At 42.2% G+C, this 138517-nt stretch overlaps 2 protein-coding genes across 8 annotated transcripts in view; one reads left to right on the plus strand and one right to left on the minus strand.

The window, feature by feature from the left end:
* Positions 1–43272, plus strand: part of NPAS3 (neuronal PAS domain protein 3) — a 636093-nt gene extending 592821 nt beyond the window's left edge. For all 7 annotated transcript variants that reach the window (XM_075425465.1, XM_075425467.1, XM_075425466.1 and 4 more), the window contains 5 exons: positions 10239–10432; positions 16762–16868; positions 33019–33166; positions 36105–36220; positions 39019–43272. In XM_075425465.1, coding sequence (XP_075281580.1) covers positions 10239–10432; positions 16762–16868; positions 33019–33166; positions 36105–36220; positions 39019–40328 — 1875 coding nt within the window. In that variant the 3' untranslated portion in view covers positions 40329–43272. The remainder of the gene's footprint in view (positions 1–10238; positions 10433–16761; positions 16869–33018; positions 33167–36104; positions 36221–39018) is intronic.
* A 26213-nt stretch (positions 43273–69485) lies between these two features.
* EGLN3 (egl-9 family hypoxia inducible factor 3) lies at positions 69486–99440 on the minus strand. Its single transcript, XM_075425655.1, has 5 exons — positions 98766–99440; positions 77500–77619; positions 75441–75577; positions 74666–74739; positions 69486–73310 (listed from the first exon to the last, which is right to left on the minus strand). Exons 1-5 carry the CDS (start codon positions 99120–99122, stop codon positions 73273–73275), a joined length of 726 nt encoding a protein of 241 aa, XP_075281770.1. The 5' UTR covers positions 99123–99440; the 3' UTR covers positions 69486–73272.
* Positions 99441–138517: the final 39077 nt, after the last annotated feature.

Genomic DNA, 138517 nt, shown 5'->3' on the forward strand with positions numbered 1-138517 from the left:
CCTGAGCTTTACCAAACAACATGCCTGTACCTCAGCAAGTCCTGGGAGAACACGCAAGGGAAATGCCATTAGATGCTTGCCTAGTTTGATCCTCTCCCTTAGTAACAGCCTGAGTGACACATAGACAGGCCTTTGGTTTGGCCTGCTACAGCTGCTCTTGAAGACAGGCAGTTGCTCCTCTGGAAGGGCTGTCACGGTGTGCCCTCGCCTTCTACAGCCAGAGTCTCTCTAAAGCCACTTTCAGGCTTGGGGTTTGCAGTTTGAATGCCAAGTTGCTTTCTTTATCAGGACCATATGACACCTATTTAAAATTGTTCAAATACAACACCGAGCACATTCAGACAACTACTGAGACTAGGTGTTGGCAGACATGCCAGAAGACTCTTGCCTCCCATCCTGTGATCATTCCTTTTCTCCATTTGGATGTGGAGGCATTACTAGCCACCTGCAGCAGCTTTTCAGAAATCTGCAATTGTATTTATCATAAAATCCGCCCATCTACTTTGCTTCTAAACTGAAAATTTGTAGTTTAGATTCATATAAGCGTCATTGATGGAAGGAAGGAGAAAGCATATTAATAATTATGGGAAATTAATCTTTTTTGCCCCTCTCCACCTTTGCTTCTGTCAACATTGTAGCATTCTGCAGGAAAGCTCATACATTCTGTTGTCCAAGATCTTTCAGTACAACTTGTGTGTTTGTATACAGCCATTGGAAATTGTGCCATGCTAGAGAAAACCATGCAAGCACTAAAATGAGAAAAAAAAAATGCTTGCTTCTTTGTATAAGAGCCTGTACCAGACAACCATTAGCACAAGCAGAGGAATCTTGGTATTAATGAAATTCAAATAGTGTGTCCCTGATTTACTATGAGACAAACTCAGAACTTTCCACCCATTTAACCACAAAATAAGGAGGAATAAATATGACTTTTCTTGGCTAACTTCAGAAGGAAATCTGGGCTTGCAACCCCAGGCAGAGAGCTTGAGTAGAACATAGACATTACTGTCTTAATCAAGGCTAAGTTAGTGAACCCATTGCTGTCTTTACGGACAACAGCATTTTCTACATTACCTTCTCTGCATGTGGGAAAAATGCATTAATATCAGATATTTTGTTTTGTGCTAGTCCTTGCTCACTGTGCAGAGAATCACCTAAGGTAATTGTTGAGCTTCTAAGAACTACATCAAATAAAAAAGTAAGGGAAAAAAAAGACAAAACCCTTTATTTCTCCCTCCAAATACAGAAGTAAAGACAGTACATCTAAAGAATACGTATTATTGGTTGTCTTTATTGCAACAAGATTTGGCTGCCCTGACATACAGGATTCAGACTAACTTTTTTTTAAAAAAACTTCCACCCTTTCTGTTGCAGAGTTATGTAGCCAGTTCCCATCATCCTCCAATACTCTGATAAACTGCATTGGAACTGATGCAACAAAAGTCCTTTTTTAGGTTTAATTTTTATTGCTGGCAGGAGCACCAGAATTCTGGAATAGCAAGCTCCGAGAGAGTTTGCTCATGGGCAAGGATGACAATTCCTTTATTAGAACCCTGCACACTTGAATAGCTAAATGCTTTCAACTTTCTTTAAATGGTATTAAGGAAAAAATATCCTCAAGGCATTATTTTTAAAGGGGACTTCAAACAGTCTGTGAGGAAAAAAAAATGCAACACATTTGAACACCAAGGGATTTGCAGTGGAAAATCTGTTAAAGTGGAGCTATTTTTTGAGTTTCAGGGTTAAGTAAGTATTGGACATAAAATCAGGGATGCAGACTACCAAAAATTCTGAGGCATTCCAGATTCCTAGCTTAGACTGGCAGTAGCCAGATTACATAATAGATCATTTAGAAATAAGTTACTTATGTTAGCTAGATTTTAAATTAGCAATGTTTCATTTATTCCTTCGAATTCAACATACAAAATCCATTATAACATTTGCTAGAAGTATAAGAAAATCCCAGGTTCTTAATCTTTTTTACTATATAGACTTAATTCTGCAATAACTCAGTACTAGGTATTTTAGAGTTTATATTTAAAAGCAGCTCTGAAGCAAGCAGATATGCAAGGGTAAATCTGCTCATCTTGAATCCTTCTGCAAATGGTCTGCTCTAGAGGTCATATCAAAGAGATTCTTTTTTCAGCTTAAACCTGTCTTTTCTAAATAGATCTCAACCTGATCTCATTTAATGCATTGATGTCTGGTTTCTTAGTCATTATATTTGCTGTATTACATATCAAAAGGACTCTTGAGAAATTCCCCTGAATTGATAATTCTAATTTCTTATGTATAGCTACTCTATATTCACTCTGAGGACAGCTGTATTGTATGCTAAACCACGAATTGTAAAAATTGATCCCTTTGTATGTAGGTTTGTATTAAATTGAGATACTTTATTTTTTCCTGTTTGTTGCCACACATGGGTTCCTAGTGTCAGTTTATATTTGGCTGTTTGAGCATATTAAAGTTTTGCTAGTGCTTATGATGTTCTTGCCAAGAGCGCTCTTGCAGCAATCTGCACTAGAACAGTCTTTGTGCCAATTACTTCAAAAAGTATTCTGTGATAAAACCAATTTTTATGGCTACTTTTTCAGGTTGCAGTGTGGTGATTTCATTTAGTTTCTTCTTTTTCCATTTTTTTTAATATTGATCTTCTGCACATGCTTGTAGGTTTTGAATTATGAAAAAATAATGCAGTGTTGATAGACTTAGTTGTTAATAAGACATCTTAAAAAGGAAAAGGGTTCAGAGGTATTGAAATAAAAGCTGGCATGTTGAATTACTAACACTGCATATATTTAAAGAATACTATTTCGTAGTAGAATGTTTGGACCTCTTATTGCAGGGCTGATTATGAAAATGGAAACCTTTGCAGTTGTATAAAGCAAAATAAATGAAAAATTATAATGTGTAATGACTCCACACAATATTTCTTAAGCTTAAATTATGAGGCTGATTTCAGGAGTGTCAGCTCTACAACATCTTTTATTTAGAGAAAACCAGCTTGCTAATCCGTTGCAATTAATAAAAAGTCATAACATAGGAAAGGAAGGAATAATAGCATATTTTACAATACAAATATTCTTTCAAATGGAGAGTCTTGATCATGAAACTTCTACTACCACAATGAATTCCAATGCAAGACTGGACCTCAGAATTCTGACATGAGAGCCGCCGTGATGATTAAGATATATATGTGTCTATATATAGTGCAGGACACTGTGCTATGCCATACTAAACAATAACTGCTAATCTGTTACCCCAAATAAAAAAACAGAAATGCTGTTATGTAACAGAATGATAAATCATGCATAAATTGAGGCTTTTAATAATGTTAATCTAAAAGATCTAAAAATGTTGATAGCAAATGTATTTTTACCAATGATTCTTGAGCAACTTGTACTCTGCTGTTCATTACCCAGGCTATTAAGATTTGGTGGTAACTCTTGAAAAAAAACCCTATTGCACACTCTTGAAAATGTTTTTTGTTTTTTTCAATGGCAGCTTTAGGAATTGTTTACCATACAAGAGTCTTCCTGAACTCCCACAGAGAAGCTGCAGTTTATTCTTTAGACAGCCCTGACCTAGCCACATCCAGATCAGGGAGCTTCATGTGGTAAACGTAACATGGGTAATGTCAGGTTCTTGTTTTGTCTTCACTCTTTTGGAGAGTTCGAAAGCTGTCCCCATTCCCTTCCCTTTAGTTTATTGTCTAGTGAGAGGCAAGAGGGAGTTGAGAGGCTGTGTGTCCTGAAGTTGAGGAAGAGTTGGAATTAGTTATCCAAGCAGCTTTTTGTGTGAGTGCTCAAAACACTAACTTTTATGCAGAAGAGCAGCTGTTCCCTGTGGTGTACTTGAATGAAAGTGACTGTGGCTGTTGCATTTGCTGCAATTGGTCTCAATATTCGTCATACGCAATTAATAACACTCTGCTCAGGTCATTTTAGGGATTGAGCCAGAGCTATGAACTGAGCCTGCCAAGCCAGGGTGTTTCTCATGTGATGCTTGTCTTCAAGCACCCAGTGAGTTTGAGGTCTCATAAGGATACTTTTTTTAAACCCCTTAGGATTAGTCTAAATTCTGCCTCTGACTGTTTCAAGAAGCAAAACAGATTTTGAATCTTATTATTTGGAGAGACTGATATCAGAGGAAAGATGGGAAAAGCCTAGAGTGTCTCCAAAGACTTTTTAACAATAAAATACGTCCTGAGACCAAATATGCTGTTTAAATGTAAATACCATTTCCATTTTCAGACTGTCTTTTGCAGGTGTATTGGAGGGGATTTGAAATGTACTTGTAGATGGAAAAGAGGCTACTGACCTTGAAACTATGTATGTGTTAGGAATAATGTTCGTCCTCCTTGAAATCAGACTTGCGTTCTTTGAACGGGTGCTCAAGACCACAACTCTTAACAGCGGTTCAGGTAGCATTCAGTGCATAACTCAGCTAAGACTGACTGCATTTTACTTACAAAGCTGTTTCTCAGGAGTCATAGATTACCGCCTAGTCTCTTTTTTTTACCCACCATGGTTCAGAATGACTCACTGACAGCTGCACTAACTACTAGTTTCCTTTGTTCTGGTGCAGACTATGTAATAGGACAAGGTTTGTGTGTAGAAGCAATATCTTTTATTAGATGGACTACTATAGTCAGGAAAAAAACAGTCAAACAGGTTTTTCTGCATACAAGCACTTTTTCAAGGCTAAAACTGAAGGAGCAAACTTCTGAATCAAGTAATGGTTGAGAACAATTACTGTAAGTACACGTTACTCTGTTATGCTGCCCGAGAGAAAAGGTACATGATACTTACGAAGTTGGAGTTGGGTGATGTTAACACGGGAAAAGACGGTATGATGGTTATTTTATAGATGAAAAGAGATAGTGAATCTAACCTTGATACAACAGGAGCATACATCTACAAACTTTACCTTTCACAACTTCTGTATCTGATGGGTGATTGATCAGGTTTCCAGACACGCAGAAACCCCCAGGAGTGGCCACTGGGCATATGCAAACTACTTTACATGGCTCATGCTGCCAAGTCCAGTGTGTCCTCTGCATGTTAAGCTAACTGTACACATGATGGAGAATTGATCTCTGTGTGTCCAGAGAGTTGGATGCATGTGGGACACATCAAACTTTCTGCACATGTGGGATAATCCAATATATTGCAGCTGTAGCAGCTTACTCCTTTTCAACACCAAAATGTCATGCTCCATGGGACTTCCTGTTAGGAATACTGCAGCATTTCTAGAAAACCAGTAAGTCTGAGAATGGGATATACAAGTATTACTGGAACTGCAAACACAAGGCTTTACTGGACCTCTCTGATCCCAGCTGCTGCTGAATGAAAAGTGTAGGTAAATGATATATTTTCCTAAAGCTTTCCTGAAGACTGAGACAGACTTTACTCTTAGAGAGAATGGGGCTGTGGAACCCCAGAATGAAATGGCTTCTGACCAGGAGAAAACAAGCAAATAGAAATGTTGTAGTGACTACAGTGTAGTACAGGGAGAAAAGCAGATAAAGAAAGCTTAAGTTGATAGGCATGGATATATTGTGATGTCAGAAAAGGAGAACCTTCAGGATATCACTGTGTGAACTCCAGATGTGACAATGGACTCTATTTTCTTTGAAAAGTCCAGAGGAAATCCTGTTTCCAAATGTTCAGTCTTAGCTAAGAAATCACCTGAAACCGTATAGGAGTCATTTACCTTGTGGAATATTGAAACATTGATCTCGCTAGTGTCACAGGCAGGTTTTGAGATGCATTTCCGTGTATCTGGGAGTGAAGGAGCATGCAACTCTTCGAAAGAAAAATGTAAGAACATGGCTTTAATTTGTAAGATATTTCTTCAGTCAATTTTAGCAGTTCAGATTAATTGTGATTTAACGATTTAAGGTGTTGATTTTGGAAGTATAAAATTACATCTTTGAGAGGCCAAAGCAAATATATATATATATCCTTGTGAATCACAGCTGTTTCTGTAAAGAGGGGTAAACATATGTAAGAGTTGCTCATAAGACAGCTAAATAAATATCTAGGTACACAGTCTAAGTTAGGATGTTTTCAGATGTGACCGTCTTCTCAAAATGTGGGTCTAGACAATAATTTTAAGGCTTCAAATTTAATACCTCATTAAGAGAAATGAGGTGGAGGGACCACTTCTGCCAGTGCTGTGGTTTCAGTTCCATAATAAAGTGGCCTAGTGATTGACACAGACAACAAAAGAAACAGTTCAGAAATTTCCTTCCAGTGGAAGCTTAAGTTTTGAAGTACACAGAGACATCTGAAAGGTGAAATTCACAGATTTTTCATGCTTGCAGGATTTTATAGCCTCTGGTAATGCATGTCCTTATTCTGACATCACATGTATGTGAAAAAATAGATGTAGTATTTAAAGATGTCTTTTGACAAAGAAAGTATTTCCATCTCCAGAGGTGTGATTTAGCTTTAAAGGATGAAGAGCAGGTTCCAGATGTGTTTTTCAATCGCTGGGCTTTCCTTTCCTGAAGTATTGACAGAGGGAAGGTTTTATCAAGGTCTTTGTGATGTGCTTGTTTATAATGAGTAGACATTAGTAAAGCACATCTAAGTGCTTATCGCTAACAGATGACTAAAGAGAGCATACGGCAGTGAAAAGAAATATATATTTGTCCAAGCAATGTGGCTTGTTAACACTCCCACGCTCACAAACTGTGTTTACATGTACTTACAATATTTTGCAAATCCCTCTTCTAATCAACTAAAAATAAAAGCCAAATAATGATTTTTTTTTCCAATATTGGAGTGTCAGGAAAAGTTGATTTAGAATTTTTTTAACAAAGCAATTAAACAGTAACGAAGATTTTTATAGTATTCTTTTTGCTTCAGCATGACATCTTTACAGCAGCGTATTTATTATATTCATTTCACAGTGTTAAAGGTTTTATTGTTACAGAATGCTTTGTGGTTCACTCACCTGTCTGTCTAAGTATAACTGTTACAACTAGGTTACACTACAAGCAGTAACACAGGTCAGAATGACCTATGTCAAATTCTGGTCTAGATAAGGTCACAAGGTTTATTTTGACCATAAGATTTCCCTCTGCTTATATGTGATTAAATCATCATGCAAGTTACAACTTCTGCCAATAAACAGTTTGTAAGCAAAAAAGTCTCTGAAGTGTTAACCCAGTCCAGCTCCCATCAGAGTGAAAAAGTAGTCTTGCTACTAATTTCAGTGCACTTTTTTCGTTTATGATGTACATGGAGAAACGCTGGGGAAATCTGTACAGTTTTTGACATACAAAGTTTCTGATTTTCCCTGTGGTCAGGGGTGTAGCATTCACCCACCTTATTGGACAGAACACTGTGTCACTGTCTTCTCTAGCTGTGACATCTCAATGTGCCAGTCTATTCATATAGCATTATTAGAAAGGAGACAATGATTGTTTAAAGATGGATTTGGACTCTTGCATATTTTTCAGAAGAAAGTATTTATAAAGAAAACTGCACGTAAGAGCTGCATTTACTTTTGATTTTTAGAATATTCCTAGCAAATTTTTGTTAAATATTTACATCTGGATCCAAGTATCGTCCTTCATAAAACAGTTTATTATTGCAATTTAGCTTCATTAGTCATAATACTGCTTTAGGATATGATAGACTAGTGCTAAGGGATTGAATTATGAAGAGATTAATTTTAGCTACTGGAGATAATTGACCCTTTAATTCCTATCACCCCTAATCCCAATTCAAATGAACCAGTGTTCAAAGTGGCAATACTCACAATGTAGACAAGGTCACGACAGCAAGAATTGTTTTTTACTACCAATTAGATTTCCCACTTGGTGCGTTTGACTAATGTTGTCATAGAAAAGGATTTCAGGCGTGGAAATACAGTTTCTTTAGAGGCACACAGGCACTGGAACTGATGGGCAGTTTGCTGTACATTTCCCAGTGTACAGAATCAGAATGCAGCTGAGTGCTGACCCCTAAAATTTTAATTCATATGGGGATTTAGAACATGTTTTAATTCACGATAGAGCTAGGAACAGGCTAAATAATTTCAATCTGGAAGAAAACTCTCTTGAAATTCAATAATGTTAATATATGGTGGGTCTAGCAGGTTTGGAACTGTCTCTTGAGGTAATACTACATCTGAGGTGCATTTCAGAAGAGAAATCAGAAAAAAGTGAGGTGCTGACTGAGTAGAGAGTTGTTCAAAAACAAATCATGTTGATATTTAGCTGCAAATGACATGGAGGCTTCAAAAAATACAAGGAAGAGATAAATGGATTGTAAGTATGATATATTTTAAAAATTCCCTCAAGTGATAGTGCCAACTTCAAACATATTAGCATAAGGACCCCTATGAAAAAAACAACAGATCAACAGTACTTTTACATAGCACGTTCAGTATAAGATTATTTTTCAGATTATTACTAGTTATCCATCAGCATTTTTCCAAACATTTACAGATTTGAGCTTCTGCAGTAAGCTGAAACTGCATGATAAAAAGAGACAGATAATGATAAAAAACAGATGTATATGCAAGTATAGCTAGAAGGAGCAAAATATACTATTACTGCCCCTCCTGTGAAGTTAATCCTATTTCTGTTAGATATTTCTTCATTAGTTAATGAGGTCTTGAGAAAAAAAAATTAAAGTGTGTTTGAAATGGTGTTTTTGCATCCTTGCCTTTAGGAATTTTTTCAAATATTCACAGAATAGTTTGCCCTTGAAAGGTGAATTAAGTGTGAGTTTAGGCAATAATTACTTCAAATATGGGTGGTCAGAAACCTGCAACTGAAATGGACAAACACAGCAGCTAATCACTTTCCTCATTCTGATTCACCACACTGGCTGAAGTTCAAATGTAAAATAGTGGAGAAAGGAGAGATTTTAATGATTAGGTTAAAAAAAAGAAATAAACTTCAAGGCTTAGATCACAGGTCTGCTAGCATGAATTAGAATTTGGATGCACTTTGTGGTTTGCAGTCTTATTAATGAAGGATTTTCTTCTCTCTCTGTTAACAAGCAATCTCAGATCAGAAGCAAAGAGTTTGGCTGCTCTCTTTGTGAGATGAGTATCAGTGGACGTATAACTACATCCCATCTCTGTCACCTCCTCCAGTGCACATGGTACCAGCCAACATCTCTGTTGACTTTTGGGTAGCGAGTCTGGGATCACAGTGAAAGGGGCCCCCATCTCCTGGAAGTCTTCTCTTCATGTTGGTGTTGTAACATGCTCTGAGGGCAAAAATCTGGGAGAGCCTGCAACTACCAGTTCTTATGGCTCTCTTATCCATTAGAACAGCAACTGCAGTTTCCATTTTCAGTTTGATATCTGGCACTGGTGCTGGATGTATATTCTTTTATTGAAAAAAAACAGCTGCTTTATCCACAGAACTCCTGAAGGAGTGAAACTGGAAGTGGCAGATTATTCTTTTCCCATAATTTCAACTTCTTCCACTTCAGGCAGCATTCTTAGAATTTCACCCTCCAGGGGTGCAGTTGGATCTCCCAAGCATCCTCTGGCATTATCTTGTGAGTAGGGAAAGGAACCATCCACCCCCAGAGCTCTCCATACAACCATAGTGTACTAGGCAAAGGCATTCCATATCTACCAGCTCTTAAAAAGCTTGCTGTGGATGCAAGAAGACCATCCTGCACCTGAGCTCAATAATCACTTGTAGGCTGTTGCTTCTTCAATTACCAACCACAAAGAAGTAATTCAAGGCTGTGAGCAGTGTCTCCATGGTGTAGGTGACTAGCAATTTGATTAAATCTGTTCTGGAACAGTTTCAAAACTGCCAATCTTTTTGTCTCATATTCTATCTCCAAATGTTATAAATTTAATATTTTATTAATTTCTACCTTCATTATTTCAGTTTTATCCCCCTCTCTCTTTTCTTTTGTTGAATTTCTAATTTGGTTTTTAATTCTTCTCTCTTTCTTTGACAACCACCACAACAAAAATCAATAGCACAGGAGTTTTGAGGTTTTTATTTGATGAATGTGAAACATTTGCCTGTTATGCTTTTGTCTTCTTTTTTGGGATGAGGACATATAGGACATGTTGACAGCCATTTTTAATAAGCTTAACACTAATACTGGCAGTAAGTTAGTACAGTCTTTGGCTGTGTTAAGTCATGTGTAGGGAATAGTAATGCTATCCTTTAAAAGAAACTGATGTCACAGCTGCATCCAGAATTCACTGGGGTTTCTTTTATTGTTTTTATTTTCCAGGTGATTCATATAACAGGCCGGTTACGTCTGAGAGTGTCACTGTCCCACGGACGGACAGTACCCAGCCAAATCATGGGACTTGTTGTCGTTGCTCATGCTTTGCCACCTCCTACAATTAATGAAGTCAGGATTGACTGCCACATGTTTGTCACTCGTGTGAATATGGACCTCAATATCATTTACTGTGAAAATAGGTACAGCTTTTAGCTCCTTTTATTTCTTTGTTTTAGCTGTGTGTGTTCTTTATTCCATGGGCTTGGCAAAAAGTTTTGAAATGTGTGACTCCTGCAATCATCCTGGTGTTGTATGAGAGCACTGAATTCACTCTCGTTGTCATCACCTTCATTTTCATTACATTCTTAGAGGATAAAGGTAGATTAAAAACTATAATTTGCAGGACATCTTGCTGGAATAGCCAAGGATAGACCAGGAAAGATTCCACTAAGCTTTCCTTGCTTTTTGCAGTTGCTCACCGTCCCTCTCAGAGGCAAGATTTAGGACTAGACAGACGTTGGTCTGACCTGTCTGGCTGTGCTTATGCTCCCCCATCCTCCCCCCCACAAGTCTTTCTGTCTGAAGTTTTAAAGTTTTCTGTTTTTGAACTAATTTGCAGATTACAGCACATCATGCTCAGTGTTTAATGGAGCAGAAGCACAGATGGCCTAGATAGTAGGCTAGAGAGGTGGGATCTGTTGCAGGAAGAGGTGGGAAAACTAGAATAAAATTGGTTGAGGGCGTACTGGGACAGACAGCAGTGAAATGGGAACAGGTGATGAGGAGCTGGGTGCCGGGGGGGGGGGACGGACACTATATTTGATATCGTAGCAAGTGATCTAGGAAGGTGGGAGATAGGATTTCAATTCAGCTATCTAGTCCCTGGGGGCTGGGCTCTGGTAGCACTGGGGGCTCCCCATGGGCGGTCTGTCGGGGCAGCACCTGGCAGCTGGGGCCCGTCCCACCAGCCCAGCCCGGAGCAGGGCAGCAGGGGGGGCACCGAGGCAGCCCCGGGCACTGGGCACATCCCCGGCAGGGCTGTGGGGAGCTGGAGCCCGGCCCTGCTGCACCATCGCTAGGGCAGGGGCTGGCGGCCCCGGGGGCTGACATGGCGCCCTGGGCTGTGGGCGGGGGGGAGGGGGGGGCGTGCCCCCGGGAGGCTGACGTGGAGCCCTGGGAGGGGCTGGTCAAGACCCTTAAGGCTTATTGTTGCCCTCAGGACCCTGAAAAATAAAAATCTAGGGAAGGGCTATTTAGAGCAGAATGACGATACATAAGAAGGAAGATACAAGTAATAAAGAAGTTTGGGTCCTTTGGTGGAAGTCTGAGGTATGGGGGAAAGATTGGAAAGGAAGAAAGAAGGTAATGCAACCAAAAGAAATTTTGTCAAGGGGACCCATCATGAAAAAGTGGAACAAACAAGATGACTAATGCAAGATTTTCATGTGACAGCAGCCATGGCATATTATAAATTGAGAGTGGAAGCGCTCTGATACAAGCAATTGTAATTGTTTAGTCATAATGGAAGACATATGAACAGGATAGCACATCAATATAAACTTTTATAAAAAGGGATAAACTCAAATGCTCTTTTTAGTCAGGGCCTTCTTTTAAAATAATCATAGAATCATAGAAAGTTTTGGGTTGGAAGGGACCCCTAGAGGTCATCTAGTCCAACCCCCCCGCAGCGAGCAGGGACACCACTAACTAGATCAGGTTGCTCAGAGCCCTGTCCAACCTGGTCTCGAATATCTTTGCTGTCATGTTGCTGAACTGCCACAGCAGGATTAACAATAACATTACTTGGCTATTAGAGAGAACACTTCATCTAAACTTCCAAAGCATTATCTAAAAGAGAATATATTATTATCATTTTTAGGCTTGGAAAAATTGCTTTGTAGAAAGTGGCTTGCACAAGGTCACAGAGAAAGCTGGTAACAGTATTAAAGTTTGGGCTGAGTTTTTGCTTGTGGCTCTGCCCACCGAGATTCTGTATAAACTGGCAGCTGGTGAAAGAGCTCTGGGGATTAGCATTAGGACCTAGAAGAAATGTTTTGCCTTAGTCTTTGGCTGTGACCTACCTAGGTAGTAATGGAAAGCTTCTACCACTGCAGAGCTCTTCAATGGCCTCTGTGAAGTGAGTTGCTGGTACCTGTCCAGTTCCTAATGAACAGAGTTCCTTTTAACAAAGTCACCTACACTTACTGCTACCTTTGTTGGCAACCTCAACAAAAAAGCCAGGAATCAAACGCATGTGAAAATGAACTATTCCGTCAGGTCAAATATGATATGAATTTGAAGGCCATGTCAGAAAGATTTTTACTTTCTTTGCCATTAGTTTGGCATTTTTATGAGCCCTAAATTGTGTATTTTTTTTTTGATTAAACATTTTTCTCAAACCTTCACTTTATATTCATGTAGCAGTAAAACTTTGAAATGCCTGAGAAAGGCATCACTGAGAAAAATAAAATGCATCAGACATGGAGCGCTGATTGGTAATCACAAAGAGCAGATAACACATGGTAAACTATGGTAAGCCAGCTGACTTATGCAAGAAAGCGTTGAGCTTACTAATGTTTTTCATTCATTAAGGTAAAGGCAACATTACACAGCAACTTTTCCTCGTTTGTGATGGATTTTATCTCATATGCTAGGGTAGAACACCTATGATGGTACTTGAATTTATGTTGCAATGGTTCCATTTTAAGCCCCTAAGTCAGTGTTAAAAATAGTTTACAAAAGGAATTTCAAATAGTAGAAACACTTCTACTGGGGCTGGGAGGTGAATGTTACCTCACTAAGGCAGCGGCATTTCCACTGATGGCAAATGGAATGAGATTGATAGGACCCGGATTTCATAGCAGGTGCAAAACAGAGTATGACTGTAAAAGCTGGAGGAATTGAAAAGACGGAAGAAGGGAAGGAGTTAACTAAGCAGCTGATTGAAGCTGTCAGATGGCCATTATCCAAGTCAGGCAAGTTGGGATCTCTCTTCTGAGACTATAGAAAAGAAGAGAAGTATCCCATCCTGAATATACGGGCTTGACTCCTGGCACTTGCGGACAGAGAGGAAATTCTTTGTGGTGCCACAGTAAAGCAAGCACAGCATTGATGAAAACAGAGAAAAATGGATCCATGCTGGGGAAGCTGTAAGCACTATTTATGGAGCAATGGGGAGTTACTGGCAGCTGCAGGGAGTATGGAGCAGAAGCCATGCTACTTAACTGAAATGAATGCTCACAGCGGACCATTGGATCAGCAGGGGTGAGATCAATAGTACTCCTAGTTTTCCAAGTGGTTGCCTGCTGCAACAGCAGGGAGCAGGAGTGACATTACTCAAGTCTCTGGGTGCATCTTGTTACTTTCCTCTGAATGAAGAGATCTTCATCAGAATCCTGGACTCAGTGCACAAACTAGTCAACAGGTAGCTTCTCTTTGAGGCAAGGTCTGTTAGCTAGTGCACGGGCTACTTCTAATAATTAATACTTTTTCCGAGACTCTTAAATGGGGATGTAAAATTCTATTGCCTAAAATGTGGTATGTTATTCCATGTCTGTTTTCCAGATGTGGGATTCTTGTCATCTAAACTTCACCATCTAGTGTAAAATAGTCTAGAATTTCTTTATTAGTCAGTGGAGTAAGAAAAGCATCTGCAGAGGACAAATCATCTTAGGCCGTGATAAATAACTAAAAGCAAAATAGTGACTGCTGCTAGAGTACAGCATCAGTCTGTGTATTTTCAGTGTCAACTGCTAGTGATTGGAGGCCGTCTGGAGAGAGCCTACAGCCCAGTTTAATGTGGACTGTTATAGCTGTATCTGGTAATATATGCCCTGAAGGAAATAACCCAGTAAACATGGTGTTTTCCAAATGCAAGAGGTTTGACCTGTTGGCCATGACAGTGGTTGCCAATAATTCCTTGAGATATGCAGAAGCAGTGTTTTGTAGAGAGCTTAAAGCCTACAAATGCGTGCATAATTTGGTCCTAATTCAGCAAAGCACTGTACCATGTACCTACCTTTAAATTTCAGTCATGTTAACAGTCCTGAAAGTCAGTGGAACCACTGATTTGCTCAAACGTAAGCCTGTGCTTATGTTTTACAGGATCAGGTCTGTGTATTCAGCAGAATCGAGTTCCTACCCATCAACATGTTGCTTTATTTTGTCAAAGGGTTTGGGAGCCACAAGATCCGTCTCCTAACTAGTGTTTTAAGATATGCTATATTGTTTATTTCTTTTCTCCATGAAAATTATTTATTTTCCATCTTTGGTACCTTAGATATAAGCATGAGTGTCCTATCTGATGTAATTTCTTTTGCTTCTGATTTTGGTGTCATTGCTTGCCAGTGATCATCACTTAGATCTGGATATTCTTTCTTCTTCTACTTTTTTCATCAAAAAAAAATCCTATATCCTTCATATGTCTGTTTGAAACGGCTTTTTCTTAATATTGTCCTTATACTTAAGGGATTGTGAATCTGCTTCCACAGTTGCCTTGCTGTGTTCATTTTTCTGTGAAGACTTTACACAAACATGCTGCTACAGAGAAACAAAATACAGCTGAGTCAAATTTACTGGAGGGGGAAGCAGAATGATCATCTTCTGTGTTAACCCTGCGAACTGTAGCACTCAGCCTGGGGACGTCACAGGGCAGTGGCCTGCCTGGAGGTTGCCCCTTTCTACTCGGCTAGGCAGGGCAGATTGCTTCTCCCTGATCTTGAAGCAGAGCCTCCTCCTACCAGTAAACACACAATTCTTGGGCCAGAGAAGAGACAGCAAAGCATGTCAGTGAGAAGACTGTAGGCATGGGAGGGTGAGAGACTTGAGTCCCAGTTCCTGCTGTATGGGCTATTTATACACTTAGTTTAGTAGAAAAAGGTAACGTACAGTTCAGGAGACTGGAACCTTTAAATCTGACTCCCTTCCTTCTAGTGAGGTTTCTTATCACTAGGCAGAGATCCCAGGTCTTTTGTTTCCCAGCTCCTAATTCACTGTGCAACGAAAGTGGAGGAACACAGCAGGAGGGATAGGGAGTCCCACTACCACCACTCCAGACTTGTCTTTGTCCTGGTTAATTGTGTCCTCTCTGAGAAGGTAGGAGAGATGCTTTTCAACTGTGGTTTGTGACAAACATTTGATGGGTGTCGCCAGACAGGTATCCCACATTTGGTTAAGTGCTGGAATTCCTAGACAGTTGTTTGAAAGTGCATGTTCTTCAACATGGTCTGTCAAAAAAGTGGGAGAAGGCTATTGTGTTTTATGCTAAACTTGATTTGACAATTTTTACTAGCAAATTTGAGTCCACCTGCTTTACCAGTGATGTTTTTAATGTTTGATCTTTATTTAATTGGGATAAACCACCAGTGCTGCTGTGGTGCTGTCTAATGCTTCCATTCTCCTGCAGTCTTTCTGCTCTGTGCGTTCCCCCTGCCTCAGACAGCCAGGCAAACATAGCTCTGCTAGTCAGTGCCTCGGTGGCTGTGTTCACCCCCTCTGCCTGCTGTGAACACCCCAGTCGTACGCAGTTCGGTTTCTGGTTTAGCCTCCCCGCTGGCTTCCCTCAGGATCACACTCCCAATTGTTTCAGCTATCTGGTTATATCAAGATGATTGGTGTTTCTTACAACTCTCTTAAATGGATGGCAATTATATCTTAAAATGGCAAAGTGGGTTTAACCCTGATCATTACAGCATATTTCAAACCTAAAAAGTTTTTCTGTTTCTGGAAAACAGACATACTTTCAAATGCTTGTCTAAGCGAGGCATTTTCCAATTGTTTTGTTATTTTCTGTACTGCGTTTAAGGACACTGACATCTTGACGTTCCATGACAGAAGTTTACACATGCACACAGACACAAGCACACAGATACACACACAGAGGCACACACAGACAAAGGTCTGCAGAATAGATTTGAAAGTTTCTATGTGCAATAAACAACAAAGTCCCAGTTGAAAGGGCCCAGAGTGAAAGCTGAGCTCCCAAATGAATTAGACTAAAAAAGATAACACCCTGAGGCATCTGTATGTCTCAGCATTTAAATTATATCCCTTGAAATATCAGTTTGGACTTGGTGCCAAGAAATGGCGGAAGAGCTTCTTCATGAATATACCCAATAGAAGACCAATCTGTTGAAATGAAATGTGTCTCTAATCATTTGGTATAAACATAACAAGTTTTTACTTTATTATGTAACCTTGAATCATCTTGGTCTTTTAATGCCAATTTTGGATTGTTGCTAATGCTTTACAATTACACAGAGCCACATTGTCTTGGTGTTACGCTACAGGGAGAATATGCAGTAGAATTTCTTTCCACTTATTCAAATGGATAAAATGTTTTCAAGGTTTCTTTAAAAAAAGTTTTATTTCTTTTTTTTTATTTAAGGATGTGTCTTGTTTGTACAGATATTCCACTCAAATTACTACAGCGGTGAAAAAACTTTTTAGCAGATTTTACTTTCTGAGTCATTTGACACTTCTTGTATTCTTTTCCTTATTGAATTATAGGCTGTATTTTTTTCCTGTTTAGGATTAGTGATTACATGGATCTGACCCCTGTAGATATCGTAGGAAAGAGATGTTACCACTTCATTCACGCTGAAGATGTGGAAGGCATCAGACATAGTCACTTGGACTGTAAGTACTTCCATTTTTGTCAAAATAATCAGGTACCACACTTGATTGTTCCTAAACTATTATTTATATTCCATGACTGGGGTCTTCATCTTGCACCTGCTTTTTTTGTCATAGAGTTTCACAGAGGGTGGCTCAAATATAACTTCTTGTATCACTTATTTTCAGGTTTTTCTATAGACATATAAGATTGTTCACATATGTGGAAATAAAAAATTATATTTGTATTACCAGAGTTTCCAGCAGCTGTTCATTTGCACGTGCTGTGCATTACTTTACTCCTTCAAAGAAGTACTGCCTAGGTGAGAAACTCCCTCCCTAGTACAGAAAATTAACTCCTCTCTTTTATTGCTGAGTCATAACTTGGAGGTCAAAAACTGCAGCATATTTTGGATTTCACCGGGTTTTTCAATACAGAACTGAGCTACAGTTCTACTGGTGTTTTAACCACCCCATGTGTTAACATCTATATGGCCCCCATCCCTATAGGATTTAAGTCCCTGTTATTTGCACACAGGGATCAGGATAAGGATAACAGAAGTACAAAAATGTTACAAGACAAACCTTACTAGAGATCACGTGCATATGTCTGTGTATGGGGGGAGGTTCAGCTTGATTCCTTGTAATTAAACTCTTTGTATTCCTCTTATTAAAAGCCATAGGGTCTAATTCTTTTCTTGTTGAGATCTGTTGACTTCAGTGATGGTGCTCCTGATTTACCCTGGCACGAAAAGAGTCTTAGGCCCATAATCTCTAATTTATCTGTGCCTGCAGTGAAGCCAGATAATTCTTTGGAAGTTTCAGTGACTGACTGCGTTTATGATTGACTTGTGTGTTTTTCTTAATGTAAAAGACTATCTGCCTCTTAAATTCAGAGTCCCAGATTTGAATAACTCTGGTCACCCTGCACCATGGCCTACTAGCATTTCCTAATAAAAGGGTAGCAACCCAAACACAGCCACATTTGAATAGCTTTTACAAAACCATATGACTACAATAGAAGACAGTGTAAATCTTCAGTCCAAAAGTACCTTGCTCGATCTGCAAGGCAAAATAGGAGGATAACTGCATCTGGAAAGCAGGAGAACAGGGACACCTTCTATGATAATGTATGGCAGCCAAAAACAATATCAAGCTCTTTAAAGCTTTCAAATACTCCCTGAAGTTTCTAGAAGGTAAAGTGCGCTTGGCATTAGAAGGTCGGGATAGATACACTGCAGGGGGGGAAATCAACTATGCAAAATTATAAACAAAGTAATTTTGCACCATTTACATTTTGAGCATTTAATATCCTGAAGAATATGTCAGTTGCTCAGAAATGAAGCAACAAATTCAGAAACTTACTTGGTGCTCTTGAAACTGGAAGTCAAAAATGACAAGTTGCACTTCCATTGCACTATCTGACCGAGGAAATAAAAGATATTTATGACTCAGACTTAACATACCACCTGGCAGAGATGAACATCCCATTTGAAAAAGACCTTAATCTTCTGAATGACCACTTCTCTCTGAAATAGAATATGCTTTATGAAACATCCATCTTCAGAAAACTTAGAGACCTATGCAGACAGTGCGAGTGCAGTGTGGTCCAGTGCATAAGCATTGGACTAGGACTCAGGAGACCCTGGAGACAGGAATGACTTCTAGAAAATCTTTTCACCTTAGTGTTCCTGCTTTCACTGTATGTAGCTGGTTGGACTGCAGTCTTTATAAACACAGGGACTTTCTCCCATTAGCTGCATCCAGCACAGTGGGGTTCCAAACCTGGCTGTGTGGCTACACCATGGTTATTCTTGCTTGGCTAATTTTTTTTTAATAGATGAGGCTGGTTACATCTTTTATGTGTAGTTGTTCTCTTGGCTTATAGGAACAAGATGTTCATAGAATCATTCAGCTTGGAAGGGACCCTGGGACATCATCTAGTCCCAATTCATGCTCAAAACAGGATCAACACTGATTCAAAGCAAATTGTTTAGCACTTTGTCTAGTTAATCTTTAAAACCTACAAGGTCAGACTTTCCACAACTTTTTTGTATGGCCTGTTCCAATTGTCCTTAATAAGGGCTTAATTATCCTCACAGTGTTTTTTTTCTCCTTCTATTCAATTGGAATTTTCCTGTTTTGATTGTGCAGATCATGGCTCCGTCTTTGCAGTAACTTCCTTGCACATATGCTGTTCAGTCCCCCTGAAGCCACCTCTTCTTCAGGCTGAACAAGTATGGTCGTGCAGCCTTTCCTCACAGGGCATGTACTCCAGCCCCTGACCATCTTGACAGACCTCTGCTAAGCTCACTGAAGTTTATCAATATATTTCTTGTGCTGGGAGCCTGAAATTAGATTCCAGATGCGATCCAAAGAGTGATGAGGGAAGGGGAATAATGACTTTCTGTGATCTATTGGCTATACACTTTTTAGTACAGCCCATAGAGCTTACTTCTGATTCTTGCTTAACATACTGTCCACCAGGACCCCCAGGTCCTTTTCCACAAAGCAACAACCCAGACAGTCAGTCCCCAGCCTGCACCATGGCAGGGAATCAGTCAATACCAGGTAGAGGACATTGCATTTGTCTTTTCATGTTGTTCAAATTCGTGCTCTGGATGAAAGATCTTCAATTTTAATTTAGACTTGGGAATAGCTCAGGAAGTGTACCTGCCCATTATAACTCCTGCAGAAGCTGAAGTGCTTCCTGTCTTTGCTCAGAGAGATGCTCGACTTTTCTAGCATTTGGAAAAAAAACTTTGTAGAAAAACCAAGAGAAAGAAATCGCAAAACTCCAAAACACTTTGTAGCAACTTGTACAACCTAGAAAATGAAGTTCAAATCAAACTAGAAAGAGAAAATCCTCCTGGTTTAGTGAAAATGAAATTAGGGCCAAGATTCAGGAACTTGCAGACACTGTCTGTAGAAGGTAAAAACCAGCAGAACTGCAATTCCCCATAATAGAAAATGCAGGAGATTTGCCAGTACAACATAGGAAATAATTGCTTGAGATTACAATGGAAAAGGAAAAAAAGCAATATTATGCAATATTTTGAAGAAGAGATGGAAGCTAAGGTAACAGCTAGAAAGCCCTACTGAAAAATAGAAGCAGGACTTGAGAAAGCAGCAAACTGAAAAGGTTGTGTTTGATGGAGAACTGCAGAATGCAGCTAGAAATCTTGACTGGTTTTTACAGGAGAAAAAATAATTTTTAAAGATTAAAACAGCAAGAATTCCAAATTTAATGGTAGATCTAAGGGTATAAAGTAACACAAATAAAACTGCTACTCTGCCTATTCATTGACAACATATCAGAAAAAAATGGGAAAAGTAAGACCACTACATCCAGCCTTCTCATCCAGGTTATTCAAAGACATCAAAGAGGAAAACAAGTGAAGAAGAAAATGTTGCACAAAATCACACAGGAAAAATCAAGAGGGCTGTTGATGGCTTCAGATCATAGGAGCCCATTAGAAACTTTGAAAAACAGGACTTGTTAATGCTATCTCAGATAAAAGACGACAAAAGCAGTTTCAGGAATGTGACTGTAACAAGTATAATGGTGAAGAAAGTCTGCAGGACTATAGCAGTGACAACAGTCTTTTGTAAGGGAATGGCTTTCCTAATGAAAGGTCAGTTAGTCAATGGAAAAGCTTTCATTGGCTTCAATGGACATGGGGATTGTGCCCTAAAAAAGCAAATTTATGTGGACTAAAATTCTGACCCCAGTGAAGTACTTAACAAAAATTCTGTTAGGTTCAGCGGGGTCAAGATTTCTACTTAGAGATTTAGGTTATACCTTGATGCCCTTGTGGATTAATAAAACAACATTCATACTCTAACTCTACATATGTCTGTATTTATTCCAACACAGTAGTACATGGTGGTATTCCCACAAGTTATTGAAGCATCCATTTTTTTTCAAACAGAAGTAAAAAGTTTAGGGATATTGTTTCTATTTCATTTCATTTAAGCTGTCAATGATCATGCTTTTTCACAGATCTCCTAGCCAACTGTTTGGTGTTACAATTCTACTTTATTAATCTGTTTGCCATTTTATAATGCTTCATGGTTTCAGAAGTTTGGGAAACTTCTCATTTGTTCATCTTTGCTGTGTTTATTGAACAAATTGCTGGTAGAATCCTGACAGATATCACTTATCACAAATCAAGTCTCTCTCACAGAGATTGTAGTTTAAATGTTCTCTAGTCTGATAGCCTGCACACCATCCAGCATCACAGCTAAGCTGTTGGCTCGTTGACACACAGCAACTGGCTAAGCTGCAACTGCTTCTGCTTGAATCCGAGCCCTCAGAAACTGCATGTCTAGCTCTACCCTGGCTCAGATACAGTCCTTAATCCTAGCTCTGTGTATCAGAGCTCTTCACTGGGATATGTGACATGGAAGAGTTGAAGTTGAATGTTTTACATTTCGTAGTTATGCATCTAGAGCTAACATCTTAAAGATGTGGTCTCATGCCCCCAGGTCTACTTTACCACTTGTAAGAATGGGGAAGGTGATCGGATCATCTCTTTTTACCTACATCTGCATAGAAACATTGCAGGGCTGAATTGCATGTCCAGCACAGGGCAGTTCATGCACTTTCACCAAGGCATGAGTTCCTCCATGGGTAGAACTGGCCTTGTTCCAATGACAAGCAAATATCCCTGATCTTAAAGCTAGCAGGATAATTTTTATGTCAAATCAATATCAGAAATCAAGCAGATTAATAAAATTACTGTTGTATCAGGTCTTAGCACTGTCTGGAGAGCTCAGCAAGGGCAAATGACGCTGCTCTCTGGAGTACAATGCTGTGTATATGTGCTTCGCTTTGGTTGAGACTGTTATCAGACAGGTCTATAACAACCCTTTTTGATTTAAGAAGTACATTTCTTGCTAAGAATGAATGGATGTCATGCTGTAGGAGTATACATCTTCCGTTTAATTGAAAACACTAATGATCTTCATTGAACATCAAGTACTTGATGTTACTGTTCAATGAATACCATTAAGAAAGCAGCAAGGAAGAGTAAAAGTCAAGACCTCTGAAGGCAAACATGAATATACTTTTGGGCAAACATATGACAATGTGTGGCCATTTGAAAATTAATACATTGCTTGTAAGAACACTATCACAAGTATATATTGTTATATAATATGTGCTTTTTCATTCTGGAATCCTAATTGAAGTCTAAATTCAGAAACCTGACACTGGCAAGAAAGATACTTGTTGTCCTCAGCTATTGCTTAGAAAATATCATCCTGTTTCTCTGGGATTTGATTTACAGCTATAAGAAATACAATTCCTCCGGAACAGTGTGCCAGGGCAGTTCATTTCCCATAAAGCAAAGGTCTCTGATGAGTATGTTTGGTAGCGCTCCCTCTGATCTACTTTATCTGGTTTCCAGTGGTTAGAATAATCCAGTCTTTCTGAAAATAAACTATTGCACATTCACCTTTTTCATGGCTCCCCTATTTTTCAAGGGATATTACCCCCTCAGTCTGCTTTTAAATCAGTTATATATTCATGATTTCTTTTATGTATGTTCAGTAGAAAAATTCTATTGCTGTACAAAATATTGCTTAGTGGTTTAGCATACCAGCTGTAGTTGAACTAACCCTTTTAGCTTATGCACATCGGTTATAATTTTTTATTCTCTTAATAACCTCAAACACATGAAAAACAAATAGAATGAGTTGATAATTTCTAACACTAAAATATACTTCACATATTATGCTATCACGCTGTGGAATAACTCTGCAATGTCAAGTAGCACACAATTAGCAAAACTGTAGAGGGAAAAAAAGAAGTGTTTTGATCCTGAGGAATTTTTATCCTAATCAGATTGAAATTTCAATGCTCTTGTAGTGCTTAATATCTTCAATCACCAAAAAAATCAAACTGATTCCAATGTCAGGTTTTGCATTCTGGGCCTGAAATAAAATGCTAAAATATACAAATGAATCTCATGTTTGTACAAGTTTATTATCATCACTAAAAAGCAAGATTGATTCTAAATTAGGCTGATAGAGTGAGTGGGGTTTAGCTAATTCTTAAACCAAGCCCGCCTGACATCGTGATGGCAGTCTAGTGTATTTTGTTTTCAAAGTATTGCAGAAGTGTTGGTCTGATCACCTGCACAATCTTCCCCTCTGTCCATACTATGAGCCAGCAAAGGTTTCTGCATTGGAGACTGGCATCCTTGTATCCTGTTGACTGGAGACAGCGGTGATAGAGCAAGATGAGGGAAAAGGAGATAAGGAACTAGGAGGAATAGAAGCATATAAAGCAAACATATATGTGATTCATACAAGGAAAAAAAGGAGCATGAACTTTGGTTCTAGCCCACGCTTGGTGTTCATTTTCCAGTCCTAATGAATCTTAAGAGATATGCACCTAGCCAAGAGTGTGTATGTTTCGTGTCTTTTAGCCATATTCTGAAATCCTGCAGATGTTGTATTTGTTCCTGCAAATGCAGGTTGGGTTGAGGGGTACTGGCCTGTCTAGCTTAATTTCTTTGTCTGCTCTCTGACCAAAGCCAATTACCTCAGAAGAAGGGGAAAACACTCTGCAATATGCAATTATGTACACCCTGCACCCTTGTTTTCTCTATGGTACGCTAACAACTCATGACTGGTTCATTCCTTGAAACATGAGAATTTATACCAATTCTTACATTTCTGTTTGTGGAGGACGGTGGTTACTGTTGTAATATGTGGTATTCTAATTATCCGTATAAATATTCAGATATTATTTAAAATCCCAATAAATGTCTAATCTACATGATATTTTGTGGCTGGTTTTTTACATGCACATAGTGTGCTATTGGACAAATGTTTTCTGTATGTAAAGTATGTAAGGGAGTTTACCAGAAGCATCAGATGTTTTGTATAGTAAACAAACCAGAAAACTCTGCAAAGCTAAACCTTTAAGCTATTTAAACCATTAGCTGCTGAACCTAATTACGGCGTTTTGCCTTCTGTAGCTTAGCAATATAAAGTTATTTTGCAAGATGCCCCAGATATAGTTTGCATCAGTAACCCTTTAACTTAATTCCTGATGCTATTTCATCTTCACATTAAATCTATTGCAATACTGGTCAGTACATTCCCATTTCAGTTTGTAGGCTCTCCATTGTAAGTCTTCTATAGCTCATAGTCGGCTGAAATTTACACCTAAACTCTTCTCCTATTTTGACATTAAAAATGCATGTGGTACCAGCTGTGTAAGTACAGCTACTGCGTTAAGGGGTTGCAGAGTGAAGGCTGAGCTCTGACTTCTGCTGGGAACCTCTGGTTTCCCAGTTACTCCCTTAATAATTTTCTTCATTTTTTGTAAAGTCTCTTTGTGCTCAAAATTTCCAACCCCAAAGGTGGATTTATACTTTGATATTATTCTTGTGATAGATTGCAGAAGCACATGATAAATTGCAAAGCCATGGGAATAAAAGGTTTTACTGTGCACCTCCAGCAGCTTCACCTTCACTCTGTCCACTAAAGTATTTCTGTGGTGACTTTTGCTACATAATGTAAATGTATGCCATTTTAAAAATGATGGGAAAAAGTACTTCAGCCACATATCTTTTTACCTTCATTGCTGAGGTTTGCTCCAAGATTACTGAGACCAAAAGTGTTCATCATCTTGTAGTCTAAGTCAAAAACTCCACTGAAAATCCAAGGACGGGTTAAGGATTTTTTTTGTAGCTTACTAGGCTGTGAAATACTCCGTCCTAAAATGTCACTAATGTGAGGGTATGAAGAAACTGTTGCAGATCGTTCCAGAGTTTTAGAAACACATTAGTGCTGCTGTTTTTTTCCTCTCCTTTTTATTTTTCAAAGGTCTGGACAGTTAACCTTGTCTCTAAGGGAGATAGTTTTCAAAGCTGAAAGGATATGAAAATAGTATCAGTAAAATGTGTATCATATATCAGATATCTGACGGTGTGGCAATAGGTCTTATTAGCAGTCATTTGAAGGAACCTGCATAAATCACTTGTGGCTTTTCTATCCGTGAGTGATGTGGCCAGTGGTGGATCAATGTTGGTTTTGATGTCTGATAACTTATAAAGCGAGTGAGCTGGTGTCTGTGACTTTGGCTCAGTGGACTTTTGGGAATGTCCTGTCAAACATTTGAAGCTTTTGTACCCAGTGCCCACAGATTGCTAGGTATTGGTTCTGAAATCATAAAATGCTTACTTATTCAGAAGTTCTTTTCTTTTAGATGGATTTTTTTTTTTTTTTTTTGTTAGTGCTAAGCTATCTTTTTATCTTTTTAAGGCTTGTGGAGAAAGGTGAAAAGTTTTATTCTGTTTCCATTTCTTTTCTTTTACAAGTCATCTGGTATAAAGGGATGATATGCTTTAAAAATGTCTAGGGTAGTTTACTGCCAAATGTGAGGTGGTGATGAATTTTTGTGGTGGCAAGAAGGGTGTTTGAACATTCAGTTGTGCCATGCCACCATGACACTGTGCCGTGGGTGCCTTTCCTCTAGAGATTAGGCTGAGAAAACCACTAATTTCCCTCAGTCCAAGTACCCAGAGACAATCTTATCCCAGAAATGGAAGCATGTTTAAAGGGATCCTGTCCCTTGAAACAGACAATCTTTAACCTATGAAATTAAAAAAGAAAATTAATATTGCTGCCAATCTGCTTCTGTGAAACTTCCATCTCTTTTCCTATTTGTAGGAAATATGGTGTGTATAGTCTGCTGATACATTTGGCATGGAAAGGGTTATGTTCTAAAGTCGTTGATCTTACATAGGTTGTCATATGACAGACATTAATATTAATGGAGAGGTGGAGGACAGATTTAAGTTTCTTGAGTGTGCAGGGCCAAATTTCTCCTCTGATGTTGCGTTTTAGTAGCTGAGGGCAAAATTTGGATCTGGGATTTCATTTTCCCCTCCAGTTTGAACAGAGAGGGTTCATTAATGATAATGGAAGTTCTGTCTGAAGTTGGTGTTCAAAGTAGGCTTGAGTTTCTAAACGACCGTTTCAATATTAGCAGAAGGAAGGAAATCAGTTTATGGCAGGATTGAAGTTTTAAAAGTCATGGGGAGGCAGACAAATCATCAGGGAAAAGAAAAGTTAAGAAGGAGAGAAGAAAACCTAGAGGATCCTAGGTAGACAAATCTAGTGTTCATTTATCCTAGGCAGACAAATCTAGTGTTCATTTTTAATACAGTTTATCATTAAATAAACTTAGTTTATTTACATCATTTTTATCTATAGAAACAACAGAAAAGTTTTCTGATACACATGCTGTAAGCTTCCATGGAGCAGTGCATCTAGTGATACATTGAATTATATATTATATTTCTGTCATTACTTTTTATCAATACCTACATAATGTTTTAAAATAAACTTCCTATGTAGCATTATATATTCTTGGTAATAGTTATTGTTACTCATAATTATAAAATTGTAATTTTAAATGATGGACCATCAGCAAATGGTATGTTGTAACCACCATGAAAGAGAGGGAAGAAAAGTGTCTCTGTTGTTGAAGTAGGAGATGATGATTTCTGCTTGAAACTGGGAAATACTTTTGTTTTGTTTTCTGGGTTTTAATAAATTCGTACTGCTGCTGTGAACTGACATCATGTAAACTGATAACATAGGGTTCATTTTAAACAAAACATCTTCCTGGTCCTTATCTGAGGTAATTTGGAATCAAATGAGGGCAGAATCTCTAGCAGAGGCTAGGAATTTTCAGAGGGCTGGAGTACCACTGTCCTGGGATTAGGGTATGTTACAAAATCTGTGAATGTTGTTTCCAATCTATTTTCACTATTTAGAGTTACTTTTCTTCTCTAACTAGACATTTAGCACACAAGATTTTTCTCACTGTATTTGGCAAGCGATGACCTTGAGCTACAAGCTTTGATTCTAATATGAATCCACATTTTTTTAACAGTTTGACTCAGATCACTTTTAAGATTTGCTTTTCTGCGAAGTGAGGCAAGAAGAATATTGCTTAGTTTTTAAAGATTCTTAAGCTTTCCAATTTTTCTAAATGGTTGATTATGGCTTCTTTTTTTTTCCTGCAAGATTGTTGATCCTTATTTTTGCCTGATTTGTCAGGTATTTATGTATGTAACATCCCTACACTGGAAGATTAAACAGTATTCCATAGTGCAGAAGTAAGCAATGAATCAATTGCGACACTTAGCATTTTTAGTGTGACTGTATATGCTTAAAAGAATGATCCCAGGTAAATGAGGAATCTTATCCCAGGTAAATGAAGAAGTTAGGTGGGAGGTTGGGTACCAGCGAGGTACAGTTTTCTTTCATGAATCTGATCTGCTGCTTCCTGCGTGAATTTGGAAAAGATGAATTTATGTTTAGATGCCAGCAATTATTACTGTCTAATATTCATATCACGATAGCAGCCAAGTCTCAGTCAGTGTTATTGACACAATACACTGCATTCTACCCAAACCTAAAAAAGATGTTCTCTGTCAAGCACTCAGGGCTTTCTCCTGTCATAAGGTGTGAGTAAAACGCAGCTTTCTAAAGCCTCATAGAACCAATCTTTTTCTAAACAGTTGTTGTCTTTCTGTTTTTCTTAAGAGAACTCTGCTGAGATGCTGTAAGTCATGCAGGGCTGATAAGCAACTGCCTGCAATGAGGGGAGGTAGAGCAACGTGACCCATGGGGCCTTTTGTGATGGGAAGGTGGCATTCTTCCCTAAGCAACCCACTGTGGAGACCACACTTTTGGCCTGATAGGTAGAGAACACATTTGCACACTGTCCTGGCTTACATCCCCTCCTCCTCACCCCACCCCGTGTAGTAAATCCAAAATCGAAGTGTTTGTAGAAAATTACGTAAGTGGCTCACGTCTGCTCACAGAATGTCTACACGTCTCCTATCATCTAGCTCATAATTCTGTTTAAGTAACAAACATCATTTAGCATTGCTAAATATTGCTCAGGATGATTTTTTCATTGCTAAAATCCAGTTTGTGGACACCTACTATTTAAAACATCTAATTCACTAATTGCAAAATCTATAGAAAAGTCCTTACAACTTCAAAGGCTCACTTGATCCTTGGAGCTGCTATAAATGAAAAGCTGTATCTGTTACAAGCAAATAAGGGACTTTATGCACTCTTTCTGGCTGTGATGCTATTTTTCCTGTGGGTTTTGAAAATGACCTTCCTGTAAGCATCAAGGACTGTAACTTTTCAGATAAAGAAACTTGTTCTTGTTTTAAGTCTATGCCAGGTTCATTCCCCTATAGCCCACGGTTTTCAAAAGCAGAAGAAAAAGTAATCCAGAATTAAAAAAATAAAATCCCTCTGTTTCCAGAACGAAGTTACCCTGTCAGCTTGCCTTGGGCCTAAGGTGGAGAAGTGGAGATTAAAGAGTCAGTATTCCTTTTCATGTTTCGTCTGCCAGTTTTGTGAATGTAGAAAGAGTACTTGTGGCTGCAGCTAAGTATGCGACTATGGTATTAAGTATGGCATTTTCATGCAGTAAATTAAAAATATTCTCATAAGTTTATCACAAGGGGAATTCAGTATCAATACCATCCAGTCATTGGTAAAGGTATTTCAAGGAGAAGGGTGAATAGCACTGCAGATGTAACCTCAATATTTTCACTAATTAGAAAGAGCCTCTTTGTGAAGCTGTGTGAATATGTAAGATGATCTCATCATTTCCTATTTACTCAATACTTACCTGAATACGCAATATAGTGTAGCTTTTAAATGCATATGCACATGAGTAAAATGTCCTTTTGTAAGAGACTTCGCTAAAAGACTGCTTTTGATGCACAGTTTCTTCATCTGCTCTTCAAACTGAATTAAGCTACTTCCTTCTTTTAAAACACAACTCACTATTTAGAAGCTTTGGCTTTGATTTCTCGGAACAGCCTTACAGGAAGAAACTATGTTCTTCTTCTTTTTGTAACCATATTTCTGAAGACAAACTTGTACTGATTTATTTTGATTTTCTAACAGAAATAGGTTCCTGCAAAGAACACTGACTGTTTCTTCTTCTCCCCCCTCCTTCACTCCACTGCTACAAGAATATTGCTGTGTGCAAAGCTACCAAGGAAAACTGAAATCCCTCTGTTGGGAACTGTGTACATAGCAATATATTCATACTTTAAGAAATAAGTGAGTTTGGTTTTTTTTTTAGTTCTTAGCATGACATACTGTGCACTTCTTGCATGCTAACCACTGAATTCAAATTGAGTAACTAGGTAACTTTTCAGCAAATTTTAGTCAAGTTTAGCATCCACCATTTTAGGGAATATATCTGTTCAGCTGACATAAAGGTCACCAGTTTTAAAACATTAACCCTCAGTTATTCCCTTTGATAAAAGAGTTTATATATATATATATGTGTGTATGCATATAAATATATTTGTCATCCTATTCCTAGTATTTAAGATCTGTTTCTTTCTCCTGTTCACAGTTAGACTCATTGTAAAGATTGTTCCTGATGGCTATTAAGCTGAAATCCAGTGTTAGAAAGATTTCTCTGTATTTCCACATAATATGACTTAGTAACAAGGCCTTTTTTTCCCCTCTTTCTTTTAAACGTGTAACTCGCATGAACGTTTTGGAGACTTATGCATTGATCAGCAGAAGAAACTAAGCGTGTAAGAGAAGTCACTTGCCCTGCTATTCTTGGAAATGGACTGGTACACCCAGTCCTGCATAATCCCATGTAACTGGAGTCACATGAGCCATCCCACCAATGTGGTCACAAGCCTCACCTTCCCCCATACTGCATTGGCTGCCGGACTGCATAGTCCATTGTACAATACAAACAGAAATTTAAAACTCTTTGCATTTCTCAAGGTACAAAAATAGAACTGAACCCTGATTCTCGGTAAGGTGTTTGCCTTAATTGCAGTCTGAATAAGTTCAGGATGTGGTCCACATGGCCTTACTTCTTCAGATGTTATGCTAAGATGAAATGAGTGGTCTGTTGCTAGTAACAAAACATAACTTCACAGACAGAGCTTAGGGTAGACTTAATCTTTGCTTTCATTTCTTCTCAAAATCAGTAACTTCATTAATGGACTCCCTGTCCCTGCAAACTGAAGATCCTCAGAATGAAACTGGTCTTTACTCAGTAACACTAAGTTGTCGATAAACCAGGTAGATTTCCCTACCTGGTGTGTCCTTCTAGTTGCTTGTTTCCTCAAAATTATCATCTAATTTCCAACTTTTGGCTTGGCAATGCCAACATTTAAAAAATACTGTAAATTACAGAACTTTTCAATTTTTTTTATTCTTTCATCACACTAAAAAGTTTTTTCCCAAGCTATAGTATGAGCTCTCAGAACTGGCTTGGGGGTGCCTAGTGTACTCTCAAAGGAGGTAAGAACCAGATTTAGCAGCACGGCACAGCTGGTCTGCTGGAGAGTCTTTTTACAGAGAGAATTTTTATATTGAATCATGGGACTTCCTTCAGAGCGTGATCCACAAATCTCTTGTATGAAACATGCTTTAGACAGATGCAGGAAGGAAAATCCTGTGTATGTGGTAATATATCTGAGCTGGCCAAATAGAGAGTGGGAATTTGCAGGTAGGTGAACTTCATGGAAAGCACATTTTCAAGACAGTATTTCAAAAGTTCTTTAGATGTATAGTAATTTGGGAGCCTGAACTCTGGCTGTAGATATTTTGTATGCAACTCTGATGCTCTGAATTCCCTTTCCTGAAACAGCAAGCACCTTTTCCTTCAAAAATAATTCACGAAGTTTTAATTTCCCCCTTTTTTCCATAGTTCTGAAATGAATGCTCTGTTCAGCTCATGACATAGACTTTTCCAGTGGTGCAACAACCAATATAAAAGGTACTGAAGGAGGAAGGGCTTGTCTAGGATGAAATGGCCTGAAAGAGCTGAGGATCTGGGTGCTCATAACTATCACTGTACAGAATTGCAGTGTGCCCTTTAGTCACTGGCTAGTGACTCACCGGCTACCTTGACTTTCAAATGTGCATGTGGGCAGCTGTGAGGATTCATCCTGTGGTATTTGTATGGCATGGTGAACTCCTCAGATAAAAAGCTGTTATAAAGATGACAGCATAATTAGTAGCTACAAGTGCAGATAGATTTTACTAGTTTCTGCACGCACCTGCGGGTGTTCAGGTTTCCAGAGTGGAGCCAACATCGCTCCAGACTTCCAGGCATATCAGTTTTACTGTCAGCTGTAAGCAGAGTATTTTGAATGTCCTATTTTACTGAAATGGAAAAGTCTACTGTAATCAAAACTTACAGCAGTACTTTTCTTCCGTTATTCTTCATAACTGATAAAGTTGGGCTAATTTATGTGAGATTGTTTTCTAAAGCAGCATACAACATTGGTCTGACAAAAATGCTGGGTAGTCAGTTGTTCATATTTTATCTTCATTCTGCTGTATAATGAGGTTTTGAAGCCGATGAATTATCATAGTCGAATATTGAGAGCTTGGAATACGGAAGTGAAAATTTAGGGAAACTTATGGATCTCTGCTAGAAACAAACCTAGTGAACTAGAGATTGCTGAAAAACAGCAGGGCCCAGATCACAAATACTTGTTCATATTACAGCTGAACCTAACTTACACTTTACATTCACTTTACATCGCACTTTCTTATATGCATTTTTTTATTCAGTAGCTGAAAAATTGGAGTGGGGATTAGGGGATCCCTCCATGGTAAGAAAGAGTCTGTGTTCATGTGGCTGCCTTTGTAAATATCTTTTTCTGTAGATATCTGTTGTACACTGATGTAGATACAGATACATTCATATGTATAATTAGGGGTATAGACATTTGGTTAACTTGAAAGCTCCAAAGTGTCATTTGTCACATTTATGGTAGGAACTTTAACTGCCTTAAATACTTATTCTTTTCCAAAGTGACTTTTTTCTTTTTCCTCTACAAAAAAAATCAAAATGTACTTCATGAAACTATTGTATATGAAGCACTTATTAGCCATAATTAAATGGACAATATGAATTTACTACGTCTTTAGGACTCTGGCTTGTTCTGGTTTAGAGCAAGATGATTAATGCAAATACATATTACTTGAGATAACCATTTAGCAGCTAATTTAGCCAAATTTATTACAGCAGTTAGAGGTTTTTCATTTTAGCAGACGGAGACAAGGACATGACAAAAGCAGGAGATGTATATGAATGCACAGTGCCCTCTAGTGCACAAAGATTTATGGGATTAGTGGGAAGTGCAGAGGCGAGTCAGCGCGCCGGTAACAAAGGTACCCCGATTTTGTATAGTTTAGGTTTTCTTTAAAACCATGCTGCTCCCTTCCACTGAAGGACTTGCATTTCATCCCCTTTTCCTGACACGGAAGCATCAGATGCAAGCCAAGTCCACTTCAACTTGGCAATATTTTGGTAGAAGTATTACTTTAAACATCTGTATTTTTAAGCCTTCTTGCTGTGAGCATTTAATAACACTGTTTCGCGTTACTGATTGCTTTTACTTGTTTCTCTGTTTCCTAGCATAGTTCAAACATTGGAGAGAGCTGTCACTCTTTGGCTCTAACCAAGCCATTCGGTGCCTCCCTTAGGCCTCTTTCTCAGTCTGTTGGTAGATTTACTTTGCTCTGGTAGAAAGTAAATTCTCCCAAGACTTTCCTCCCACTGGCCAGTGGAGATTTGGTTCATCTGAGAGCTGTAAATTCTGTTTGACAAGATCAAAGATACAGATGTATAAGTTCAGTGGTTGATATCGCCTGCGATAAGGAGAAATGATCAAAGCAGCAGGGGTAGAGTATCTTCCCAAACCTTTCAAATATCCAGAATCTCAAAGAGGTCTACCTAGAAGCTATGAATAAATCACATAAAAATTTGCCTCTTTTTTTTTCTTTTCTTTTTTTTACAGTTTGACAGTGAGTGCATTGAAAATGTCCACACATCAATAAGTATTCTGTGAACCAAAGAGATTTGTAGTACTTTTTACTTTTCTTCTTTCACTAGAGTTTCCAAAAACAGATTAAAATTATACTTTAAAAACTTGTAAAACATATAGTTGGTTATGCTGAACTTTGGATCCTGTTTGTCATCTCACTGGCATGCTGCATTAAATCTAAAGGAAGCCAAGTATCTTCTGCTTATACTTGTGGCATGTTGTACAATGAAGATCATTTTACCACAGTTCTAACATGCACAGTTGCTTCTGTTTTGTTTGTGTTTTTTTGCCAGTGCTGAATAAGGGTCAATGTGTAACAAAGTATTACCGCTGGATGCAGAAGAACGGAGGTTATATCTGGATACAGTCCAGTGCGACCATAGCCGTCAATGCCAAGAACGCAAGTGAGAAGAATATCATCTGGGTCAATTACCTTCTTAGGTAGGTCTTCCAGTCACTTCTCTCACTTCAACTGCTGTCTCTGTTCCTGTCTGTTGGTGAGAGTTTTAGGGAAAAAACCAATTGCCTACTGGAGAAAGTTAAGGAGAATAACTTTTCATGTGATCCACTTCAAAAACAGTGCCGTTTGGTTATATTTATTGAGACATCTGTCATGTCTCAGTACACTGGAATATTCTTGAATTATTACACTGCCTTAGTCTTCAGATAAACCCTCCACCATTTTATTGCATGCCTCCACTGCCCTGAAATATATTCAACCTGAGCTCAAATATAAAAATGATCCACACCAACTTTCAGTAGCTGTGTTATAAAAGCTGGTGTGCAGTGTTGGGCACTGGTTTATTTGGTTATTGAAAATGCATGGAAGCAAACTTCTGGAATGCTACAAAACGGTTTCTCTGAAAGGAGTCTGCCAGTTCACTCCAGAGAGAGGAATTTTCTTAGGAGAAAAGCCTTGAACTAATACATTGCTCCTGTAACCATCAGACAGTGTTCACACTGAAAAATGCAAAATAAGGGTTTCTGTTTTGTGAAAATGTTCAATAAGATTGAGGGATTTTCTGTTTCTTTCCAGAGCAGAACAAACAAATAAAATTTGAAACCTTGAGATTGTCGTGAAGTGCAATTGTCATTTTCTGGCCTGTTCTCCTTTTAAGTTGCTTGTCATGGTTTGTTACATTCCCTTTGATGCCATGGGAGTTCAAAGTGATGTCTAGGGGTTAGATTGTGACTTACTATGCCAAGTCCGGCAACCCCTGAAGAGACTGTGCCTGCCTAAACTTGCATGTTGAAATACTTTTGAATCCCCTCTTGGGGAAGAGGAGGAAGCAACTCCTGGCAGGAGAGCGTTAAGGGGTACTGTGGGGAAACCTTCCACAGCAGTGGAGTGTTCATTGTGGCTTGCATGTTTCAGTCCTGCTATGATTGAGCATGCACATTTCCATATATATCATTATCCTGCTACTCTGAATTTATGCATATCCTGATACATTTGGTCTCATTTTACAAGAGTGAGGCAGAATGCAGCATTTCAAGAGGTCAGCTTAAGCCTGCCAATTCTGAACTGGAAGTATAGTTGCACTGCTCCAGTCCTAACAGGACTTCAGAATGCCCAGAAATATGCTCATATTCTAGCTGGAAAAGTGGTCCATAAGAATTATGAACAGTTGCCTCTGTCCCCTTTGCTACTTTCCAAACAATAGGTGAACATAATCCACAGAAGTCCCACAAAATTATTTTCTCTACCAACAGAATATGAATATACCTAACAAAGCAGTGTGGTCTTCCACTAGTCTTCTCCCAGAACTTGATTTTTTCTACTGCATTCCCTTCACTGGTCTGTTAGAGAAAGATTAACTTCTCCACTGAATTTGTATTTTTAATATAGATTTCTCCTAGTGCTGTAATCCATGAAAGATCCAAATGTCCAAATAATGTTTTAATGACAGATACAGGCATAATTAGGTCTACTCTTAGCAGGAGTACTGGTCTGTATACGTTTCCATGCATTAGAAAGTATGATTCAGCTGTCTGTAAAAGGATAGACTAATTACAGTGACAGGGAGGATTAATGCTGTTCTTGTTCTAGCAACTTGTTATTCACAGTGTGAAAGCCCTCAAACATCTTCTGCTTGGAGTGGGCAAACTTGAGGACTGCCCTGGGATGCAACAGAATCAAGTCACTTTGTTAGGACAAACCCATAAAGATGATAATCATAAGAATGGCATTTCAAAGTGAACTGTGTGAACTCTGAATTTTCACAGTGCACCGTAATAGGCTGAATATGGGCACACTGTCATTGTGATAGTGTGTCAGTCACCCTCAGTGCTGCCTCATATTCTTCTATGCAGGCCTGCGGATTTTCTGCTCTATCACTGGGCTGGAATTTGAACTGCATAGAAATGCTCACCTATTCTAAATGATTAAAGACTTTGTTTATTTTCAACATTCCTATGCCACTTCTGTCTAGCTATGTCTGTTCCCCTGCCTTTGCACAGATTTGGGAAAGGAACACATTTTGAAAGATACAAACCAAGAAAAAGCATAGAGTTGGAGATTTTTTTCAGTTTCTCTGGTAGCGTAGCTTTTTTACATTGCAGTCATGTTCATTGCTAACAAGTCACAGGTGAGCACCACATGAGCAGATGAAGATATGATTATAATGGGTGTGTTGACAGTTCTTTATCCCTAACATATGCATCTTAACATGCACATGTGCATCTGTCATAGAGTGGTTGCTTTTGGTTTCTTGGTGATGTGGATACATGTGTGCAGTGTTTAAAAAATATATAACTTTTTTTATCTGTTTTTTGGCAAATACTTTCGAGCAGTGGTCATTTTCTCTAGCCCTAACTGAGCACCTTCTTATTAACTTTACCTATGGCCTGCTTGATTAAAGGGTGGAAAACAGGAACATTGAGAAAAACAGGTATTGAAAGGGCTCTGGAAAAGCTGATAGAGAACATTGTTACAGAGATAACTCTAATAGACCTTGCCAGTGGGAGAGAAACAGATTGGAAAAGTTAAAAAACCCTTTCTGTCCTTCCAGGGACAGTAATGGGATCAAAATCGAGACATTTTGTTATTGGATGATTGTACAGTGTATCTTTACTGTTAGATATCACACAGTCCATGGTGTCCCACTTCAGTAAGAATGCTTTGATAGCTCTAAAACTTTACTAGAATCAAATGAGTTTTAGTACCTGGTCAATATAAGTATTTGACAGCAGTATTAAAAGAAACCTTCATAAAATCCCTGCTGTGAAGCTCTGAGGAGCTGAAAAAGTATGTTTCTGTGTTTGCTCTGCTATTCTTCCTATTTATGTTCTTTGTTCCTGAACTTTAATATGAAAAGGGGGAAAAACCGTGAAACGGCAAATCATCCAATTGTGTTTATATTTGCTGTCTCCTCTTCAGTAACCCAGAGTACAAGGACACTCCAATGGATATTGCACAACTTCCTCATCTGCCAGAAAAAACCTCAGAATCCTCGGAGACCTCTGACTCTGAATCAGACTCAAAGGACAACTCAGGTAACACACATGGTGTGCCTTTACACCCACAAAAGCTTCATATCATGAAAGCCAAGTGGCTGGCTTTCCAGTTGCTTTTACTTCTCGAGGACTGTTCCGTTATAACAAAAAAAAAAAAAATCCTGTAAAATTAAATTGAAAACCACTAGCTAGATCTTTTAATGACCTCAGCATTTCCACACTATCTCCATTTCCTCGGTATTTCTCTTCACTCTGTGCATGTGTCCTTGCCCACTTTGCACTGAACTAAATATTTGGTTTCCCAGCTAAGCTTCATGAACAGGTATTGTGCCTTGTGCAGAGGACCTGGCTTTGTAACTGTTGAATGTGATTCTAGTTCTTATCTTTCCAGAGTAGGCATACATTCTGAAGATGTCTCTACTGTCAATCTTTATGACCTTTTTCCTGTATAAATACATTTTTGAAGAGTCTCGCTAGGGGGCAGTGAAGATTGCAACATTTGAGAGTTTTCTTGGGTTAAAAGAATAATATTTTATTAGAAGGTATGGGTTCAAGCACTTGTTTCTACGCTCTTTAAGTCTGGGACTCCCGCTGTTTTTTAAAAGCTAAATGTACTTGTCAAACTCAATGTGTAAATTAGTCCTACAGATGGTCCAGTGCACAGATGGTTTACACATTCTCCATTAGTTTTAAAAGTGGTTACCTAGGCACAGGTACAGATCATCTGGCTTTGAAGGCAGCATGGTTTCCTGTGACCCAAGAACTAACAACGTTACTCTGCTGTAGTATGTGAGATATATACATATATATATATATATATATATATAAAAATAAATGAGTTTTTCTCTCATGTCTGTGATGACAACAAAAAAAACATCTGGAGGAAGTGGATCACGGTGACATAAACCAAGCAAGATCAAGAAGAGGATCAGGCCTTAATGTTATATTATATGAAATGGCTGTTCTCTTTGATCCTTTGCCTTTATTTTTTCTCCTTTGACAGCTTGGTTTGATGGTTTAAGACAACATTAGACACACATATAGGCTTGTTGCCTACCATCACTGGGAATCTCTTCACCCATTCCCAGTGCTCTCTTTATGCTGTCTTGTTCCTGAATAGCCAAACAACATACATGTGGAGAACAGTTTGCATTTCCCATGTGCACTGTAAGTTTCTCCAGGTGAGAAGTGCATGTACACTCATGACTCCTAAGGCTGATGCAGAGCAAGAGAGCATTCTTCAAAGGTGGACAGGAGTGCATACCTCAGAAGGAGATGTCTGAGAGTCTGGGAAGACAGCAGAGGCAAGGGGTTGTTTCTTACAAAAGAATTAAGTAGAAGTGCCAAAGGACCTATAATTGGAACAGCATCTTGAATGAAACCAGCAAGTTCAGTTCAAGCTCTGATAAAATCACAGGTAAATTTTGTGCAGCTTTAGACTACCTCACCACAAGCCCACTCTTAACCAGCTAGAAACCATGGCCTTAAAAGGAAACATCTTTGAAAACAGAAAAAAAAAATTGTAGGAGCAATTCAGCCCTAGGTTGAACAAAAAGGTGGATGAGATTTAGGGGTTTGTGGCGGTTACTTTGCTTCTGTGGGTTTTATTTTTCAAAAGGGAGGGTCTCTCTGCTGCTGGTGACTCAAGGAAAAGTCCCACTAGCTGACCTGTGAAGTGCATTGCCCTGAATCCTCAGGCAGCTTCCCTTTCAGGCCCACCTTCTCCAGCACTTCTGGGAAAGTGTTTGGTATTGACATGTCTCCAGGAGTGACCAGTCTTTAGAGGAAAACTGGCCCTTCCCCTCTCCCTTTAAAATGAGTATATTGAAAAGGGTAGTACTTGGCTCTAATGAGTGAAGAAACATCTTTTATTTCCCAACAAAAGATTTCTGGCTGGTCTTTAAAAACAGGGTCTCCTGAAGCCTTTCATGACTCTTTCAAACATAGTATGATAATGGAGAGTATTCATTCTCAAAGCTGCTTTGGCTGTCTCAGTCCAGTGGGCTAGAGTGTTTATCTCATCTGTATTAGATAAAAAATCTAAAACACAACTAAATGAATTCAGGCAAGAAGAGTGACAGCTTCTCAGTGCTGTAGCTGAGCTATTTTCAATGGCCCTTAGGTGATTTGGATCAATCAAAAGTTTAATTCACTGCCTGAATTTTTTTCTGTTTTGTTTTTTTTTATTTGTTGCCCTTCAGGGGACTATGAGAAGACAGTCCAGCAACGCAACAAAATTGTTATAACCAGTTTATTCATTCAGATTTATATATGTATGAATTGCTGCTTCTCGCACATGGAAGGAAATCAGCAGCAATGCCACTGAAGTCAGAGACACTGTGCCGCTTTGAAAGTGGCAATGGTGAGAGGAAAATGAGATGAGAGGACTAGAATCTTCGTTAGTAAATAGTGCTACACCTGGATGCCTGCCCACTGCAGGAGAACACAGATGTGAAAGAACAATCACCAGAACACAAGGGTCATAATGGGATTGTTCACTGACTCCTCTTTGGATGACACAGCTACAATGCTGTTGTGCTCACAGTTGTCAAAATGATTCCTGTCCAGCGAGCAGACGGAAAGGCCCCCCTCAATCAAGGTGCAGGCCATAGAGCGTAGGCTTTTAGTGCATTACCAATCCTGAGTCAGAGAGATTAGAGGTGAATTAAACTCTCCCAACACAGCATTGCAAAAAATTGTGGCTCTGCAGAAGAGAATGCGTTTTGCCAAAAAAAGTTTACAGCAATCAAATCTCATTGGTAGGTAGAAATCTGGACTTGGGCTATAATATTATGTTCCTGTTGCTAATGCTTTTTTTTGCTTTCCTTTTGCTCCAGAGGACAATGAGAACTCAAAGTCAGATGAGAAAGGAAACCAGTCAGAAAACAGTGAAGACCCTGAATCCGACAGGAAAAAGTCAGGAAATCAGTCGGATAATGAAATGAACTGTAATGATGATGGGAACAGCTCCAGCAACCAGGACAGCAGGGACAGTGATGACAGCTTTGAAAACTCAGACTTCGAGAATCAAAAGGCCCCTGAGGACAGTTTTGGCACTCTCGGCTCTATGCAGATCAAGGTGGAGCGCTATGTTGAGAGTGAGTCTGACTTGCGGTTGCAGAACTGTGAATCACTGACCTCGGACAGTGCCAAGGACTCAGACAGTGCAGGGGAAGTAAATGCCCAGTCTTCCAGCAAACATCAAAAGAGAAAGAAGAGGAGAAAAAAGCAAAAGGGAGGCAGCATGACCCGGAGAAGGCTGTCAAGCACCTCAAGTCCAAACGGACTTGACTCAGCTTTGGTGGACCAGCCCCAGCTGCTCTCGTCGCCAAACAGTGCCTCAGTGCTCAAAATTAAAACAGAAATCTCAGAACCTATCAATTTTGATAATGATAGCAGTATTTGGAATTACCCACCCAACAGGGAAATCTCAAGGAATGAATCACCCTACAGTATGACCAAGCCCCCCAGCTCCGAGCACTTCCCTTCCCCCCAAGCCAGCAGTAGTTTACATGTCTCCATTCCAGACTCCGTTCTCACTCCGCCAGGGACTGAAAATACTGCCAGCCGTAAAACTCAGTTCAGCACCTCATCCAGCTCGGCCTTGGCTCCTGTGTCCTCTGACCCTTTGTCACCCCCACTTTCGGCATCTCCCCGGGACAAACACCCAGGAGGTCCCACAACTTCCAACTCTTTGTTGTACACTGGGGACCTGGAAGCCCTTCAGAGGTTACAAGCAGGCAATGTGGTGCTTCCTTTGGTTCACAGGGTAACGGGAACCCTTGCTGCGACCAGCACTGCTGCTCAGAGGGTCTACACCACTGGCACTATTCGGTATGCTCCAGCTGAAGTTACTTTAGCCATGCAGGGCAACCTCCTCCCCAATACTCACGCTGTTAACTTTGTTGATGTTAACAGCCCCAGCTTTGGGCTGGATCCTAAAACACCGATGGAAATGCTCTACCACCACGTTCACCGACTCAATATGTCGGGACCGTTCGGAAGTGCTGTGAGCGGGGCCAGTCTGACCCAAATGCCTGCAGGGAATGTGTTCACAACTGCCGAAGGACTGTTTTCCACTCTTCCATTTCCTGTCTACAGCAATGGCATTCACGCTACACAGACTCTGGAACGGAAAGAGGATTGAATTATGACCACATACTGTGTTCAGTGTTATACTCTGAGGCATAGACTATGTTTTAATTTAGACCTTTAATTCTAGCACTTTGAATTTGAGCAGGTCAGCTTATTCTCTCAATATGATGGTCCCCATTTCATTCCCTTTCTCTTTAACTTGACTTATTCTTTAATGTAAAGATTTTTTTTTATTTTTGCCTTCAGAGAGTCGAAGTACCAGTTGCCTGCCATTTTGTCTTCTTCTAAGATGTGTGTTTTTTCCTTTGCATCTTTATTAAGATGCCTTTAATATGTGTATGCCTCTGCCATAGAATACTCAGTGTTGTGGTAAAGAGATTTTAAAGTGACAACCATTGGTTTTACTTCAAAATGATCTTGATATGATCAAGATTAAAAGAGACAAGCATAAACAATGTGCCCTGTTTGACTAAGTCAAATGAAAAGGGGTTTTTGTTCCTAATTCCTTTAAAAATAGGGGATAGTATTTTAGAATTTTATGCAGAGTTTAATTCTCTTTTTATGGTTAAAATTTTCTTACTTGCACATAAAATAATTTGGGTTCTTAAAAAGTTAATTTCTGGCCTGTGACTAGAATGTTAAAAAGTTGGACTAAATGTTAATTACTGAAACTTTAACTTAATTTCTAAAACCATGGTGCTATCATTTATTAATCTGTAATGTCTTCATACAATATGCAGCTTGTGGGCTGGGTTTTTTGGAAAGAATGTGTTCCGCACAGGTTTATAGTCGGGTGCTGCAGTCTCCTTGGTTAGTTAAGACAAAAGCCCTCATTAACATTTGCTGCAGGACTTAAAATTTTTTACCTCCAAACTAACAAGCATAGCCTCACATCAAATTTAAATGGGTCAGGAAGCCTTTTTCAAAAAGTGCTTAAAAACAAAAAACTCAATTTAATTGACGCGAGGAGCAGTTTCTTAGGTGCATATTGTTTTGCTTTATTTTTTTTCTCAGTGTAACTGAGGCTAATTTTACAACGTCAAATAACACTTCGGAGTAAAAAATCAAAAACAGAAGAACTATTTAACATGTTTTGTTTTTCATTTAATATTATAGAGGGAAGGTTGTAAATTTCTTTTTGTTCTTTGATTTGGGTATTTTTTGTTGTTTTTTCCTTATTTCTAGTGTTGAAACCATTATGTTTTAAAACTAAAGAATGGGTTAATAAGCTTGAAATAGATAACTACAACTGAAAACTGCACATTAAGTAAAAGAAAGGAAATCTCCTATTTTGTCTTTGTTGCCAGAAATCACAGTGTAGTGTCAAACACTCCAAATGACTGTCAAATATAAATTCTTCTTCCACTCCATCTTTGGCAGCTGTTTGTTAAGGCATCTAATAACAGATGTGAGAACTGTAATGTGTACAATGTGTAAGTGTCCTTGGCTGTCAGTCCCATTGCAGTTTCAATGTGTGTTACTATATGCAGTATATACTAAGCTAATGTAGTTGTTTTGTCCTTTGTCTTCTCTGTGCTTTATCTCTAGTCCGGAGTGGTTAAGTCCCATTCCTGCAGTCCTAGTGAACCAGTGATTCTTGGGGGTTAGTGGTTTTTGTGTGGTGGCCTTCCTCTGTAATGTCACCTTATGCTGCTTCCACTGTCTGTATACCTTTTAATTTCTGCTGTTGCTTTGCTGTTGTGTATTCTCAGACCTCTCTCTCCTCCCCTCTCAACGCCTCTCCCCTCTCTCTTTCTCTCGCTCTCTCATTCTCTCTTCTTCACTCTCAGAGATAAAAGACTCTTAACTAGCTCAAGGTTGATGGAGCCATTTTTCCCACAGAGGAGTTCTGGGTGTTACTTACTCTTCCAGTGCACCCCACAATGCACTGCAGAGTAATGCTCAGATATATTAAGCAAATTGACGCCATGTAGCCTCAGTTGTTAACATTCCCAGAGTCCCTTGTGCTCGAACTGTAAGCGGAGGGTGCATTTCTTTGGTTTTCTCCCAGGTAGGCTGGCAGAGTAATACGTATAGCAATTACCAGTGAGATAGGAAGTGCTTTCAAAGGTAAACCAGCGTTGTTTGAAAAGGAAACTGAGCTTAGAATTGTCATGTATATTTGCTTGTGTGCAATGCTAATGTATTAACTCAGCTGTCCTTTGAATTTTTGATCACTCACTGCGGTCGAGTCAATTCCTGCAGAAGCTGTGAATTTGAGAAGTCCAAGCCACAGCGGAGCAATAGTGAGCAAGGAATTGGACACCACAAATTTAATTAATGAGCTTTTAAAGGTTCTATTGGAAGGATTTAAAAAAGGCAAGAAAGCTGATTGGGAAACTCAAAGTTTAATTTTGGAAGCTCTGCTCTAGCTATGGAACAATCAAAGGAGTGCACCTATCAGCTACAAAGAACAGCTAGACAGCTGTTGTTGTTTTGGGTTTTTTTTTATAAATGTTTCTGTGTTGTGTCAAAATGATTTCTGGTGATTTAAACTAACAGATAATCACAGCTGCTGTCTAAATCCATAGTGTTTAAAATTACAAAATGAAAAAAAAACTTCATTACCTGTGAAGACTGTGTCTGTGTTTTTAACTATTTCTTGTACAAATATATGAAATCTTTTATGAGGAGACTGGTGCCAAGTAGCTGAATAATGGGGAAAGGGATTCTGTTCGTATAAATCTTAGCAGTGTTACCAACTCTACAACATAAAAAAAAAATTAAAATGTTAAAAAGTGACAGCTATGGTACATTTATTTTGTGTTAAGCTAACCGAATCTAACTTCTTGAGTGCCTGGCTTATTTGAAACATTTTTTTCATTGATCATTGATAATGCTGCAAATCAGAAATGTACATACTTCATTTACAACAGGGTTCTTTTTATACTTTTGTAGATTCTCATACATGTCATACATGGTTGTCTTTATGTAACTTAATTTTTTTTCATCCCGCAGGTGCCATTTTCATAATAAACTTCTCTTGGATTTGTTACTATCTGGCATCATTTCTTTTACATATAACCATCCTGACTAATGACTGCTGGTAGTATTTGTTTGAGCAGGTATTATTTCAATTGTTTTGTTTAAAAAAAAAAACCAACAAAAAAATAACCAAAGATCAAAGAGGATAAAGCTAGATTTTATTAACGCTTACAAAATGAAGACAAGAAGCTGTCAAGATGTAGGTTAAGAATGCTAATCCAAATACTACAACAAACTTGCCACCATCCTAAATTCTCAGCTACCCCAACTCATTGTCATATTGAGCATTTTTATGCACATTATCAAAGCTGAATAATGGACCTGCAACATTAACCACTATGGAAAGTATGCATTTTTTCTTGATTAATGCACACTGGAAGAGGTCAGCTTTTGTACATTAATCATTTAAAATGCACTTTATATTTTCATTTTTGTGCTCTACAATGTTACAGTTAAACTCTTCAATCACATTCTATCCTACCTAGCCTGCTGATTCTTTTCAATGTGTACGTTCTTTCCCCAGACGGGCAACGTGCTAGTTGTTGGTGTCGTGTGGCTAGACTTTCTGCCTTACAAGCTGAGGACAGAAGCATTCACCAGTGTAGAAAAGACAAGGCAAAAGACCTTGACCTCATAACCGAAGGGGGGAAAAAAAGTCAAATACAGTTTGGATTATGCATTCACACACAGTGGTTGACCCTAAAGAGGTAACAGCCACCAGTGATTATGCCCGTTCTGAAGTTCTGAAAAGTTCTGAAAGAAAGCCCAGAGCAGGTGTGCTTGGTTTCTGCTGTGGAGAAGCAGGGAGAAGCTCTGCCACAGGATATGCCACACTGGGTACCCGTCACTGCGTGCCAGTGGTGGCTGCTGTGCGGGGGCTGCGTCGGGGCAGGGCTGGGGAGCAGGAGCCTTCCCACCCATCGCTTACACGGGCTCTGCCTGACTCCTTCATTCCCTGGTCTTCTTTATGGTGCCTCCCCCACCTGCAACAAAGAAAAACTGTCCAGGTTCCATATTTTCTTTTGGTTTTGATGGGTATGCAGTTTCTAAGAACACAAATTGGGGCATGTAAAATCAAGACGGTGCTGCCCATAGCCAGAATCTATAATCAAGTTATCTTTTCACCTCTATATGTAAAATATCAGGCTAGTCATTCTGGATAAGATTTTGGTTGCTGTACTAATGCCGAGTAAAACTGTCTACTCAGTTGCACCATTTTCAGCACACCTTTTTCGAGCAAAGGATACACTCAGCTGAAGTAAGAGCATGTGAGTCTGGCTTGCTGGGCTGATAAAAAAATGACAAAAAATGTATGCACAGTTATAGCTCAGTGAGCCAGCCCCATGGCTCAAAAGCCTGAAGTCTGGCTCTCTGAGTTTCCGAGCAGTTCAGGATTCCCACTTCCCAGGCTCCAAGCACTGACTTTGATATGCCTCCACCTTGCAGGGGGTAGAAAGGAGCAGAGGTTAGCAGTGCTGCTTTCAGCTCTGCTCGCGTGTTCCGGTTGGCAATGCATCTTGTTTATGAGGTAGCTAAGGGTACGGATGCCAATCGAGAGGAAGACAGAATTTAAATGGAGGTTGAAAGAATGGCCAGAATAAAGCTTATTGGAAGAATAACATGCTTGTTCCAAATAAATGTTCACCAACATTATAAAGCCACTAATTCCAAGAAGGGGCTTGAGGAGGGCATTTCTGAGTTGTTCTAAAGGCTTTTTAAATCTCAGCCATAGTACCTATACATTGCAGCAGAGCACGGAGTTGATGGTCAGAACGAATAAACTGCTCTAAGGCTCCCAGTTGGACGAGAAAGTTTGTGCATCAAAGAAAATGACGGGAAAGCTGTTTCATGAGGTGTTTTTATAGCAATGCTGTTGCATTGATTTAGCTCTGGGATATCAATTTCGTATATTATTTGTAGCAACTTTAAGAAACAAAACCAACTGCTTGAAAGGGTTGAATCCTTTGAAAAGGGTTCTTTGGGGTTGGCCTAGTTGCTATTTTTATAATGTTTGGAGGAAAAACTGTTTGCCATGCCGGAAGCTGGGCAAACTTTGTCAAGTCATTTCATCAAAGCACATTTTGTAAAGCAACTAATCTCGGTAACTGCCATCTCTGGAAAGTTTGTTCCTGAACCACTTGTTTTGTGAAATGGTATATGCAGGTACCTAAAAGCCACCTGAAGGGTGCAAGGTGAAAGGGGCTCTACCGAAGCATCATGACTGTGAAAAGTTACAGTGACAGACAAAGGTTTCAGGATTACTTAGATAACCAGCTCTGACAGCTTGCACTGGTACTGTTGCAAGGTGGTCATGTCACTGGAGTAACTGTGATGCCCCTGACAGCACATTTATTGTTCTGATTCTAGGAACTGCATTAGCTTAAATGTGTCAGTGCTTTCAGAGCTATTTGCATAGTATCCTTCCTTCTTGCCATTGTAATTTCTTTATTTTCATTTTAGGGCTGGGGGAGGAGGGTGGAGAGGCTGGATGTGCATTGTCAATTAATTTAATGAACTGTCATCTATCCAGCAAGTTTACCGAGGAGCCCACAGAAATGTGAACAAATGGGATCTCATCAGAGCCACAGATGCTCAGGTAAGATCAAACCATTTACAAAATATGCACATGCATGCACACAGACACACAAATATGCTGCCTATGAAAGCCGGTTGGGCTTTCAGACTGGGCAGGGTAGTACCTGTGTACATACACATAATAAAGTTCCTTTCTTCTCCTCTTCCACCTATTCCTTCATCCTTTCATCAGAAAGATTGGGTACTGGAAGCTGTTTTCATAAAACATATCCAATCATATCAACACTTCTTTTCACCAAATCAAAGAGGATCTTTCCGAAGGCAATAGGACTCGAGATAAACCAAGGATGCAGAGTTCTGTTTTAATTGACCCAGATCAGGATGGGAATTCTCCACCACAGTTTTGTTCAGAATCCTGAATTCAGTAGGATAGAGTGGAAGAACAGCTTTTATTTCCATTAGCACCATGAGGTGGGTCTTTTGGCAAAACAAAAGCCCAGAGTAGTTCAGAATTGTTTCAAATAAATAACCACATTTCTGGAAGTATCCCACTCTAGAAGTAAAACCAGAGAGCTTCATGACTCAGGTCCAAAGCCATGCAAATGAAGTCAATAATTAGGAGTTTGATTACATTTGTAGAAAGTTAAAAATCTTTCCCATCTTGTAGGAATTGTGTAGACTAGATGCAATGCAGAAAATAAGGAATCTTTTAATAGACACCAACAGTACAATGAGTACCGACTTCATGCCGGGGAAAAAAGATCATCAGGACCCAATAAAGGCTTATGGGAAGTCAGTGGGAGAAGGTTTGCATTGCTTTGCAGATATAGGACTTTATTGCCCAGTACTTTGTCTCTAATTATGTTTCACTGACTCCAGAGACATGGAAAGTATTGAGATTACCTTTCCCATTACAAATTCTCCTGAAACAAAGGACCCCTGTCTTGTTTGTAATAAAAGAGAACATAATATTTTCTTGCAAAAAGGAGGGGAATCAGGTTTTCCTCTTGGTTTAAAAGCATTCTCAGATTTATAGCGGAAATGGCAGGAACAGGATGTGTTAACTGTATGACCCCAGCAGAATGAGTCTACACCCTTGATTGATTTAAAAGTTTATCTGTGTCCTCTGAATAGCCACAAAGGGTCAAGTCTTGGTCCTGCTGAAATCAATGAGAGCTTGACTACCGACTTTAATGGCTTCAGGAACAAGACCAAAGTTTTGAGCCAAATCCCATGAGCAAATAACAGCAGAGTCTATAGCATGAACTGCAGACAAACGAGTCAGGCTAATTGGTACAGTGCATCAAGTTTCCTTCCTAATACTGTACAGCACCACTCACACGCTAAGAGGGCAGCTCTTTTTTGTTTAATTCAAAAGTCTTTTCTAGTCTTCCTGAACTGCATGGTCTGAGCCTTCCAGAGATTCCTGTCTTTAAAACAGGTGGGGAGGGAGGCAGAGGCACAGGTAGGACTGGGAACAGACTGTCTTCTCACACGAATTCTGTGTGAGTGGGCTTGGCTGCCTCAGGCTTGAATATGAAAGGAGAGGGCTCTGAGGTGGAAACTCTGCTGGACTTTGAAGCTTGTATTTTCTTGAACTACCAGCAGTGCTACCTGATGGCAGCACCAGTATCACCAGTAGAGCTTTCCCACACCTCTTTGAATATCATCCAAGAGATGGGAAAATTCAGCACATCGTAAGGAGGCGAGTATCCACTGAAGCCAGCTTCCAATTGCTGTTCAATACAGTGAATCTCTGAGGCCTCTTAGCATCATTTGCAATCAGTTAAAATTTCATTTTTTTCTTCTAGGCAGTTCTCCGCTTTATTACAGCATGTAAGATAGTGTCTTTCAGGATAGGGACGAAAGCTGATTTCAGCTCAGGAAGTCCAGTCTCCTTAAATCATAGCAAGTGGAAAGAACTAGGTTTCTCCAAAGACTTACTCTGGGCTGAAAACACACCCCAAATGCTGTGATTCATCCCTATAGCGCAGACCCAGGGACCTTAGACTCTGCAGGGTAGGATCAGTTTCTGAGAACATGCCTCCCACTTACTGCTCATTGGCACTCTGAACAAGCTCTGGATTTTGGCTTCTTTCCCACTTAAAAGGTCCTTGCCGCTCTGCATACTTTCACCTCTACTGCAAGACCTGCAGCTGAGAGGCCTGGCTTGCTCCCCTTCAGTTCCTGGATAATTTTCTTCACAGAGTATTACCTGAAATTTCCGACTGCACATTGATGTGATCATTCGATTCCTATGAGGCTGTAGCCGCATGCCTGCATGTTTTCTGTATGGCATCATTTTTCCTCTTTTTTTCACCCCCTTTGTTTTTGGCTTTGCCCATCCTTTTAGCTTCACAGTGTCTTCAAACACAGACCCCCAGGGTGCATAGCACTTCCCCAGAGTGATCTATAACCATTACTGCCACTCCCTGCCCCTTGTTACCAAGCCAATTTTATATCCAATCAAGTATTTTACCATCAGTCCCATACTTGCTAACCTTATAAATTAATCTGTTATGTGGCACTGTATTGAGAGCCTTTTCAAGTCCAAGTAAATTATGTCTCCTTCTTCACCCCTGTCCGCTCTCATTGTCACTTCCTCAGAGAAATGGATGAAGATTGTTAAGCATGACCTCCCGTTTGTAAATCCATGCTGACTATCTCTAACCAATCTATATTAGATTGATATTAAATCAGGACACAGACTCAGAGGGGGCCTGCTACATAAATGCAACCTAAGGTTGCTTCGTGTGGAGATGAGAGAAGGGAATCACCAATACACTGAAGTTAACTGTACTAGGTCTGATGGTTTGCCAATAACTTATTAGTGGTTGGATCCCTCCCCGGTGTGGCAACCAGAACTCCCCAGAGAAAACAAAAGCTGTTATCTGCCTTTGCTGAGCATGTTTCTATTGCAGAAGTGAATGTAATCACTGAGGATGAGGAGAGAACTAGATTCTGCTTTTAGTCATCTATGATGAAGTCAGAATCACAAAGACATTGCAGAAACCACATTTTCAACAGAATGATGTCCCACAGCTTCCATAAAGAGCTCTGTCTGCCTTACCTCAGGCGCATATCAAAAGGCAGCATGGGCATGTGCTTCATCTGCAAGCACAGCCAGAGGATACCAAGAGAGTCCCCCCCCCCTTGGCCAGGGTGCTGGGAGCACAGGTGCTATGTCAACTGCAACCATTTCCCCAGTATCCCACTAAGACATTTGGGATCTTGCTTCCCCCAAAGCATGTGCCTGCTCTGAGTACTTGTCACTGCTGACTGATGCCAGAGAAGCAACTTTTTCCATGGAGCTCAACAACAGCGAGCGGTGGGCTCAGAGACTGCAAGGCACAGTGTAGGGAGCCATGCCACATCCCCTTGCTTGCCGACTGTGGTACAGTGACAGCAGCCTGCACAAGCAGGGTGAGGAAAGAGGCTTCCAGCAGTGAATCCTGGCAGCAAATATAAATTGGGTGTAGTTTGTAATTTTGGTCTAATTTAGGTCTAGTTTGCTAGCTTTTCTACCCCCATGACTAGACAGATCTCCCTTAGTGCTGTAAGCATAATTGAGTTCTTTTTAGTTTGGGTGAAGAAAAAAGAAATGATCCCAACAGTCTGTCTTGAGCTTGTTTGACAACATATGCATCAAGTACACTGAGATCAGAGGAGGTCAAAGACATCCCTTGGGAAACTAACCTTTGGCCTCCTGCCTCAGCACACCAAAGGTGCACACGGGGAGCCTTCTAATCTACACCCTGCGGAGGCTTACTGCTTATATACTATATATCCATGTTTGGTTCCCTCGCGCCTTCAAACCAGCAATGAGGTAGTCCATGTATGGTGGGAAAGATGTTGTTCTGGAAGAGTTCAGCCCAGTCAGTGCTGTTGCAAGACACAGATATTCTGGCAAACATCCAGTGAAACAAAGGAAAGAGGCCCCCAAATCAGTCTGGCTTGCTTTCAAGGCCTTGACCCTGTAACCGCCAGTACCGACATGCTCAGAAAAATAGCTTGCAAAAAGAGTAGGTCAATACAAAGAAGCATAACTTGAAGACAAGAGTTATAAGCATATAAAGAAATAGTTGGAGCATGTCTTCCCTGTTTGGAAGAAAAGATTGCTCACATGCTTTATGATGAAAGAATTCTGAAGAGGGAGTAAAACTATCATGTATTTCTTAGGCAAATAAAAACACAGAAAAGCAAAAAAGCAAATCAAAGCAGTGTTCAAGGTGCTAGAGTTATCACACTGCTAGTACCTGCAGCTAAAACATGTAGTCTTGTCATTGGCATAAAGATACATCACAGCTATATAGAGTCCCACAGTCAAAGAAATATGGTTTCATATCAAGTGCATAATATAAAGTTATACATATAGTCCAAGTTACTAGCTATCTTTAAGGAATCAGCTATGGGATAGGCACATACCCTAGAAAGTTCCATCAGCCAGCAAGTTGTATACCGTGTCCTTCAAGCAGAAACTCTATAGATATTTTTCTGAACAAATCGGATCATGGTTGACGCATCAGATGATGTTAACCATCCCTTCTGATCGTAAGACCCCACTGAAACAGTGACCTTGCTGACACTAGTAAGAAATCTGCTCTGTAAGCATACAATTGGTAGAGTTAAGGATTAGACAAATTAAGAAGAATAAAAAATGAACAAAAAGTGTGAAACAAAACCAGTAGCAAAATTATTTGTCATGACTGCTTCTGCCTACTATTTCCAGCACATTTTGTGAGCAAATCGTGAAGTTTTGTGAAGGATCGAAAGTATCTTTTCATCATTATGTTGGCTCCACGTTCTCCTGCAGCAGGTGAGTTGTGCTTACAGGAGTCACAGGGCACTTCAGAGAAAGCATCCGCAGGAGCAGAGGGTGAGAACTGATGTCTGAGCTAGGAGATGTCGCTTAACTTCAGCATTAAGTGTCTGCAGGGCGTTTGCCTGCTCCACTTCTTTGGTTCATGACTTGACCATCTCCAGACAGCAAACCTGAGCTGGCTTCCTGTGATGAGCGGCAGGGTGGCACGGGGCATGGGGCAGGAGACTCCTGCGCAGGCCGGGCTCTCTGTCAGCTGTCACGCTCTGCACACTGTCCCTCCTGTACATCCCACCTGGCTGGTAGCAGCAGGGATGTGCTTTCTCTGGTGGGTATTGGCACAGCACAGAATATTGAAAGACACTTGGGGCCATCTGAATTAAAATCAAGTTGCTTAGAATATTAAAACTCATAAAAGCAGAAAGCACACTATAAAAACAATTTTCCCAATCCTCACAAATATTAACTTCACCAGTGGCTCAATATCAGAAAAACTATACAAAGACAAAAAATTCTTCCATTGCTTTAATGGCATGATGCTGAGGTGTCATCGTCTCAAATATACACCCCTTCAGCTTTGTGGTAGTGCAACAAGACGCAGACTTTGTCACCTAGCTATACATTTATTCCCGTTATTTAAATTCATCTTATGATACAGAGAAGAGGTATTTTTCGAACTAAATTAAGTCGCTACAATATCCTAGACACTTACTTCGACATGAACAGGAACACAAACCTTCCTTCCTCATAGATACTCTCCTTAACAGAGCCACTGCTACAGATGGAAAGATATTGCTGTGGAGTCCACGCATCACCCTTAAAAGTGGGAAATCCCAGATGCCTCCTTTGAAAGATTCTTCCTTCGGCTTAAAACCTTCTCCCCTGCTATTTTGGCCAGGTCGAACAGAAGAAAAAGTTGGAGAGAGTGAGAAGTAAATGGATCTAAGAAAACATTACTTCTAACAAGACAGAAATGCGTAGAGACAGTACTTAGTAGCGCTACTTAGTAATGATACTGCTACTGTTAGCAGTAGTAGTTGCCTTAGCATCAGTAGTTGTGGTGTTGTACTGTAGTAGTAAGAATACTGCATCTACTATCCCACAGTAATGATAGTACTGGAAATTAAATAGTCCAGCTGTTATCAAGATAAGTCTAGGGTACTGCTGGATTTTCCTGTGCTTATGAAAGTGTGCTTCACTGGGAACGTTTACGTCCAACTTCCTTGACGTTGTGCTTGCTTCTACCCTTTTTGGCCATTGATAGACTCATTTGTTCACTTGTGTACAAGATTACACACTGTCAGAGATTAGCAAAGTCAGCAATTTAGAGGGTTCATTTTGGAATATTATTTGTTTGTTGACCTTGTAATGCTATCATCTGATAACTGCATATGACACCAGCATTTAATACTCTATCTGGGCTGACAGATAAAATTCAAGGCACAAATCAGTAACTGTCCAAGGACTTGATCACGAAGACAGCCTGCCTTTTCACACCGTGCTTGAACTAATACTGCCTAAAGAAATCTGCATGAGCAATTAGGAGGGGTTCATCACAGTGGGTCACTGGCTCTTAAAATTATTCGCTTTATAATTTGCTACAGTGGTAACCTGGCAACCCTGTAAGGGGCATGCAAGAAGCATTCCTTTAGTTGTCTAAAAGGGCTGATAAATGCTGTGATGTTATACATAACAAATAACATTTTCTTTGATGATATGGGTGAGTTTGAGGGCCTGCAAGACAATCCTCTGCTCCATACTACAAGTTGTTACAGACCAGAGCTCAAAGAGTACCAAAATGCTGATCACTACCTCAACACGGTTTAATAATAATACTAATAATAATGAATTGGTACACAGGCTTATTCATAATTATTAGTTAGAAGTGAAATCTGATTAGATCTTCATACACATCCCATCTGTATACCTGACAGCCCTCTGCTGAGAAATAAAGGTGAGTGGCACGTGCTCAGTGAAGCTGACCCACACAGTGAAATTGTTTATGAGAAGTGACGATATATGATGAGAATACAAAACTTGATAATAGGTTTATTTATTGATTGCAAATAAAATTCATGAACTGTGAAGCTGAAAACTGCACCAGAGGGAATTGGTCCAAGAGGACATTAGGGAGAGCGAGAGAAAGAGAGAGAGGGAGCACACGTGTGTTTATGTGTGTGTATTACACATAAACTAAGTTACAGGTTGCCTAAGGGCTTCTGATTCCACAAGCAGAGCCTCTAAGGATTCGATCTGAAAGCTTTTAATGCTACTAAGGCTTTGTCAGTAAGATATTTGCATATTTTGCCTACAAACCCAAAACGCTGTATTAATTCATTTTTATTTACCTTTCTGCCGCTTCCAAAAGAAACCTCGCAGGAAGCCATTAATGACACAGCTTCATAAGAGATAATTTTCAGAGAGGCTTTGCAGGTAGTGACTGAAGGGGGGAAAAATGTGTGTCAAATTTAGGTTATTAACAACATAATCCTTAAACAGACAGTATCTCAAAAACTAATTCATCTTCAAATTTGACAGTAAAAACTGCATGAGCCTTCACTCCGTGTGCATGTGAATTCATATTGCATGTCTTTTTTTCTTCATGTTTACTAGAAAGGGAAGCAGGAGAGTTTTGACGCACCAGGCTGGAGGCTGGAAAACACAATTTCATCTCACACTATCGCACCTTCCATTCAAATTCAGGTCCCTTTCTTCACAGCCCACCAGCAAAACTGCCGGGCAAGAAGCTTTCTCCAATAGTCCATGTGCAAAGCCGTGGGGTAGCGCCAGGGCTCGTTTCCAAAGGCGGCTGCATGGGGAGGACAATTTGCGCAGGGTGGGCCGGTGGGGAGCTCTCTGGAGGACACCTCCCGGTCCCCAGCAAGTGACAGCCCAAAGACTTTTCTCCCTTGGGGCACATTTTCTGTCTCTGGCATTGTACGTGGGAAATCCGGATTGCCACAACAACTCACCGCAAGCCAGGTCATGCTGGTATCTAAGATAGCCTCCAGGTTCCCCACATAAAATTGGACCTGATGTCCCTGACTTGTCCGTGACTCACAGCAGTAGGCATTTGGGATGAGACTGCTGTATTTTGTTATAACTTAAATAATACTTTTTGTTTAATTTAGTGCTAGGTTCTCAGCAGACAAACCTTTGGACAAACTGAATGAGAATCAATTGCTTTGAAATCCATGACCTCCTGCAAGAAAACAGGAGTTGCATTTAACACAATTTTAACAGCCTGATTGTTAATCACAGTGCACTGACATATAAAGTACCAAAACCTTTGTGTCTTCCCACACTGAGAGAAGTAAAATTGTTTTTTCTCATGTGAATTTATAATATTCAGTACAAGATTTTTTTAAAACTTTCCTGTTGCTGGAGGTGCATTTTTCCTCCCTCCACTCGGATCCTTTTAAGATATATAATTTATTAGAGGTTTCCTCTTCCTTCCTGTACTTGTCTACTCTGGATGCTCTATTTATAGTCTTTTTAATGTCAGGATTATCTCTGAGAAAAAAACACAGTCATATACATAGGCAATGTAAATGGGCCCTTTGCAACATATTTGTCCTTTAAACAAATAAACCATTTCTCCTACTTTATCTACAGACAAATTTGTCTACATTTAACCTGTGTTTAATCATTTTATCTGCATCTAATTTATTGCCATACAGTAATCCTTTTCTCCACACAAGCTGCATAGACCTGGTCTCCCCTTGCACCCCTTGCTGGGCTGGCACATACCTCGTGTCGCTGTGTACAGGCGAGTGACGTGTCCTGGTTACAACCCACCGGCGTCTCTCAGAGCCGAAACAAAGGTTGTACACGAGAATTATGCACAACAGCAGCCACCGGAGCCCTGCTGCCCCAGAGGCTGGGCAGAGGGTAGGAGAAGCAATACGTTCCTTACCAACCACCATCCTTCCACCGCCTCCTCGGCCAGAGCCGCTCCTTGAAGCCACTGAGATTTTGTGCAACTGTGTGGCTCCTTCGAAGAGGCAAGGGGGGAAAAATGCCACCTGGCCATGCCCTGGCCCCTCCATCCCCTGCTCCCCAGTTGCACCAAAGTGGGTCTGCATCCAGCCTTTGCTTCTGTTCAGAAAAAGACTTGACCCTTATCATCCTGGAGGAAGACAAAACACCTCTGTTCCTTGCAGAGCAGTTACTCCCAGGAGCAATCCCACAGAAATCAATGGCAGTCCTCCAGCGAGTCCCCACACCACAACACGAGTGTTTCAAAGCCCAACCCTGCTGCAGCGGACACGCCTGGAGTCCATGGCAAGGCCCCTTCTTCCTGCGATTGATGGGCAGCTGAAACATGCTTTGCTGAGAGCCCCAGCTTCCCCAGGCGCCCGCCAGCCCCGCGCAGGACGGGCACAGAGGCGCTGGGAGGCTGATGGGGAGGGCGAAGAACGGTGAGAGCAGCAATGACAAATGGCGAGCGGAAAGACCTCAGCTTCTGCTGCAGCATTACCTGTGGTTTAGGAAGGTTTTTCACAGCTCTGTACTGAAAGGCTACAGTGCATTGCAGTTATGTTTTGTTCTTTGCAGGTGCTGTTTTGTTTTCCTGGGGTTTTTCCACACAAACCAAGGAAAAGTTGCATCTGGAAAACTGCAAGGTCAGCTCGTGCTGGTAGCTATTGCTGGGGAAGCAGCCCTGTGACACCATTAACCAGGCCACTGCCACAGCTAATTAGCAGCAAACCCCAAAGACGTTTCTTAGATCATGACATAGAGACATAGCAGAGAAAGTAAGAAAAAGCTATTTCTGGGTAGGGGACTTCAAGCTGGGACATTTCCTAAAGCAATTAATACAGAGAAAGAAAAAATATGGAAAGCTCGAGAACGTATGAATGTCAGTCATTTCTTCCTCCAAATACAAGAGGCAGAGATGTCTTTGCAAACCAGCAGCAGCTCTGTGTGACCGCGTCCCTTCCTGCTGTGTGCTGTCCTGGGGACGTGGCAGGGGAAGGTGCCGCAGACGTGAAATTGGGTGTGTGGAAAGGGGGTTCTCCAATGCACACTTGTTCTCTGAGTGTGCGTGAGTAGTGTGCGGAAAGGTCTCTTTGGGCTGATGTTCATGCCCTGTAATTCTAATATGACAATCATTTTATAATCCTTTAGTATATTTTTAACTAATTTAAAGTTCAGGGCTGACAGTAGATTAGCCGTATAGCTCATTTATGTAAATGCTTAAGCCTTTTCTAACATACCAAAAAAGAGGCGAGTTTAGGTATTTCAGCTTTAATGCACCATGATAATTTTTCCCCCCCCTCTCAAAAATGGCTGCGAAACAAATACACAAAGGGAAACGGTCAGGGCCAGAAACTGTTTCTCTTTGCTGCTCCTCATCGGGTCGTTACCCAGGTTTAATCCTTACTGGTAGACTCTCTTCTGGTCTACCATTTTGCTCACCAAAATGTACACACTCTGCTCAACCAAACATACCGGAGTTTTTTTGGTTTGGCTTTGGTCTGCTTTGTTTCTGGTTTTGTCAAAGAGATCTAGCACAGTATTCACTAGAGATTTGACACCTTCAGTGCAGGCACTATTAAGCCCGTAAGCGAAAGTAGAAACAACTGGAAAGATTCCTGGCCCTTGTAAAGTTTCAGTAAAAATAAGATGGTTCTAAATAGTTGTCAAATACCTTGTTTAAAACTGTTGGTGGACAGAGTTTTAGTTGAAGTCATAGAAAGTTGTCCAGTGACCCCTTTGTGTTTCATTTTAACACGGTTTTATGACATTTTCTGTTTACATTTCTATCTCTTCAGTAAGAGAATGAATTTAATAGAGAGGAAAAAAGTATATGTTCTTCTTACAAATGTAGGTGCAACAGATATCCAGATATATAACAGACATAACCATGTACAAACAACTGTGTCATAAAGATTTGGCCTCTTCCACCTGCGAAACCTCATCGGAAAAGAAAGAAAACTTAATTTTGCTCTAATAATTTCCAAAATAATTACTTCACCTGCTCGTAGGAGAGATGCTCCAGTCCCCTCATCATCCTCATAGCCCTCCGCTGGACTCTCTCCAGTAGCTCCTCATCTTTTTTGAAGTGGGGAGCCCAGAACTGGACAGAGTACTCCAGATGGGGTCTCACTAGGGCAGAGTAGAGGGGGAGGAGAACCTCCCTCGACCTACTGGCCACACTCCTCCTAATGCATCCCAGAATCCCATTGGCTTTCTTGGCAGCCAGGGCACACTGCTGGCTCATGGTCAACCTGTCGTCCACCAGCTCACCCAGGTCCCTCTCCGCAGAGCTGCTCTCCAGTAGGTCTGCCCCAAGCCTGTACTGGTGCATGGGGTTGTTCCTCCCCAGGTGCAGGACCCTGCACTTGCCCTTGTTGAACCTCATCAGGTTGCTCTCTGCCCAACTTTCCAGCCTGTCCAGGTCTTGCTGAATGGCAGCACAGCCTGCTGGTGTATCCACCACTCCTCCCAGTTTTGTGTCATCAGCAAATTTGCTGAGGGTACACTCTAACTCTTCATCCAGATCATTGATGAAGTTGAACAAGACTGGGCTGAGTACTGACCCCTGGGGGACACCACTAGTTACAGGCCTCCAACTAGACTCAGCGCCGCTGATGACAACCCTCTGAGCTCTGCCATTCAGCCAGTTCTCAGTCCACCTCAGTAAAAATAAGAAGTGGAAGAATCATATGCAAATGTGATATCTAAAGAGCAGTCATCATATTGGAAAAGAATTAGCTATTCATAAATTGTCAAGTTAAACTTACTCTGTATCATGGAGTAAAACATAAGCCATTTCAGGCCAGTTTCCCTGCTCCTGGTAAGACATATTTTAAATAGACTTGATATCCTAATTATAATCTTCCCCCCCGGTAACAATGCTAGGTGTTATTCAGGTTAACATCCCCCTTTACATTTCTTTTCTTTATCATGTGGAAAAAATAAAATTGAAATGTATTCACATTCACACTTGTAAGAGCTTTGGAAGATATGCAGCAAGATTTTTGGAGACCTTTTCTCCCATCAGGTTTCACTAACACATACATTTGCCAATTCCCTTCTAGTGGTTCCTTTCAGGAGATCAGCTGCATTAATTTAACTCCTCTGCTGTGATTTGTGGTTAACAGAGACTAAACCTGGGATAAAAGGAGTTTGGTGACTGCTTCTGCCTTTTGCCATCATTTGCTTGGTCTGAAGATAATGGTGGCAACACTGACAATGTTGGGAAAAAAAAAAAAGGGAAAAAAGAAATGAGGAGTACTTCAGGCTTTCACTCTAAGAAACAAAAGGCAATTATCCAAAGACAGAGGATGGAAAAGGCTGTTGAAAGCAAGCAGTGCCTGCTGAGAAAAGATGTCAGCTTTGAAAAAGAATCTTTTGGACCTAAATCTTTCCTGTTGAGCTCCTGTTCCAAGTGTTCAACTTACCGATGTGGCCAACCCAGCACGGTGCTGTACGAGGGCCCACCACGACTTTTGGTTCTCCAGGCTCCTGCACCACCCGCGCCTTTCCTTCCACCTGCCAGAGGAAAAGGACGGCCACGCTGCGCGGGAGGCAGAGGGGTACGAGACCTGCAGACCCTCCGCACCCTCGGCACGTGCTGGGATTTAAACGTGCACATCCAGAGCCAGGAGCTCGGGGTACACACACACACATGGGCATGTGCGTGAGTCTGTACCCCCCTCACTGTGCCAGCTGCTGCCTCGTGCCCCAAGCGGCTCTGGGGAGCCCTGTCCCCATGGGAGAGGCACCTCTCCAGAACAACTTTGTGTGCCTCGCATTATAAATGATAAAGGAGTGCCTGAGTCCTGTCTCCATAAAAATTATCTTTTTTTAATCTAGGCTTTCTAAATGACAGAGAAGCAAAGGGCATTATTCAGCTCCTGCACAGCAAAGAAAAATGTGGCTAAAGTACAGCATACTTTGACTGAAAAACAAAACACCTTAGCACACACGTCAGTTAAAACCCATATAAATTCACAAATGCTTTTTAAAGTGTCAAAGTCGCCCAGGAGGGGCTGTTCTGGAAATGTCAAGGGTGGGCTGAGGGGTTGCTCAGCCAGTGGCCAGGGAATGGGAGCCATGTGCCTCTGCGGGGCCATGTTCCCCTGTGGGACCACTCTCTGCTCACATGTGAGGTTGTGGAGGGAGGGACAACTAGACAGGAGACTACGTCAGAGACACTCTAAACAGTCCCATACACCCTGAAGACCCTTTGCACTTGTGTCTCCACTACCTGCAGCTCCAGAAGAAGCTGAAAGAGGCATGTAATATACCCCATGACTGCATGGAGAAGGGTGCTAGCATGATCATTTAACACCAAGGGAATTAAAAGGCATCACAAAAAGAAAAAGATAGCTAAACAAAGCAAAAAAAGAATCTTCTTATAAATACATCAGAGCATCTCAGATTCATTGCTGTGATCTATAAATTATGAGCCATTGCCTAACACAGCTTGTACCACTTGGTGGCAACACTTCCATGTTTGATTTATTGAACCTTTCTTGTAATCTTTCTTCTGATACTTGAAAGGACAAGCATAGGCCCTGATTTGTGCAATTAATTACTGCAGAGAATAAAAATAAAAGTTTTGAGTGGCTTTGCTACTATTTTCTATCCAGGATTCACACTAAATAATTTACAAGAGCGTGTTGCTTTAGGTCCTGAGACAGTTCTAACAAGAAACTTTCACATGCCAGAGACGTCACTGAGCAGCTTTGTACAGCAAGTTCATCTTCAATACTGGCAGAAAACAATTTCTTCCAGCGTGCAACCAGAACCATGAAAGCAAGCACTGACCAGGTGCTCTGGAAAGAGTAGAGGGCTACATCTGCGCAAGGTTCGCCATTGCTAGTGTGTTTTAAGCCTGCAGGGACATATCCATACAGCATTCAGACTGACAGTCCTGAGAGCTGCAATCTTTCACAGTGCCCAAACAACAGCCGTACCACGGTTCTTTCTTGCAACTTGTTTGATCTGCAAGACTCATTCTTCAAGAAGAGATCACTCGGTGTCTCTGCCTGCTCATTTCTGGGCCCCACCGCTAAACCTGACAGGTAATGTCATTAATGTCAATAATTCCCAGCATTGCAGGGTGTGCAAGAGAAAATTCATTTGCCAAAAGAGCCAGCAAACTCACCAGCACTGGGCCTGTGCAGTCTGTGGCAGCCAGTTCTGCCACATGTCACGACAGTAACATGCCACCCCAAGGCTATCCCAGTGCAGGCTAGCTCTGGGAACAGCCCAGGGGTGGTACTGAGAATGGGGATGCTCCTGGGTCTCTGTTCACGGCCATGAGCAGATTCTGGGTAGCAAAGCAGTTTACAGACAGCGCAGGTGAGGTCCATGTGCTCTCCAGCCCAGACCACCGTAGCCTCAGGCAACACAGGGACAATGCAAACGGCATCTGCATTTACCTGTTCCTCACCTCTCAGGAGACAGAACACAAATTTAACAGCCCAAAACCCTTGAGATGAGCAGCTGACACAGCAAATGGAGACACATTTGAGTCTTATGGCCACAGGGGAAAAGTCTCCTGGATACTCCCTTGCCCTTTGTGCCTGCTGCATGGGTTGATGCTGGTCAGGGTGCTGGCATGGGTGCTGTATATCTGGAGGGGCTGGCAGCAGGATCCATCCCCTCCAAAGTGCTGAGCCAGTTTGGAGAGGACGTGCCATCTGCAGAGGCTGGGGAAGCCCCCACCTCCTCCAAAATGGCCTCGTCTGCATCTTCTGGCCATGATTTGCTGACGAGGGGAATGAAAGGAAGCTGAGACTCCAACGATTTTCATGTGTTCCCTGGGCACAGTCACAGAGACTAAGCAAAGGAAATACACTAACAATAAGGGGGGAAATGTTTGGCTTATGATATTAACATATTTATAGCAGCAAGAGTACTATAGGTCCCAACTTTATATAAAATTTTGATGGACTGCCAGTTTTTAAAGTGAAAGAAAAGTTTGCAAGAACTACCCATGGTGTTTAATATTAATAATAAACACATCTAGGCTCAAGTACTGGTATTCCAAGTGCTTGAATTTACGATCACATTAGTTAACTCAAGTTCTTTCAGCTGTGTTGAAAGAATTAATGACTCAACTGAGAATTGACTTACAATATACTCAGAAATCGACATAGCTTTGCAAAGAGGAGAAAATGTTCAACGGAGGTAGCAAATGCAGACTTTCAGATGGACATATGCATGTTTTCTTTAATTGGGACACGAACTGGAGGAGGGAGCAGAGGTTCCTGCCTTCCAAACCCCATATGCTCCCAAAGGATAACTTCTGATACCCCACTGTGTATTTCTTCATCACTCCCTTTTTTCCCCCAGTATTATTTCCGTTTGTAACGAATGATTGAAGCTGACTTATAACTCAACATTTGCTAGAAAATGGAGAGCCCAACCAGCTGCACGGCTGCTCTGGATAGGAGGCAGTGCAGGATGTGCTCCCTACTCTAAATCTCTCAGCTCTACCTTGAGGCTAGACCCCAAGAGGCATCAGGCTCAGAACTGCAATTCCTGAATTTGAGATGGGCAAAATAGGAGGAGAAACCACAGCCTTAGGCACTAGATCAAAAGGTTTGGGCATCAAAGAACAGGATAAGTGTAACCTGAATGAACTATGGGACAGGGAGTAGGTAAAAAAGGAGCTACCACTACCTCACTGCTGTGGAAAATGTGGGTTCAGCAGTTTGCTGTGCGGGAAGACGAGAGGCATTGCTCAGCACAGAGCAGTGCCAGGCTGCAGGGTCCTCCTAGGGTACTTGCTCACCTTGCTGAGCTGCTGCATGGTACAGCATGGGTACCTACAAGTGTGTTGGGCCAGAAAGAAGAGGGCAGGGCAGGACAACCGCTCATGCAGTGTCAGGTTGAATTTCACTCCTCGGGAAGGGCAGTCCTGGCCTAGTCCCAAGCCAATCAGTGCTAGTTGTCCCCATAACCATTCACAGGTATAGCACAACCCCAAGCCTTTTCCTTTCCATGGACTATCTTGTCCACTTAGACTCCGAAGTCATGTTTACATTACCATGACACACAGGGATTGTCATCTGCTCTGGTCAGTCCCTACTCTGCTCCAAGGAAAAAACATTAATTCTGCCTGCATCATTCCTGGCACATGTTTCTCCAACCACATCTCTGGTAGTGGCATCTCCACAATCTCTTCAGGCACTCCAGCAGTTTAGTGTCCCAGCCAGAAGAAAACTCTTCCTGATAGCCAACTGGCAACTTCTTTGCTCCAATTTTATCCCATTATTTGTGTACTATCTGTCACAGGTATAGAGAACAAACTACTTCCTTGTTCTTTGCAGTAACCTTTCCTGCACTATTGTGCAGGACTTACTGTGGCTCTTATTGTGCTTTTACTTCCTCCTTCACCCCTCTCCCCACTCTCCTTATCCCTGGAAGAAACAACTCCAGGTCTTTTAGCCTGTCCTCACAGGTCATGCTTTCTAGGTCTCTGATCATACTCATTTCTTTCCAGTGGACTGCTAGTAGAACATTTTTTTCCACATCTTTCTTGAAGACAGTTGAGCCACAATATTCCAGTTCAGATAATTTTCCTCTTGAATCCATAAAAATGCATTTACTCACTCAGAAGTGGAACAGCTTCAATGGGTTAACCAGAAAGGTCACACTCCCTCACCACAAGGACACATGCTGTGTTGCCTAATACTCAGGATCTTCTCCTGGTGGGTGAATGAAGCCACCTTGGGTGGCCCCTTAGGCAAGCCTAGTGTCAGCCTTCAGCATCCTGCCTCTGTGCCAGAGCAGGGCATAGGAGCAGCTCCTTTCCTTCCTGCCATGGCCCACATGGGACCCGGGCCCAGAATAATCATGTCTGCTCAGCACTGTCAAGACTGAGGCAGCTCTTGACCAACTAGAAGGATATCTGCTGATGCTCTGGAAACTTTCTGAAAATAAAAGTAGGTGAGTGTGGTGGTAGGCAAGAGGTTGAGAAGCTCCAAACGTAGGTCTTTGGCATGCAGTGCAACTCTTGGGCACCCAGGGCCACGTGTATGCCAGTTAGCTATTCCAGTTTAATGAGCTGCTCAACTGACAGTGGCTCAGAGTCCTCCATCTCTTCAGCCCTGGGAGGGATTCACACCCCCAGCCCTGCATTCATGTGACTGCACCACAGCTCACAGCACCGGCTTGGATCCAGCCCTGTCATGTCCATGCATTGGGATTGCAGCACTATCCATTGGGATTGCAGCTAAAAATAAAGAAATCAACCTTTTGCAAATCAAGGAAAGATATTGCAGGTGAGGACCAACAGAGTAAGAGCTAAGTAGAAGGGGAAATAAAACATTTGAAGAAAGAGAAATCAAAACAACTTTCTGTATTGACACTTGTTTTTAAACTAAAGACATAATTATCCTGTTTCAAGCCTTGGCTGCAGATAAAAACATCTTGTTGGGAACTAATTAAAGAATTAGCCAGTATTTAGCTTCTCCCAGATAAAGGAGCATAAGCTTTGAAACAGAAGTGTTTGCAGTGAGCTTTTGAAAACTCTCTGAAGACAGCTGAGCTTAAGTTTGTTAAGCCTCTTCCTTCACCTATTAAATGTCTGCTCAGATGCCTTTTTTTTTTTTTTTTCCCCTTTCTTTTTTTCTTAAAGGAGAAGCCCCTGGTACCTCTTAACAACCGGCATTTTCTCCCTTGCTTGGAGCATGGGGTGAAGCACTAGCGTGCAGCACAGTGATGAACACGGGGCATCCCCTGAATAACTTGGGACTAGTGTCAAAGCTGGCATGAGGTACAGTGTTTAGTAAATAAAAAGCAACCCATTGTCACTGCATGCCCCAACATCATGCCAAGGTTGTGTTCTGACCAGACGTTTCCCAGGCACAGTCACCTTGCCTGGCCCGCCTGGGTCGGCACCGTGTCCCTGGCAGAGACACCCTCTGGGTGCTGTAGGGGATGCCCAGTCCCTTTCCAGAAGCTGACCAACTTCTTGGTCGTGTGCAGGGCAACTTTCATCTAAGTTTCCTTGCATACGACCTCTTTTTCCTTGCTGGCATACCTTTTACCAGTGAAAATTAAAACTTTGCTTATGTGGGTGAAGCTGCTAAATGTTTTGTAGCCCAGTTCGAGTTACTGGTACTTTTCTGACTAGCCTGCTGGGCAATCGGTGAACTTGACTGTATTCCCTATGCTGTATGTGCCAGAGAATGGTGGTACTTAAAACACATAGATCCACAAGGCGATCCTGAAATACCTCTGCCACTTGCCCCCTAACGTAACACCGTGGGAACCCTTCTTTTCGAAGTACTTAATTCAGGCATTGGATCTGCGCCTCTCGCGGTGCCTTGGCTGCCTGTGCCTTGGCAGGGCCCAGCAGCTGACATCTGACCGAGCCCCTGAGATCATCCGGGCTCCACCGCCCCGGCGGTCCTTCCTCTGGGGGAGACGGACCACCTGCCTGCAACCCGCAGGTGCCCTCAGCGCAGCCCCAGCTACGCACACAGGGTCCCACCAAACGCTTTGCCAGGCGTTTGAAACCGCAATGACATTGCCACTTTATCCCCTTTGTATACAGTATATAATCATTTTGTATAACTTTCTGCTCTCTGTATGGACTAGCCACCAAGAGGGAGTGCTTAAATGAACCGTGGAAGCTCTAATTCGCTCCTTGCTTTAAGAATCCATTTTCTCTCCCTGGCAGAAAAATGCGATTAAATCTTTTCTTACTTTTCTGGAAGTGTTTTCGATTCCAGTTCGAGAAGAAAACCAAGCCTTGATTAGTTTCTCTTTTCTTTCACATGGATACAACTCATATTGAAACATGAGGATATTTTCAACATGGAATGTGAGTTATTTTCTCTGTCTTTGGGGAAAAAAAATACCAGCAGTTTCTTCATTTTATTAGGGTATCAATAGTCACAGGGGACGAAGACAGGCATTCCCTGCGGGTGATCAGGAGCCTTTACAGTACTGCTATAGGGAAATACCAAGCCCCCCTGGGTGCTTTGCATGTGGTTAGAAACAGCATGATTGGCAAGCTGTTCAAGCCTGAGTTTTTGGCCAAATGTGAAGTGTCAGTGTCTTTTTCTTTCTCTTTTTCCTTTCGGATTAAAGATGGCAGTGTTATACAGTTTTCCTGGATTTCAAAATTTTTTACATTTGTTTTCAGGCTTCCACGCTGATGGTCCTTTCTTATCTCTGCCATTAGGTCTGGCCAACACCTTGGCCATAGGCTCAGGAGGCCCCCCAGACTCGGAAGGCTCAGAGGAGCTGAGGCTGCCGAAGCACATCCCGGGCCGTTCCCTTCGTCAGGACAGCGCACGGGGGGCTCATCCCCAACAGCCTAGCAGCCGGTGGTGAGGGTGGGCAGTGAGAGGTAGGTGGGCAAAGGCCCTGAGTCCCAGGTAACAGCATTAAGCTCTTTGGGAATAGGACTTCGGAGATGTATTTTTTGGAGCTGTCAATCAGGTCCATCACCGGTAGCCTCTGTAAAAGAGCCCGGGGCTGAGCTTTGCCCCGCAGAGGCATTTGATGAGAGATGAGATGCAGCTGAGTTAAATAAACCCAGCGATGGCCACAGTGTGATAACACCGATTCTGTTTCCCACTTTGCATTCTCCCGGCTGACATGCAGCAAGGCTGTGTTGCAAAACAGCTGGCAGAGGAGTGGACAGGAGAGCTGGGGGCTGCTCTGGTTTACCACAGCGCTGCGGACCAGCCTAAGCCTGCTCCCTGCTGAAAACAGCACTAGTAAGTTTTAGCTATATCATAACCAGACGAGGTACTTCTATGTTTTTCTAACTGCCTCTCCTTCAGTTTACTTAAGGAAAAAAAAAAAAAGACAACTTCAAAGACAGACCTTTCAGGAACAGTAAATATTTTAACTACAGATCCATTCCTATGTCAGTCCTGGCAAAGGGAATGAGTCCCTTCTGTGCACTGGAAAATGCAACATATCTTTTCTCCAGCAACAGTAGTGAGGGAAAGAGCCCGGGAGGTTAACCGAGCTGTAACAAAGGCTTGATGGTAAAATTACTGCTGTCTGAATTATTCCACTTTCAAAAGATGCTCTGCATGGTTTCATTTTGCAGTCCTTCTAGGAAAAAGAGCCGGTTTATATTACCAACATTTATTGGTAGCAAAGAAGCGACTTCCAGTTTTCTCAAATTAATCCCCCCTGGGAATCAGGCTTCCCTCTAGCTGCACAGGGAAACAAACCCACACTTACACACACACTCACATACAGATGCCTGCCGAGACCACCGGAGCCTTGGATACTTTTGATCTTCCCACCTTCCCCAGGTAGTGGCTGCTGAGTCCCTGTTACAGCACCACAGAGATGGAGCTGGTTTCTTGTACCAGTAGCAGAGCAAGTGAGCAAGAACAGTGACAGTAATGTCATCTTCCATAAAATTTAATAGCTCGACATCCTCTGCCAGGGAAGGGATGACCCAGCCTGAAGAGCAGGGGCTGCTGGCCTCTGGGCGGGCTCCCATGGTGGCATGTATTGGTGTCTCCTCGGGGATAACTGGGGCTGGGCTTCAAAAGCAGCTTTTCTCTGCCATGAACGCAGAGTTCGTCACTACAGCTGCCCTGGCCAGTGCAGCAGCCACGGCAGTGGTGGCAGCAGACCTGCAGGGACAGCCTTGCTCTGCAGAAAGGAAGCAAAAATAAAATAGGGACAAACCCTGCTGGTGGGACACGAGTGACAGACAGGGGTGGCCAGAAGAGACTGTGGTTCACACTGTGAGGGGTGGCACGTCTGGCTAGTCAGACGGATACCGTGAGGAGTCTTCTGTCTCACCCAGACTTCCATACAGCCCACCAGCACTGGCGATGATATCGCCGGGTCTGGGACCTGTCTGTGCTCGGAACACAGATCCCGCTCCTCCCGGCTCCAGCTGCAAGGGCTGATGTGGAAACAGTCCTTGCCAATTCCCGTATGTACCACCATCCCATACCTTTTTTTATTGCTTCCATGCACTGGAAGGATTTGAATCTTTAAGTCCTCACAAGATGCAGGCATTACAGCACCCAGTGCTGCAGTGCCCACAGATTGTACCCTCAGCTCCCAGAGCAGTTTCTTCCCTAAACACCCACACCTAAGAGACAGGCACTTCTGAATGCTACCACTAATGCTGAAGCTGGGGTGAAATGCCCCCTTTTTTGCACAATCCCAGCCCATTTTGCAGTTCTCAGACAGGTGCCACTCTGAAACTGAGCTTCGTTACTTCCCAGGGCAGGGTTTTTACTGCTGTGCTGCTGGCTCTTCCCTCACACAGCTCCCGTACCCGTGTAGAGTTCAGATCTGAAAGAGCAGCCTGGATGGAGGATGGCTCCGCTCCCTCTGCTCAGCGTCCTGACAGGAGCTGTGAATTCAATACCCTCTGCCAGGAGCAAAGGCAAAGCCTGCAGAGCATGGTCATCGCTCCATGTTGTAATCCCTAAATACGTAAATGCTTGGTCTCCCACACTCAGCTTTCTGCATCAGATGCCCCAGCTGATCCCTGGGCTCTTCCATACAGGCAGGAAAATGTACCTGGTCCTGCCTCAGCCGCTGCTCCCAGGGTGCTGGGCAAACCGCTGCCCTGTGGTCAGTTCTTGTGCTAGTCCGGGTCTGCTCTCACCCATCACAAGCCCTGTTAACAGAGAAGCATAACACCACCAGCTTGCCTAACCACCACCAGCAGCTCTATAGGGCAAAGGGGGCTTCAAATAGCTTTCACCACCTCTTCTGAGTAGTGCTGTGCCTTCTGAACAGCACTACTGTCCCTTTTCTGTCTGAACATGAGGAAGAACTTCTTCACTCTGAAGGTGACGGAGCACTGGAACAGGCTGCCCAGGGAGGTTGTGGAGTCTCCTTCTCTGGAGATATTCAAGACCCGCCTGGACAAGGTCCTCTGCAGCCTGCTGTAGGTGACCCTGCTTTGGCAGGAGGGTTGGACTAGATGACCCACAGAGGTCCCTTCCAACCCCTACCATTCTGTGATTCTGCTGCTTCTTTGCTAAACTGGATGATGATTTCTCAATTGAGAAATCTTCTGTGCTGCATACAGCATTATGGTGTTTGAAAGATCACACAGCAGCAACGCTTCATAGATCATGGGGCACAAGGGATCAGGAAAACGCTCTAAGTCCACAGTTCTGGGAGGTACTAAATAGTAACAGCTGTATAGGAAAGGCAAGGCTTGCAAGGGGAGACAGTATTTTTTATTAATAAGACTGACACAGCTGGGAAAAAAAGGGACACATTCAGGCACCCTTCTGTTTAAATGCACTGGCTCCACTGTTTGGAGATCTCTTTCCCCTTAAGTGCTCTAGTTTAAACCTCCGTTCTGATTTTGCTACTCTGAGGTGTTTTAGCATATGCAGTCAATATGTTCGAACTGAGAAAATGTCAAAATTAAAGGAACTAAAAACAGCCACATGTGATCTTCAGAGCTCCATTAGTTCGGACTAGAGGGTCTTTCTTTTCATGCTTCTCACCAGCCATCCATACAGGAGACATAAGAACCAGCCCGATTAACACCTTCCCAAAACCTCAGGACTAGGCATCCACACTCTGACTCCTCTCCTGCTAAATCAGCCTCCAGGGTGTTGGCCAAGATCTGGGACCACAAACTGCCTCTTCTCTGACCTCTAGCAGGAAGATTTATGCTGTGGGTGTCCAGTGAAAGAGCAGACCTGCACACGGGCACTGACTGGGTTTGCTACCACATGAGAATTGCTGTTTACTGAGGCTGGCCTGATGTAGTTTATTTAGCATCTCCAGCACTGTTTAAAATAAGCACATATGCAGATGAAATGATCCCCTTTCCCCAAGACATATTTAAAAAAAAATTTCTATCCAGAATTTGTGAAAGAGGATGGGAGATTTATGAACTCTCTGAAGTGGAAGTACTCCACAGAGACAAAATTATGTGGGAAAGGGGAATCAATTTTTACTAACCTCTCTTCCACTGTCATGCTACTTTGTAATTTTCAGTGCAACCTCTGATATCAGATGCACTCTCAAGAGTCATGGGAATTGTCAGTGCAAGTATATTTAGCCATATCCCTTTGGGTAGGTGGGGGAGGAAAGAGACCCCTAAATAGCTGTAAGATAACAATTACTGCAAGCATATTTGCTTAGAGAAAGTTTAGTCAGAGTTCAGAGAAAAGACAAGCCCTTGGCAGCTGGATGGCCACTGGCCAGCTGCTTCTTGAGCTGTCCCTACAAACCCTTACTCGGTGAGGAGCATGCTCAGAAGAGAAACCCCTCTGCTTTCCTTAGGTCTGCTCCACGTGCTCTAAGCACTCCTCGGTGTAAAAGAAAAGCTCAAAGAAGTGGCAAACTATCAAGAATTCTCTCTCCTCTTTAAAAAAAATTGAATCCAAGCCCTCCTTGATACAAAGTGTCTTTTACATGGGGGGGGGAGAATTCCCACTATTCACAATATTGCAAAAGAATCAAAAAAATTCACAGCACTTTAACAGACAAATGAAAGCCATGATATTTTCACTTAACTGAAATGTTAGTGGGAGTGGGGCGAAGCCTCCCCCCACAACTGCAGGAGAAAACTGTGGGACTTCGGCTGGAAAAGTAGCAAGGAGAGAATGTGAATGCTGTTAAAACTAAAACTTACCAGATGACAATGGAATTGTGAGAATGTTATCTGGTTCAACAGGAGTGTGAAAACAAATAGGCATTTCAAGAAGAGGGTCACTAGCAAGGTAAATAACTTCCAAACAGCAGGAAGTGACCAAGGAGACGTGCCAAGCTGATGGCAACAGAGCTCTCCTCAACAGCGGTGGCCACAGATTACAGGGTCACCGATGTGTGGTGCCACCACTCTTCATCCAGCTGTGTAGGACTGCACCCACCTGCCACAGCCCTGGCCACGGTAAGCCGCAAGATGGAAAAGATTTGCACAGGACAACGTTTAACATGACCCAGTGTTTATTGACTCCTGCCGCGGATCCTTTTTTAATAATAACAGGAACACAAAATGTGATGTATGGTAAAATACTACTAAGGATTTCTATATCAATCCGATGCAAAGTGCCAGCATTGTTGACCAGCATACAACCTGACAAGAGAAGATGTAGTCATAACTCACTCTCAGATATCTGCTGGGAAGTACAGCACAGTCAAAGTAGAACTAGTTATTTGCCTGCAAATAGAAACATTTTCTTCTACATGCAGGTGGTGTTAAGAGTCAGCTATTTTGCAACAACAAATACATATAATATATTCCAACATTTTAAAAAATGCAATAGAAAAGAACTAAAACTGTTCAGAGAGAGAAGGAAAAAAGAGTGGATCTTTTTAGACTCTACTTTGCAGAGGCCTTTCATCATAGAATCAGAAGTAAGCTAAAGAAAATAAGATTTATTAGAAGCTACTTTGCTCAAAAGGCCAGTGGTTACAGTTTTCAGAATAAAAAGTGCCTCTTGATTTTCAGTATTGTTTCCTGGCCTTTTTCCTCCCTGAACAACAAAAAACACCTGTTGGAAATTGTGGCTTGGGGGCTTTGCAGCTCTGCATATTTTTCCAATGCAATTGCATTTAGAAAGGCAACCATATTTCTTATAGACTCATGAAAAGCTTGCATGACATGCGCACGTGACATGTAACATCTTCACAGACATGAATGATGAAGGCACCTTACCTAAAGGTTGAAAAACCCAATAAAACTTTCAGAGGACGAAAAATTAAATGCCTTAGAGAAAACACTTTTTCACAACTGGGCAAGACAAGTGCTGTTTAGCCATAGATGTTTTAAACAGTTTGCCATGAAGACAAAACACAAGGAAAGAAAGGAGTCTCCTTGAAATGCCCTCTCTACTGCAGCAGCCTGCTTCCCCCATGGTTCTTCAGACAACTTCATTCTTGCAGAGCAGTTTGCCACAAGTCCAGAGACAGGCAAGAGAAATCTGCGCAGAAAACATCAAGCCTGTGGATTCCTATGTGACCAACAGCCCCCACAAACACCCCAATTAAGCTACAGCATCTTCAAGGAGATTATACCACTGATCTGGAAATGGGGTAAAGGTCTGGAACAGAGGACTGAGGAATTGGTTTCAAAATCCTCTGCCCTCTGATTTTTTGTACTTAATTATATATGTTAATAAAGACAATGCACTCTGCCACAGAATAACTGCTCTCTCCTCTACATAGATCAGGAAGATACTGGCTGAAAATGAAAATATGTACTTGATTTACAATAAATGCATCTACACTGCTCCATCCACCACACATATGCTGCTGACCACTGCTGAAACCAGGTGGTGGCAACAGTGGTAACTGAAGTACCTTTCTTTTTCAACCTCTATACAAAGCCTTTCCCCTTCCACCTCATTGTTCTCCCACTGTTCTAGACTCCAGTGAGATGTGTACTAACATCTTTCTAGTGCATTTTTTTTGAGGTTACAGTTTCTAAAGGCAAAGCAAGTCTTGTTCTGCTCTGTTTAAGCTGTCTTTCTCCCCTTTAAAATCATGCAGAAGTTTCAAATTTACATGCCATTATCAACTTTGCATAGCAATATAATAGGTTGGGTTCCTCCCCCTCCTTTTTAAATAATAATCTTGTTCCCCCCCCTTTTTTTAACACCTACCGTCTTTCAAAGGGTTACCTCTCACTCTCAGCCCTAGCTTTTTCTCCTCCCACATGAACATTGCAGAATGAGAAGTTCAAGCTAGTGTTACGTTTACTTCAAGTCTCTGTTGTGCTACTTAGCTACTTAGAAGCAACTGTAGAGGAATAATGTTTTTCCTGACATTAAAGGGCATTTATCAGATTATTTGTCTTTCTCTAGTCTTGAGTTATAAGAATATTTGTCACACAAGTTCCATCATACTCCTCTCTTAGGTGCAGAGTGGTCAGGCTGAACAAAGTCCAGCCCATAAGGCCATAGCCGGATCTCTGGGAGAAGTCGGCAAGAACGAGGGGTTTCTTAGCACTACTGTATTTACATTCAGAATTCAAGGACAGGCTGAAGGATGCCCAGCTTTTTTTTTTTTTTTTTAAGAGATAGGACTGCTTAAAAAAATACTCCATTTCTATGACCATTTTTTATGTCATGAAAGTTATTTCTTTTCTGTCCTATGCAGCTGTCACCCTTCTGTCACTGATGTTTAACAGTTGCCATTGCACATTACCTTTTCACTCCCAGCTCAAGCACGACAGAGCTGGCCCACAGACCCACCACTGGCACGACAGCCCGGCACGGCGTGGCAAACCAGCGTGGGGGCCAGTGGTTTAGACAGACCCCGTCACCACTGTGGGCAGGCGGCACGGGAAGATACTGGACACCGAAGAGGGCATCTATTCAGAGCATTAGTAGGGTCTGACATACACACTGACAACATGAGACGAAAATGAATGCAGGTGAGTGTATTAGGTTGAGAACAATTAGTGTGAGTGATAAATACATCCACCGCCAGCCCCCAGCTTCATTAAGAGTTATTCTGAACTGCATAGTAAGGGCTGGTTGCAGAAGCTTAGGCAGATTGAAGATAGCTCACCAGTTACTCATTGAGTCTAATAAGTTTGAAAAAAATAATGGAGAAAAGAATACGTGCTTTGCCCTTTGAACAACTCTGATCTCATGGCTTGGGCACAACAGAAGTAGTTACCTTGCATAACAGATCAACTGAAACAGAATCGCTGTTTCATTCAAATTACATACGCATGCAAAGTTAAACAAGTGTGTTAACTAAGGATAAGCAGCACAGAAATCAAGTCTAAGTTACTCATTGTTTATCATACATTTGTCAGACTGCCAGACATATCTTTTCCTCTCAGATTCATATCTATGTCATACAACACATAGTAGATGGAGAAGTCATGAAAATAACACTTAACTCTACGTATCATTAGCCATTAGTGCCAATGCGTTATGTGCCTTCAGCCTTCCAAGTTTACCAAACTTTTGGGAGAAAACAGCTACTTTACCAAACCACAAAAACAGAAAACGTACAACCCATCCCGCTCAGAACAGAAAGGAAATGGTTTTACAGAGTTGTGGACAGACACATAACTACTTTCCCCTCAGTCCCGGGACAGAAAGGGCAGTGCAACTGCATAGCTAGAGCTTGACTCTTGAAAAGCAAACAAAATCCAGGCAATGCAATGACTGTGTAGACAAAAATCTGTTTGGAAAGTCATGCTGTCAAACAGTTGAGCCAATGTTCCGCGTAGCAAAGTGATGAACAGTACATCGACAGGCCCATGTGGGACAGACCATAAGATGACACTCTACAAAAATACAGTTTAACTTCACATTTCCATTATCTCTCCTTGCCCCTTAGGAGTCTGTCACAGATTCTAAACTTGTAAAGCTCATTCCCACTGAGCTAGATTTCCCCCCCCCCCCATAAAGTGCAAATAAGACTCAGGTTTTTACCACTAGTTCCAATGATCATTATCTTGGTTACAAGAGTGATCAAAAGCCAGTTGGCTGAGCCACTACCACTAGGCTTGTGATACCTTTTTTTTTTTTTAAACCCTGGTTACTTTTTCCAGCAAAAGGCAAATAGAAAACAAGCGTTCCTTCTGCCAGATGCAGGTGTGACAGGAGGCTTCCTTAAGTACCATCAATATAAGATGCACATGCTAGACACAACCAGTGCGTTCTTGTGCATAACATGAATTTGCCCTTGTTCGCTGGAAATGGAAGTCATCTTTGGGATCTTATTTCCTCACAAAGAGTTCGGGAACAGTTGACTAGTCTTCATTAAGAGGTGCTTCTCTCTTCCTTGCATCTACATCAAAAAGATGAAAAAAGGAGAGGCAGTTAAGCCAGAGGGTTCTGAAAGTATTCATCTGAAAACTCAGAAACAGAATAAAGTGCTTTGGTTTCAATGGGCAGCACTTTCTGTTTCACACTCCTGACATAAATTCACTGCATGGACTGAAATGCTGTATGAATCCACAGCATGTTAATGAGATAGTCATACCAAGGTTTTGTATGTTTGCCCTGTTGAAACTGAAGACAACTCATGCAGTATTTAAGTAGCCAAAAAAAACTTTCAGGCTCCTGATCTGTGATACATTTCCCCCTGGCTCTTGCTCAGAATCCCCTTTAAGGGTGAAGCCAGTATTTGCTGTGCATACCAGCTACATAGACGACAACAGTCTGTTCTGGAAAGCATTTGACTAATTATGATTTTGCTGGTCCCCAGCTACATGCAGACATTTTAAAAAAGAGCAATGCTCTCCACACTGTATTTTGAGAAACGGCCTGAGGCACTCCCTGAAGACACAGCGAACCTCTGAGCATGGCCCCAGGTAGGGTCTTGAAGCACATCTGGAGAACTCTGTCCATTACTCATATTCCATTACAACTGCAGCAGGCAGCATGGCTGCTGTTAGGAAAGTTGGGCTCACCTCTTCCCGGGCTGCTGCAGAAGTGTTTCTGGGCTGACATTACGCTATCTGTGAGACCCAGCTGAATGCAGGTAGCACTTGAAATGCACCATGATCACAGCTGCCCTAGCAAACTGCCTGCCAAAAGATACACTGGCATATATTTCTAAATTTAGTTTTTCCAATTCATCATCTATACATTCCATGGTCATTATGAATATCCCCATTCAGAAATTACTTGTAAATTGAAGACAAATCCTTTTTGCATTACTGCAGGCCCCAACTGCCCTTCATTAATACAGAAGACAGGCCCTATTTGGCCAGAACATTTAGAGAACATGATTATCAAACTGTTTATAAGTCTCATGGCTTTGTGCTAAACAAAGTTTGGAGAAGACAAAATACACTTCCCATATAACAAAAGAAGAGCTTAGAGACTTCCCAGTGACTGGAGCAGCCACCTGGGGTGGGAAAAAAATCTCAGCAGCCATTCTGGAGAGAAATCAGAAACGGCCTCTCCCATGTTCCCCATCACACTCATCAGGGATACTGAAGCCAGGCCTGAATCTTCTTCTGTCACAACTTCTCCACTTCACATAAAATAACTGACTAGCGATTAGAGCTGAAAAAGCTTTCTAAAATTTAATGTCAAACCCATCTAGCTACAGAGTTATTCCCAGTCTGTCTCTGACTTTGGCAATATCCAACTGCATTAAATTCTTTCTGGTGAACACTTATAAAAGAGTCATACCTGTTAAGTTCCTGAACTTTTTTTTGGCTTCTGCTCTTTCTTCAGCATCAAAATACCATACAGTCATGGCATATCTGCAAAGGAAAGAAATCTTGTGTTTGTTTCAACTTTCACTATTAAAATAAAGCCCTGGACTTTTACACTCATAGAGAAAGCAAAGAACCAAAACTGGATTAGTAGACAAAAAAATAGCATGCAAACAGCACATCTTTCTAGACAAATATAGGCAGCATTTAAAATGTGTATTTTATCAAGTAAGATAGAAATATAGGTGAGAATTTCTGCTTGGAGGCACAAGAATGCACAGCCCCTGGCAAGCGAGGGCAAAAGTAGCTTACAGACCTTTGCATGTTTTTGTGTTCTGGGATGCCTGCAGGCAGCTTGGGGGGTGCCCTGCATCACATCAGCTTTTCCTAGCCTGTTGACAGATGGTAGCCCCAAGAATCCCTATAGTGTTACAAGGGCAAAAGTATAACCCAGCATCTCCCAGCTAAATCGCTACGCCTGGCTTGGAATATCTTTCCTGTCGATGGCAGAAGGGCTTTTTTTTTTCCAATGACACAAGGAATCTTTTCATTCAAGCTTGTCCTTCCTCATTTGATGAGAGAAATCTCAGTGACTCAAAAATATAAAATCCACTCAAAATCTAGCTATTTTTTTATGCACATGTATATTTAAACTAGCACGTGATGGTCATAATTTTAGATGCAAATACTGGTAAAAGAGATGCTTTGCTTTTTCATGGCCAAATATCAGTACCAAATACGCTATTTACCTGGTTGCATAAGAAGGCTGGACTTCATGTGGGTTCCTTCGATCTGACCAAAAAAAAAGTAATCGGTCAAAAATTGGCTCAACATCTGCTACATAGGACTTTCCTTCTGGGAATATCCGAAGAATACCGCCATGCAGCTGAAAGAAAAGGAAAGGTTGCTTTTTACACATATAAACACCCACACATTCATATGAACAACAACTGACTTCTCTTTCCTCAACACCCAGTGAATGGGGAATAAACATGTGATGATAACCAAGACAGCTACATGACAACAATGGAAAACAGAACACTCAATCTCTTGGCCACCTTGATTTTTCCAAACAGTTTGTAATGTTTCAGCACAAACATCTGGCTAAAGTAAATGAGCCAAGATAAAGACAACATTGGCCCTGTAACAAACACTGGGAAACTTCTGAGCTCCCAGTCGTATCTCCAGAACCAGTGAACACCACAAGGCAGGTAAGGGTGCTCCACCTGACCAGTCTGAGGTCAGACTCTACTCCTGACAATTGCTGGGTACTGCTTATGGTATTTCCAAGCCTGCATCTGATCATATAGGAGTTGACTTTCACACCCTGCGAACAGTGAAGACTGTTCTATTGTTGATAAACGCCTCATAAATGAATTATATCTCCCAGCCAGTCTTTTCCCTACTTCTGACACAGCTGAGTTGCTTCACCACATCATTTCTGTCTTTCCACATGCCACCAGTTTCAAGAAAAAAGTCTTGTGATCTGCACACACTGCAGAAACTTCAAAAGACACAAATGAGCTCTGCCTCCTCCCTGCTACTGTTAGAGCGCACTTTGGAGGCTTTTATGCTGCACCAGAGCGCAAGGAAGATGTTGTCAGCCCCACCCTGACCTGACTTAGTACCTCCACGTGGCATGCAAACCTCAGTAAGAAACTATTAGGTCAGGTTTAAAGTAATACTGTTGCTTTCAAAGGCCAGCATGGTTATACTGCCTCTCGTCCAGCATACATTTGCATAAAATTACCTTCACACCCACGTAATACTCTTCACCAGTCCCCTGAATTTCAATTAGCTTTCTTAGTGTCCACTTGGGTGCTTCCTCACTGTTAGAATAAGAGTGCAATGCACAAAATAAATCAGATATTTGCATGCATTTCCTCCCACATCTCCTCCTTCAATTTATTGCATTGAGATGTTTCACTGTCATACTCTGTAAAGGAACCCGTGGTTTCCCCCAACAGTGCATTTTTCAGTGGCATTGCCTGCAAATCTGAGCTCACTTTTGGGGGTTCATAGTATCTACATGTGCTTAAAGAGCATCCATCTAAAGCGGTCAAGACAGATTAGACAGACAAAAAACATTGTGCAATTTTCAACAGATAATCCATTTCAATGGTTCATGCCACGTTATGACAACAGAAGTGTAAAGAGACATCCTGCAATTTTACAAATGCTTATTCTATTTCTAACTTAAAAATATGGTAAATTCAAGGCTAACTTCATTGCCTTATAGTAACACAGGCAAAAACAAGAGCACCGCCCTGTCAAGAGACCCATTGGCAGAGTCAAAGATCGAGAGGACAAACCAAGACATGTGCTTGTTCCTCTTACTAAGTCTCATCACTTCATAAATAAGAAAACCACAAAGGCAACTGCCTGAAGATCTTCTGCAAGTTAGCCTGAAGGAACAGTATCAAGAATGCTAAAGTCCCAAATTTGGGCTGTCATTTTATTCTCCTCCCAGAACCCACTTATTACTTAGTGAATTATGTTTTTCTTTCTAGTGCTTCATTGCTCTTTCCTCTAAACGAAGCATAAGAGCCAGCAGCCCAGTGCTTAGAAGCTTTTTTTCTATAGCAACAAAACAGTACGTGTGTGGGATGGAAGAAAGAATAAGGAAGAAGTTCAGATTCTTACTTCCAAAGGGTTGCTGTGAACACCAAGAAAATAAACATAGAGACGAAGAATGGACCAGCTGTTAAAAAGTTCACCAGAGTTCACAGAAGCAATTGACAGCTCCAAAGCTCTGTTTCTGAAGTACTTTTTCGTTCATGTTCTGCCTCAACCCCATGGCTTACTCACCTTGGAGTCCCAGTTCTTATTCAGATAATAAATACAAGTGATGCAGCGCCCGTCGCCGTTTGGATTGTCCACATGACGAACATACCCAGTTCCATTTCCAGGATAGCAAGCGATCATAGCCTGAATGAGACAGAGATCGTAAAAAAGTAAGTTCTACAAGATGCCCACCTTCCGTTTTTCTTTGCTAAGCATCCTCCCACCATCAGTTTCGCTCAACATTTTTCAGATGATCAATCCAAAACCTACAGCAGACACCATCAGAAGGTATCTTTGCACAAGCTTCTTTAACTGGGTGAGAGTGTGAAATTCCAAAATGGAAATAAATACCCTTCATATTTCACAATGTACACACTAAGGTACGAGAAAAAAACCTGAATTAATCTAGAACACTGGTATGTACGGTACAAGCTTATTGTCCTCTACTAGCTACGTGACTTTGAGGCAGTTTCAACTACAGTTTACTTGTGTTTCTAAAGCTGAGTAGTCATTGCAAAACTGATTTGGCAGTCAAAATGAAAGTAGAAGGTGATCCTAGGATGTCATGCCTTACTACCACCATCTTCCTTTCTTCATATCTTCCAGCCCCTGTCAGACACATCCCTATGGTCCAACACAAATTCAGGGTCCCCAGGAGGTGTGGATAAGAGTCCATAGCACAAACTGCAAAAATCTCCAACTCCTTTGTGCTGTGTTTGCACAGGGCAGTGCATGTTTGCTTTCATGGACTGAGCCACAGAACTAACCAAACAGCTTTCAGAAGCATACTTCTTTCTTTGATCATCTCCAGACTTGATGACACAATCGCTTAATTCACAGTTTGTTTAAATTTCACCTTCAATGATGAGATAAGCCTAACATGAATTACTCCAAACCACACAACAGTCAACAGGTCTTAAAAGGGCTTTTACAATAAGAATGTATTAAACTTGAGTTGTCACCATTAGCAGCCCAAGCAGGATGCAGGAAAGAGCAGATGAGACTGCTGGTAGGGTACCAGATCTTTGTCTCAGAGTCACTTCACTATTGAGACTACTTGGTAGTGCTACCAGTCACCTTCCATGGAGTTCACTCCACTACAGCTGTGGCAACAGAAGTCTTGTTCCCACTCCTCTGACATCTCCTTTCATTGCTTGCCAGTATTAGCAGCAAGAGCAATGGGAGATAACGGGCTAAGATTGGTTGGAAAACTGGACACAGTGTCCAGGTGTGGTCCCCCTGGGGCTGAGGAAAGGGCGATAATTTCTCCCCTCAATCTACTGACTGTGCTCCTGTGACTATTGCCCTGGATGCTGTTGTGCAGGGAGCATGCCACAGGCTTACGTTCAGCTCACTGCCCACCAAGACCATTAGGATCCCCAGGCTTCCCTGTGGAGCAGCTCTGCTGCCTTGCAGCCCCCAGCCTGTACTGCTGCAAGTGGATCTTCCTTCCCAGGGGCTGGACTTCACATTTGTCCGTGTTTAATTTCACAAAGGTTGCTGCTGGCCTGTTTCTCCAGCCCATCTGGGTCCCTTCGGTGGCAGCCCTGTCCTAGAGTGCATCAACTGGTCCCGCTCCGTTTGGTGTCATCGCCACACTTGATGCGAGCGCACTGTGCCATCTGCTTCGGGTTACTGACAAAGGCGGTTAACAGGTCAGGTCCTGTGATAGACCCCCACGGTGTTCCTCTAGGTGTAGTGCGACTCTTTAACCACCACCCTCCAAGCCCAGCCATCCAAACAGTTTTTTACCCATTTAGTTTTCCATCCATCCAAACAATCACATCCGAACTCTGGATACAAGAGTACTGTACGTGCCTAGCCCATAGAATGAGGATGTGACTGTGCACCACTTGCATGGCCTGCTCCTAATAATCTGCCAAGCACAGTTGATAGCACTGAAGATTGACTGTATGGGCTGTACCAAGAGCAACTGAAATTTTTATCTAGAGACCCCGGAGGTCTTGTTTTCTGCTAAAGCTATGATGTCCTCTTGAGACACATGACTGGCTGGAGCATAGCACACGCTGCTTTAATCACAAAGGTGATTTTACTGTGCCAACAAACACTGGCACAGAAGTTACCGCCAGCCAGCGCAGTGGATCCCTTGGACTCTCTGCTACCAAGAACAAAAGTCTATTCCAGTTAGGATAGCTGTACACATACAGCTGTGAAAATACTGCTCTGCATCTCCAGTCCTGTGCGAGTTGATTTCCTTCCTCCCCACAAGCACCAGCAAATGGTACCTGCAGGCAGCAGTACGTCATCAGAGCCCGCTCCTCACCCTGACCCCCAGGCTACAGCTGCTTCGGGGCTGGTGGCCCACCAGGGCAGGAGATTATGCTGAACAAGAGTAAGTACCTTTAATTCCCAGTAACAAGCCCTCTTCCATCAAGCCTGGCAGTCGGCTAGATGCCTTGCTGTAGGTCCTGTCTGCTCTGCTGTCATTCTGCTGTTACAAACAGCTCCGCAGCTGAGCTTACATTTCACTAGCAGCCTGATAACAGCAGTAAGGGCCAGTCCACAGCCTAGCACTGGATACAAGCCTGGCTTAGGGGCACAAGCCTGGTGGAAACCACAAGCCAGCTGTAACTGCAATGTAGAGACGGTCCAAGGGAGCTGTACCCTGACTGGGGAGGATACCCCCTTCGTGCATTCCCCCATCCCAGCTGCTAGCACAGCAGCTCACGCAGGTGCACCCTTCACCCACCCCAGGCACAGTGAGCTGGATTAGGTTACGTAACCCTTTGCTAAGCCTCACCCTCGTACGCTGGGGAACACGACCCGAGGAGCTGAGAGCCCAGAGCAGAGCGGGCAGTGATGCCAGCCGAGGGGCAGGGCGGGGGCTGCTCGTCCCCGCAGCCCGCACCGCTGCTGCCCAGAGTATGCGCACCCCGCAGCCAGCTCTGCTCACCATGCCAGAGGGGTGATGCACGGCTGGAACAAAGCTTTGTGGACAGACACCACCTCCTTTGTAAGTCGATGTACAGCACAAACTTATGGAGGCCTCAAAGAAGCCTCTCTTTGGAGAGCAGACATTACTCCAAGACTACCGAACTGCCTAAAAATCAATCCAATATTACTCCTATTTTTTAATGTCACAATCAAAAAGCTGCTGAAGAATAACAGACTGCGGGCCAGATCCTTAAAGGGATTTAGGTGCTTTACTTACTACCAAGACACTGGCAGAAGGCCAGAGCTCTCCCCACCCCCCTGTAATGCGTTCTCTTAGCAGAACACGTGCTTTGCTCCAAGACATTGGTGCATTATTTATTTATTTGCAGCATGCACCTTTTGCAACCGCAACACACAGAGTCCCTGGGGACGAAGAAGTAGAACAATTCCCACAGAACCCAAAAGCACTGGCCCCACTCTAGCTTAACTTTAATCAAAGAGGAAAATAAAAAAAATAGTTTTCTAGTAGCAGCAGTGAAGCGAGAAAAGCAGAAGTGAAATATCCTTTTTCCTGGCATGGCGAGTATTTGAATGAAACCTTAAACAATGAAGGGAAATCATTCTGGTCCTCCTAGAGCCTGTTGAAACGATACCAGGCTTTATCAGAGCGCCGGCTGGATCAGCTCCAGCGCAGATCAAGCTGGCCTCAGCAGGGATTCCAGCTGTTAGCACAACTTTTGGATTCATTCAAAGCAAACAAGAAACAGGAGATGAGATGCGTGACCCAGACTTAATTTAGGTAATTGGTGAACACTGGTATTTGCCAGTTTACTGCACGGGCTAGCTACAAAAGCTGGAGGCTGGATCATAATAATCAAACCATTTACCAGGTGAACAAGTGGAGTGTTAGTTAAAAAAAAAAACAAAAAATCCTACATTTTTTTGGCTATTGTGTCCAGAAAAGCAGACTCCTTTTTTGGAATTATCTCCCTTCGTTAACCAACTCCAAACCTAAACTAACTATAGTAGGTAGTAACGATCAGGAATGTACCTAACTTTTTTTTTTTTACAATACAATCCATTACAATGGCTGTTAGTTAGCTTAACTTCCAAGTGTAAGCACTCAGAGCAAACTTAAGCAACACAACACCCTCCTCCTTATTTTAAGTTAAAATAGACAAGTTTGTCTTAACATCTGAATGGTTAAAAACTCTGATATACAGATGCGTGCCTTTTCAGTCGCACACACACACGCCACAGTTTGAAGACCAATGCTCTGGTGGTCCAGTCGACAGTCATAAATTAAACCCTGCAAAACTTGGAAAATGAAAAACAAATCGTCAACACTGCAGTTTCCGCACTGTCGTTTTCAGAGATGTTAGGTTTCCCAAGAGGGTGCAAATCAACCACCAGTTAAAACAAGCAGTAATTACCAGCTTTAGTAAGGAGCCAGGAATCATCAGTAATCTCCGAGCTGCACAGAAGCTTCAAGAAATAAGTTACTCATCATTCAGTTTTTAAGAATTACACTTGAGTCAGCCAGAGAAATCTGCAAGTCAAACTGCAAGGCACCAGAAAAGTTTGGAGGCAGATAAAAAACAACGGTTCCATAGAGAGGATTTTTCCCTGCCTCCCAGTGCTTCTAGCAAGGGGAAAAACAAATTCTCTCAGCTGACAGCCAGGACCATGCTGTGAGGCATCATTCTGCTACATTTCATAAAGTAAGCAGTGCTGGAGTGGACAGACACTTGGAACAAAATGCTTCAGAGAATACCTCAACTAGAAGATGCTCGTAAGTGGAAGTGAACGCTGCCTAATAGGAAGCAGTGATGACAGCAGGTCAGAAGGAGATGTCCTCCACGCCTGTTAGCACTAAGCCAGGGCCCCAGCGTACTCCTAGAGCAGACTGTATAGGTGGTATTGTAACCCTATACTGATCCCATATTTTACTCTCAGACATCGTATGACCTTTGCAACCAGCAGAGAAAATTCTGACCTGGGTAACTATCCGGCCAACACCAACCGCCCTTGCAGATTAAGCTAAAGATTCTGCAATACGTTTTTCCATTTTCTGTACCAGATTTGTCCTGTATATTTTTGAACAGCGGCTACTTTTGATCCCTAACATAGATGTACAGCTTGTACATCAAATAGTTAAATTCAGAAATTACTTCTAAAGTCTGTGAGATGAAAGGTACTATATAGACACAAAGCAGTACTGATCTACAATATCAGTAGGATGGTTGTCTAGAAAATCAAGGTATTAATAAGAATCAACTGTGCTACAGCCACTGCAGCTTTCAGATACATTTTTATTTGGCTGCACACTTCCAAGTTTCCCAATTTTCAGTTCAATATGTGGTTCTCAGTCTTGAACTCAAGCGCAAATGGAAAAAGAAAAAAAAAAATCACTTGACCAGACTTTAGGAAATGAGGACTACGAGGATTCACTTGACGGACTTAGGTCTGAGTGCATATTGTACTCAGCCTGATTTTAGTTTGTAGGTGCGCACAGTCTGTACAGCCAGAAAGGGAAAGGCACACAGCATGCTCTACATTAAAAGAACATGAGTAGTCTGACATTTCATGATCAAAGACAAGAGATTCTCAGTTGAGGCTTGTCTGACACACAGGCACAACGGGGTGTTTCTTAAGTACTTTCTTGTTGCACCCAATTGCGCCCAAGTGTTTTCTACCATGTAGCTTATAATGGTTAAGTATAAAATATTCATGAACATGATTAAATATTAGTTTGTTTGAATTTATGAAAGTTAAAACACTCAACTGCTATACTGTAGCATGAACTGGGAAAATTGGTCTAATTTAATACTCTCTAGAGACGGAAGGGAACAGAAGGAATAAAATTATGTTAAAACACCCAAAAAATCAGAGTCATTAGCTTCATGTCTGTTGGAGAGGGAACCACCAGTTCCAAGGGGGGGGGTGAACCCTACTCACTTCAGTCATGCAAAACATGAAATCAGCTGCAGTGGCAGTACTGCATGAGAAACCAGTACCTCATTTCCTCACCCATAACTTGATTATCAACCTTCAGCCAAACAGCTGTTGGATTTACAGAGCTAAACCTAGCCACCCTCTCTTTGACCAGCTTCTTGCTCAGAGGTGGAGGCAAGGGAGGGGAAAGGTTGTGAGAGGAAGGAGCATATTTTTAGAAATCAAGAAACACGGGGAAAAGGGCTAGAATTTGGCAGGGCAAGACACCTGCACCTTTTCACTTCAACTTTCATCTTCATACGTAGGCCTAAACCAAAGCCATATGGAAGACATCTAAAAAGCAAAATGCCAACAGAAATAACAACAAAACCCCTCGCGCAGTTGCCTTCTTTCATGAAACACAAAGAAGATCAAACTCCACAAACTCGGCTACAAGCTCACTTTGCTGAGTACTCCCTTCATTGGCTTGTAGAAGCACTCCTACACAACGAGGTTCCTTGGATGCAGGTGACGAGTGTCTACCAAAGGACCAAACAAGCCATGGCAAACAAGATATGAAAGACTGACAGGACCCTGTACCAGTAGGTGACTCATCTCTGGAGCACTGTATCTTGGACAGATTGAACCGATCACAGCTACTTTTGCTCCTTGCTCTGGTATTGTATCAGCAACCCCAAAAATTTGAGAGGAAAGGACTAGACATTTCTATGGCCAGAGATGCAGTCACATAAGTGAAAATAAGTTCATTCTCAAAAGGTCTCGTATCAGCAGCACAATGCTCTTTTTGTGATGCCCATCACCACTTTCTTTTTTTACTTTCCAAATAATACCTTCCTGTACAAAAATCCTATTTCCATAGATAGCATTTTAGCCAGGTGGTCTGGTACTTGCTTCTCCCTGCACGTATGTAACCTTGATCATCAGATTCAGATCTTCCAAAAACTGGAAACCTCATCTCTTCCTTTTTATGCTATCTGGCCTTTTGTATGCTCCATCGTAGCTTGATTATTGTTTCCAGGTGCATAAAGACACACTTTGGAGAATTTTTTTGAGGAACAGCCTGACAGCGCAAATTGTGGGAAAGAGTACTGCTCTCATCTGCAGGAAAAAGATGCAAAGATATTGTTTACCAACGAAAAGGCTATTGTTACATGATATTATTCTAATTACTGTAAGATGGAAAACTGCTCCTGCTTATTAAATTTCTTCTAGAACCACGGGTAGAAACAAAGAACTACCCATGAAATCTCTGCTCATGGACTATCTCCATGCCACACAGCTGTTGATGACTGGCATGTTTTTAGTGGGAGCTCAACGAGCCCGTAATAAGCTTTCAGATCTTATGGAATCTCTCTGTAAGGAAGCTAAATCACAGACTGAGGTCGCTTTAAAAATGAGCTCCCTATTAAATGAATCTGTGATGGGGCTTAGGAAGTTTTCCTGATGATTGGCAACAAAATTTAGTTCTTCATGGCCTGAAGAAGCCTATTAATGTGAAGCACAGCCTCAGCTTGATGATTATTTTATTTCTTTTCTTAGCAGAACACCACTTAGAGATAAACCTGGATGCCCTTCAAGTTCAGGCTGGCTGCCAGGGCAGTGCCGCTGTGAAGTGGAAACGCATGGAACAGCCATGCCTCATGTTGGCAGCGGCCATCCACGACTGCCAAGGGAATAGGGAGCATTTGTGAACCAAGCCTTGGAGACAGCAGTGAGTTTTGTTGAGCTGTCCCCATTGCTGGATACTCCCCGGGATCCTCAAGTGAAGGGGCCATTCAGGAAACTGTGAAAGGGCCCGACCGAGGGAGAAGATCTCCAGGCTTCTGAGGAAAGAAATCTGACTTGTGGTTTCCTGGGCAAAAGAGTCCCAGGCATTCATCTTACTCTGTATGCTGTCTACATAGCTTAAAAAAAAAAAAAAAAAAAAAGGCAAAGTAAAATAATGTCTCTTGCTTTCAGACCACCACCCAAATTCTCTGTGTTTAGCCTCTGGGCATGGCCAGGAAAAAAAAAGATTACTAAAATTTAAGGGAACAAATCTAAAATTGCCACAGAATCACAACTGTCTCTGCAGTGAGCACCTTTGTCTGTTCTAATAATTAAAAGGATTAACTTCCTTCCTTGTATGTTTAATTAATCTACATATTTCTGCATGTATGTCGACTAACACTTTTCTCCAGCTCCCCAGTGCTTCTCTCGTCTTCTGCAACAGCAAAATCGGGCAAGATTTTTATTTTACATCCCCCTCTGACCTAAAACTACATTTTAGTCTGCGAAGTCTCAGTCGTCGTTGCCTTGCACACACTCAGAGACAGCACAGTTTGAGCAGAGATCAGCGTGCTGTGAAGAGCGGGCATACCGTCGCGGCAGGACCTGAAATTTAAAAGGCTATTGCCAGTGAATTCGTTCAGTCAAGGATATTCAGATTAAGTCTCCAATTAGCAGCTGTAAATATGCGCAGTGCGTCAGTGTATCAATAAAGGCTGTTTGAGTTTAGAAAGGCCGGCCGCCCCTGCGCCGGCGAGCCCTGGCTCCGGGCCAGCGCGATGACGGCTCGATGACAGCGCTACGTGCGGCGCGTGAGGCCATCGGCGACCAAACGCAAACTTCGCTCCAGAGTACACTTCACCGAGACGCGGCGGAGGGAAGGGGGGAAACCCACGCTCGCAGCACACAGGCGCTCCAGGCGCTTCTCTGTTCTGGTTCTTACTGGTCTCCCTCCCGCTCCTGCTGCACACACACAGGCACACACACTTGTTTCCCACACTTTAAAAAAAAGATACTCTGCTTAATTAAATTTTAAGATTATTTTTGCCTGTTCTTGAAGCCCTCCATCACCCAGAAAACTCTTTCAGTCCCCTCCTCTCCCCCAAGAGCCAAACCTGGATGAGCTGCGCTAACGAGAAAGCATCCCAAGCAATTGATGCAGACAGAGAACGCGTCCCCTGTAATGAGCCCCGGGGGACACGGTGACAAGCGCCGCCCCCGAAGAAAAGCAAATTCGTAAGTAAGTGCAGGCTCATTAAGGAAATCTGTAAGGAGGTCCCTGGATGCTCAGGTTCTCAGCGGAGGATAAAGGCACAGTAACCAGCACAGACACACTCTGCAGAGTATCTTCATCTGTGTGGTGGAAAGATAATTTCATAGTTCCTTAAATATCCCAGCCTTTCATTCTTTGTCAGCATTTAAGACTTCTTCAATTCTGCTACTAATCACCCAGAGGATTACACCACTTTTTTTTCCTGCAACATTTAAAGAACTCTACATATTCTGAGGCTCTCACAGGTGCGTTAATAAAGGTCAGGAAAGACGGCCACAACACAGGCAAGCTGTTGTTTTGCTAGTGTCAGAGTTGTCTGAGCTGGCCAACATACCGTTTTTACTATTACTCATTTACTTTTAGCACATGGGCCCAGGGTGAACGAGCAACACTGCCCACAAGCCTTGTATCAGCTCACACAGGGCATGCAGCACCCTCAGCGCTTCCCGGGAGGGCTTCGCTTCCGAGGCTTGCGGGGGGCACCGCAGGCAGAGGAGGTGATGAGCCAGCACCTTGAAGCGGGAGCACCAAGGGGACGGGGAGACCCTGGCTGCACAGCACGGACCCTCCCTGGGGCCACCACCGCCACCCGGGACACCTCTCGTGGGCCTGGCAGCACCACACCACGGAGCTGTTGTTCCCCTTTGGCTCAGGGAAGGTCTCTCTCTGCTGCCAGAGAGAGGCAGGGTTTAGACTGGCACAGTCACACTTGGCAAGTACCCCAAACACACCTCAAGGGTCCTCCCAAAACCGTCAGAGCTTCTGAGGCTGCTAAGACATTACCACACTACATAAACAGAGAGATGAACGGCTCTCAAGTGTTTGTTATCACAGCAGTAGCACCAAATTAAGGCTAATTGATGAGACCAGTTATCTCCTATGTTAACTTTCAAGGAAGCTGTTTCAATCACCCCCCACCCACCTTTTGCTCCCCCCCCACACCTTTTCAGCTAACTGTACATTTATTCCTGCATAGGATTTTGTATAAATGAATATTTATGGGTAAAACTCATTAAAATTACCTATAATAAATTATCATCAGATATAATTTCTGCTATGCTTAAACAACATGCATAGCCTTTACCTCAAAGGCTCTGCCTGCACACAAAGTTGTACTGCTGATTTCACGTGTTCATTACAACAGTACGATCTCTAGTGTGGGTGCAATTAAAGGCGATGAATGTGTATACAGTGACACAGCATCTTTCCATGCAGGAAGGGAAAGAAGCTGTTTAGATTCAAGGCAATTTTGTGATAATATAACTATACACCTGTTCTAAGGTTAGGCAATAAAAACATATTAGTAAAAAAAATAAATAAATCCCTCAGTGTTGTGGTGCCTGCCCTCCGCACAGCTGGTACTTGCACCAGTAAGACGTGTGTAAACAGAAATTAGGCAACTCTGAACAAAGAAACCATCCATAAACACAGTCATGCAAGCAGCACACCACAAACTGAGCTCCAGCCTTACATTTGCACATCTTAAAGCTATTTACAAAAGCTCATAGACCAGGAAGCCTGGTCCTAAACCCAGCTGTGAGGCAACATCAGACTCTGGATTTGAAAGCAGGCTGCTGAATTCCCACTTCTCTTTTCCCACTGGCCAAGACTCTCCCACGGATTTATGCTGCCACCACCCGACAGAGGAGACCAACCCTACGGGCTGGCTGCACCGCGGCCGCTGCTGCCACGGGCTTTGACACCGGGGCAGTGGTCCTGCTGGGGTTCACAGCCATGCCTGAAGGGTGACCTCCCCAGCTTCCCCTCCAGCCACGTCCACGCCTGCCGCTCTGCCTCCCTGCGGTCCCCTCTGGAGCCTTCGCCAGCTATTGCCACCGCTGCTCACTGGAGCCACTGCCCTTGGGAGGTTTCTCAAGACCCGGTTCAGGACTGGGTCTTGAAGTCATAATGTTCTTTGGCATTTAAGGTAGTTTTTGCAGGAAGCGTAGCAACTGTTGAGCAGGGAGGTGGTCTCTCTGGTGTGGGTTCAGGATGTTTCCTCAGGATGCAAAAAGCCTGGAGTGGTCTTTCCGGCTCTGTTCCCTCCTTTTTCCTCTTCCTCTCCAAAACCTTTCCTCTCCAGCAGCCACGGTGACGAAAGCAGCATGTGCTCGGAGCCGGCGCAGGGGTGGGCAGGGTGAGCCAAGCTGGCGGCTGGACGGGGGCCGCTCTCCCAGGATGCCCACGGGTCGGGCAGCCAGAAGCAGCAGCCCTCGTCCCCATCCCTCCTGTTTCCTGGGATGGAGGTGAGAGGTGGTGGCTGCAGGGGCACGACAGGTGGTGGGGAGGGGTCAGAAAGACCCTGGCGTGAAGCTGCAGGTGGCTTTGCTAGAGGTGTGGAGCTCAAGTGCTTCTCTGTGGTTGGAAACGCAGAGGGGGAAGATAGCACAGATACTTGGCGGCACATCAGAGATCCAGGGATATACATGCGTATTTAGGTGTGGGGGTGAAGTAGGTACTATGTCTGCCTATAGCTACGGTCACCATTGGCACAACTGGGGCCTTTCCTAACTGCAACCAAGACATTGCACTACTACAGCTCATACTCAGCAGCAATAGCTTCTACGGATGGTAAGCAGTAAAACAGGCTTTTAACCAAGTGCCAGCAAAAGACAAAAGTAAACTAAGACAGAAAATTAAACTTTATTTGCTTCAGTTGAAGACATCTTAGGTAAGCATAAAGAAACAAACAAACAAAAACCACGTCAACTACATTTTCATCCTTGACAAGAAATTATCACTGTGAGCGTCAGGCTGGCACTGAGCCTCTAAGTCACCAGTCTGACGTCAAGTCACGCACTGAGAAATATAATGGCAAAAAGTACAACCTTGACACTTCGGTCTTTGATCACTATCAAATGTTGAATTACAGCGAATTTGGCAACGAGGACTGGCATTCGCAAATCCTCTCATCGCTCCTCCATGAAGAGGAAGTCTGTGAAAGAGTTAACCAGCCAGTGACCCTTCCTGTTGGCCACAGACACCAGGCACATGCTCCACAGACAGCAGAAGACAGAGGACAAGTTGATTTAGGGAAGCTGAAACACCGGTGAATAGTGTAAAGACAGAGTTATCAATACATCCCGGGGGAGCCTATTCTGTTTGTGCACATCTAGTCATATGCTGTGGTTCCTACACCTTAACACCTGATGACACATTACAGCATTCACAGCGAAGCTTCTCCTTTTTCCACTTCTCAAACCACTTTTACCTGATTTCCCGTAGGGAATCTGAAGGGGAAAGTGCAGTTACACCTACAGTTTGCAGCAGCAAGCACAACACCCTAAGGCTGTTAACAACCTAGGAACAGGCAAGCTGAGGATGAATTGACTCTTCCTCTCCCCCCCCCCTTTATTTTTTCCATATCTCCTTCCCAAATTCCCCTGGTTCTGCATGTTTTTTTCTACCTGCATGGTCCAGCGAGGGGCTGTGCACAAGAGACTTTTGTCGCTCCCTGGAGCCTCGGGGCAGTTGGGAGGCTCCACGCCAGCACCCACTGCCTCGGAGCCCATCCCAGGCTTTTCCCACGCAGGGTGGCGTTCCCCAGCCTGCACTGACTAGCACCTATCTCCCTGTATGCACTGCTGAAATAACGGGTGCTGTTCATGGCATGACAGGTTTGCTGCAAGACAGTCAATTGCAAAGGCCAGATAAAGAAATCTTAACTGCCATCTATAACTTCCATCAGGTAAGGCTCCTTGGTCCCTCCCAAGACAACATGTAAAAGACAGCCCACATTTCAAATCTAAGAGAAAATGTAGACAAACATCTGGGACAGCACCAGACATCACTGCAACTTTTCCTGAAGTTTTCTAAACATATTCTAGCATAGCCTAAGCCAAGCACAAAGGATGTGCTTCAGTCCCATTCACTTCAAAGAGCCTTTAAAAAAAGTACTTAAGTGAATTGCTGAACTGGGGCCAAAACTTTAAAGACATTTGCCTTATCAATTTGTACTAAAAAAATACAGTGCAAGAAGACATAAGCAATGATTACTTAATATTATTATGACTTACAGAGAAGAAAAATGCAAACATACTTCTCATTTGGATTTTCACTTGCAAAAAGCAAGCACAGAGAAGAGCCTATTCTGACCAAAGGATCTGTATGAACTAGATGTAGATGAGACTCAGAATGGTTATCTTTTTCTTGCAAAGTAGGATGCAATTCCCTGATGTTTGGCAAAAGATGTGGCTACCTTGCCACTCCCAGCTGACAAAGCTTTGGACAAACTGCTTCCAGTCTGTGCAGATAGTGTGTTATGCTGTACTCCTGCAATTTATGCTACTCATTTTAAACTGGGTGGCTCTCGGCATAAACATTTAGTAAGCCTCCATGGAATCATTACAGTCAGCAAAATCTCTTGCATTGCTTTAGCTGCGAAAAATCAGAACAACTAGTAGCTTGTTTAATCAACTGCTTTCTATTAAGCACTTTGCACGGTGGCACTAAGTTTCTTTGTCTACTAATCTTATCAAAACATAATGACAAGAGAAAAACGACTGTAGGGAAAAGCTCCTTTCTGTCACTAAGAGATACTAGATGCATATGTGTGAGTGAGTGATGGAGGGGAAATGGGGCTTACGGCTCTCTCCAGATCACTCACAGGAACGGTCAGAAGTGGCGTGCTGACGGGATGACATGCCTGTGAACAGTTTAAACAGTAGGAGACGGATCATCTACTTGCCATGAGCCTCCTTCATCCACTTTCTTCCTTCACCTCACTGTCTGAACAGCTAAAGAGACCTTGCTTTTCTGACCAATTCCCTGACATCTCTTTTCAAAGCAATAAAAGGTCTAAAACAAATTGATATGCAATGTTACACATCCATCTAAATCTTTTGTCAAGCCCCCGTCACGTTCCATGCCAACGCATCAGCTACTCACCCTGGAGCCCACCACAGGGGCCATCAGCTGCCCCAGGCACAGGCACCAGCAGCAGTTCCCAAAACACCTCTATCTGAGAGCTCCTCGACTAATCCAATAAAACCTTTTCACAGAAGCTTAGGGAGTCTTGTTTTGCAGGCAGCTTCCTAACAACGTTGTTTCAGTCTTCAGCTTTGTGACAGAAGGATTACAGTCATGATAAATCCAATCCAGGGTTTCAAATTCCCCCGAGTTGATATGCACACACCGTCCTTCCCCATAAATCTAAAACAGGCAACATTCACTCACAGGCTTCCCTTCCTGACCTCCTCATTCTCACTGCAAGATGGATGAGTGCTATGCGGCCTACTAGTGCCAAAGGACCACTTGCCCCTGACCTATTACACAACGGAAGAAGGCAATCCAATTGAAACAGCACAAGATAAAACTTTTTAAAAAGTGAATACCTAAAAAAAAAAATTGAAAAATAGTACTTTGACTTTTTAAAAGTCATCTTAAACATTCGATGAAAGTATTGATCTCTTACAAGTGTGTCCAGCCTGTTCAGCAAACATCAAGATTTCATCTGATTAAAAATGTGTTCATGTTTGGGTCATTGTGATTTTACCTTCTCCCTCTAACCCATGCCTTCCCCATACGGAAAGGAATTACTGAGGGACTACAGATGCTGATGAACATCCCCATCACTAGCACCCAAGGAAAAAAAAAAAGAAAATCTGTGCAGCATAGAAGGAGGACAGAGAAATCACTTCCACATATTAGATCAAGTATGTTGCTTGGGAAGCAGCATGCAGGGTAAGGCTGTATTACCTTGAGCCACCACTCAGATAAGTTTGGAAGTCAAAGAAGGGTTTACTGTGAACTCAAATAAAGACACTGGCGTTAACACAAACAGAATTCTTCATGCAAAGAAACAAGTTCAATTTTACTGTGTACATGCTGTCCTGCACTAAATATTGTGAGCATCAACGCATCTCCGTTTAAATGTACACTGTTATTAGCAGTGAGCTGTAATGAACTGAATTATTCATCAATAATTACCTTGTGAAAAGGCTGTGTACAAAGACTAATAGCAAGGACCAGCTCCCCTCCCTCTCAAAATGCCAGCTCAGCAGGAGGGGGCACTGAACTCTGAATCTTGACGTTTTCTCTGGTGGCTCTCCCAAGGATACTGTGCCTTGCAGTGCTGTACGCAGCCCTGCCAGTCCAAAGGACAAACACTGCCCGTACCCAGAGGCATTAATGCCACCAGTACTACAGTATCCCTCCCCACACAGCTGGGGAAGGCTTACCCTGACATTTAGAGAGCACTGAGCCCTCATACAAAAACAGAGAGGTACATATTTACTTAGGGCTTGCAAGTAACAGGAATATCAGCAGGCATACCAGTAGAGCTACCACTGTAATTCTCTGGCCATAACAGCTGGCATAGTGGTGCTGGGAAACACTGGTACCAGAGCAGTCATGGCAATGAATAAAGCAGGTACTGAGGAAAATGTGCTACCAGCATGGGACAGCTTGAGGAAAACCTCACTGCTTTGCCATCATTGTGTAACTCCAGAGTCTAACAAGACTCATTAAGCACTGCTTGACTGCAAAACTACAGACAATACTAAAAAACAAACAAAAAAATCAAGTAATCTGCCCTGATGCCACAAACACATGCACAGACTCAGGATAAAACAGACCACTCTGCTCTTTACACTGCCTGAGAGCTCAGACCTGCTTCCCTTCTCTTACAGGATTAGCCACCTCCTGCCTACCTCTGTGACTACAACTGTAAAGCACATGGACAAGTTCCTAACGCAGTGCAAGAAAGGTCGCTAGGTGGTTACAGACTTCTCCACAGGAGAGGGAAAGGAGGACCACCAGCAGCCACCTGGCTGCCAAAGGCTCTGATGTGACACACACGGAAGACGGCACATTTTTCCCACTGCCTGCCATGGAATAACTCTACCAGTGCACTACAGTCCAGTTCTTAACTGTGATGATACATAACAGGTACCAAATTCAAGCTGCCTGTAACTTCAACATCCAAGTATGAGCCCAAACACCATTTCATAGAGGCTCCTCATGCTTCTGAACCCACTTACACATTTGTGCATCGCTGTCTGTAAAATATTGACTTGTTTCTCCAATACCCTGTCCCTGCTGAGTGAAGAAGCAATCTAAAAGCTTCTCCGAGTGCCTCTTTCAGAGAAGTATCTTTTGAAAGTTTCAAAAAGTCATTGAGAATAATTTGACGAAGAACAAAAACAAGAGCTAATATGCCCAGGTTTATATTCATTTAATGCTCTGATTGTCAAGTAAAAATTATACATTCCTGTGTATAATTAACCAGGCTAACTAATCTTGCTTGACAAACACAGATATAAACATCAGCGTTGACTCTGAGCCAAAGCAACCACGCTAGGATCTGTGCCAAAGCTGAATTCCTCAGTCTGATATCATAAAACGACTTGTCTGTTGTATTTACAGTTCCAGTGGCTCTGGACTCTGCCGGCAGCTGGCCAGAAGAACAGATTTGAACTTACCCATTATGCCAGAACATGTGCATTTGATTAGAAGAAAGAGAAATTATGCGTATTTCTTCTGGATGGTGGTATTCATCAGACCTCCCATTGTAAACTAATTGCAAGGCATGCTGCTATGCAAGTATCAGAAATCCTCTCTAACATATAATAAACCAGTATATTTCTATAGGCAGTATTGCTCTTCAGCTCTACAGCCAGTTTGCTGTTATCCCACTCCTTACATCTGCACCTCAAATCACGGTTTGAGGTTTCACTGAATGCAGCATTTCACTCCGGGTTTTAATTGCAAAGGATAGAATTTGAATGCTATAGAACAGAACTTTTCTTTCTTCATACATAAATGCAAAAATACGTCACCTTATTACCTGAGTTATGAGGGACTTGGTGAAACCACTCAACCCAAGCCCGGGACATTTCATGCATTTCTTCAGTCCTCAGGAACAGAAATCTTGGCAACAACCTGCTAGACAGACCATGTTTCAAAACCCGCCTAAGAACACCCCATCGTGCGGTGGGCAGTAGGACACACTCTGGTTTTCACCAAACACTTGCTAGCCATGAAGTGGCACCTGAGAAGACCTCCTTCTCCTGCAGCAGTCAGTGAGGGCCCACCACCACGGGGTGAGGAAGGAGGTGTCATGGCTACAAGCGGAGGATGCAGAAAACAACCCATTAACAAAGTGTAAGGCCCACACAGGTTTTGAAGCAAGTTTTCAAGAGGGTTCACATCCCACAGGGACTTCCAAATTAGTTAATCTCATATTGAAAACACATTTTTTTAACTTCAGGCCATATACTTGACACTGAATGCGAGCAGTTGGGTTCTGAGCTAAAAACATCAGTCATGGGCTTCCTTCAACTACGGTCAGCTCTTAGCATTATGACTTATTTTCTAACCAGCAGAGCTCACTGGTGTCCAGCAAGCCCAAGACGAGCTCAAGGTCCCTGCAGGCAGCCCTGACATGGATTTCAACCCATGGCAGCACGCAAGAGGGTACCAGTGACTCACAGCAGCACACACTGCTGTCAGGATCGGGGTGCAGAGTCCACGCAGAGCGCAGCCACGCCAGCTCAAAGTACCTTTTCCCCCTCGCCCGTGAGGGCCATCGCAGCTGGCTGGCAGCACAGCAAGCGCCAACTCAGATGAGGTGGCCCAGGGCAGCAAGCACCAAGAGCATCGGTCTGGGACATTGCAAGGACAGCTGCCCTTCTCCAGCAGAGCCAGCCACAATGGAATAGCCACAGCCTCTCAGCAGCAGATGAGCTACCCAGGCACCTTGCTGCAAACGCAGCCTTTGCACCGGCCAGCTGACCCAGTTCTGGCCAGCCCCTGTCCCCTGCCTCTCCGCAGAAGGGAATTCCAGGGCTCTCCAGGTCTGCAGCATCTGAGGCTGCCAAAGGGACTGATATCCGAAACTCCACAGCATCTGGCACATCCGCAGCTTCCAATTCTTAAAAAAAATTCCTATGTCTTGAAGGAGAAATTTCTCAAATGGAATATTTTCCTGTCTTGTTTTGGGGAGGTTTCCTTAATGTTGTTGCTTTGATTTATTTATAATACAGGGATTATTTTTCTACAGGGCAGACATTTCACTGCCTAAAAAACTTTTTAATAGTCACTTGGAAAATTTTACAATACGTGGCAGGCCCCCGTGCCACGTCTGCATCTGAGCAATACACATGTGCAAGTGGGCTCAAACTTTTCACACACAGCATCAGCTCAACCATCCTCTCAAGCTCCCACAAACCCTAATTAACCCCAAGAAGGGACTTTGGGACTGAGGAGTCAGCAACTGCAGCACATCACCCTTTCACCCGCAGTCACCGGAGCACCACCTGAGCCAGGGACACGCCAGGTGACTGGCCATGGAGACCAAGCTGGGGCCTCGCTTCCCAGCCCAAAGCACCTGCCAGCTTTTCTCCACCAAGCATCAAAGCTCCAGCAGGGTGGAGACAGGCCCTCAAAACCAGACAGACCGCTGTCCTCTGGCCAGAGCGTCCCTCTGTACCAGGACATGAATCTTCTCACTCTGAGAAGACTGGACCTGGGTCAACAACGCCTCAGTGATATCCTTAGTCATTTACCTGCTAGAAAAGGGGAACCGTCATATTCTTCTACTAGAAAATGGAAACTGTAGTTGAGGAGAATGCAGAAGACAACAAGCAGTGCACTGGGTCTGTCAACAGAAGAGTCCTTTGGCAGAATGTTATCTGGTTATTTTGATCGTTTAACCATGTCAGCTAATGTTTTAAAATACGACTTACTCCAAAGATAGACTTGGATCACTGGTGTACAAAGATGAAAGGTTACATTTCGTTATTAGCCCTCAAATGTCAACCAATAGCTCTTAAGAGTATCCAGTACCCTTGTAAAACTTTACTTCCATCCATTCCCTTTGACGCATATCGTTTAACTTTCTTGTAATGCCACTGAAACTCAACTGGAAACAGCAAAATCCTAACTAACTCATCTCTCTCATGTAGCTACAGGGAAAGCTTCCTTTACTGGACAAAAGTCATTCTTTTCTTACGTTTGTGTAGCTACAAAAACAACACAAAGCACTTCACACCAAGCAGACACTAAGCTGACAGAAGTTCATTTACTAGGCAAACCTCTCCCCCTCTTCCACCACTTAGGCTGAAGATTAAAGTCATACTGTTGTTTTAAAAGGATAAATCTCTTAAGAATGATGAGGCTGATGATTTTTTCCATGACAAGAGTCACCATGTAGCCAAAGGCTTGCTCTGGACTCTTAGCCCCATCTAATACCTATATCCCAAACCAATAAAATATAATAGCACACGTCCAGCTAAGAACTTCTGGTCCAGTTGCTCAGAAACACCCCGCACCCCCCCAAATGTTAAGCTGTGGAAGTTTTCTGAGCATCCATTTATGTGTATAATCTAGCAGATACAATAAAAAAACACCGAACTTCAAATTGGGATTTTTGTGTATGCATTCACAAGACTTCAGAAGATACACAAAATGGGCAAGTTTAATGGCAGAAGGGAAATGTCTATAGGTGACGCGGGAACCTGAACGCACTGTAGTAGTCAGTTGATTAGTCACAGGAACGATCTTGCTGCTGAAGGCATCCCACATCTCAGTTACAGACAGCAGCTGCTACTCCAGGGCCTTACACATGCGCAGTATTTATTATTTTAAAGGGATTGGTTACTATTAATTTCTGATGGAAATTCCTCTGCGTTTAGTTACACAAATGATATTGATTTCCTTTCAGCCCTGGACTGTTGTGTAGCACTTTCATGGGCTGTTTGGAGTCTGACACCTTCCACGCTAAAGCACGAGGGCCAAAAGGCTCTCTTTGTAGTAAGTAGCTTGGTATCTATTTATAAAGCAAGTTTTGTCCTGTCTGTTATTACTATTTGTACAAAAATAACTGCAAGAATACTGCAACTCAGTTTTAAAATCATCTCTACAACCCAACGTCACTCCCCAGAAGATCTTTCTCCCCAGCCTGTGCCAACAGCCTTCATTCATCCAGTTGACTCTTTCTCCAAATACCTTGTAAAAATGCTGGACTGTCTCCGTTCAGTCCGTCCAACTCTAATGCAAGCCCCCGTTTCGGGCACGGTGGCCAGCAACACAATGCAATGGAGCAATGCTCCATCAGTAGTAATCAGGCAAACAGGAGTCACCCAGAGAAAGAACTAGGATGACCTTCAAGGCATGCCAAAGCAGGATGGTTATTTATACCTCCTAACACCAAACAGGATCCCACCAGGAATAAGTGAAATCCAGTCTACTCCCATTTTAAAATCAAGTCTACCCAGCTTTAACTGAATTGATGATCAGTAGTTCAATGGAGCCCAGCACAGGAGCAATGTTTTAACCTTTTATTGTTACCATCACTGTGTGGAGGGAATTGGAGGGGGCGGGGGAGGAAAAAGCACAGGTTTTAAGGTGTTCCCAAGCAACTTGTAAACATCACCATATTGTGTTCTTAGTTTTCTGTGAAAAAAAAAAAAAAAAATCTCTCCACCACTAACACATCCCCTTAGTTCAGTGCAAGTTGGGAGCAAAAGAAATGCCTAACTTTTCACTTCTGTCATTTTTCACAAGGTTCACCTCTTCTGTCACATCTCAAAAAGAAGTGGATGGTTTGAAAGTATGCTACATGTTATAGAATTCAAGTCAGAAATAAAGAAATAGGCACATTTTCAGCGTTCAGGACAAGGAAACAAACCTAGTTCCACGCCAGTCCACTTTGCCACAGCAAAAGAGACCAGGGAAGAAAAGCCAAGTTAGCCCAAGCTGAAGTAACAACACTGCAAGCGCCAACAAACCTAATTGGGAAAGAAACCTGTAATACGGGCGTCCTCTCCATTTCTGAGCAAGAAAGCCCAGAAACACCACCTCTCCTCTCCGAAGCAAAGTTCGCTGTGCTCGGCCTGAGCATCCCTCGTTCCGTGCCCCACAGCCACGGCCGCGGCCCAGCCCCTCGGCACGCATCGGACCGCCGAACCACCGGGGGTAAACCCACCCCCTGGGCGCCAACACCCCAACAGCCGGACCCGAGCCGTGTGCGTGGGCAGGGAGCTTCTCCCCCCACCCGAGACAGCCCTCCGCAGGGGGCTCACGGTGCAGGCCAGGCTTTTTCAGCGGGGCACCCCCCGCGCTGGCGGGCCCCGCTCTCCCCGGCTGGAGAGCGCCCGGCCGCCGGCAGCGCCCGGCCGGCTGCAGAGCCATCCCCGGTGGCACACAAGCAAGGGGCCTGCCCGGGTCCCGGCAGCCGAGGAGCCCGGCGAGGACCCGGCCCGGGGCACCGCGGTGAGCGCTGCCGGCACCGGGGACCCCGTCAGCGGGGCTGCCTGAGCCGCAGACGCCCGCGGACTGCCCGGACGCGACCCGGGGATCGGGGCGGGGGGGGCACCCCGTGGAAACTTCCCGCCAGGTCCCACCGAGAGCTGCGAGGCGGGCTGGTCGGTCCGGGAGCCGGTGCCCCGCGGCCCCTTACCTTGGATCGCTCCTTCACGTAGTACTTGCCGAGCCGGCTGCCGCAGTACATCACCAGCCGGTCTATCAGCGTGAGGAGGAAGTTGATGGCCTCGCAGCCCTCCTCCGTGCCCCCGATCCACTTGATCTGGTCGCCGCGGAGGTGCCGCTTGGCGACGCCGCGGCTGGGGCCGGCCAGCTGCCCGTCGGCCAGCTCCCCGTCGCGGTGCATCCGCTTCACCCGCTCCAGCACGCAGTCCCCCACCACCTCCCCCAGGAAGTTGTCCAGGTAGCAGAACCCGATGTCGTGCAAGCAGGGCACGACGTACTCCAGGGCGATCCTCTCCAGGTCCAGCCTCATAATGTGCCCCAGCGGCATGGCGCTGCCCTGCCGGCGCCCGCGTCGGGAGGCGATGCCCGCCCGGCCGCCGCCGGCTCCAGGCCGAGCCGGGCAGGGGCTCCGCCGCGGCGGGGGGCCAGGCGAGGCGACACAAGCCGAAACTTCGGGCTGGGCTGCGCTCCGCTGCGGCGGTGCTGCCGGAGCCCGGCGGTACTGCCGGAGCCCGAGCGGCGTGCGGGACCCTCCCCGCTCCTCCTCCTGCCCCCCGGCAGCCCCCGCCCGCTCGACGGCGGCGGCGGCAGATGGCCCGGCGCTGATTAACACGCCGGCTACGTGCGGGATGTGTGCTCGCCCCACCGCCCGCTCGCGCCGCGCCGCCGCACGTGGGTGGAGCCCGCCCCGCGCCGCGCGGTTCGCCCCGCCCGCTCCCCGCCCGCGGCGGCCCAGTCAAGCCAATCGGCTGCCGCGGGGCGGGGCCAGCCCGCGGGGGACCGAGCGGCGGGGGCTTCCACACGTGCCGCGGAGGGCGTGGCCTAGGGTCCCGCAAGCCCCGCCTCACCGGGGAGTGGGCGTGGCCAGCGCCATTGAGGAATTCTCCACTTGCATGTCGGCGGTCACGGCGCGGGGGTTACGCGCGTTTCACCCCCAAAAAGGGCAAAATCCGCGCTAGTTGTTTTCTTCCCCTTCGAGCGGCGAACCGTCCCGGGATGACAGGCAGCCCGGGTCGCGTACCCCACGGGTGTCCTCCCTGAATTCGGCAGTACCCGCGCCACGGAGCGTTACGCTAAGCACACGTCCAGCCTAGAACTGAGTCGAAAGTTACGCCCGGACAGCTCTGTCGAGAGCCAAGCAGTACTTTTTTTGTCAGATAAATTCATCTGCGGTGAGATAACGGATTGTCGAAGGACTTTATTTGATTTAGGTACACACTTCACCTTAAAGTGCAGTTATAATTAATAAGAAACAATTCTGAATCTTATTAATCCCTTAACACTTATCCGAAAAATCAGTCAGGCATGGTAAGCTGAGAGCAGCTAGAACAATCAGCAAGGGATGCAAGATTAATTCAACTGCAAAATGTCAAAGTTATAAAATTTGGGTACATGAGGAAGCATTATTGCTGCGCTGTTGTACTGTTCACACAGTTTTGTCTCAGAAAAGCCATCATGTGCCAAAATCCTTTGAGTTTTTCCCCCTCCTCCTTGCTTACATGCCCATGCATGCACACAGTCCTGTGCCAGAATCAAGTATTTGCAGACCCTGAACATCTAGCCTTTTTATCACGTGTGATGCTGCCAGTTCAACAAGTCAACGGCTGAGAGGGGTATCTTCTGGCTGTAGCTGAAGTTGGTCATTTAAGCTCTGTTCTTCTCCTTTTGAGAATTTGAAATGATGAGTTAGGCAGATCTGCATCAGGAAAAGCCACCTTAGAGAGTCAGAGATGCGTCTTATAAAGCGGAGTCCGCAGCCCCACTTGCAGACTGATCTTCACAGGGTTGTAAATACTGTTACTCCACAAGCATTGATAAGTCGTGTCTTCCCCAGGAGGGCACCCACTGCCCTTTGTTGGCAAATCAGATTTTCTGGTGGACGGTATGCTTGTTCCCTTGAACCATGATGTGTTTTTCACATCTAGCATTTGCAATAGCAGTCAGACGCATTACTTTTCCACGTGAAGATAAAACACCAGGAGCAACAAGCCCCAAGAGCAGCAATTTTATTTCTTTTGATTTACTGGTGCTGTTTTACTTCATCTGTTTGCCCCTGGCTTTTGTGGGAAGCATGATGATGATGAAGGTAAGGATTGTGATTGCTTGGGTTAGAAACTCTTTGCCCGTGCATACAGGTTGCACCCAGCAATAGTCTCCATATCATTACACTGGAAAGACTTTTTTCACACACCTTCGTCATCACGAATTCCTGCCTAGCCCACAGGCACTCTGCAAGAGCTCTCTGGCTCGCCTTAGGGGTACCAAACCTGAGTGGAGAGATGCTGGGCTATGACTGCAGTAACTCCCAAGTGAGGTCATCGACTTGCTGATGCAAGAGGCAAAGCAGTCCTCAATGTACACTATCCTGCACAAGGCCCTCCCAGAGGAATAGCAGATCCAGAGCAGGACCAGACACTGAAGCCTCCCGAGCACTTCTGGTGACCGCTCCATGGCTCCCCCCGAACAGAGCTATGGCAGCACAGGCAATACGAGAGTGTTGCACAGGTCACCAATAAAGGGATGAAGGTGTGAAGTAAGGCAATTCGCAATGCCACCTGCACCTTTGGACATGCACAAAGTTTGTTTATAGTGCTGTGTATCACAGGCATGAAAGGCATCACCACATTTTAATTAAAAATCCTACACCACTCAATTATAGATGAGCTATCTCTCTGCTGTGTAAAGCTCTTTTTATTCTTACACTGTAGAAACTTTTATTTTCCCTTCTAAAATTAATTCTATATTTTCATGTTTTCCATTCTAGAATCTTATTTTCAAAGCTCTTTGGAGTCCTGTGTGTCTGTTGCTTATATCTGCTTCCATGGTGCATAATAGAGTTCAGTAGACTAAAACAGGACATTATCACATTGGCAGAATGATTTTCAGGAGGTTTGTTTCAGAGGACAAGAGCAATTGGTAAGTGCCAGTGAAGCCCGGGTACCTTGTTACGTACTCATGTTTTGGGTTTTTTGACAGCGGAGTTTACAGATGAACTGCTTCACACTTTTTAGAGCAGAGAGTTTTAAGTATTTTGAGTTTTGTTTTGAGATTCTTCCTTTCAGAAAGCCAGATCCCTTCAGTGCCAAAAGCTGAAATGCAAAGGCCCCGGAGAGAGAAGAGGAAGAGGGGAGGAGTATTCTTTAGATCAGTGAGAACTGAAAAATAGTATTTTTAACACCTCACAATGTGACGAGGAGCTGATGCCTTACAATCTAGTTCGACACTAGTTGAAGCCGTGCCTACAGAAGGAAGTTTCCTGACGATGTTGGCACGGCTGTACCAATCCCTCTTGCCGAGGGGCAGGCAGTGTTTGTACGGGGATGACACAGCACCGCTAGCACGCCTTGCCACGACTGCTCAAGAGGTCGCTAACCCCACCTGCCCTTCCCACCCCTCTGCTTCAACCTCTCCTCCGCAGGGCTGACAGAGGGGAAAGTGTGTTTTTTCCTCAGCTGCTTCAAAAGCACAAACCCCGGAGCCTTAAACCCACCTTCCCTGCCTTTAACCCACGGAAGCAGCTGAGGCATCAGCGCCTGCGCCGTTCCTCTGCCTGCGGTGCAGGCAGCAACTCCCGGTAGAGCAGCAAAGCAGCTATGTTTTGGGGTGATGTCTCCGCCGACTACAACAGCGAGACTTGCTGGAGCTCCTTTGTCAGCACCCTCAATATTATGTCATACTGAAAGCAGGTGTGAGGGCGAAGGTACATGTCATGGCTTGAGCTGATCTAGCAACTTGTTCAGCGCCTTTTCCCCCACACCCCCTTTTTGCACTCGCTTTGGCACACTTTGGACTCCTCCACAGCCGATCCCATTTGCTAAGGAGGCAGAAAACCAATCCTGAGCAAAACAATAAAGAAAGAGTCATTGTCTGCCTGGTTGGGGAGTTGAATTGTCTCAGGTCAAGTCCCCTGAGACCTGCCAGAAGGATGGGAACCACCAGGGCTGACCCCTCCGGGCAGGGCTGAAGGTTCCATAGCTCACCCCTCGCTGGTACCTTTCCCTCACTGCCAAGGTCGTGTGGCTGGCACTAGGGTTCAAAGTTCGTTAACGTGATAAAACTTCAGGGTAAGCTTTGACTCAGCGTAACATTTGCTAAAGATTGCCTTGCTTGTAGTAGGCTGTTAACATGCATTAAACTGATGCACCAGTATCTTCCAAATCCTAGTCTTGGGAAGAACCAACGCTGTAAAGATCGCTAGAGCTAAGGGAGCTCAGCTAGCGTCAGCGGCAACTGAGTGTTTTCTCAGAGTTTTCCCAAAGCTTTCTAGATGTAAAAATGGCCCCTGCGGAAGCGAGATTCCCAGCTTCCTGATGGGATTAAGTGCTCCTTTCTTGTTCCAGCAGTCCCTGAGGTATGCCGAACCTCAAACTTGCAGTTTTCACTGGCCTGTCGTGCACCTCTTCCCAAGGACTGGGTGTTTGTGGCATGCTGTCAGCTGTTTGAAGGGCCGGGGGTGTTCAGATCCATCCTGCGGGAAGTCAGCAAGAGAGCAGGCTGCAAGTGCAGCCGATGAAGACACATAGTAAATGCAATTAAGGCACAGTCTGACAATATAGCACTTGGCAGTGAATTTTATGGCTATCAACTGTCATAATATCAAGAAGTTGGAATTAAGTATTACTATGAGGAAAAAAAGGAAACTATTGAGACTTTCGTTATGTAAACAGACAAGTTCAATGTGGTAAGTAAATAGCACAAGCAAGGGAAATTATATCTAAGCAGTAAACTGCATTGGAACAGGCTGCCCAGGGAAGTAGTGGAGTCACCATCCATGGAGGTGTTCAAAAAACGTGTCGATATTGTACTTCAGAACATGGTTTAGCAGGCACGGTGGTGTTGGGTTGACAGTTGGACTTGATTAAATTAGAGGTCTTTTCCAGCCTTAATGATTCTATGGTTCTATAAAACTTTGCTAGCATAGTGTTTTTGTAAAATAAAAATTCAGTGATTTTTAAACTGCTAACGTATTTTTAGGAATCTGGTTGTACAGACATCCATACATTTATTTCCATGTCTTAGAGAGGCTCATCTTACCTTCTTGATTTGGAATCCATACGTTTATTTCCATGTCTTAGAGAGGCTCATCTTACCTTCTTGATTTGGACTGATAACTTAAGAACTACATCTCGGGCAAGTACTTACATTTGGAAGGAAATAGAAAATTACCGTAAATAACATTCTGGTTACCTTAAAAATTATTTCCTTTTAAAATACATACTCCTTCCTAGAAACCATATTCTTTGCTACCAAGTCACAGTGTTTCTGGGATTAAACAGTAAACCTCAACAAAAGAGAAATAAGTCTGCACAGAATGGTGCATTGTAGTAAAATAGAGAATCTGTCTAGGAAAGAAAGCATCCACTGATCAGAAGACTGGAGCCGTAGCTGAGTTAGCTGCATTGCCAAGGATTTTGAGTCAGAGAGTCTTCAGAAACATAAATTTTGACACAGCAGAAATCAAAGTTCTCAACATTAAATAGATTTCTACTGAAAGGATCAGGCTTCGATATCTTTCCTATGTCTTTTCTTTCTCAAAGACATTAAGTGGTCATTTAACATCAATATAGACAAATAAAAAGAAAACCAGATATAAAGTGTTTAAAATATCTTCCCTGCTGGTTTGCAGTTGTTGAGTTTTCACACTTCAAGATCTCCCACAGCTTCCAAGGATAACAAAAAATTGGTATATGATGTAAACCAAAATCCCCTTTCTCAAAAAAAAATCCCAAAAAAACCCCAGGAAGATCTTTGGGGATGAACAGTTTTAGGGATCAGACTTTCCACTTTTCCAGTTCTATTAGTCCATGAATAAGCAATAGTTCATTATCTGCATTTTATAATCAAAGCTTCCACTGTGCAATTGTCAGTACAGGCAAACTTCATTTCTGGGAAATCTCTAGCTGGCAGTGAAAATTGCAGTTGTCTTTCAGCAGTTACTGTCCTGCTGAAATGCCGGTAAGACAGCAGAGTTGTCTGGGCTGGTTTGTTGTTGAGGGTTTGTTTTGTTTTGTTTTTTAAGCTGCTGCAACAAAGAAAAGTGAAAGACCTTATAAGTGAAGAAAATCAGAATTCTGGTTCTTCTTATATCTTTCTGATCCATATGGTTACAAAAATATTGTCTTCAATACAGGTGTGTGGTGATATTGCTTTATCTTAATTCTGTCTCGTATTTTCTTCCCCCTTGCTTTTTTATTTAGGAAGTCCCTACCTACTACTGGAAAATTTTTGAGGGGCTCAGTCAGTATATATTTTAACTCTTATGCCTTATCTCTCAAGAATGGTGGTCCTCGGCTTTGTGTTTAGAATACAGTATGATCCAAGTTACACAAATAAACAGAAAACAAGATTTTATTTTATACTACCCGAGTGAGAATTGCTCTAGATTACTTAAGATAATTGAAGCGGTGTATTTCCACCCTTTCTTTTCTGTCCTACAAGTGTTGGTGCATTTATACACCTACAAAGGTGCTTTATACTAGCACGCAGACTTGTTTTGCATTGAAAGGAGAATAAATCCTATAAAATAAAAGGCATATTCATATCGGTGTAATTATACCCACACCAGTAGTTGTACCAATATAATTATTCTATCAAAAAAAAATCTAATGACTACTGATTATACATGTTGTGTATAGCCAGGCCATAAATAAAATGGTACCTCTGCCTATCTAAATGTCTATCTGTACGCCAGAGAGTTTTTTCGATTATGTTAATGAAAATATGGTATGTATTTTGCTATTTTTTTATTATTTTATTGAAAATAGAAATTACATTTTTGCATGAAGATCAGAATAAAGCATTATGGATTTGGGTTTCTGTAATATAAAATGAATACAAATGTAAGCTTTTTCTGTGTTTTGAGTTTGATGATTAGAAACAGATGTTCATGGACTTGGACATTTTATTGTATATATAATTACTAGAGCTGTCCTCCTAATCATAGCATGCAGAATTGATCACTTACCATATCTAATTAAAGTAATTTTTCCTCCTAATGCAGAACCATGGAAGTACTGTTCCCTAAATTATCTTCTGAACAGCTTTCTAATAAAACTTATATCAAAGATTTGTCTTCCTCTCTTAAATTAATGTTTCTAATAAATTTCATCTATTTTGAAAGTTGTTTGCCAGACGTTATTCTAAGCAAGTACTGCTTGAATATTACTTTTGCTGCATAAAATGTAAAATACATGGTCACATCAAGTTATAAAATTAATAATTTACACATATAAATAGTTGCAGTGCCAGGCTTAAAACAAAACTGCAGTCAGTTTGTCCTGCACAGTTCCAAACACCCTCATGCAAGGACATAAGCTTTGTTTAATTTAAAATGTGACTTGCTTTTTTTAGTAAATAAAGTTTAATTAAGATCTTGACACTCATGCATTTTGGAGAATCTTGGTGTTGGCTGCCACTTGTTCACACATGTCATTTTCTGATAAGCAATTTTTTTCTTCTTTTAATCTTTTTCTGCCGCAAGAGCTGATAGCAAGCTATCCGGCCATACAACAGCAATAAAAATCAGTATTATTAGGCGATTATCATAAGTTAAAAGTAAACAGCAGAATTCACAGTAGCTATCAATCAGACTTGCACAGCTTTCAGCTCATGTTGGGCAACCACTACGCTATTCCTCCTAAACCTCAAAGTCCTTGTCCTGGTGTTTGAATAGGGTGGACACGGCTTCACCATCTCTGACATGGGGTTCCCACTCCCTTTGCTGGCTAAATGATGTCACCTTTCACAAACCACATGCACCTCAGCAAAAAAAAAACACCCATGCCTTTTCAAACATATTTTGCTGTTTCCACAGAGCCAGTGGTATCTTTCCCCTGTGAACCTTTCAGAAGGCAGAGCAGAGAAGAAAATCCAAGATTTCATGTAGTGTGTAGAAAAAGCAGGCTTTTAAGGGGATTTTAAAGTATTGTGGAAAAAAGATACTATCAATATCTTTTCTCATAAGTGCCAAAACTATTTTTTTATTGTGCTTTACAATGTCCTGTGGGAAAATCAAAAAGGAATCTGTGTGTTGTAGGCACAATATGGTGATTTAACTGCTAGATAAGGGGTTTTAATGGAGAAAGATCTTGTGGAACGACTATCTTGCCCAATTAGTTATAAAAGCAAAAAGAGTGCAAAATATTATAACCAAAGGAGGTCACCATTTATTTAAAATGCTGATTTTATCTATTACTTCACTCATATACTCTTAAAGCATTCATTTGGTAGGCAAGCCAATTCTCCAACAACTCATCTTGTGGCCAAAGCAAGGTTCCAGTTACTCCTAATTCATTCTCACAATGGATTAATAGGCTTTAATTCACGTTTTCCATCATCTGTCCATAGAAGCTTGGTATTCTCTCTTTCACTGTCCATTTGACTACAAAGCGTCAGCATGTCAGGATGCTAGTATGTCCAAATCAAACTCCTAGCCATGGTGACCATAATCTGCTCTTGAAGAGGGACATTTTTGTTCCACAACATAAACATTTTTCCACGAGGGATCTGCTGAGCTGCCTTTCCTGCACAGAAATTGCAGTACGTAGGCTTAGTTCAAAATGTCATTTTTAGTTAATAAACAGATCAATCCCACTTTGCAGTTCCTTCACGGTCTTTCTGGGGATTTACAAGTCAGAGGATAAATAGCTATTTACTGCCAAAAACCCAGTGGAGGTTCAATAGCAACTTCAAGGGAGGTCAAGCCTGGAGATCACACAGCAACAACACTTCTGGGAACCTGGGTGCCCAAACCAGACAGGAGCAGCTAACATCTTCAGTGAAGACTTACATTGACTTAAGATAATTTGAGCAGATACTGGGTAGTTGCTATATCCAGAGATTGGAGTGGCTAGGTACATATTCAAGGGTTTATGACTATGGTAATTGAGCCTCTACATAACTCATTCTTTAATTCATTCAATTTTCAAAGAAAAATGGTGGGTTTTTTCCTGGGCGTATCGAAGGAAGAGAAAACCCCTTGGAGAACACCCACAACTAAGTTAGTCTCCCCATTGTGTGGTGGTGATCTGCAAACAAAGATTTTAGCAAATGACCTCACCCTCCCTTAACTAGAAATTATTACATGACTATGCCTTCTGGCTTGTGGGTGAGGAATCACCCGAAGAAATCTGTGCCATACTGCATTGTAATTTGAGAGGCTGATTACACTGATTTTTTTAGGCTTGCTCTAGGTAGGAGTCTATCCTGGGGGCCCAGGAGACCATCCTTAAGGCCACGTTATGTCCTAGGAGCTCCTCTGCCTATTAAATCTAAGAAGAAACTGCCTGATGAAAAGTGCATTGAAGTCTTGCATGGGACCTCAGTCAAGTCTCCATGAGGGAAAACATACATATATCTTCTGGCAGAGTTACTGCTTTTCTAGCGGCCAGAATCTCAGTATATTATAATATATTGATCACAGAGTGGACTGATTAATGTTCTCTTTTTTTCTCAGCATTTCTGTTAAAAACTCCCATGCCTTTTCCATGAAAGACAGAAAAGACAAATCGAGATTTTAAAGATCATCTTATAAGTAAGCTGCTATTTCAGCAACAAGCTGTCTGAGTGTCTATTATTAAATATGTGACCAGGAGTAGTTACAGCATCAATGATAAGGATAGGCTGATTTTACAGAGAAAAGTGGATCATCCCATTAACCTCTCTCATATCAACAACACACATTTTAGTGCAGGTGGAAGTAAACAAATGCACTAAGAAGCAAAGAACGCAGATAAGATGGGGTCTCCGTGTGCCTGTATATTTAGATGTATAATAGCTAAAGTATATTATTTTGTGCTTTGGGATCCACAGAGATTTTCAAAAGGCCTTAAAGTACAGGGAAAACAAGTTTGCTTATTTCTTTTATTACAGCCAGCTGAATGCAGGTCTACTGACATTCCACAGTCAAGTGTCTGGTAAACTTTTTGAATGCTGCTGTTCATTATTCAAATGATATTAAAAAGCTTTTTATATTATGAGCTGCTACACTCCCACTTCTATTCCCTGCCAATGAGCATGAGCTACATGGTCAGTAAGGTGCAGAGAGGAAGCCGTGGATTTTCTTGGACAAAGAGACAAAGAACAAGTACAATGAATTGTCTGAAAGCCCAGCATTGGTCCAGGTCCAACCCTAACACAGAGACGGAGCCCAAAATCTCACTCGGATGCCTGAACTGTTATTACTCCACAGGAAAGGAAACTCAGCTGAGCATTTGATATTCACACTAATCTCTGTCAAATTCCTACAAACAATAACCTTGAATTTAAAATAATGTTTAATGTACTTAAATTTTGAGTAACCATCTCTGGACTCTACCTCCCCAGCTGATGAAGACAGGTATGAGCGAAAATGTGGAGATCCTGTCTTTCCTCCAGCTCATTCAAATGCTTCCAAATCATCTTCCATTTCCTCTCCGATAAGCTTTTTCTCCACTACCTAAAAAAAAAGCCAAACCAAAACAAGTTCCTGAAAATGGATTGTAAGGTTCCTCAAACTCACTAAAATCCTCTTTTAAAACAATTCAGCAATTTCCAGCAAGTGGCTTCCTCTATCCTCACATAACCCCAAAAGGCACCTTTATTATTGCCAGAAGTGTAGGCTGAATGCAGGGGTAAAAGAGAGTGCTTGGGGATGGCAGCATTTTCACTCTGGTGATACAGTATATGGTAATTTGTTGATCTTTTTGAAGAATGCAATCCAATCATATATATTTATATATATTTAAACCACATGAAGTGTATTATGGGGTATTGTATGAAAAAAATAATTTACTGTAATGCCATCATATAGAAAAGTAGAGGAGTAAATTACATGATAGGTGCACACAAAACATACCCGTTGATTATGTTACATGAATGAATGTGTGGTATGAAGTGTGATACACACATATAAGCAACTAAGGGAAAAGATATCTAAAACAGCTTACGGAAGTTAAATTACCCAGCTAATATATGTGCTTTTGAACTAGAATAGGAAGTTGGGTTTTTTGTTTGTTTTGGTTTTTGCTGCTGCAAAGTCAGTCACAGGTAAGTAAACTTGCCATCTGTGTCAGAAACCCACCTTTTTTTGTCCAGGCACAGATTTGAGTCCTGGATTGTGCCACACAAATTTCAGGCTATGCTCTGCCTATCTTGCCATGTGATAGAAGAAGAATGTATAATGGCAGTGTCATAGTTTAACCCAGCACCTGGCAACTAAGCACTAGACAGCCGCTCGCTCACCCCTCCCCTTCCCCCCCCAGCAGGATGAGGAGGAGAAATGGACAAAAGGGGAAGCTCATGAGTTGAGATAAAAACAGTTTAATACTACAACAAAGTAAATACTACTAATAATAATAATACTAGTAATAATAATGATAATAACAGTTATAATAATGCATATGCAAAACAAACTGTATACAATACGATGTTTCTCACCACCCGATGACCAATTCACAGCCAGTCCCTAAAAAGTGACTGCAGAATGCCAAACTTGTGAATTCTGCAAATTTCTCAAAACTCCCAAAAAAGACCGAACCCCTGAAAAACAGTTCAAACTCCTGGACAAGAGACGATTTGACCTCACAGAAACCAGAATAGGCAAGAGCTTCCTGCTCCCTGGCCAAGCCATTCATAGAATGAGCATGGTATCCTTGGTATGGAATATTTCCGTGGGCCAGCTTGGGCTCGCCACCTGGTTGTGCTCCCTCCCAGCTCCTGCACACCTGCTCATTAGCTGAACACCAGAGACTGGGAAAAGTCCTTGATTTCATAGCGACAAATGACAATATCAATGTTATCAACATTCTTCTCCTACTAAATCCAAAACACAGCAGCTACTGGGAGGAAAATTAACTCTATCCCAGCCGAAACCAGGACAGGTAGTATCTATTCAGGGGATGGGAAGCAGCGGCAACATCTACACTGTAATGTTACAGTGCTGTGGGGACTTGCCATGGCCCCTGATGGTCTGCTCTGGTCTCCCAGTGCGGACACGCAGTGACAAGCCACCACTACAGAGGCAGAGGAGAGGAGGGAGCCACAGAGGTCACTTGGCAGAAGACAGGTTTTACTCACTGGACGTAGTCACACTCAGTCCCGTGGTTTACAGCCATAGCAACCTATTAACATTCATGTATTTAAAGGCGGTATTTTACAGGTGCTTAACACTTTGCCAGCACAGCACAGAGGAAGAAACTGAATGTGGCAAGAAAGGAAAACGCTCCTCATATCATTCCACCAGCCCTTCTCAGAAGGCTGCAAAAGATACTGGCTGCATATTTTCCCAGCTTGTCTCCTGCCACTTAGGGATTCCTCTTGTAAGATATTCCCTCAAGGATTCTGTCTGGAATAGTTTAACATCCTTCATTAAATACTTCCTCTGCTTACCCTTCTCCATCCCTTTACTCCGGTATTCCCAGAAGTTTTACAAGATGCTGATCTTGCACAGTAGGGAAAAAAATACTCAGCACCCAAGGCCTTAAATAGCGTGTTGGCTTCAAGACTTTAATTAAGGTCTAAATATATGTTTTTAAGTGGGGAAATAAAAGGACTAGGAACAATTATCTGTTCTTTGTTTTGTCATTTCACCTGTGACCTCAAGGAGCAAATTTCTGCAAAATCTTTCTACACATCTGCAAAACTTCTGGCTAATGTTCCAACCATAGAGAAAAAAAGAGTGGTGAGCGTGTATTTTGTGAGCTTATGTCCAGAGGCCAACAAAACACCACCAGAAGCAGGAAATCCTACAGTGTTAACTGTGGCAAGTTAGGATGGTATAGCTGGAAAAGCATCCCTCCAGAAGTGTCTTATAATAATAAGACTTTCCTGATGCATGTACTGCTGACACAAGGAGGATGGTAAGTAACTGGACTTCTGCTCCAATCTAGTATGGCCATCCTTCTGGGAATGGCAAAGAAGTACTGCAAGGTGAAAGACGTGCAGCTGGATGCAATCCGGACAATGAAACACAAGACAGAACTACTGAAAACAATAGTAGGGAACATGCTGGCAACCACAGGAAATACAGCCCCTGAGCTACAGAGCTGAGGGCATGCAAGCCACTGCCACCAGCCCCTGCATACATCACACTCCATCAAGTTGCCTTTTCCTCCTGTGGAGCTCTCAATTGACTTCATCACTCCACAACAATACCTTGTTAATAAAGTTGAAGTGTTTTGTAAATCAATGTCCTTTTATTGTAAGTGATAACCATAACAATAGACAGGAGATGAACAATAGAGACAGTAGAGATAAGCACCAGGGTGCAGCCTTACAGTCACTCAGACAAGGAAATACTGTATCATGATCAACTACTCTCAAAATAAGTTAGTAGTGCATTTCATATCCTCACCCAAAATGGCAGTACATCCACATGCTAAAAGTGAACTTCATAAATTTTATGTATCAAAAAATAATAAAAAATAGGAGAGGTAGTCTAGTGTATTTTTATTGTTGAGTTTAAGCCATATTATGAGACACTTCCACTTGCCTGTCGGCTTTCCACAGACCTACTCCACACCCTCTTGCCACTTGTTGCCTCCTTTAGCAGGCAGAGAGCACCGCATTTAGTCAGCCTGGAAAAGACAGGCAGGGACAGCTAGTATCTTGATTAGCGTCATGAATGTCATGAATATCAACTAAGTGATTGGGGAAGGGAGAGGACCTTACTAACAGCTTTGCCAAATGTTTTCTGAATTGCCTAATGCTCTTCTCCAGTCCAGGCTAATGGCACTGAGGCATTCCCAGTGACCTGCTACACCATGGGAGTTATTAGCTCCCTGGTGGGTGGGTGAGGAAGACAAAAAATAGCATCCACAATCAATGAGGAACCTGGAATGAGTGTGTATGGGGACTACGGTCTCCCTGTACGTTTTCTTGCTGAAAATTCACAACTCCAAGGACACAACGTGCTCTGAGGTCTTAGTTTCATCGGTGGCCAATATAACAACCAGATTCACCAAACTGTATGTCTGCCCTGCAAACACAGTGCTCACAAGCAATTACACTGCCCAACTTTCCAGCCTATCCAGGTCTCGCTGAATGGCAGCACAGCCTTCCGGTGTGTCTACCACTCCTCCCAGTTTTGTGTCATCAGCAAACTTGCTGAGGGTACACTCTAACTCTTCATCCAGGTCATTGATGAAGAAGTTGAACAAGACTGGGCCCAGTACTGACCCCTGGGGGACACCACTAGTTACCAGCCTCCAACTAGACTCAGTGCCGCTGATGACAACCCTCTGAGCTCTGCCATTCAGCCAGTTCTCAATCCACCTCACTGACCACTCATCCAGCCCACACTTCCTGAGCTTCCCAATGAAGATGTTACGGGAGACAGTGTCAAAAGCCTTGCTGAAGTCAAGGCAGACAACATCCACGGCTCTCCCCTCATCTATCCAGCCAGTCACGCCATCATAGAAAGCTATCAGATTGGTCAAGCATGATTTCCCCTTGGTGAATCCATGTTGACTACTCCTGATAACCTTCTTTTCCTCCACTTGCTTGATGATGACCTCTAGAATGAGTTGCTCGTTCGAAAGAGACAGCCAAATAAATTAATAGATTGAAGAAAGTAAAAGTCAGTTTTTGAACCTCAGCTCCACTGTTATGAAGACAGCTGTTATGCTGCCAGGGCCCCAAAAGCATCCCTGCTCCCAGAGGTCTGGCTGTGATGTTCAGGGTCACTTTGGTGGCTGTGGGGAGAGGCTGCCAGGCAGCGCTGCTGGGAGGCTCATCAAGAGCTGACACCTCATGGGAGCTGCTTTGAGCCAAGCCTCTACCATTTGCTTCCCACCTGAGCTTGATCATCCCAGGGCTGTCTTACCCTGGCTCTCCTTAGTGGGCCTCATCCTGGCCCCCATCTGCAGGCTGACATCTCAGCCTGGCCATATCCTTGTCCCCTGTGCTCCCCAGCCTGCCCTGGACCCTAGCTGGGGGCGGTGGGATGGTCCTGCCTGGGGGACCCTGCCCTGCCTGTTCCAGGGGAGCCCCGGCTGCCCGCAGCACGCTGATACACAACATGGTCATACTGCTGATGCTTCTGATGAGGCACGGCTGCAGCAAGCAAGACCAAGGACATTGGCTATCCATGTATGGTGCACTTCCACACTGCCATGCGGAGAGAAGAGCTGGGACACGACAAGGGGGCTCAGAGTCAGCCACCCCACCAATAACATTTTTGGAGTGAGCAAAATCAACCACCTTGTGCCTCAGCAGCTTGCATTTTTAGCTAACTTCTGAGTAGATTTTGAAAGACAGAAGCATCAGTATGTGGCTTGTGATAATACAAGTATATCTAATGACACCACACACAATAGTAGACAGACCATGACTGGAATAGTAGAGCCCAGTGTCCATATTTCAAAAGAAAATGTAGAAAAAATTTGAAAAGTTCCTAAAGTGGATGATAGGAATGGCAGAAAACCTACTTTAGAGGGAGCCTGAGGAGACTGTGATATTCACAGGGAGAAAAGTCTTTAACTTGGTGTACAAACATACAAAACAATCCAATGACTAGAAACCAAAGCTTCGTTTTCAGATTAGCAACAAGGGGCACAGCAAAGGGAATAACTTACCAAATGCAGAAACAAATTTTCCACCATTTGAAGTACATAAATAAATGTTAGAAAATTCCTAATGTCCTCTGTCTTGACCCAAGCTAGGGACTAAACTATGAAGCACTATGAAAGTTCAATGGTTTCTGCTACACCTGTGGGCAGAGAAGATACTTCCAATGGGCTGCACCGTATGTCAGTCTACAGCTATTAAATAATTTTTTCCCCAGGAGTTTGAAAAGAAAAGGTATTTTATTTTTTCATAAGAGTAAATACCTTTTACCAAAGATGTTGGAAAGTACAATGCACTTGATCCTACTTTAAGGAAGAAAACAGAAGAGCAAGGCAATGGGAGGTGATCCTTTCCCTCTACTCAGCACTGATGAGGCCACATGTGGAGTACTGCATCCAGTTTTGGCCTCCCCAGTAAGAGAGAGGCATGGACATACTGGAGACAGTCCAACAAAGGGCCACAAAGATGACGGACTGGAGCACCTCTCCTATGAGGAACGGTGGGGCTGTTTAGCATGAAGAAGATAAGGCTTGGGGGGATCTCATCAATGTATACAAATACCTGAAGGGAGGGTGCAAAGAAGACAGAGCCAGGCTTTGTTCAGTGGTGCCCAGTGACAGGGCCAGAGGCAATGAACAGAGACTGAAACATAGGAGGGTCCATCTGAACATCAGGAAATGATTCTTCACGTGAAGGTGACCGAGCACTGGCACACGTTTCCCAGAGAGACTGTGGAGTCTCCCTCCTTGGAGATATTCAAAGCCCACCTGGACATGGTCCTAGGCAACCTGCTTTAGGTGGCCCTACTTGAGTAGGGGTTTGGACCAGATGACGTCCAGAGGTCCCTTCCAACCTCAACTGTTCTGTGGTTCTGTGATTCTGAGAACAGACAAAACTGAGTGGGTCATGAAGCGGTGAAACCTACTTGTGGTAGCCACTAGCATTGCTTGCACATATTTTTGAAAAAGATGTCGCATGTCTATTTTTTACTTTGTCAGCAGATGTTTTATTCCCTCTGGTCTGTGGAGCTAGACTTTGCTCTAAGTTTTATCAGTAGAGTCTGAAGCCAGATCACTCCAAAGAACTTGTGATCTGGTGTCCTTCTGCTAATCAAAGATCCAGCTTCTGATACGGTAGTATTTGGCCCTGGGGACAGAATGAAATGGAGCCTATGTGAAATGTCCAGCCAGTCTCTGCCAAACCTCTTTCCAGGTGAAAAGTACTAACACCTTGAAATGAATAAAAAAATTCAATGTTAAACATCAGACCCTGTTCTAACAGTAAAAGGGTTAAGCCTTCTATTCTGTTAAATTAACAAAAGTGCTGTTACTGTTTCCTTCTTGCTTGACAGTGTGGTTTCCTCTGCAGTAACATCTGTGACACCACAGAATTTTTCAAGACCTAATTAGTGATGTTCGAAGAGAATGTTAGCTCACCAGGCAGTTTGGGGAATAACGTAATTTTTATATATATGTGTTTGTTAAGCATCTTGAGTCTTCCTCATGTCCCCATGAATCTTGTGTGGTAGCAGCCCCGGAATGCAAAAATCATCTAGGGAATTCCTCATCGCTAAGTTTAGCGCTAAAGAGCTAATGGCTTCAGTATGTTGTATTGTTTAGATGTGAGTTTAAATTCAGAGATCAGGCTTGGTTTCTTTTCTGGAAAACCAGTCTAAATACAGTTAGGGTGTGCAAGTTCCATTTTTGACTGCCCTGCACTGGACCATGGAGAAAGGACCCTGGAAAGTGCAGAAGAATTGGTTTAGCAGAGCAGCAGCTTGGGTAAGAAAGAAAAAGGAATTAACTCAGTTTTTCGTTTCTGATTCTTCAGTCACAAAAATATTATCTGTCATCAGAAGAAGGAGAAGTGTGAAAAAGGACTACTGGCTTTAAGGAAAAATACATGCACTGAATTCTTCAAAAAAACAGAGCTTACATGTAAATTTCATTCCCACATCTTCAAAGAAGCCAGCTTATGTAAACTGGCTTATAGAAATCAAAAGGTGCAAAGGATCTAGGTCACTGTAGTTCCCTAAAATCAAATATGTCCCACTTCAATTTAGTTTTGTAACTTATTATATCTAGAATTTACTTTCCAACCTATGTTAATGGCTCTCTGCCTTCGTTCAACTCTTTTTAATCTCCTCACCTATTTTCAATGGATAAGAAATTGCCTGTTGGTCATATTCCCACATCGCTCAAGTGACTGATGAGTTTGGCCAGAGTTCTGTGCCTTTAGAATACGAGAGCTGAAATCTGCTATTAATGGCTACAGCCATGCCTAGAAAGACTGTGAAGTAAAACCAGAGTTGTGCAATCCGCAAGGCTTATGAAAACAACAAAAAAGTAATTACTGTCACTGGAAATACCTGGCCACCACTAGGAAACAGAATGTAAAAATAATTATTTTTAGCTATATTTATGCAACCAGGGCAAAAGAAAGTTAAATCAGTAATAAAGAAAAAAGATTACACGAATACAGTCTTCTGTGACCCGTGCAAGATTCCAGTAATGAAAATAGTTTATCAAAAGATCAGCAGAAGATATAAAACCATACCTCCATCTGCTTTCTTTTATCCAGCCTTGGTAAACTCACCAGAACAGTCAAACATAATGGTGTGAAGATAACCTAGGAGTTACAGAAAGTAGTTCCCATAATACAGTAGTATAGATTACTCCACACCTTTGCCAGACCAGCTGATATTTTAGATGTCTTCTCCTGAGTAATCCGCGAAGGTTCACTAAACCTATAGTACAGAATATTGTTTTCTGGTCTGTCTCATAAAGCTTTATGATGCCTTATATGTACTTAGCATAACCTTTGAATATGCTACTGAACACTGGTGCAGGGGGGAAGCACTTTTGGAAATTGCATTGTGTCCTCTGAACTCCAGAGAAATTCCTACACATAACACCCTCCTCCCTTCTGCTTGCTGCTGCCTGGCAAAAGTCTCCTCTGCACAAAAACCAGTCGATAGTCAGCCAAACCACTTAAATATTGAAGCCACTGAGGCTAATGCAGATCTTGCCTTCTTGCCTTAGAGAAGGAGGGAGAGGGCGACAGCATCCTCTGGTTTGAAAGCGCTGCAGTGCAGGGCTCCAGCCCACACAGCACCCAGCCTCCCGCTGCTGCTCGTGGCTGGCAGAAGTCTGGTCTCTGGCCTTCCAAAGTGTGTGTCCTAAACATTTTGTAACATGGAAATTCAGGCAGACTTTGTGATTCCCATAGGTTGTTTGTGATTTTGCTTTTGAGAGTCACCCAACATTAGTCTGGGTGATGGAAAGTGTGCTCCTTGTGCACCTGCTCCACCATGATCCTCAGCTCCTGCCACAGCCCCTGCAGGTCTCAGCACTGGGATCCAGATCGACTCATCATCTATCTGAACTGGGTAGTAAACAGAGAAGAGATTTTCCTCCCATACACAAAGTCCTGCACTGAGCACTCAGCCAGGGCCAAGAATTGGGCTAAGAGATACCATTAATAAGTGCAGAATTTGAAAGAGTTGAACCAAAACAACAATTCATAAAAAACCTCTTACATAACATTTCTCCATGCCGAACAAAAGGGACTGTATGGTAGAGAGAATTCTCATGGCAATTCAATAGTACATCATAAGCTTTCCATAAGCTATTTTTCAAGCCCTATGTTTTTGAAGCTGGTGGTATGTTTGTAAAAGTTGTATAGCATGGATTTACTATTCTACATAGAACCGAAAAATCAGTATATGCGAGAAACACAAGTTTTCCTACCTATGCTATTTAATTTATTATGAGAATGGTTACAGATAAGTAAGGAAGATGAGAAGAAAATAATGTAGGTCTTCCACTGTAAAAACACCTGCCCTATCATTCCTTTCTCTAGGTAGATTTAGACGTGGTGCAGAATATGAACCTCTATTGACATATAAGCAGGAGTATAATATGGCAGTGAAACTGGGAACTTAACCATTTCGAAAGAGATTACCTACTGCTTAATGCAGGATACTTTTAACAATCAAAGAAAAATCTATGCAAGTTCATTTTTCTAAAGATACTGTAATTTTCAACTAGCAAGACATACAGCATTTTGCTATTTCATGGCCACTGGTGTTATTCTATCATTCTGTAGAAAAAATAATCTATGGAATCGTCCATTCCTTTTTGTGGTAAGGACAAAATAAGCTTTCCATGCTTTATCCAATACATAAGATTATATATTTAAAAAAAAAACAATCCCTTTTGATGCCATCTGAAAACAGCAGCAGGCTGCACCAACCATTACCATTTTTTTTACTTTTAAAATATCATATGCATAGCAAAGGTAGCTGACAATACTAGTTTAAACCAGTTATGTTATATACTGAAATGGGAAGTTAGAAGTGCATAAAGGACCAGAAAACGAAACAAAAATTCCATAAACTGCATTCTAATGTGACAAAAAAAGATTAGGCTTTACGATGACAAAGACCAAGCAGAATATGAATACTAGAAACTTTTTAAGTAAATGTACACTGTGAATGCAGAGCTTTGGGCATAAGACAAAATTTGCTTTGTAATGACAAAATTTCTTTCCCCCCAAGGTGAATTTGATGCTGAAATACATTTCTGTGAGGAATACTGTGGTTCTTGTAAAAACTGAGATAACTGTAATGACTCTTTAATTATTAGCTGAGACTTATGACAAAGTACATCTGCACCCAGTGCTGCTAATAGCACCAGGTTGATGTAGGTCTTTGTTCCTTCCACACAGCCCAAGTCACATGAGGATAACATTGACCTTATTTCAAGGAAGAATTATTCATGTCACTTCTTTTACTTATAGAGGTTGTTCACCCAGTCATGCCTGACTGAAATAGAAAGGATGGATTTACAAATTCAGTCCCAGACACAGAGTCGACAAAGTACTTTATTTAATCTGTAAAATTAGTTCCAGAGCTACAAAAGGCAGAGGAGAGACAGATCCAGCAGGCCTGCTAGAAGAAAATCATTTAGGACCTCAGGCAGTCACCTGTCAACTTCTACAGTCTCTTCTCCTCTGCAGACTTTTTCCCTCCATCCCTAATACAGTCTATATACTTGTCTAGACACACTGCTCCATTAGTATTTTTTTTCCACTTCCACTATCATCTCTGCACTACTGTCTCTCACACAGCCCAGCCTCTCAGCTCTCTCAGATCCCTGTTTTCCTCCCCCAACAGAACCTCTGAACATTCCTCTGAAGATTTCTTCATAGGTTTACTCTCTGAAAAATACACTTATTCCCCACCCCCCAGTCACCAATCCTTCTCTTTAACTCCTACGGAAGGAGACAGAAACTCTCATGTGTCATGGTGACGAAGGAAAGCTAAGTTTAAGCAGAGAATTAAATTCAGCATATCTACAGTCTTCACAAAAAGACATCCTTCATGTCTTCCAAGTCCCATTCCCCTCTTTCTTAAGTCCATTCTTACTGCTACTTGGAATTTAGCCAGGACAAGCATTTGTAAAACAAATGGTCCAAATTATAAGGCCAAATCTTTTCAGTACTAAGTGTCAAATGAAAGATAGTGCTGTCTAGCAGGTAATGCTCATTACGCTTGGGACATAGGCCTTATGATAACTCAGGCTATACACTCCTAAATCCCTGTTTAAATCTAGCCTTAAGAGAAGAAATTATATAAACCTACTTCATTCAGAGTAAGAGTATCCATGCAGGAGGATAAACACTGTACAACCACTGCACTTTGGAGCATCATTCAGATTAGTTAAACATTCCTATATGCAGGACCTTTAATGGATTTTCCATGCAGGTCCTAGTTCAGCCAAGCCCTCTTCAGCGTTAGAGCTGTGCCTTATATCGTAAAATATCTCATTTTGCAGATATATTTTCTGTGTTGTCCACTTTCTGTAAAATGTGCTATTGGACATAGTACTGGCTGCCAGTCATCTTAATGTATTAATTGGCTCATAAAGGTTAGCAAGTCACACAAAATGCTTGTTCTGTCGTACACCATTTCCTGTATGGGCATTACAGTAGCGAGTGCTTCTACTCACATGTTAGTCCAATGTGACTGCTGTTTTCTGCAGAGATACATAAGCTGTAGTAGGTAGTAACTACCCCATGACAAGCTTCTATTGTAGAGCCTGAGCACCCAAGCAATGAAGGAATGAGCAGTGCTGCTTGTATAGTCCATGTTCATATCACTATGGTAAGCAGCTAAACTGAAAAAACAGCAGTATTTCCCTTAAGCATCCTTCTATATTCTCTCTTCTGTGTAAGTGCATCCATTTCCATGTTTATTCCATTATCATTCACTAATACAGGAAATAATTGTGAGACTGAGATTTTCTTTCAAATAGAGCTCTGCATCATTGACTTTATTTTAGCTTCGCTGTAGTTATGCTGACAAGAACAAGTATTTGAGCTATGAACAGTCTTGTCACAGTCATTATCTTTCTCCTGATGGCTTTTTGAGTTCAGCATAAACTATCTACAAGTAGCTTTTGGAATCACAGAAATAAGGGCAGGAAAGGACCTCAGGAGGTCACCCATTGCCTCTCCCTGCTGCAGGGCAGAGCTGAACAGCTAAACCACAGCTAAACAGATCCAGGTTCTCCCTGGCTGTTAACATCTGACCCATGTCCACGCAATAGCCGCTGGTGGCCATTTACCCCAGCTTCAAGATCTGATCTATTTACAGATGCTGTGATTTTTAATAGATTATGTGATCCATACCCTGCATTGCACATATAGCTCTTTTCACCCCATGGTTTTACTGTCGCCTTTCACAATGCTCAGTGTCCTCTGCAGGTCTGAAAATCTACACGTTGCAGTAAAAAGAAGGGCATTTCCACTGTCCCTCTACCCAATGCTATGATCTGCAAACAGTTTACATCAGCCTCTGTGTTCTCTGATAAATCCTCTGCTTTCACAACCCTGAGCAGTTATAAATAGCAACACATGGCAATGCGCCTTGAAAAAGCCACAAAACTTCCCAAGAAACTGATTGCCCAACTGAAAATACAGGAAAAAGGGCAAAACTAACCATAACGTACCAGGTAAGCAAAACGTCTAAGACTTTGTTTCCTGCTTTCTTTCATTTAAAAAGTAGATACAAATGTCATTTCTAAAATGATGAAGTTTGCGCAGGCTGCACAGAGCTTTCCTTGAAAAATCCTTTTGCACAGTCAGAACTCCACTAGGAGAATATGGCTTGGCTAATGAAGTGGTCTCAAAGCTGGTGGTCTGTGTTCTAGCAATACATTGCTTGCCCATATGTGTTTTTTTTTTTTTTGCTGAGGCATTCATCATCTTCATACTGCTGGGTATCTTTAAAATTGGTATGGAGAGACATGCATGTTTCGCAGGAACTTGTGTGCAACTATATAGAATTTATCCACAGCGAAGTGTGCAGCACAGGAGCAAAATTCTATTCGCTGAGCAGGAATTTTGCCAGCGAGCCTGGGATTTCATCCTCAAGACTACCTCTCCTTTCAGAGTTATCGATGAGGTAGCAAAGCATTACTATCTTTGCTTCGGAAGAAGAGCATCAGACAATGTGCAAATCGCTAGATCGCTGTTGCGGTGGGTCTCAGTAATAACCCAGCTCACTGCCCCAGAAACTTTGTCCTGGTCCCTTTTCTGAGAAAGCAGCATCAGGAAATTCTGCAGTTTAAAACCCTGTGTGTGGGTTTGGGTCTTTTTTTACCCTCTGTGTGGGAGTTGTCTGGTGCACTGTGCTTACACGATACAACCAACAGCGAACCCTAACTAGGGTAATGCCAGGGAGAGGGGCCTGACGGCATGGAACAGATTTAGAATAACCAGAAAGGGCACGGATCTGAAGCACAGTGACATATTTCAAGTGCTTCAAATACACAGCATCTTTTAACCCATCAGTAGCGATGAGCTTCAACCCACAGTGTATTAATAAAAAAATAAATCATACTAACCCTACTGCCTGTTTATAAAGGAAAGCCTTATAGTCCCTTGCCAAAACTTGTGCCCAAATGCCCTCAAACTTGTACAACCTTCCTCTGTACAGAGTATGTCTCGTAACAAGTGTCAGAGGTTAAGAATGATGAGGAGGATTTGATTTACACCATACAAATAGAAAATCAGAAAGATTGAATAACCAATATATTCATTTTAAGATGTGAAGCAGAGGTAAAACATTCGGAACTATAGTCCATTCCTACCTCAGGGTGGTGCCTGATGATATAGTGTGTTATAATACATCCTAGGGTAGGACAGCATAGTAGATTCACAGGAGAAAAACAGTTTCATTCCCATCTGGGTCTGAAAAATCTACGGCCTGATCTCAGGAACAGTCACTGAAATAGCTGATTCACACATCTATGACTGAAGTTGCTCCATGAACAAAGTTGCTCTGTGTTTTTAGCACTAAGTCTAAAACTTGATGTGTCAAAGACAAAAATGCTCTGGATGATATACTGGAAACAGTTGATTCTCAGGACCCCAGCTCTAAAAAGTTAAGTCATACTAAAAACATTTCCAGGGATACTCACAGATGGCAGACACATATCTAACTGCCTGTTAGTATAAGGACAAATAGAGGAGCACGTTTCCAGCTCTTCATCATCAGAAATTGATTGAGACAACGTCCTAAATTCCAGTGATACAGCTGGAATTGATGCAAATATAGGACCCAAAGTACACGAATCATCCCACCAGCCAAATCCTGACTCTTCACTCAGTTTGTTGAGTTCCTTTTCAGGCAAAACGTTTATACTAATGTTTATATTACGTTTATATTAATGTGACTACTTTCACAAGGGAAGGTCATAAGTGTAAGAGTCATTACACTGCTCTGAAAGATAGATCGTGGCCCTTAAGTACACATTTATCAGACAGCTTACAGGTAACAGATGATGTAACACAGATGATTGAAGAAGGCAGTTTTTAGCAAAAGAAATTAAATGGAGTGAATGAACTTTATGGATCAAAACCCAGCAAAGCACAGGAAGTCTACTGAAGAATGGATGTTTTCAGTATTGAATGCTTCTGCAAACAAGAGTGTAACATACAACCTGCACAAGAACAAGCTAAATTCTTTATTCCTCAGAGAAGATTGATTAACTTCATTGGCATTGCTTCTAAGAATGGTAATTTTAGAAGATCTAGAAGAGTGTAGCTGAAAACTCTCCTTAAATTTTAAGGATCCAGAAGAGTTATGTATAGCAATCCTAAGAAGGAGTACCTAAAACAGCTAGAGAAACTGTCTGTAACAAATGAGTAATGGCAAAGTAAAAGCAACAAGGAAAGCTGGCTACTTCATGGATTTCCAAGTCTCAAGCTTAGGAAAATGGAGACACCAAAGAGCTATTTGCCCAACTAAGCGCATGCAGAGTGGCTTCCAGAAGAGGCTGACACCAAAAAGGAGTGGAAGTTGCTGGAAGTATGGTTAACTGCTGGGTTGGGAAGAGAACTGCGATTTTAACTGCTGCCAGTGGAAGTCTTAATCAATGCTGTTCCACCTTGTTCTGCAGCTATTTACCTACATACAGATATGTATATACCTGTCACGGCAGTGCTGCTTTTAGGAAGTGAGACTACTGCAGTGGTTCCAGAGTGTTACGGAGCCTGGTAAAAACTGAGATTTGTGCAGAAAGAGATTTGTAATTTTCAGAAAGAAAGGAGATCACAGCACAGTATTTGCAGAGGACGCTCAGCTTTGGAAGGACACGGGCAGAAGCGGCTATGAATAAGCAGTTTAGCTGAGGGTATGCAGTGTGATGGACCAAGATTACACTAGTTTCCTTGGCTGTACCTGCCTACCAGCTTGCAGACATCACCACCACCAAGGCCTCTAGCCTTGCCCTGAGCAGGTCTCATCAATAAGGATTTGAAACTGCCTATGGCATCCAGTGACTCATTTTATATAATGACTAAGTGTTGCAAGCTGATGGAGCTTAGCCAGACTTAGCAACAGTGGAAAGTTTTCAACTTTTTTTTTTTTTTTTTAACAGACAAGAAGTTGGAGACTGCCACCTACCCCTTGCTCACAGATCCCTGTTCAGAGCCCACTGACCATCCATTTCACAGATCTCACTGCAGGGTGCTTCAGTTCCCACAGTGATTCTATTCCTAGCATGTGAAAAACGTAGTTACAGCATTCTTCCTGGGGGATGTCCTTCTGAGCACATGATGTTTTTAAGCAAAGATGGAGACCTGAGAACAACCACCAAATGATCAGATGTGAACTTACAAGATTGTCCTTAGGAGGAAGTATGATGCAGGAAAGCAATGTGCTGATTTTAGAACCATAACATTTATGATATTTGTGTTGCAAGGCAAAACTCTGCATAACGAGACATTGGGTAATGTAGGTTCAGTGGAAGCTGTGCTACCCATGTCTATTTACCTCCCTCTTACGCGGCAATATCATGTCACCCAGGGACAGGCCTCCTGGAAGTACAGGCAGGCTTTGTGTGATAGACTGCTGATATTCATGCAGAAAAGCAAGACCACCAAACCTTTGCACTTGTCAATATTTGTGCTCTAGCAGTTGGTGACTAATGGCTTAACACATTGATTCTTGTTGCCACCCTCCCCCTGTCTTCCAGGAAAAATAAGATTCTGTTTCCCAACTCAGAGGATTAGAAAAAGTTGAAAAATGCAGCCCAACTGCAGCCTCCAAAATAAATATTCTTTATTCTCATGAAGTCCTTTACATCCAAATACACCCCAGGCTTTTATTAAAAACAAAAACAAACAAAAAAAAACCGCCACCCACCACCAGCAACAAACCCAGCAAGGACAGCAATGTCTGTTTTGGAGGCAAAGCATTTTACTGAATTCACACAGGAGGTTTCTACTTGACATGGAACCAGAGCCCAAAACTTCCAGACTCCCATACCAGTATCCTGTCAACTAGGTCAGTACAACCTACCTAGCACGTCCCCACCCAACTCTTGCCTGCAGGTGTTCATCCAGCTTGCAGCTGTTTCTTGACAGAGGTGGGGAGGGGAGGTTCAGGAAGCATGCTTAGTAGTGAAGTATCATCTCCTACATCTCTGAACGGCATTGCACCAACTTAGAGGAGCTGCCTCTCACCAATTCCACTTCAGTAAATGATGAAGTAAACACAAACCAAATTCACCCTGTGTAGGAGTATGGTCAGCGCAGACATACTTCTGCAAAACAGCCTGCCAAGGGTCGAAGACCTGGAGTTCAGCTCCATTGACTGCCAAGGTCAGGTCAGCTGGTCTTCTCACCCACGGAGCTTAGCATATATCATTACAGATCGTTTTACTCCTTCTGTTTATGAAAATGTCTGGGTTTATTAAGCAGGAATTGTTTACCCAGCAAAACCAAAGAGACCTGTAATGCATTAAGAAGGTTGCCACATTTCATGCTATGCCAGAGTGGAACTCATCAACAATTAAAATTTTATTTCCTTAACAAATCTCTGAAAGTATGTAGTTTCAGTTTCACATTTTACAGCTCTCTGTTTGAAAAGAGAGAGGAAGAAAAATAGAGATGGGATGGATAAAACAAACATGGCCCAAGAAATCATTAAATTCTCTTATGCTGTGAGTTTTCTGCTACGGCTATCCACAGAAATAGAAGCAAAGGAAGGACATTGATAGTGAAGTAGTGATTCTGCAGACTCTCCCTTTTAAAAATTGGCTCTACCAAGAAGCCTTAGCACAATTCTTGATTTATGGCAAGATAGTGGCAAGATTACAGCAAGACTACTGTGTGTCCCTTCAGCTCAAGGCTCCCGTTTCTTAGACCTGGTACTGTCAGGAGATCACAGAATCACGGAATGTTCGGGGTTGGAAGGGACCTCTGTGGGTCATCCAGTCCAACCCCCCTGCCGAAACAGGGTCGCCTACAGCAGGCTGCACAGGACCTTGTCCAGGCAGGTCTTGAGTGTCTACACAGAAGGAGACTTCACAAGATTCTGTGCAAAACCTCTCCCTGTAGCCCACACACAGTCCCAGAGATGGCTGATGCATTTCACGTAGCAAGGGTCCAGGCAAAATACACAAAAACGTGTTAGAAGGCAGAACTGGGACTCAGAACAACCCTCTTCTTTCAGAGTATCTTCAGAACTGGGCTGCAGCAGATTTTCATATGTTGAGCCTACATTTATTTGTTCATATGCAATCACTTACTTAACTGTCTGTCATAATTACCTTCACTAATGCACTTATACAAGCATAAACCAAAAAGTCTACTTCCCTTTTTTAAATTAAAATTTTTCTCCAATAAAAAGATGATATTGCAATGGAAATGGGTTTTTCTTTTCTTTCTTTCTTTCTGTGGAAAACAAACAATCTTTCAAAGAAAATATTTGTCAAATTTTTCTGGAAATAAGTTTTTCCAAGGTAAAATGAATTTACAAATCAGTATTTTGGCTCAAAACTTACCCAAATCTGAGGTTTTGTGGAGGATCCTCTTACAGAAAAATATCAGAATAGATAGGATTGAGACTCCTTTCCGTTTCCTATTATTTTAAAAAAGTTTACTATAGAAATCACTTAAAGATTTGCCACAAACATAATGCCTGTGAGTATATCAGCCACATCCCTCAGTGAACCACAAAGACATTACTATTCCTAATGCAAGACTTAAGGCTTCTAAGATAGACATCTTAAACTAGAAACAGCAGCACTTAGCTAAAAGTCTTCTGCATGAACTGCAAAAATCTGGTCAGGTAGCAGAGTGAAACAACTAAGTTATATGAAGCAGCAGAAAGCCGTTGGTCAGGCTCCAAGATGATAGGGTGCTTCAGTCAAAAAACAAAATACCTGACCACTTGAGCTGTTACAAGATATTGCCAACATAAACCACAATTATTTATTCAGATGATGTTCCTTTGCTTCCCTTTCAGGAAAACTGCCAGAAAATAAATGAAGTATTCATTGAATCAACAACCCAGAAAAGACACTTAAAGAAAGGTCTGAAGTCGGAATATGCCACACGCTTCATTTAACTAAGCAATATAGTTAGAGAAAGACTTGGGGTTTTTTAGCTTACTGCAATTGCTTTTTCCTGTTTAAAATTTAACAGGTTTATTTAGAATGAAAACAATTAAACAGTGCAGTGAATTATGCCACTAACAAGAAAAGGCACCAAAAATAATCTTTTTATTTTCTATTTATGAGAAATATTTTCCTCTGCAATTTATCCTTTCCTTATCAGTGCTACTTGGACAGTTTAGCCTTTAGTGATTTTGCCCCATGGTTTATTATACACAGGGGACAACGAAGTTGGTCATTACTTTTTAACCAGCTGGGTTTTTTTTCTTTAAACACGTACCAAAGAGTCTGGTTTCTGGGTGTAGTATGAATAGGGGGCAGTGATTTGGGGTTCATCAGCCATCATCAGTGTGGGAACACGCTTGAGGTTCAAGCTCTGGGTACTGACTTGCCTTGGTCTGCCTGCTGGGAGATGGGCACCGGTGGAAATCGGGTCCCCTGCCCTTCGCTGTCAGGATCCATCAGTTTTGTCAGAATTCAGGCAAGAAGTACCGGGGAGTCTGTGGGAAGGGTGGGGTGGTGACAGTGACAGCCATGGGGACCCAGGTGAGGAGGGTTGCTTAAAGAAAGGCATGCAATATCTCAGGGTGTAAGACCTGAGAGCCCATGGCATGCTGGCTTTTAACTGCCATGTGCATGTCGCTGAATGCTTGAAGGAAAACAGTCTCTGAAACAGCACGGTAATATGCCCAGCTGCTATTCGAGTAACTGCTGTAGTGTTAACATACTTTCTGGCTAAAATGATTGAACTGACACATCTGACAGGACAACCTGTTTCTTAATGCCTAAAGCCTGACTAATGCAAACCATACGAAGACAAGTTAAGTTACAACGTGCTCTGTCTACAGTTTATGTGTTAGTTAAGTAGATTAGCTCATACCTACAAAAATAGTGACATAACTCTCTCCCCCTACCTTTTTCCCAAGGAGGTAGATAGCTTTGGCACAGTTGGTATAACCCTGTACATGCTTTTCAGTAACTGCCTGGTGTCAAATGAAACTCACTAAATTGTCTCATTAAACGTGACTAACATTTGGGCCTAAAGCACTCCAAATGAAGCGTGAGCCAATTTCTCTGTAAAAGACCTATTAACAATGAGGGAAAACATGAATAGAGAAGTTTTGAAGAACCCTAACTTGTTTTCTGTTGCTAAGGGATACACTTCCCTGGTCTATCCCTGTGTTCTCAGCAAGTCTGGCTCACAAGGAGTCTGGCTTTCAGTAAACAATGAAAGCCCTACACTGCTGAAAGCAATGTAAGAAGGGTTAAAATTAAAATCAAATCAAATAACATGTAAATTAAATATTACTTTATACACCCAGTTCCAGACACTAGGTAGGGTGCTTTACTACTAAAGTGCTCTCTATAAGCTACAGAACGCATCTGGAAAATGGATGTTGAGATAGGCTGTTGCATTTGGAAAGTGATTTTTTTACCGCTCTGCTCCCCCTTCTATTGAGCCCAAACAGCTCCTTGCTATTGGTGTCCCTTTTTTTCTTATTTTCTTTTTCTCTGCAGCAAATGCCACTGCCAAGTATCTTTCTCCCACGATATCTCCCTGTCCCTCTCACTTTTCATAACCTCTACTTGTTACATGGAATGGTTTCAGAGACACAGAGGTTAAGGCCAGAACTTACCCAAGTGACTTCCACTTTTGGACGTCTTCATACGGGGTGTCTGAAACTAGTGACATCTTGGGGATGGAGTTTTTAGTTCCCATGAAGTTCAGAGAAAGCTATTGTTGGTCATAACTTCTAAAATTAGAAATTACTTCTGAAAATTCTCACTAATCTGCTTTAGCCTAAAGGTCACTATGGGAGGGAAATCCAAAGCCTTAATGCTGGTTTTGACGTTTGCTGAAGAGATTACAGAGGAAATCCATAACCTCCTAGTTCCTCCATATATGCTTACATATATGCTTACCTATTTTGTGCCCATAATTCCAAGATCCTCTCCCTCATTTTGTTACGCTCCCGCCACCATGACCACTGGAATGACTGACTCTGGATTTCCTATTGTACTTCGCTGAAACTATTCACATGAGTGAAGATATTCAGAAGTTCAGAGACTGACCTTAACCAACCGATTCAAAATAACTTCAATTATGGAGGCTACATCCTCCAAAATGTACAAAATGTCTGCATTTTAAAACCAATATAAAAAATATGACTATATTATTATCTGCATAACTCTATAGATTAGTAATCAAAACATACAACTTGAAAATCTGAGACAATTATACAAGAGAAGCCATCAATTTTAATAAATGAGGAAAAAATACTGAGCAGGATTTTCACCATTTGTTCACCTGAAAAGCAGGTTAAGGGAAATTTTTCCACTATTTTCAGAAGGTCGTACACAGAGCTATTAATCCTCTGACTCAGAAGTCAGTAAAAGGTCAGTGGTCTTTTCATGTACACACACTAACAATTATATTATAACAAGTTAAAAGAAAATCCCCATTGGGGCAGGATAATAAAAACCGGAAAAGAAATGTGAGTAACAGGGGAAGAATAAAAAATTTAAAGGAGCTAACTTTAAAATGCAACATTGTTTTTGATTATTACAACACAGGTGTTACAAGAGGAAAAAAAGTTAAAAAATAACTGGGATCATTTTTTGCGCAAACACAGGAACTTTCTTATAAATCCCCCATCCCATCTTACTTCCCCTTTGTTTGCCATTACACTTACTATTACACTTCCCACTTAAATAATTGCCATGAAATCCTGTGTACTAAATCCTGTGGTTCCTGTGCAAGCATAAATTCCCTCTGACTTATGTGGAAATTGCATTTGAGCATAGCTTTGATCAAACTTCTTTTATATTTCAGATTGCTGTAAGTGGAGCAGCAGGAAACTATATCAAGCAGATGGAAATTTGAGTTTAAAAGCAGTCCTTCTCTAATCTGCTCCTCCTAATGCACTTCACATCTGGAGGGATACCCACGCTAACCAGTGTTTTGTTTATCCAACTTAAAACATCTCTGAAGTTAGGGGTCTTCATATGTTTCCTTCTTTGCTGCTGTATGCAGTAGAGTAGAAAGGGATATGGGTTTAGAGAACATTTTACATCATGTATAGATAATTCAGCTATGTTTGTTATCAAGTTCACAAATGCTACACTTTGGAGTCTTTAATGAAAAAAGAGTGCCGGTGGCTTTAGGAAAATTATGTGTGAGGTGTTTCTCTTTACTTTGAATTCTGACTGAAGCTACAGCAATGTATCGGTATTTTTGGACTAGATCCAGCTTCAGCTTTCAAAACACTGAAGCTCTCTTCTTTTTAAAGGCCCCAGGTCTAATATCATCTTACATTTCCTACCTAGACAAGTCACATTGGTACCTTCCACACTAAAACAAGAAAAGCAGTATTACAAGAAACAGAAATAACTATTAACAGCTTTACGTGGAAAAACTGACCCTTTGATTAAAAACTGTTGGCTGAGGTTAACCGGTATTTTGCTTTTGGCTTTAATAGGGTCGCCAGTTGACCTAGAAGCATTTGCTCCAGTTTCAGAAAGCTGAAGCTAATGGTTCCTTATCTGTACATGGAGCTTGTACAGTACTGCTGCATTAATGGATGGACACCAGAGATGGTCGTCAATAATGGCAGCAATCTGTTCCCTATTTTCAGGTAAACGATTCCCACATTCCAAAACTGCGATTACAGTAGCACATAAAGGCAGAGAAAATTTAAGACATTCACATCTTCTCAGTAAGCTGTGCTACTAAATTTAAAAACCCTGCTTTGTGCCAAAGAGATAAGCTGAACTATATGCACACAACTAGGAAAAAGGCTGAGACATACATAAACTATGTAAGACTTTGCCCTTTCTGAGTGAATTCCGTGTATATGAAGGTCTATCTTTAGACCTTAGATGTTTCATAAATGAGAAAGAGGATGATTAATCACTGGCGTTATCTTTTTCAAGAAAGATCATGAACAGGTCCTTCCATCCTAAAACAGAGAGTCTGAGTAACTAACCATTGTCCCTTGGAACTCTAAAGTTATGGGGGCTCTCTGCTGCTGCAAGTGAGTTAATTTAAGGCCACATGGTTGTGAAAACTCTCATGTATCCTTCTCCCAACCAATGTGCTTTTGGTAGCTCATGTAGTCTGAGCAATTTCCTGTTCACTTCATTACACTTCTCACACTAGTACTTCAATGTGTGCTGTTCCTCACCACCTACTGTTTCGATCACCTACTGTGAAATTACAGCAGTATTGTCCTTCCCAAATCCTCAAGCATACTGTTCCACACACACCGAACCTCAGCAGCCGACAATAACTTGAAGGTTTTGCTTGCAACTCAGTGGGATGAAAGGCTCCATGTAGTCGCACAGTGATATCCTATTACCATGACATTCAACTGGGAAAAGACACACACAGAGAAGACGTTCACCCGGACACTTGCTACAACTAGCAAAGAACCCAAGAGGGTATCCAGTGTCTAAATACTTGAAATTAGGAGATTTACTACCGTTCAGAGAGCACTGGAGCTCTGTTGTCACAGTAACAAGTAGCAGCAATATCATTGCTGAACCAAATCGCATTTGCAGTCTGCCAGCATTGTATTCAACAGAATATATGTGAATGCTTTCTATTTGCTAGCACATGAAAGAGGGATGTTAACTTAAATGAGAAGTAGGGACACAGGATTACGCTCTCATCTCTTATTTAATATGAAAGCAACATAGTGGGAAAATCATGAATACAGTTTTTGAAATGTAATACACAGCATATTCTCTAATGTTCTGCTGCAATTCAAGGCAATTCAACCTTAATCAAACTTCAGAACTCTGATCATTCATTTGCAAATGTTAAGGGGGTTTTTTTTAGAAAAAAAAAAGAAAGAAATCTGTGACTATTGATATAATTAAGAATCATTCAGCAGGTTGCTATGGGAAACCTTTTTTCAGCTAACCCAATACCTTCACAGAGATTTCAGTTACTTAATAGTTCATTGGAAGTAGAAGATAAGTCTTATATTTAAGAATCTGCATGGGTGGCCTTTTTAAAACAGACAAAATATTTGTCCTCACTGTAAAAAAAAAAACACCACAAAACCAAACCAAAAAAAACCAACAAAAAAACCCCCACTTTAAGGTGCCTTCTATCCTGGCTTTAAAGAATAGGATAAAAAAAAAAAAGTATTAACTTCCTTTTATATTTATCAGCCACTTGCAGAGAAAAGAAAAGTAGTAAGAATACTAAAGCAGGAAGAATTCCAAACTATATGGAATGATGAGTTGATCCACTTCTTCTCTTTGCTTGTGTCATTTCATTTTGATTACTTGTTAGGAACACTCATCTCAGAGGAGGAATGTTTGCTGCCTGTGAGCTGAGTCATTGCACCATCTAATTTGGAGCGCTAAAACCGAGCGTGTTCACTATGTAGCCTGGTCTACAGGAAGCCATGGAATCGAGTTTGAAAATGTTTTCTCAAACACGTACTGAGAGTGGCTCAAGGCTGCAGAAAACCCCCTAAAATGTTTTCCATGCAGTTTCAGAAAGAGCTTGAGGAGCTTTACTTTAGAGAAATTTATCTTTTTAACAACCATTCCTGCTAGCATGCTCGTAAAATACCTTGCAGTAGCACACACTAGTGCTCTGAATTGTGTACACACTTGTAAAGTACTCTTTAGATAAGACCTGCTCCAGCCAGCCGCAGTGTTTTAATGTAAATGTGGATGAATATCGCTGACAGAGCACACCTAGCCCCACACCTGCTGTTCCTAGACACTGAAATCTCCCCGAATCCTGTCCATCCAAAGTGAAAACCATGTCCCAAAGCATAGAAATCTCTTGAGCAGCCTCAGGTAGACATGGATTCAGAAGAGAAAGCAACAAGAGCTAGTGTGCCACACCTACTGGGCCAGACAAATACAGACTAAATCCCACTTCAGTTCCCATATCTGAAGTTCCCTGTAGGCTCAAGCTAAGTTTACAGGCACTTTCTAGGCTATTCACACCTACATCAATTCTCCTTAGTGGTCAAGTATGAAAGGAGACAATATCACGCAGATTACTCCCAGTGTGAACTGCCTGCTTGTTTTCACCAACTGTATTTCAGTCTGTTCCTTTCAATGTTAATTAATCACAATACCCCAGAGCATGTTACAGAAGACATTTAAGATTGTCTTATCTGGGACCATGCAGATCTGATGATTTTTATTATTATCCTGCCCAAGCACTCATCTTTCTAGGGTATTTCACCTCCTTGGTTTCTCCACACTCCAGCACTAGACTTCAGCAAGATGTAATTCCCTTTTCTGTCACCTTCCCCTCCCAAGTCACCTATCTGGTGTTAAAAACACACCATATCAGTTGGTAGGGAAGAATATGCACCACTGCAAAGCCACCTCAGCAATACTGAAGCTGCATCCAGTGTTGTTACAGCAGCTCCAGTTGCAAACAAGTTTGGCATGATTTGGGCAAGGAATTGTCGACCAATTTACCATTTGCATGGATATAAAGGAGAGAAAAGTTTTGCACGGTGTGGTTTCATACCACATACAATTAGCCTGAGATTTCAATCTTACCTACAATCTCAAGGTCAATTTTAGCTCCTGCTTTCAAATAGGATTCTTCAAGAGGTGACTTGCAAAGAACATTCAGTGCTTGCCAACTACGCAAGAGTTAAAAACAAAGTCCTAATCATACAGGAAAAAAAAAAAAAAGAATCCAAAGTCCATTGTTAGCAGGGAGAGGCAAGCACAAACAGCAGTTAGCAAATGCTAAATAGGACATGCAAAAAGACTGCCATCACGTAAACAGGGATAATTATAGGGTTACAGAAAATTCCCACAGAGTAGCAGAAAAATTTGAAAAGTCATATTGCTTACAAGGACAGCTACTGAGAGAAGACCACTTCTGGTGCAAGAACAGAAAGGTGGGCAAGAACAGAAATGATTTGTCAACTGACATTTAAAAAGAGAAAAACAAACGTGCAGCAATATTGCAAGGATGATGAGATGGAGCTGAACAAATTCTAGTTTGCTTTTAAAATTCGGATATCATCAGAACCAGTAAAAGCAATATTTCTGTCCCTGTTTTCCAAGGCCCCATGACAGTAATCATAAGGACTGACGTTCGGACACTCCTGTAACAACCCTAAAACACCTACCAGGCTCATCAGCTAGTTTTTCCTCTTGCCTCTGTCCATCCCTTTCCTGTGCTTCTTTTTTTTAACTCTCCATCATTAATTGTTAGATTCGCAACAGAGAAAGAAGAGTTCAAAGTCAAGTACCAGAACGCAAACAGACAGGGCAAAGGCATATCTGCAAAGACAGAAGAAGATGCTATAAAAATGATTCAAAAAAATGTAAATAAAAGATAAGTAAGAAGGAATGTTGGAGCTTCAAAGCAGTAATAAGTGGGAAAGGAAATGCTGTATGTTGGTATGTATTTTGATAGGCTTATTCTCTGTATAGCTATGTAATGTTGTAACTCTTAATACAGCAACACAGAAAAGGGAAGTATGGGATGTAATTGCTCGGGCAGAGTTATGAGGTATGCAGGCATACGTGAGCTCTTGCACACAGACCAGAACAAACACGAACACTTATTGTTGATTTGATAAAGAAATACAGCATATTTTGTGGTGTGCGCCAGCCAGCTGCCAACTTGCTGCTAAATTGAATGTGCCTACAGTCTCTACAGAGTGGTCTTGCTACCCCACACAGCGTCTGAACGGCTCTTTACCGGCTTTCCCGGAGAATAAAAGAGATCACCGTGACTAGTCAACAGTAAATGATCTTGCTAATCTGTTTAAGCACTCCTAGCTCAACCCTAATGAGAACTTCTAGGTGCCCGGGGTATGATTAAGGGTCACATACCAATAAGCTGTTTGAGCCTTTGCCTGCTCTCCCTTGACTTTAGGAACCCTCTCTTGAATATTAGTGGCGCTTTCTAATTCACGTGAAGAACTCAGAATTTTGGAAGAAGTCCAGCAATACTGATCACAACACTTACACGGGCAATTTCATAGATCTCTCTTTGCAACTCCACTCCTTCACCATGGAATCTTTCTTGGAAAAAGGACTTAGGAAAACAGGATGACTAGTGCAGCTGGTATAAAGTGGCAGCGTTTATTTCCAGCAGACCTACACAGACCGATACTGACTGTTTAATGCCAATATTAAGCATGGCATATTGCTAGTTGTCTATTCTTCTGGGAAAACATGGGCATATCCACATATAAACAAGTAACAGCAAGGTCCCAGAAGCAGCCAACCTTGTACCTACAGGCCTGTGTTGTTGAGGAGGCTCCTAGGCCAATTCAGGGGTGGTCTGATAGCTCCAACTGTGTTTGCACTCTGAAAACTGTGGTTTGTTCTCACAGGCAGTGTTGGACTGAAACTCAGAACTGAGTGTCTGCCCTTGCTGAGAGAAAGTAGGAGGGAGAATCCCGAAGGGAACATTTGCAAGCAAAGCCCCTGCATTTCCCAGTGCTGTGCAAGCACGTGCCTTCTCTGGCTTCTGGCATCACACCATTTCAATTTCCTGCTGCACACAGGCAAGAATATTTCTGCCAATCACTTTTAAATGTGCAGTCTTTTACCATTAGTGCTTAACGTCTGTGAAACCGCAAAGAAGAAAAGGCAGGTGGGTCAATATGGAAGGCTATATGAGAGGGCAGCAAGTTTATAGTATTTCTGTTTAAAGTTGACCTGCTTTAAGGAGGAGATTGGACCAGATAACTGACCCAAATTTTCTGTAATTCTAGGAACTGTGTTTTCAAACCTGTTTCTCTCAAGTCCACTCTCTACCATTCATGTTTGTTGGAGTAAAAAGGAAGGAAATTGTATGAAACAGCAGAGCGATCCTATAAATTTGTCTTAGTCTCTCTTACTAAATAAGAGAACGTTTTAATTCATTGGCCAAGTCCCACTCTTTTGGTTTCATCAGAATAAAGGGTTTAGAATAAAGTAAAAGCATTTCTCCATGAACCAGGATATAGTTAGTAACCTACATTCCAAAAGTAATCTACAAAAAATTTTCATGCTTTCTCTCAAAAATTGTTCCAACCCTTTTCATAAACTGAATACAAAAGACATATGAGGTCTCTGACAACTAAGAGTAAAACATATATACAGCAAGCACATTTTACCTGTATAGAATCATAGAATGGTAAGGGTTGGAAGGGGCCTTAAAGATCATCTGGTTCCAACCCCCTGCCATGAGCAGGAACATCTTCCACTAGACCAGGTTGCTCACATAAGAAAATACAAAAGAGGAAGAACTGAAAACCTCTATAGTGGGACAAATTCAGTTGATGAAAAATAGTCTCAAGTCCCCAGAAGACTGATGTCATTTGGACACCAGACCAACATTCATCTCCTTCTGCAGCAGTTCCTTCCCCAGGACAATTCACTGCTTTTGTCCTTTGTAGATCACCTTTAAGTTTTTTTCAGGTATTCGTATTATTTTTAAACAAACTGTATCAGTTGTGAAATTTTGTTTTGTTTTAGCTAGTTTCCAGAAACTCTCTGCTTTTAAAGTATGAGTCTCATCACATAGCACAGTAAAAATAAATCATGGTTTGCATTTCTCAATAGCCTTCAAATAACTACATGGAGTAAAGCCAAACCCAGCCTATTCATTGAAACAAACAGCTTGCATTTTCACATACCAAGATAGCTTCTCCTTCACATAAAGAATAATTTCTGCCTCCCAATTTCCACATGGCCCACTGTGTGACTTGATACCAGCCACAATTTCTCCCTGGTAGCTCACGTAGTGAGTACTTTGAGTCAGCACCCACAACAGCAAACTTTGATAGGATTTCCTTTAACTACTGAAACATTTAGGCACGTATTCAGCTCATGACTCAGGGTGCTTATCTGTCAAACGAAACTCCCTCTGGGATGTGAAGCACCATCATCTCAATCACTTCTCCTTTTCCTCTGAAAAAACAAACAAACATTCAGCGCACTTCTGAGTCTAGGTCCTTGCCCCTTTCCCATCCCTCACCCATCCCTGGCCAGAGGCAAGCTCTGGAAAACACGAAGAACACAGGCACAATTGTTCTCTGCTTCTAACCTGTGCTCATTATATTGGCAAAGTTCGAAACCATTTGCTTCTACCTTTGTACTTTTAAACACCGTGGTTCCAGAATATAAGCAAAATTGCCACACCATTCTTCGCAATAGCTTCGTACCTCCCATTTTGGAATGCTTTCTTTCACAAAACTCATCACCATGTTATCATATTTATCTGGCAGATTATTAGACATTCAGCCCTTATAAATAACATGCGTCTTCAGAAGTGAAAGATTTTTATTTCCCAGCTTTCTTTTCTTGACTGTATGCTCAATTTTTAAAGTGTAGAGGATTCTTTCCAAACTAGTATGAAGTAGACAGAAAGGAGACAGGTGCTAGAGATACTTAAAAAGAGCTGCCCATGGTTAAGCTACAGAATTTATCAGGGAAAAAAAAACAAAGACATGATGGATTTGTATCTGAAGAATTATTTATTTCCTTTATTATTTTTTCTGACAAACAACCCAGATAAGGGACACCCACACTTGTTCACAAGGTAAGCAAACATAAGACGGAGAGGTCGTCTATACGCAAATGTTAAATTGTGCTACCTTTTCCGGGACAGTTAAAACAACACCCCCTTGTAGCTACTCCCATGGAGGCACCAGAACAAAACAAGCATGGTGTACAGCATGTAAATGCGCAGTCAGTTGTACTGGCTTAGATGCTTTGATGAAAACCTCAGTGCTTCAGCTGAAATAGTTACTCTGATACTAAGATGTGCAGACCATAACTTCAGTAAGTGATTTGGAAGGAGTAGGAGTCCTGAAACATTGTAATTCTGTGACTGTATTGTCTTCAACAACCTCTTCCACCTGTATTCTTTTCTTTGCAAAAAGCTACCCAGCAAATGTAATTCCAGAGGAATTCCAGATTTTGTGGCTATGGCTGTATCTGTTACAACACAGAATAAAGACTTCCTTGTAAAGAGTTAGCTTCACTAGCCAACAGAGTAGCTTGGCTATTTTTTCTAAGGCTGCTGGCCAAAGAAAAGAAAGAAATGAAAGAAGCTGTCAGGAAGAAAGCCTGGGCAGATAGCATGGACAGGCAGGGGCAGAGACAGAAATGAAGAGAGATGTACTGTGGATAAGGAAGTAGAGAAGTTTGAGCTTTAGAAGAAGCTGAGGATAAACCTTGTCAGAGCAATAAGAAAGGAAGTTTCTATACG

Source organism: Opisthocomus hoazin, chromosome 7 (genome assembly GCF_030867145.1).
Source record: "Opisthocomus hoazin isolate bOpiHoa1 chromosome 7, bOpiHoa1.hap1, whole genome shotgun sequence".
In the NCBI taxonomy this organism is placed as follows: domain Eukaryota; kingdom Metazoa; phylum Chordata; class Aves; order Opisthocomiformes; family Opisthocomidae; genus Opisthocomus; species Opisthocomus hoazin.

What these genes read in the sequence shown, in the direction of transcription:
- EGLN3 (XM_075425655.1), bottom strand. Translation starts at nt 99,122, where the DNA reads ATGCCGCTGGGGCACATTATGAGGCTGGACCTGGAGAGGATCGCCCTG. An exon ending in ACGTGAAGGAGCGATCCAAG is followed by an intron (nt 77,620 to 98,765) that starts GTAAGGGGCCGC and finishes TGTCTCATTCAG; the next exon opens with GCTATGATCGCTTGCTATCC. An exon ending in AAAGTTCAGGAACTTAACAG is followed by an intron (nt 73,311 to 74,665) that starts GTATGACTCTTT and finishes TTTTTGATGTAG; the next exon opens with ATGCAAGGAAGAGAGAAGCA.